Consider the following 140,615-nt stretch of genomic DNA (forward strand, 5'->3'; position numbering starts at 1 on the left):
CAGGTTGATATAACAAAATGCCACAGTTGGAGTAACTTAAACAACAGACAATTATTTCACACAGTTCTAGAGGCTGGAAATGTAATATCAAGATGCTGGTGGATTTGGTTCTTGGTGACATCATCTTTCTGGCTTGTAGACATCTGCCTTCTTGCTGTGTCCTCGCATGATGTGGAGAGAAAGAGAGGGGACTCTGGTTTCTCTTTGTCTTATAAGAGCACTAGTGTTTTAGATTTAAGTCCTTGATCCATCTTGAGTTGATTTTTGTATAAGGTAAGAGATGAGGATCCAGTTTCATTCTCCTACATGTAGCTTGCCAATCATCCCCAGCACTATTTGTTGAATAGGGTGTCCTTTTCCCACTTTATGTTTTTGTTTGCTTTGTCAAAGATCAGTTGGCTGTAAGTATTTGGGTTTCTTTCTGGGTTCTCTATTCTGTTCCATTGGTCTATGTGCCTATTTTTATACCAGTACCATGCTGTTCTGGTGATTATAGCCTTATAGTATAATTTGAAGTCAGGTAATGTGATGCCTCCCGATTTGTTCTTTTTGCTTAGTCTTGCTTGGGCTATGCGGGCTCTTTTTTGGTTCCATATGAATTGTAGGATTGTCTTTTCTAGTTCTGCGAAGAATGATGGAAAAATTCTGGAACATAACATCAGAAAAACCCTTCTAGACATTGGCTTAGGCAAAGACTTCATGACCAAGAATCCAAAAGCAAGTGTAACAAAAACAAAGATAAATGGGTGGGACTTAAACTAAAGAGCTCCTGCACAGCAAAAGGAGCAGTCAGCAGAGTAAACAGACAACCCACACAGTGGGAGAAAATCTTCACAATCTATACATCCAACAAAGGACTAATATTCAGAATCTACAATGAACTCAAACAAATTAGCAAGAAAAAAATACCATCAAAAAGTGAGCTAAGGGCATGCATAGACAATTCTCAAAAGGAGATATACAAATGTCCAAAACACATGTGGAAAAAAAATGCTCAACATCACTAATGATCAGGAAAATGCAAATCAAAACCACGATGTGTTACCACATTACTCCTGCAAGCATGGCCATAATTAAAAAATAATGGATGTCGGCATGGATGCAGTGTAATGGGAACACTTCTACCCTGCTGGTGAGAATGTAAACTAATACAACCACTATGGAAAACAGTGTGGAGATTCCTTAAAGTACGAAAAGTAGAACTACCATTTGATCCAGAAATCCCACTACTTGGTGTCTACCCAGAGGAAAAGAAGTCATTATACGAAAATGATACTTGCACATGCATGTTTATAGCAGCACAATTTGCAACTACAAAAATATGGAATCACCCCAAATGCCCATTAATCAATGAATGGATATAAAAATTGTGAGAGATAAATATATATATAGAATACTACTCAACCATATAAAGGAACAAATTAATGGCATTTGCAGCAACCTGGATGGAACTGGAGACTATTATTCTAAGTGAAATAACTCAGGAATGGAAAACCAAATATCATATGTTCTCACTTATAAGTGGGAGCTCAGCTATGAGGATGCCAAGGCATAAGTATAATACAATGGATATTGGGGACTCAGAGGGAAAGGGTGGGACGGGAGTGAGGGATAAAAGACTACAAATTGGGTTCAGTGTATAATGCTTGGGTATACCAAATCTCAGAAATCACCACTAAATAACTTATTCATGTAACCAAATACCACCTGTTCCCCAAAAACCTATGGAAATAAAAAATTTTAAAAAGCAAAATAAATGTCCGGGTGCGGTGGCTCACCCCTGTAATCCCAGCACTTCGGGAGGCCGAGGTGGGCAGATCACCTGAGGTCAGGAGTTCGAGACCAGCCTGGCCAACATGGAGAAACCCCATCCCTACTAAAAATACAAAATTAGCCGGGCATGGTGGCGCATGCCTATAATCCCAGCTACCCAGGAAGGCTGAGGCAGGAGAATCACCTGAACGTGGGAGGCAGTGGTTGCAGTGAGCCGAGATGGCGCCATTGCACTCCAGCCAGGGCAACAAGAGCAAAACTCCATCTCAAAAAAGAAAAGAAAAGAAAAGAAAAAAACACCAAATAAATAAAACTAACAATAAATAAATAAATAAATAAGGGTGCTAGTGTCATCCTGAGGATCTAAACCTTATGACCTTATCTAAAGCTAGCTGTCTCCCAAAGTCCCCACCTCTAAACATCACCACATTGGGGGTTAGGGCTTCAATATATGAATTTGAAGGGTAGACACAAATCAGACCAAAGCACTGATTAACAGCAAAACAAACAAACAAACAGTTAAAAGATCTAATTCATCTTAGAATGCAGCTTTCTATAGATATTACTTTAACGAGTATTAATAAAACACAGAGATGGTCATTTTAAAACTAAGACCCTGAATGTCCTTCTGTACATACCTTGCATCTTTAGCAAATTATGGCTACACACCAAGAAGCTTACATTATCTTTCTCTTTGAGCAGTTACATTTCCTTTCTACTCACTCCCTGTATCTGTTTGTGTGTGTGTGTGTGTGGGTGGGGCGGTGGAGGGTGGGGGTTGTTAGTTTAACAATTTGGCTCAGTGTGCTAAAAATAGCCTATGTGCACTGTTTTTCCTTTTAGCTTTATTGTTGCACACTAATTTTTAATTGTCTCTGAGACTAGGAAAATCTCCTGTGAATGCAGTAAGCACAATTGATGGAAGCCGATGAGCAGACTGATGCAACCCTAGATATGGGGCCACAGTTCTCATCACTTCAGCACTACCACTTCTTAATCATACACTCCTTTGGAATTTATTTCTGCCCATGCAGAATCTGGATATTAAATGCTCGAGTTGCTATAGTTAGATAGACTCTATTTTTAGTAACAAACTGTTTCCCTGAGATACAGCTGCTCATTAACACTGGAAGCCTTTTTCACAAAGCTCATATTCTCGTCCTTCCTTTTCAATGCCCAATAGGCTTAGGAGAGAAAATACAAACAGGGGTTATATTTAGTTTTCTACTCAGCTATGTCAAGCCCTAAATCTAGAGGAAGTTATAAATACACTACAAGGAAAATGCTCTCATTTCCTTTTAAGAAGCATTTTAATACCACAGCATTGTGGTATAAAAAGTAGAGGGAGCCTGTATTAAAGTAAGAGGGTAAGTAAATTAAAATTTGACTTTCTGAAGGCATTTTCCTGTATGTGGAGCTGACGTTCACACTGGGTAATATTGAGAGCCCAGGATATAGTAGATGCCCATTAAATCTTTTTAGAATGTAGAAGAACTCATGCTGTGTAGCACATACCCCAAAAGGGTGGATTGCTTGAATGAACATATCATTTTGTATTGTTTACTCTTTGAGATCACTCTCTGAAGCAAATTCCCTGAAAAAGGTGAGCATTGCAAAACCACAAACTATTCCACACATCCCCAGCAATGGATCTAGCAGTCAGCGTTTGCAAATTGTCTCAGCTGCTTCCTCTGTGGTAAGGAGCTTTCATTAACACCAACAGAAGAGGCATTCCCTGCATTTGGAACCCTGGCTCCTTAAAACTTCGAAACCTGCTGCCAGCCAATGGTCTTGCAATCAATCCCACCTCACTCCTCACCTGCTTTTAACTCATTTCCTAAGCTGTCTTGGAGACTTGGTGATTGGCACCAGAAATCAATGTAACACTTCCCTTCAGCACCTCTTTTCGTCCTTCTCAAAAGACTCCTACACCCCATGGTCACCCACCTTTCCATCTCTCACCCCACACAGGGTAGCACTAAGTCTATCGTAATGGAAGGGGCAAAGGCTTTGGCAGTCAGGACGCTTGGTGCAAATCCAGGCTGCTTTTACCTGGAGGGGGTGGGATATACATTGAGTGAGCTGTTTAATCTCTAAACTTCGGTTTCTCCATCTGAGGAATAAAGAGAAAACACCTACCTACTTCAGATGGCTGTCATGAGAATTACATGAAATAATTAATGTAAATGATCTAGTCCGGCTCCGGGTGATGGGTAGACGTGCTCTCTCAGTAGGGGATGGTTATTATTATTCACAAGTCTGTGAATTTCACCTCCAGCAGCCATCCTAAATTTTGACATTGTCCTTTTTTCTTTCTTTCAACTTCTGTCCATTATATATCAGTTCCTTTCTTCCTCTCAATTTTTCTTTCTCTCCTTCTCTTTGTTCCACTCACAAATCAAAATAAGGCTACTTAGGGAGTCTAAGAAGAGCATTACTAACATGCCTACGAATACGAAAAGCTAAACCATCAACTGTGAAATGAAATATTTGGAGCAAAATATAGGGTTAAGATAAATAAATGCAAACACCGTTAAAAATGAGCCCAGAATATTCAAAATCTCTTCTTTAGACTGTCTCCAGAAGTTTCCCTCTAATTCTAAGCTTAATCTGCTTTTCACTGAGCAGTCAACACTTAAAAACAAAACAAAACAAAAACTAGTTTCTATGTAATGTTTGTTTCTTTATGGAGAGTAGTATTAGTGAATTAATATTGCTGGGTTTTGATGTGGGCTTCCATTAACTTCTGTTCCACAGAAGCATTTCCTGATATTTGTATTATAAATATACTACTCTTCAGCCCCATCATGGGCAAAATCGACTACCATGGATGAGCCTTGGAAACTAGCAAATTATAAAAGTGCTTCCTTAAGACGGCATGTTCCAAATTCCAAATAAGTGATGTACAGTCACATATGAACTGACCTGGTAGCAAGTTGGGACCTGCCCTGTTCAACGTTTTCTCACACTGAGCACATCTTCCTCTATCTGTTATTGTTTTCCTAATGTGTGGCTTGGAAAGGAGTTAGACAGCTCTCCAACACATATGAAAGTGCAGAAACTCAGCATCCAAAAATGACTGTCAGTGGTAAAATGGTTGAAACCTACCACTTTTCATCACAGCGAATGGTTGGCCGAGAAATAATCATCAGTCTTTCTCCAGGAACACCTGTAACCTCAGGGTTTTTAAATTTTCTTTTCTTTTTTTAACGAGAGTCTTCTATTGCAGAAACATGTCTTATTTTATGATCAGGCTTGCAACTTCACGAGAAAAATTAATGGAAACTCCCAATACGTTAAAAACATAAACTGAACATTGTCTCCTCAATTTTAAATTGTACATGAAGCAGGTGATCACATTCCTGCTGCTGTTTTTCTAGGACTGTGCTGTCCAATATAGACTCCACCAAACGTACGGGGCTATTTAGATTTAAGTGAATTATAAATAAGTAAAACTAAACATTCAGTTCTTTGGGTTCAGTAGTCACATGTGGCTTGTGGCTACCATGCTTGGACAATGCAAATATAGAATATTTCCTTTTTTGAGGAGGGTTTTATGGAGATCTACACTGTCCCTATATGATACACTCTTGCAAGGAAACTTCACTGTTCTTCACCAGTGTTCAAATAAAGCCTTCTTGATTTTAGTACATGACTACTTTGAATGTCCCAGTTTGTCACACAAGAGAGCCATCACTTGCTCTTCTAACTTAGTAGCTTGTTGCTTCGGAAAGATATAAAGCCACAGATTCAGACTTCTCTCTTACACAATGCAGAAGGCAGTGAGCGGGCAGGCAGTCAACCTTGGTTCTAACCCACTTGGTTAGCAGGCAAATTGGGCAAGGACAAAAATCTAGTTATCATGTTCTCCCTAAATGCAACAGGGATTACGTGTATAGCCAAGGTCATAACACAGCTCTGCAAAGAGAGCTTCCCTAGTTTCCTGTATGACATTTATGACACTTATAAAAATGCCTCTTGACGTTGTTGAAAACTTCAGCACATGGACCACCTGCTCAGGAAGGGAAGTCAGATAACAGAAAACTATTCCCACAAAAGGCTGGGCCAGTCTTCTGCTGTAGTCATCTCAGTTCAAGCACAAGAAATACTCTTCTGACCTACTTCCCTTTATGATTTGGATACAAATTTCCACCTTCTGAAAGCCATCTATTAAATTTGGTATCCCAGTAAGTGTTTTTGTTAAATGTGGGTTGAGCTGCCTTTCACTTAACTCTACCGTGAGCTTATTAAATTAAATAGAAATTGTTAAGAAGATCAAAGTTCCTTCTTTTAATTCCTTTAGATCCTTTGGGGAGACCACTGTTTATCTCTGTAAAGTTCAAGTCTGCATAACTCTAAGTCAGCCAAATCTGACATCCAACCATGGAATCTTGCGGAGACCATTTCCTCCTCCTTTCTCAGTCTTCATATTCCCATTCCCTGCCCAGACTACAGTTTGGAAGTTGCTGAATGAATTCACAAGTACTACCATTTGCACTTTCACACACTGTTTAAAGGCAGAAGTATCAGATTTCACAGCACTGTGAAGAAGTTGGCAACTACTTCAAAGCAATTTCGAAGCATCTATTACATTATTAAGCAAAGGCAATAATGATCTACAAAATGCCAACCAGCTCATGTTTTCCTGTCCTGCCTGCATTTCATTGCAAATACCGCGGTCTCTATTTTCCTGTTTAAACACCAGTTATTACATTGCCTTTAAAATTATAGATCTGACAGCAATCACAAATAAGAACTAAAACCACGTAACTAAATGACTTGCACAGCTATGAGAGCTGTGGTGGGGTAGAAAAGTCTGCTGTAAAATAATTTGTCTTTTGTTGTTTTGTGTAGTAGTATGTACTTTGCTCTCCCCCTCCTTCTTTTCTGCCCTCTGTCTATTTCTACAGATACTATGAGACTCAATAATAGCCCATTACAAATGGTCAATCCCTATAGCAACTCGGCAGATCTTTAACTGAGTGTTTCCATTTGGTACAACATTTGCTAAAACCCAAGTAAAGATGATATGAGTACAAATATGCTGTCCTATATTCAAGGAATATACAACCCAATCTTGGAAACAAGTCTAACCCACATTAGGCAGCAATGAAAAATGCTAGAATAATTAAGTGTGAATTTGGGAAAATGAATTATCCTCCTTGGCTCCCTTTCTATTTTAATGCCTTATAAATTCCAGGACTGTGTAACTAGTGGGCTCCTTTATGCCTTACAGGCTGTAAGTTGCAGATGTTAAGAGCCGAAGTGACAATTGAACTGCCATTCCTGAAACTTGACCTTGTCACTTTTCACAAGGCCTGTTCTTACCAAGTGATCCCTTGCACTTAGAACCTATTTGTCAGCAGCTAGTGAAACTCTACCCTAACTGATATCTACACTGACTTCTCCCCTCCCTGATAGTCCACGCTGGGTTAGATACATGGAGATGAATGACTTTCAAAGTCACAGTAACCGAGTCTGCCTTTTCAATGTTATCCATTAGTATTGGTCCTGTCAAAATTTTCTTCAAGTTTCTATAAAGGAAAGAAATTCCATGAATTCTAAATGTTTAATCTATTATTGATCTTTATTTATTTATTTTATTATTATTATTAGTTTTGATACAGAGTTTTGCTCTTGGTGCCCAGGCTGGAGTGCAGTGGCATGATCTCAGCTCACAGCAACCTCTGCCTCCCAAGTTCAAGTGATTTTCCTGCCTCAGCCTCCCAAGGAGCTGGGATTACAGGAGCCTGCCACCACGCCCAGCTAATTTTCGTATTTTTAGTAGAGACAGGGTTTTACCCTTTTGGTCAGGCTGGTCTCAAACTCCTGATCTCAGGCGATCTGTCTACCTTGGCCTCCCAAAGTGCTGGGATTACAGGTGTTAGCCATGATGCCTGGCCCGGTCTTTCCATTTATACGTAAAATAGGCATGGTTTAGCAATTATAATCCCTCTACCACACACACACACACACACACACACACATCAAATGCTGGAGAATTTGGAAATAATATCTTCCCAGGAAAGCAGAGGCAAGCAAACTTTAGGGGTTATCTATCAATATAGACAGTCATATGAGTATTTGAGAACTGAGGCCTGAGGCCAATGTCTATTTGATGAGTATACTTGGGTATAGCAGGGCATAAGGGGATGGGAGAAGTGAAATGGGTCACTGAGTGTCTTCAAATCTCCTGTTCACAAGGTGGAGCCACCTCCCAAATGCTCCCTTTGATTAAGGTCAGAGTCAAAGTTAAATACCTCCTTTGACCAAGCCAGTGAAGCTCATCTAATAATTAAATAATGACCTGCAAAACTCCAATGGCATTTTATGAAAAATTGGAGTTAAAAGATGAATTTGTGTTCTTTGTCCTACATTGTTCTTGAGTCACAGGAATAATTTCTTGCCATCACAAGTAATCTAAATTCAAAGGGGGTAAATCCCAATAGATATGGAAGCAGAGAAAACATTTCCATATGTAAAGGGCTAGCAAAAGTAGTTTGGAGAAATGATAGATAAGAACTGGAGTGTGAGGCCCTGAACAGTATTGCCTGGCTTGATCAGTCACTTTATTTACCCAGCTTGACCCTCAACTACCGTTGGTTTTTCTCAAAATATCATATATGTTCTTAGGCAGCAGGAAAGTTCAGAAGAACAAGTCAGTCTCTGAAGATCATTTTCAGAGAGCCATTTCAAAATGGTTGGGGCAAAGATAATATCGTTGGGATGAGTTTTTAGTTTACAGTTTCCCAAGAAAACATTTCTAAAGAACCCACAGGTAAACACCTAATGACTGTTTCATGCCATGGTGCGCTTCCCAGTGCCACAACTTTGCACAGTCTTCCCCACAACTGATGTGCCCTCAGACACACACTACCCCTCTACCACCATCATCCCTGCCCCATAGGTCTCATCTCTTTCTCCTTAAATCTGGCACCACAGGTTAAGTTTTGCATTTTCCAGGAAACTTTTCCTGATGAAGAATCCTACTCTTTGTCAACTCATAGCCAAAGCTGATTCGATATTTGTTATGGACTGAATGTTTGAGTCCCCCCCAAATTTATATGTTTAAATCCTAACCACCAATGTGATGGTAGTAGCAGGTGGGGCCTGTAGGAGATAATTAAGGTCATAAGAGTAGAGCCCTCAGGAATGGAATTAGTGCCCTCATAAGAGTCCCTAGAGAACTCTGTAACCCTTTTTCCACCACATGAGCATAAAATAAGAAGTAGGAAATCTGCAGCCTAGAAGAGGACCCTCACCAGAACCCAAACTTACTAGCACCGTGGCCTCAAATTTCCAGCCTCCAGATCTATGACAATATACTCCTATTGTTTATAAGCTACCCAGTCCATAACACTTTCATTATAGCAAACCAGACTAAGACAATATTCCTTTAGCTAGTTCTCTTTTTCTACCAGAAATGTCTCATATTCTTTTTCTATATTGGTCCTCAAACCCTGTTATTTATCTTTTCGTACGTTGTTTCATGTCTTCTTCCCCAATTAAATTGTAAAATATTTGAAGGCAAAGATCTCTGTCGGGCTTTATTATAGTCACCATACAATCCAACACTATGCCTCTGATGCAGTGGACACTCAATAAACGTGTATTAATTTATCAGTTGCAAGATGACTCTTTTTCACCTCACTTGTATCTAATATTTTCTTCTTAAAATTTTTTGGATATGTAAAAAATAAAAGAAAAACACATAGGCCATTGGATATATTCTTAACTTTGCACAAATGATACAACTTTCATCCTTGCTTTCAGCCCACAAATATTTATTGGGCACCTCCTCTATGACAGCCATGATTCCAGATGCTGAGAATACCACTGTGAAAGACTAGAGATTACCTTTTTAGTGAGGGGAAGAGGGACATAGTTGATTATTAATAATAATAACAAATAAAAAGTAAAATAGATATGATGTCAGATAGTGATAGGTGCTACGTAGAAAGAAAAAGACATGGAAGAGGATTGGGGAAGATGGAGTGGGGGCCCAGGCAGAGGGTACAATTTTAAATAGGGTGGTCAGGGAAGGCCTCAATAGGAGGGTGACATTTGAGGAAAAACCTGAAGAGAATGGGATATCAACCCGTGTAACATGTAGAGACCATGGAATATGCTCAAAGAAACAAGGATTCATACAAGTGGTTGTAGAAGTCCTTGGCATTTCAGTGGGTTCTCTTCTGAGGCTGATGTTCCCTTTCCAGAGTCCCCAAGGTGACTTCATATGCCCCTGTGCTTACTTACACCCAAATATGAATCACTCTGTCACACTAATGTTTTACAATATGTCTCCCTCAAGAGACTGTGAGTTATTGGAAAGCAAGAGTTATCTCATTTATCAATACAAACCTCATAGGATTTAACACAACTCTAAGCCAGCAGTGAGAAATCAATTAATGTTTGTTGATTATTGAATAAATCTTCATTCAGGTAAACAATTCATCACTAAATTCAAAACATAGCTTGTACTAATTTGGGTAAAATGGCATTTGCTATTTATTTATTTATTTATTTTGAGACGGAATCTCACTCTGTTGGCAGGCTGGAGGGCAGTGGTGTGATCTCGGCTCACTGCAATTTCCACCTCCCAGGTTCAAGTGATTCTCCTGCCTCATCCTCCTGAGTAGTTGGGACTGTAGGTGCGTGCCACCATACCCAGCTAATTTTTGTATTTTTAGTAGAGACAGGTTTTCACCATGTTGGCCAGGATGGTCTCGATCTCTTGACCTCATGATCCACCCTCCTTGGCCTCTCAAAGTGCTGGGATTACAGGGGTGAACCACCACACCAGGCCGATATATTTATTTTTTAATGTAAACATTTGGCAAACTTTTCTTGAAAAAGAATTAAATTTCTTATCAAAAGTCAGATAAAGCTGGCCACATTACCCCTTTTGTCACTTCTGACTGGATCGTAGAGAAGTCACCAAATATGGCTTTGAAACTGGGTAGCATATTTGCTACTATTCACTAAAGGAAGGACAGCTAGTACAAGAAGAGATGGTGCAGGTTCCCACAGGAAAATTTTAAACTAGTACACAGTACTAATTTAGCCCTAGAGTTATTAACATGAAGAAAGAGTAAAAGTTCAAGTCGTCCAAACACACAAGGACAAGTGAGATGACTGTACAGCCTCCCTGGCATGATCACGGTTGTGTAGAGGCATCACTTTCTTGCTGGCTTTTAAGTGGGTGGGGAGGGTGGGCCGGAGGAGGGGAGGGGAATATGAGGAATGCCGGTTTCTTCTAACATCTCATGAAGGAGACGTTTTCTCTCTTTTAACTCAACTTCATTCGTTCTCTTAATGACTGTTAGGACCTCCAAACCAGAGCAGTCTAGCGGTCTGTCATCCTGGTCATCTGTCCAGAATGGTTGGACAAAGGCTATCCATTGAGCAGCCCTGAAGGCTGACATCAACTCCCCGTTAATGAGCTTCCTAGCGACACAGTATCCTAAGGAAGTGTATTACAATCAAGTAAAATCTATTGTAATGATAGTTTATACAGCAGGCCAAACAAAGTCATTTGGTGTCACTCAATACCCAACTGTGAGCATTGCACAGTGTCTCTTGAAGCGCTTCAACAGAACACAGATGACTCAGGGGCTCCCCCGTATGCTCCTTGGCTCTGAGCTGGTGTGACAGTTCCAGGGAAATCTGCTGCTGGCTTCCAGCCAGTCAGGATTCTGCTTGCTAGGACTGTTCTAGTCAGTTAATAGTTGGCCAGGTCCAGTTGTTGCCTTAGTGGTAGCTCTCTGCCATCCCCAGTGGTGATAAGGTGCCTAGAAAAGGCTGCTACAGAGGGCCCCACAGCCACTCTCAACCCTCTTGACTCATCTGGTTTCCCTCCTATTGGCTGGACTATTTTCTGTGCATGCATCCTTCAGATTGACAAATGAAGCTAGATGGTTTTATCTGATTTTATTTCTGTTCTACCCTAGACGCTACTTCCTTCAGTTACTAAGCATTAGCACCAAGGGCATGGGATGGCCATCCCTGACCCTCTCAGTACCATCCAACAAGTGTCCCAGGCTACTGCTCATCTAGGAGGGGACATGCATGAAGCATCCTCTATGACTCCACATCAAAAAAAAAAAGAGAGATACAATGTATCAGCCTGCACAGTGGCTCACACCTGTAATCTTAGCACTTTGGGAGAGGCCGAGGCAGGCGTATCACTTGAGGTCAGGAGTTTGTGACCAGCCTGGCCAACATGGCGAAATCCTGTCTCTACTAAAAATTACAAAAATTATCTGGGCATGGTGACACGCACCTAAAATCCCAACTACTCCAGAGGTGGAGGCTTGAGAATCTCTTGAACCCAGGAGACGGAGGTTGCGGTGAGCCAAGATCACGCCACTGGACTCCAGCCTCAGCAACAGAGTGAGACTCTGTCTCAAAAACAAACAAATAAACAAACAAGTTATGTATCAATATTTATACGACAGTAGAAATCTGTCATTTTTTCATTCTAAGGCACACTCTAAGCTGAGGAATAGTGTACAGAGAATCAGCTATGTGCTCCCGGATGCTCTGGGCTGAGTGTGGCCAACACACCAGAGAGAAATGGATGTGTTGTTCAGATGAGTGTGCACAAGGTAGATGGGGACATGATTTTGCCAATTGATTATAAAGACAAATATTTTGAAGAAGGTAATCATGGGGTAGCTCAGGAAGATTCTTTTTTTTTTTTTTTTTTTGAGATGGAATCTCGCTTGGTCGCCCAGGCTGGAGTGGAGTGGTGCAATCTCGGCTCAGTGCAAGCCCTGCCTCCCAGGTTCACGCCATTCTCCTGCCTCAGCCTCCCGAGTAGCTGGGACCACAAGTGCCCGCCACCACGCCCGGCTAATTTTTTGTATTTTTTAGTAGAGACGGGGTTTCACCGTGTTAGCCAGGACAGTCTCGATCTCCTGACCTCGTGATCCGCCCGTCTCGGCCTCCCAAAGTGCTGGGATTACAGGTGTGAGACACCGCACCCGGCCAGGAAGATTCTTAAGTCTCATTTGTCTATGACCTTGAAGTTCTGCCTTTAGGGAGCAGTGAATACTATGAGGCAGCGTGGAGGTTATCTCTAAACCAGTAGGCAGAGACCCCTGAAGCTTAGATTTCGAGGAGGGTTGGAGCTGGGCTTGAAATTTTAATTCTTTATTTTATAGGTGAAAAACCAAGGCCTTGGGAAGTTAAACGATCACCACCAAGACTTCTGCTGGAGCTTTTCCATCTTTCTTTCTCTCTTTTTTCAGACACAGAGAGTCTCTGTTGCCCAGGCTAGAGCTGCTGGAGTTTTTCTCCTTTTTTTTTTTTGAGATGGAGTCTCGCTCTGTCACCCAGGCTGGAGTGCAGTGGTGCAATCTCAGCTCACTCCAACCTCCACCTCCCCGGTTCAAGTGATTCTCCAGCCTCAGCTTCCAAGTAGCTGGGATTACAGGCGCCTGCCACCATGCCCAGGTGATTTTCATATTTTTAATAGAGAGAGGGTTTAACCATGTTGGTCAGGCTGGTCTTGAACTCCTGACCTCAAGTGATCCACCCTCCCCAGCCTCCCACAGTGCTGGGATCACAGGTGTGAACTACTGCTCCCAGCCAGTTGCTGGAGTTTTCCTACTGAGTCTATTCAGATGTCTGTTTCTAACTATTGATTTGAATTCATATGTGCTTCACACTAACTCTCATTCCTCTCCAAATTCTGATGATGTTGAATATCCCTTCCCTGAGAAGAACCACTAAATGTTATGAAATAGGCAAATTACATGTGGTTTTCCCAAATTACTCAAAGAAATGAACCCTGAGGTCTCCCTCTGACTCAATCCTCCCAGATGGCGCCTACCTCTTCAGAGGCCTCTATCTCCCCAACTCAGCTATAAGCCTCATAAAGCCGGAGACAGTCCTTACTGTGGTTTTTCCCGGGGCTTAGTACATAATTCATTATTAGCACACAATATGTATTTATTGAATAAATGAATAAATCCTCCTAATGTTAAATGTAGGATGAACATGTGGACACATGGACAACTGTTTCTTACTATCTCTGACTAGTAAGCTCTCTTGGTTAAATTATTTCAGCAAAGTCATAGTTTGATTATCTTATTAACTGGTTGCTTGTGTTCTATCCATAGAAATTATTTTCATCCATAATCTACTGGTCTTCTTGAAGCTAGGCACTATAAGTGAAAAACCATTTGCATCAAGGGCCATAACAAAGTTTGTGCTGTATGACTTGGTAGTTATAATTTTAGGAAATCAATTTTCAGGAAAGAACCCCCAAAGCAGGTGATTTATAAATATGTCCAAAAGTATTCATGGCAATATTATTTATTTTAAAACATTGTCCACAACTAAAGAGTAAATAAGCTAATTAAAGCTCATTCATTAATATATACGAACACTTGGTTACTCTCTATTAATTGCCTACCGTGTCCAGGCACTACCATAGTCACCTCATAAACACTGGTTAGCAAAATAAACAGCTCTAACATTTTGGAGTTTGCACAGTTTAAAAAAAAAAAAATGTCCTTGAGAGCATTTAGTTAAATAGAAAAACGCTTGACATTTTATGTTAAGTAAAAAAAAAAAAAAAAAAGCAGGATACAAAATTATATAGCTACAGAAAATTATTAAAAGATAATAAGTCAAAATGTCAACAGAAGTTGTCTCTGAGTGCTGAAATTCAGTTATTTTTCTTTATACTTTCCTATAGTTCACTTTTTAAAATAAATTATTTCTAATGAGCAACTCCCATAATCAGATAAACATTGGAGCAGGCAGGAGAGTAACACACTCACCTGAGTCACAGGAATCTGGAACTCTTGTTCTGAAAACGCCTGCTCTGTGTTCCTCGTAGGCAGCGTCATTTCTTTTAAAGCATAGGTTTCCCAATCTACAAAGGCTCTTTTTAGCATTCCTTCGTCTGGCAGCTGAGAATAGCAAGCAATAGCCTGCCATGGACAATTGCTGCTCAGTGTTAAATGTGTTTGGAGCTGATAAGTTAATGAGTTGATTAGGCAAATGTAAACTGTGGTTTGAGATATTACATATTATAATATCCATGGAATTATTTATGTAATGCTACTTGTATACAAAGTAGATTGAGCATCTCAACATAATACACCGGGACACACACACACACACACACACACACACTCATCAAATGAAGGGTAACAATCCAATAGCCAGGTGCCACGGGTTTGCTAAAACGGTCTAGATGTTATCTCACTTTATTATTATCAACACAAGTAACTTTTAAACTAAATTATTCTTTAATTTGTATCTCTTATTTGTATTTTGAACAAATAGATATTTAAACATTAGGGGAAAAATGCTTTATCAAACCACATGTCCTAATTTTCGTCTCAGAATCCAAGGACACAAAAAGAAGAGCAATATAGAAATGCTCATGAAATAACTTGAACAAGGAGTCTTACCTTTTTAAACCCAAAGAGATTATCAAGTATGCACAAACATATCTAATTGTTCTACTATTTGCCTGTTTGGCTGTGTGTTTTAAAACACATACCTGCACACACACACACACACACACACACACACACAAACTGAGCAAGAAACTAAGTTGAGCAGGAGGAGGGTGCCTTGAAAGCATAATAAGTTAGGTGAAAACAGGAATAGGCACAATGATACAAGTATCAGAAATTATATAGCATCTCAGCTCTGGTTAATAGGATTAGGGGAGATAAGATATGGGATAAAGGGAGAGTTGGGTGGCTGGGTTTTTATTATTATTATTATTATTATTATTGTAGGGAGCCATTCAATCAATACCTTTGAGGGAAAAAAGAAGCCTCAAATACTTGATTAATACCCGAAGCGGAATAAGTTCAAGATTATTTATCTAACCAAAAGATTAGCTTTTGGGACAAGGTTAATGACTGCACATTAAGAAAGAATGTCATGTCACAACCTATGGCAGTAGGTACAACTACTGAAATCGCTGTACAATAAGTGGTCGCAACTTACTGCTGTCCTCTCAACTAGGTGACTTGTAGAAGGAGCTCACTACAGAAGGAAAGAAAGGGAATACAAAAGACTGTTCAAAATTTTTCTCTAAATTAGTAGTGAAAAGAAAAGCAATCTCTTTCAGCCCCAAGGACCAAAGAGTTTACTGACATGTGAACAAGCCAAGCTTAGAGAAACATTCTGGGGTCAGAAAGTCTGCAAAGCAGATGCCTTGATTCAGAGGGGACAGCTGGTAGGAACAGGGCTGTCTTCCCTGGGGAGTACGTATAGATTCCATTCCCTAAATAGCTTAACCTTCTACCGTGCAAAGAACACTGCACAAGGGGAAGGGATAAGAACTCAGATTATTTTTTTCCTGTCACTGTGTTCATTTTTTGTATTGACAAATACAAATTGCCTTGTTGTGTTTGTTTCTTAATATAGCAGCAGTGCACATTAATACATGTTTAGTATGGGAAATATAGAAGCAGAACAACACAAAAATAGCAATTAATACTACTTATAATCTCATCACTCAGAGATGCTAAACTTTAACATTCTGACATATACGCAAGCTGCCTTGCATTTACAATGCATAACATTTTTATTTTTATTTATTTTTATTTATTTATTTTTTTGAAACGGAGTCTCGCTCTGTGGCCCAGGCTGGAGTGCAGTGGTGTGATCTCAGCTCACTGCAAGCTCCGCCCCATGGGTGCGCGCCATTTTCCTGCCTCGGCCTCCCGAGTAGCTGGGACCACAGGTGCCGCCACCACGCCCGGCTAGTTTTTTGTATTTTTAGTAGAGATGGGATTTCACTGTGTTAGCCAGGATGGTCTCGATCTCCTGACCTCGTGATCCACCCGCCTTGGCCTTCCAAAGTACTGGGATTACAGGCGTGAGCCACCGCGCCCGGCCAACAATGCATAACATTTTTAAAAAATTGGGAGTCAATAGGAACACACTCCTTTGTAACCTGCCTTTTAAATTTTAAATAATATCATGGTATCTGGCAATATCATTAAACATTCTTTTAAAACATGATACTTAATGGATGCATGGAATGCTATATCATATGGACACCCTCTAATTTATGTAACTATTCCCATTCTCATATTTGGAATGATTTTGACTTATGCAATTTTTGTGATACATATTCTCATGTATAAGACTTTAGTAAATCTTTTTTTAATTTTTCTTCTAGATAACTTCCTAGAGTTGAAACTGGGTAAATGGCTATGCACATTTTTCAGGTATTTGGAAGCTGATGTCAAATTATTCTTTAGAAAAGTCTGCTGATTAGTATTTCACCAGCAGTGTGTGAGACTTCTTATTCTCCCATATCCTCAATAACATCAAATATCGCTCTAAAAAGAATCTATTGGAGTGATATTTAATTATTGTAGTATATTGTAGTTTTCTTGGAAATTTTGAAACTTATTGCTGAAGTTTCCCTTACATTTATTCGTGTCTTATGTTTTAATATGCAAGATAAAATCAAAATGCAATTTTCTATTGCACACATCTTTCTACATGAAAATAGATGGGGCACACAGACTTATCTCCACTCCTTTCCCACTCCTGAAGTACCATGTTCCTCACTGTCATTTTTCTACTGACATGACAGTAAAATGGTTAATAAAGAGGAAAGAAAGGAGAATAACAGGAAAGGATATCAAAAAAAGTTTAGAAGGCTGGACACGGTGGCTCATGCCTATAATCCCAGCATTTTGGGAGGCCAAGGCAGGCCAATAACTTGAGGTCAGGAGTTTGAGACCAGTTGACCAACATGGTGAAACGAACATCTCTATTAAAAGTACAAAAATTAGCCAGGCATGGTGTTGCCTGCCTGTAATCCCAGCTACTCAGGAGGCTGAAGCAGAATTGTTTGAACCCAAGAGGCCAAGGTTGCAGTGAGCCGAGATCACAAAACTGCACTCCAGCCTGGGCGACAGAGCGAGACGCTGTCTGAAAGAAAATTTTTTTAATTAAAAAAATTACAAGTTTAGAAGAGGGAAAGCAGATGGACAAGTGGAAAGTGACTTGGGTTTCAACTTCTGTGGTCTTGAAAGAGAGGACTCAACAAGAAGCGAGTGAATTTTTGCAAGAGATCATTGGGAAAACTCAAAAATGAGAGACATTAGTGCCTCTGACAGTCTGTATTAAGAATAGTTCAACCTCTACATTCACTTTTTCAACCCACAGGGCCTGCAGCTGTTCCTCATCCCTCCCAGGGGAAAATGCGGGGAGAGTGGTTAGCTGGAGGGCGGCCATACAGCCCACTGTGCCCAGGCAAGGATACTTACTATGTGGCATTCCATCCGGTTTAGTATTTGTAGATTCCAAACATGTCTTAGTTTGAAAGAAAACTACGCGTTTACTGTATTGGGTTGAATTGTGTTCCCTGCAAGCTATCCATCCACCTAGAACCTCAGAATGTGACCTTCCTTAGTATAAGGGTCTTGGTAGGTATTATAAAGGCAAGGATCTCGAGATGCTATCACTCTGAAATAGAATGGGCCCTGAATCGAAAGAGAAGAGCTCTTAGACAGAAAGATGGGCTGAGTGCGGTGACTCACGCCTGTAATCCCAGCTTGGGAGGCCAAGGCGGGTGGATCACTTGAAGTCAGGAATTCAAGACCAGCCTGGCCAACATGGAGAAACTCCGTCTCTACTAAAAATACAAAAATTAGCTGGGTGTGGTAGCATATGCCTGTAATCCCAGCTACTAGGGAGGCTGAGGCAGGATAATTGCTTGAACCCAGAGGCAGAGGTTGCAGTGAGCCAAGATCGCACCACTGCACTCCAGCCTGGGTGACAGAGCAAGACTCTGTCTCAAAAAAAAAAAAAGGAAAAGAAAAAAAAGAAAGATGCAGACAGAGACACAGGGGAGAAGGCCATGCGAAGATGAAGGCAGAGACCGGCGACTGTGCTGCCACCAGCCAAGGAACACCAAGGATGGCCAGCAGCCACTTGAAGCCAGGAGAGAGGCGTGGAACTCTACTTCAGACCTTCCAGCAGGAAACCACCCTGCTGGAATCTTAATTTGGAACTTCTGTTCTCCAGAACTGTGAGAGAATACGTTTATGTTTTAAGCCACCCAGTTTGTGGCATTTTGCCCTGGGAAGCTAATACAGTCACCCTGATTTGAGGAGGCCATCCGAGGAGCTTGAGAGAGGAAGGCAACTTCCTGGACACAGGAAGGTGAAGTGAATGGGCAGACACCTTCATCAGCCTCCTTTTCCTACTTAGCTTCGAAACTCAGTTTCCGGGTTGTTATATCCACCTCTTCCTGGCTCAGGCAGGAGATGGGAAGACATTTCTCTGGAGAAGCCAACTGCTCTGGCTGATGGTCCTACTGAACACTCTCCTGTGAGGCCTGCAAGTCAGCAAGCTCTGTCCTTATGGAATCGGCTCCCAATCATCTTTCCATGTAGCACGCTTCACTATACATGGACATCAACTAATCAGAAAAGGAAACAAATTCAGAGAATCAAAAGAATGGCATGCACAGAGATATACAAGTTGTTGGAGCATTGCATTCTGTAGGAAGCTGTCCCTCCTTCCCACAGCCCCAGATCCCTCTGGTTTCCTCTCGATTCTTACAGTATGACCCAGCTGCCTTAGCCTTGTGACAATTATAAAAACAAACAAACAAACAAAAAAACAAAAAAACTTTTATATTTATTTTATCATCTCTTTCAGATGCTATGTACCAGGAAGTTTGGGTCTAAATTTTATACATTTCTCCCTTCCTCGTAGCATTGCCTCCTGTAAATAGTCTCTGTCCACAAGACTAAAGATGAGACTCAGTACATTTCTCCTCACACACATATTGTCAGCATAACCTTGGTGAATCAACCAGCAAATCCATGTCCTAAGAGTCCCCAAGGGGGGACACATTATCCAGAAGAGCTATCATGAGTTGAGTGCTTCTAGATGCCAGGCACCATGCTGAAAGCTTGACTCAGATTATCTCATTCAATCCTTGCAGCAACCCTAGAACTAGGAACTGCAATTGTCTCCATTTTATAGATAAGGCAACTGAGACATTTCAAGGTTTTCCGACTTGCCCAAGATCATACAGTCCAGATTTAGACCCAGGCAATCTAACTCCAGAGCCTGGGTGCTTAAGCCTTGTATCTGTTTGTTTTCACGTTGCTGATAAAGACATACTAGAGACTGAGCAATTTACAAAAGATAGAGGTTTAATGAACTCGCAGTTCCACATGGCTGGGGAGGCCTCACAATCATGATAGGAGGCAAGGAGGAGCAAGTCATGTCTTACGTGGGAGCAAGTCATGTCTTACATGAATGGCAGCAGGCAAAAAGAAAACCTGTGCAGGGGAACTCTTCTTTGAAAAACCATCAGATCTCATGAGACTTATTCAGTATCATGAGAATAGCACAGGAAAGACTTGCCCCCATGATTCAGTTACCTCCCACTGGGTCCCTCCCACAACACCTAGGAATTCAAGATGAGATTTGGGTGGGGACACAGCCAAACCATGTTAAGCATTAAGCTGGTTCTTTGTCTGACATCATCTGGAATTCACAATATCCAACTATAGGCCTCACTCACCCCTCCTCCATATAGCATCCCTAGCACCGTAGGTCACATGCACTAAGGGCTCATGGCAAGAAGTCTGAGAGGGAATGTACTAGTCAGTGTCATAGATGGGGCTCTATGTTGTGGAGTGGAAAGTAGCCAAGTCCACAGCCTCATACAGGATCCCTGGAGGATCCCAGGCAGCAGGGCTTCTTGTCAGCGCTCCTGCAAGGTGATTAGACTTGCATTTGGAAAAATAAAGGGCACAAGAGAAGAGAAAGGAATCACCAATCATCTTTTTTTCTTTCCCTCCATTTCCACACAAACTCAGGCAAACACTGCTTACTCCGGTTAGTCACGCAGATTGAATATAAAGTAGTGGTAGTAGTTGTTACGGATAAAAATCTAACCTGGTTCCCAAGCCCCTCTGTGGGTATAAATTAGGCCTTCAGAAAAGTAGAGGAACTCCTCCTTGGGGCCTCTAGAATAGCACAGCTTGCTGGCACGGTGATTATACCCATGCCTTAAAAGAAGGGCTCAGATGTACCCATGAAGAAGCTTTTGATCTTGCAAACAGTGGTTGGCTGAATAATGGTCCCCTAAATATGTTGAGGATGTAACCTCCAGAACCTGGCTTATTGTAAATAATACATAAGAGTTTTGTGTGTATGTATGTTTTCAATTCTTAAGTATATACCTAGGATGGAATTGCTGGATGACATGATAACTTTATGTTGAGATTCTGAGAAAATGCCAGGCTGTTTTTTAAATGGCTGCAACCATTTTACAGTCCCAAGGTATGAGGATTCTGACTTCTCTATATCCTTGCTAACACTTCTTGTCTGTCTTTTTTATTTTTATGTATGTATGTATTTATTTATTTATTTTGTGCTTTAAGTTCTAGGGTACATGTGGACAACGTGCAGGTTTGTTACATATGTATACATGTGCCGTGTTGGTGTGCTGCACCCATTAACTCACCATTTACATTAGGTATATCTCCTAATGCTATCCCTCCCCACCCCGCAACAATAGGAACCTGTGTGTGACGATCCCCTTCCTGTGTCCAAGTGATCTCATTGTTCAATTCCCACCTATGAGTGAGAACATGTGGAATTTGGTTTTCTGTTCTTGCGATAGATTGCTGAGAATGATGGTTTCCAGCTGCATCCATGTCCCTACAAAGGACACGAACTCATTCTTTTTTATGGCTGCATAGTATTCCATGGTGTATATGTGCCACATTTTCTTAATCCAGTCTGTCACTGATGGACATTTGGGTTGATTCCAAGTCTTTGCTATTGTGAATAGTGCTGCAATAAACATACGTGTGCATGTGTCTTTATAGCAGCATGACTTATAATCCTTTGGGTATATCTCCAGTAGTGGGATGGCTGGGTCAAATGGTATTTCTAGTTCTAGATCCTTGAGGAATCGCCACACTGTTTTCCACAATGGTTGAACTAGTTTACAGTCCCACCAACAGAGTAAAAGTGTTCCTATTTCTCCACATCCTCTCCAGCACCTGTTGTTTCCTGATTTTTTTAATGATTGCCATACTAACTGGTGTGAGATGGTATCTCATTGTGGTTTTGATTTGCATTTCTCTGATGGCGAGTGATGATGAGCATTTTTTCATGTGTCTGTCGGCTTTATGAATGTCTTCTTTTGAGAAGTGTCTGTTCACATCCTTTGCCCACTTTTTGATGGGGTTTTTTTTTTTTTTTCTTGTAAATTTGATTGAGTTCTTTATAGGTTCTGGATATTAGCCCTTTGTCTGATGAGTAGATTGCAAAAATTTTCTCCCATTCTGTAGGTTACCTGTTCACTCTGATGGCATTTTCTTTTATTGTGCAGAAGCTCTTTAGTTTAATTACATCCCATTTGTCAATTTTGACTTTTGTTGCTGTTGCTTTTGGTATTTTAGACATGAAGTCCTTGCCCATGCCTATGTCTTGAGTGGTATTACCTAGGTTTTCTTCTAGGGTTTTTATGGTTTTAGGTCTAACATTTAAGTCTCTAATCCATCTTGAATTATTTTTCGTATAAGGAGTAAGGAAAGGATCCAGTTTCAGCTTTCTACTTATGACTAGCCAATTTTCCCAGCACCATTTATTAAATAGGGAATCCTTTCCCCATTTCTTGTTTTTGTCAGATTTGTCAAAGATCAGATGGCTGTAGATGTGTGGTATTATTTCTGCGGGCTCTGTTCTGTTCCATTGGTCTATATCTCTGTTTTGGTACCAGTACCATGCTGTTTTGGTTACTGTAGCCTTGTAGTATAGTTTGAAGTCAGGTAGTGTGATGCCTCCAGCTTTGTTCTTTTTGCTTAGAATTGTCTTGGCAATGTGGGGTCTTTTTTGGTTCCATATGAACTTTAAAGCAGTTTTTTTTTACAATTCTGTGAAGAAAGTCATTGGTAGCTTAATGGGCATGGCATTGAATCTATAAATTACCTTGGGCAGTATAGCCATTTTCACAATATTGATTCTTCCTATCCATGAGCATGGTATGTTCTTCTATTTGTTTGTGTCCTCTTTTATTTCACTGAGTAGTGGTTTGTAGTTCTCCTTGAAGAGGTCCTTTACATCCCTTGTAAGTTGGATTCCTAGGTATTTTATTCTCTTTGAAGCTATTGTGAATGGGAGTTCATTCATGATTTGGCTCTCTGTTTGTCTGTTACTGGTGTATAAGAATGCTTGTGATTTTTGCAAATTGATTGATCAAGTGGGCTTCATCCCTGGGATGCAAGGCTGGTTCAGCATATGCAAATCAATAAATGTAATCCAGCATATAAACAGAACCAAAGACAAAAACCACATGATTATCTCAATAGACGCAGAAAAGGCCTTTGACAAAATTCAACAGCCCTTCATGCTAAAAACTGTCAATAAATTTGGTATTGATGGAATGTATCTCAAAATAATAAGAGCTATTTATGACAAACTCACAGCCACCAATATCATTCTGAACGGGCAAAAACTGGAAGCATTCCCTTTGAAAACTGGCACAAGACAGGGATGCCCTCTCTCACCACTCCTATTCAACATAGTGTTGGAAGTTCTGGCTAGGGCAATCAGGCAAGAGAAAGAAATAAAGGGTATTCAGTTAGTAAAAGAAGAAGTCAAATTGTCCCTGTTTGCAGATGACATGATTGTATATTTAGAAAACCCCATTGTCTCAGCCCAAAATCTCCTTAAGCTGGTAAGCAACTTCAGCAAAGTCTCAGGATACAAAATCAATGTCTTTTTTATTATAGGCATTGTCATGGGTGTGACGTGGAATCTTGTGATTTTAATTGGCATTTCTCTGATGACTAATATGTTGAGCATCTTTTCATATCCTTATTGGCCATTCGGATATCTTCTTTGGAGAAATGTTTAATCAAATTCTCGGCTCATTTTTTAATTGGGTAATTTGTCTTTTTATGGTTGACTCGAATGTTCTTTATGCATTCTGAACACTAGATTAATCAAATATATGATTTACAAATATTTTATCTTTTTCTGTAGGTTGTTTTTTCACTTAATTGATAGTATTCTTTGAAGCACAAAGGTGTTAAATTTTGATGTTGTCTAATTTATCTATTTTTTCTTTGTTTGTGCTTTAGGTGTCATATGTAAGAAATCATTGCCTAATATAAGGTCATAAAGATTTATACCTATGTCTTATTTTAAGAGCTTTATCATTCTTGCTGTTAAAATAAGATATTTTGGTCAATTTTGAGTGACATTTGTACACAGTGTGAGCATTTATTGTATCTTAACACTGCATTAAAAATTCCAGGTCAGCATCCTGTTCCATTAGGACATAAATTATATTTTTATAAATAAAAGGTGGCAAAAATATGCCACTAAAGAAAAGTATTTAAACACCTTAAATAGCTATTAGTTACTAAAATTAAAATATTATTTGTATGTATGTTACAAATCATCCTATGTATTGAAAGAGATAACCTAAGGTCCTTATAAGGCAACAAAGTATTGCCTGTATTTGACTTACTATTTTTACTTGAAAGTAACACAAGTGATATTTCTTTTAAAAGTCATAATGTGTGACTTTTAATGCATTTGAGTTTACTCCAATACTTAATAACTAATTTCTCTAAGGAAAAATATCCATACAAATGAACATATTAGTCTTATGACTATAACCTACATTAAGCATGTGTTAACAAAAACATTTTTACACAGAATTGTTTTTGCTAAAATTTGGGTATTTGGCAAAGAGAAATATCCTTGCAGCATTCTGAGTCCTTCTTAAGTGAAGTCTTAGATAAAGTGTCAAGGAAGAGAACTGTTGGTAAGCTGCCAGCAGAGCTCACTGCATTCAGAAATTCATGAAAGCACAAAGAAGAACTTTCTAACTCAGTAGGTGTGAGAGGAGAAGTGGGAAAGGAAAAGCAGTGTTCAGAGATGTAAGAAAAAAATCTTATGATAGAGACAACTGAAAAATAATGAAAAATGTGCTTCTGGGGTCAGGCTTTCTGTGTCTGCAAGTCTGTTCCACCACTGTCCAGTTCTGAACTTGCACAAGTTACCTTCTGTAAGCCTCAGGCTCTTCCTCTGTAGAATAGATTTATGGTAGTCTGTCTTGTAAGACTGCTGTGAAGATTAAATGAGTTAATGCATGTAGAGCACTTAGCTCAATCCCCTGCTTATAGAGAGAGCCCAATAAATGTTAGCTTTATTAATTATTATTATTTTAAACAACAGAATGCTTGCACAGGGCTTCCAAATTGCCAAAAATTCTTGGCTTCAGCAGTTAAATTCCAATTCCTTGGAGTTATTATATGATACATAATTTCAGGATAAGACCCCAAGCAAAACGTTTCTGTATGCAGGTAAATTGGATTGTCATTCCAGCCTTTTGTCATGAAATTTGGAGATCTAATTTTACACACAGGGAAAAAGCTTGGGAGACAGATGGAGTAGTTATTACACCATGAACACTGAGGAAGAACCACCTTAGTAAAAATGAGGGAGCCAAAATGCAGAAAACGAACGCTATAAATTCAGTGAATCAGTAGGAAAAAGCAAGACACCTGAATTCTAGCCCGACTCTGACAATAGGCAAGACAAACCACTTACTTGGGATTTCATCAGATGATCATTAAAATCAACTCCAGACAAAAGGTCCTATGGTTACAATTTCAAAATGATGGTGACCATTCATTTATTTTCAATTGAATGCAACACTGTACCAGAAAAGAACATTTTAAAGATTGTCACTTAAAGAGTGAGAATACATATAATCATATTAGCACAGAATTTTTAACTTCCTTTTTAAGTTATCTATTTGATTTTTTGAACAGTTGATACATCAATGTGACTCAAACAAGAAAGTGTACAAAAGGGTATACCGTAAAAAACCTTCATTCACCCCAGTTCCAAATCTCTCGGTGACTCCTAAAACATGTACGCACCAGTAGCTGTGATTTCACTTTCTTACTATCCTTCTGGACACTGTTTGTAAATTTATATGTGCAAGGCAACACAACGGATCTCTTTTGTCTCCTTTTCTACACACTGATGATATACAACGCACTGTCTTCTGCACCCTGCTTTTTTCAAATGATGCACCTTGGAGATCTTTCCACATCAATAAAGATTTTCCTCATTCTTATCCTTATAGGGATATAACATTTCATTGTGTGTATGTAACATTTCATTGTATGTACGTATCATCATTTATGTAACTAGTCCCACTGATGACTAGACTGGTTTCCAGTCTTTCTTTATTACATGCAATGCTGCAGTGAAGAATCGTGTGTGTACTCCCATTGGCTAATGCATTTACTGCATAAAATTCATGAGACAGGATTGTGGAATCAAAGGTATGTGGGTTTGTAATTTTGATACCTAATGCCAAACTGCTTTTCATACAGTACCAATTTACACTTTCTTCAGCAGGGAAGGGTTGCCAACCCACTGTGTTTTTAACTTTTGAAATTTTTGCTAATCTGATAGGTGAAAAATCATTTATAGAGTAAACCATATATTCCCCATGGATTTGAAATGCCCCTTCATTCGTAAACAAAATTTACATAAGTGTATTTTAGATTTTTATAGTTAGCCCTTCCCCCATTATTCATTCCTGACAGAAATTCTCTGGCTATTTTTACTTGCATAATTTTCCATGTAAATGTTAGAAAAAAAATATTCCTACATAGGAAAACAAAACAATTGGTATTTTCACTGGGACAATGTTAAATGCACAGGTTAATTTAAGGAGGATTGACACGGTTATGAGGTTGTACCTTCCAGACCCAAATTGTGGCATGTCTTTTTATATATTTCAGTCTTATGTTTTCTTCCTCAGAATTTATAAGTTTTTCTCACATTTGGCTTGCATATTACTTGTTAAATTTACACATAGATAGTTTATCTTTTTAGAAGCTATTTTAAATGGTATCTTTTCTATCATTATACTTTCATACTGGTTTCGAATATCTATAAAAAGGCTATTGATTCTTGTAATATAGTTGTTATGTATGTTATAATCTTATACATAATATTTAATGATATCTTTTCATCTTTACTGGAATTCTTCCAGTGTTTTTCCACTAGGCATAATGATGGCATGTGTGGTATGGACGTGTGATTGTGTGTGTGTGTGTGTGTGTGTGTGTGTGTGTGTGGGGTGGGGTGTATGTGGTGTGTGTGTTTATGTGGTGGAGTGTGTGTGTGTGGTGTGTGGTGTGTGTATGTGAGGTGTGTGTGTGTGGTGTGTGGTGGTGTGTGTGGTGTGTGTGGGTATGAGAGGAGTGGGTTATGTGTGTGTATGGCATGTGTGCGGTGGTGTGTGGTGATGTGTGGTGTGTGTATGTGAGCTCTGTGTGTGTGGTGTGTGGTGGTGTGTGTGGTGTGTGTGGGTGTGAGAGGAGTGGGTTATGTGTGTGTATGGCGTGTGTGCAGTGGTGTGTGGTGATGTGTGGTGTGTGTATGTGAGCTGTGTGTGTGGTGGTGTGTGGTGGTGTGTGGTGTGTGTATGTGGAGTGTGTGTGTGTTGTGTGTGGTGGTGTGTCTGGTGTGTGGGTATGGAAGGAGTGGGTTATATGTGTGTATGGCGTGTGTGCGGTGGTGTGTGGTGATGTGTGGTGTGTGTATGTGAGCTGTGTGTGTGTTGTGTGTGGTGGTATGTGTGGTGTGTGTGGGTAGGAAGGAGTGGGTTATGTGTGTGCATGGTGTGTGTGTGGTGGTGTGTGGTACATATATGTGGGGTGTGTGGTACATATATGTGGGATGTGTGGTGTGTGGTGTGTGTATGTGATGTGTGTGTGGTATGTGGTGGTGTGAGTGTGGTGTGTGTGGTTGTAGGGCAAGTGGGTTGTGGGTGTGTGTGGTGGTGTGTGTGTCGTGTGTGTGTGGTGGTATGTGTGGTGTCTGTGTTGGTGCATTGTGTGTATGTGGGATGTGTGTGTGGTGGTGTGTGGGTGTGAGGGGTGGCTTGTGTGTGGTGCTATGTGTGTGTGGGTGTGGTGTGTATGGGTGTGGGAGGGTGGGTTATGGGAGTGTGTATGTGGTGGTGTGTGTGGTATGTGTGTGATGTGTGTATATGGTGTGTGTGCACGTGTGTGGTGTGTGTATGTGGTGTGTGTGTGTGTGTTGTGTGGTGTGTGCATGGTGTGTATGTGGGGGTGTGGGTTTGGTGATGTGTGTATGGGATGTGTATGGTGTGTGTGTGTGTGTGTGTGTGTGTGTGTGTGTTGAGGTAAGCTCCTATTTCTCTTTTACTAAAGGATCTTTTTCATTTAAAAAATGTATGTTGAATATTATCAAAAATATTTTCTGCATATGTTGAGACAAATGACCTTCATGGTTTCAGCCACTGGGTTGCTAAATTATGTTAAACTTCTGGATTTTAAATTATGCTTATGTTTCTAAAATAAACCCCACTTGATCATGGCGAATTATTCTTTTATGTGTTACTGGAGCCTATTTGCCAGTATTTTATATAGGATTTTTGTACTGATAGCCATGTAATATTGTTTATGGCACTCTCTTTCTGCTCTGTCAAGTTTTGAGGCCAGTATCATCCTGGCCTCATAAAAAAGCATTTAGGAGCGTTCCCTTATTCTGCCGTAACACAACCTGAGTGACACTGGAGTTATCTGCTCTGTGAGGGTTTGGGAGAACTTTATGAATCCAGGGCCAGGGGCTTTCCAAGGTTTCATTTTCACAAACTTGTATTTTGTTTATAGAATTGGGCCTGTTTTCATTTTAGTTTAGTTTTGTTTTTTAAGCCTCGGGTACAGAAGGTTGGGTTTGTCATACATGCCCCTTAACTCATGACACAGTATTACTATTCATTTCACAAGGCCCATGTTTTTACTTTTAAAAACACGTATTTTTCTCACCCTCTTTTCCCTTTCATTCTCTTTCTCTCTTATATAGGCAACCATTCTAATATGTGTAATGTATATTTTTTAAAAAATCTCTGTAACCCGCAAAGTGCATGCATTCTTTTATTTACACAAATGACGCTGTTATAAATCTCATTCTATTTGTTACCTTTTCCCTCAAGCACTATGGTTTAAGATGCATCCATGTCACTTTGTGAATATCTAATCCATAGCTTCTGATTGGTGCAGTCAACTCCAAGGAGTGGATCCACTTGATGTGACATCACTATTCTTCCTGTGATGGGTGACCTTCTTGCCACAAGTGGCTATGCAGTTAATACCACTGCGCATGCCTCCTTAGGAACCCATGTGAGGCTTCATCCGGTGGAACTGCTGGATCATAGCCTGTGTGTATTTAATCTGACCCCTGTCCATGGCTCCTAAGGAACATATGTGAGAATTCATTTGGTAGAATTGCTAGATTATAGCCTATGTGTCTATTTAATCTGAACAAGTAGTGCCAACTTGTTCTCCAGAAGATCTGACCGATCTACACTCCCACCAGCAGTACGTAAGGATTTTTATTCCCCCAAGTCCACTGATTATTTAGTTTTCTAATTATTGTCAGTCCAGTAGGGGCACACTGATGTACCACCGTTATTTAATTGTGAATTTTCTTCAGCTACTGGTTAGTTTTGGGGGCATCCTCATAGGTATTATATCTTTTCATATCCTTTGCCCGCTTTTCTAATGAACTTGTTGTATTTTTTTTTATTTTCAAGGGTTTCTTGATTAATCCAGGTATTAATCTTTAGCTGTAGACATTGCAAAGATATTCTCTCATTCTGTCATTATTCTATCCACTTTAGTCATAATGATATTTGCTGAACAGGAATCCTTAATTTTGATTTAATCAAATTTCTCAGGTTTTTTTTTTTTTTTTTTTTAGTTTATGATCTTGTTTTTGAAGTTTTATTTTAAAAATCTTTCCCTGTTCTAGGTAACAAAGGTATTTTTCTGTAATTTTTCTATTAACTTAAGAGTTTTTTCTTAAATTTAATTTTCTAATTAAACCTATTTAGAATCCCCCTTTATTTGAGATATCAGGGAAGGATCCAGTTGTATTTTTCTCCAAGTTTTCTTACTACCACCTTAACTGCATATGTAGTTATAATATTAGGTTAAATTTACATGTCAACTTGGCTGGGCCATTGATTCCAAATATGTGATCAAACATTATTCTGGATACTTCTGTGGCGGTGTTTTGAATTAGATTAACATTTAAATTGGTGGCCTTGATTAAAGCAGGTTGCCCTTCATAATGTAGGTAGGCCTTATCCAATCAGCTGAAGGTCTGCACAGAGCAAAAGGACCACCTCCCATAAGCAAGAGAGAATTCTGCAACAGATGAACTTTGGACGTGAGCTGCAATATTGGTGACTCTTCTGTGAGTCCTCAGCCTGCAGTCCCATCCTGCAGATTTTAGATTTACCAACCTTCATAATCTCATGAGCCAGTTCCTTAAAATAAATCTCTTTCTATATAAACACACATTCTGTCTGTTCTGTTTCTCTAGAGGACTCTGACTAATACAGGAGCTTTAACTTTAAGTATAATTTATTAAGGACCGTACATTCAAGGCTTCAGCCTTGAGTTCTTTATTCGTGTCATTGTTCTATTGGTATAATTGGTATAAATATTTCTTTTTTATTACTGTCTGTGTAGTATGTCATAGTACTTTATAGGACAAGTCTTACTTCTAGTCCCCTTTCTTAAACTGACTTAATAATATATAGACTTTTATTCCTCTTTGTACATTTAAGGATAAGTTTATTAAGCTTCCCTTTAAAACTATAAATGTATGGCGAGGCGTAGTGGTGTATGCCTGTAATCCCAGCACTTTGGGAGGTCAAAGCAGGCAGATTACTTGACATCAGGAGTTCAAGACCAGCCTGGCCAACATGGTGAATCTCCGTCTCTACTAAAAATACAAAACTTAGCTGGGCATGGTTGTGCGTGCTTGTAGTCCCAGCTACTTGGGAGGCTGAGGCAGAAGAATCACTTGAATCCAGGAGGTGGAGAGTGCAGTGAGCCAAGATCACGCCACTACACTCCAGCCTGGGTGACAGAGTGAGACCCTATCTCAAAAAAATAAAATAAAATATAATAGAATAAAATAAAATAAAAATAAAAATGTACTCTTGATTAGGTTTGCCATGAAATTGTAGGGAAATTTGTCACAACCAAGAGCATAGGTATTTCTCCACTTTTCTTAATATTTTCATGTCTTGTATTAATATTTTCTCCATAAAGATCTTGTGAATTCTTGGTTAAGCTAGCTCCTAGAAACTTTATACTTTTGTTCTCATTGTGAATGGGGTGTTTTTTTAATTACATTTTCTAGTTGGATATTGTTGTGAAATGCTATTGATTTTTTAGAGAATGATTTTGCATCCAGCAGTCTTATTTAACTCTCTTATTTGTTCTAAAAATTTTTCCAATTTTTAATTTTTTCAGATTTGTGATCATGCCATCAACAAACAATAACAATTTTATCTCTTTTTTTCCAGTGTATACACCTTGATTTTGTTTTGTGTTTTGGTCCTTAAGGCATTGGTGAGAATTTCAATTTAAAGAAACTCTAAACCTGTAGGACTACTACTCTTTTCAGAGCGTTTCAGTCTATTTTCACACTGCTATAAAGAATACCTGAGACTGGGTAATTTATAAACAAAAGAGGTTTAATTGACTCACAGTTCCACATGGCTAGGAAGACACAAGAAACTTACAATCATGGCAGAAGGTAAAAGGGAAGGAGGCTCCTTCTTCACAAGGCGGCAGGAGACAGAGTGCACGGGGGAATCTGCCACTTTTAAACCACCAAGACTTTGTGAGAGCTTCCTCACTATTATAAGAATAGCATGGAGGAAACTGTCCCCATGATCTAATCCCCTCCCACCAGGTCTCTCCCCCAACATGTGGGGATTACAATTCTCCATGAGATTTTGGTGGGGACACAGAGCCAAACCATATCACATAGTAAATGGGTATTAACACATACGGGAAGTTTCATTTGCATCTCTTGAGACAAACACTTGATTTTTCTTCTTTAGTCTATTAATGTAACAAATTACATTGAAAAAGTTTACAGTGGCAAACCTTCCTTGTTTTCCTAAGATAAAAATCTTAGGAAAGGAGATAATTTCCACGCCCAGTTAATTTTTGTATTATTGGTAGAGACGGGGTTTCACCATGTTGGCCAGGCTGGTCTTGAACACCTGACCTCAAGAAATCTTAGGAGATTGCCCCACTGCACTCCAGCCTGGGTGACAAAGAGAAACTCTGTGTCCAAAAAAAAGGAAAAGAAAAGAAAAGAAAGGGGGGTATAAGTCTGATTGATTTGCGTAGGTAGGGACATTGAATCACTAAAACTTGGATTTAAGTGGTCAATGGGAGCCCCCAGGCTAGACAGGCTTAGGAACATTTAGACTATATCTGAAATTAAAATGTGACTCAATGGGAAAATGCATTTTTGTATATTAATAATAAGGTTGCTTGAACAGAAATGTGAGATTGTAGATGTGTATATGAAGCTCTTACTCTAACAGATACAGATGTGCACTTTTGTCTTTAAATAAGAATCCAAGTTAGGACTGTACACAATAAGAAAATACTTCCTACTACAACTACTACTTCTGAATAGAATTTAAATTCACTTTGTCTTTCTTTCTACTGTACCATCCTCTACTATAATGCACAGACACATACAACATGAGAGCCTTCTGGCCTTTTCTATCAACATGCATTGGGATTTCACATTCTCCCTCCAACAGTCCAGATCCCCTCACCATAGTTCAGAAAAAGAAAATCACCTTGTCATGAACCCTTGTCCAGAGACCATTTCTTCCTCCTTTGAATTCCCATGATATTTTATCTGTACCTCCCATGAGACTTATCTCTTTCTGTCTTATATTATAGTTGTTTACGTGTGGTACGTGTCATGGTCAAGAGGGAAGAAAGTCTGCTGGCGTTAGAGTCAGACCTGTCTGAGGACAGATCCCAACTCCATCCCTCACTAAGTGGGTGGCCTTAGGAAAATACCAACTCTTGGGAGCCTCCATTTTTTGTTTTGGCAAAATGTAAAATTATCCTGTCTCTCATAATTGTTTTGAGGACAGTGCTTGGCAAACCAGAAAAAGAAAAAACTCAATCATTTTTATTTCTATCATTACTAGTGATATTATTCTTGTTATTTCTTATGCCCCCTCCTAATGTATTTGTTTATCCATTCATTCAATAGGTATTTATTGAGGACAAACTATGTGTCAGGCACTGGTTGACTACATGGAAAAAAAAGACAGAGTTTTAGGGGTAAAGGCAGCAAATAGACAGACAAATAAATGCAGAGATAATTTCAGATAAAGATGTCCTGTGAAGAAAAGAAAACACGATATGCAACAGAAAGTGAGAGAGACTGGGGGAGATAAGGGAAGGCCCCTAGGAAGGGAGCATTTGGGCTGAGACAAGGATAAAAGGGAAGCACCTACCTATGAGAAATTCTAAAGCCAGAGCATCCCAGAGGTGGGGGCAGCACAGCAAATGGGAAGCCTCTGAGTGGGTAATGAGCAGACAGCAGAGTAAGCAAAGGAAAACGTGCTGTGTGGGATTCAGAGAGATAGGCAGGGCCAGACCCTGCAGGACCCAGTTGGCCCTGATAAAGAGCATGGATTTTATCCCCAGTGTGACTGGAAATCTCCTTGAAGCATGGTTCACTGGGTCATCCTCAGAATCATACCTACCTCCTGGAGAGATGCTACCCAGCAGCCAGCCTACAGATTTTTGCAAGAGGTAGAGGTGGAGAGAGGGAAGGAAGTCTGAAAAGAAGACAGAGAAGGGAGGAGAGCTGGAGGGAGCAAGGAAGGAGGGAGGTAGGGAATATCACAGCACACAGACATCCACGCAGATGAATCTGATGGTTCTCTCCACTGTCAGGGACTCAAGTCCAGACTGAGGCTGGCCTTGGTGGGTGGGGACATTTTCCATCCTCCCGTGAACATTTGGTGTCACACTGGTCTCGTTCCTCGGGTGGTCCCAGATGGCGGTGGGGGGCTGGGGAACTGGGAGGTCTTGCAGGGAAACAACTCATCACGGCCTCTGGCACTCATCGCTGGCAGTTCTGTCTCTCAGGTCGCAGATAACAACTGTCAGATGGTCTCACTGTGAAGCAATAAGCTTCCACAAAACACGGAGGCAGGCCAAGCCCCAGAAAGCTGCAGTCTGGACAAAACACACAGCCTGGAAAGAATTAAAAGTTCATGTGCAATGAACAAAGCACCTCGGGGAAATGTAAGGGGTTAAATATAAGCACACAATGTTCCCAACGCCCTTGAACACACAAGCAGGAAAATCTCACGCATCCTCGGTAAAGGGAAAAAGCAGCAAGGAGAGAAACAAGTTGATGTTCCCATACGAGAACTAAAAATACTGCTGTGAAAGGTTGGCCCCGCCTAAAAATGGAGGGAGACAGAAATGAAAGACGTTAGGGGAAGGTAAGAAACAAGATAGGAGGAAGAGGCAGAGGGCAAGGCCTGCTCAGTGCAGCCCTGCTCAAGGCTCTCGGCTCCTTTCTCACGCTCAGGGCACTCCCTTCATCTGGGTAACAGAGCCAGGATTGGCAGGGTTTCTCAGGACATCCTCCCCTGCCGATCTCCCTTTTTTAAAGGCACTGTCGTGAGGGGAATCCAACGCACAAATGAAAGAGAAACAACAGGCTCTTCTTAAATATTTTTCTTCTTACATTTTGATCCGAAATATAAAAAGAACTGAACTCAAACCTGGCCAACCCCAGTGGCAAAATGGTGTATGAGGTGTTTTCTAATGGACCAGCATCTCCAAAAGAACGCTTCTGCTTCAGAACAGAACAGTAGCACTGAAATGAGCAAGAAGTGTGAGAGTGAGAGAGTCTGGAACCATACACGAATGCACCTGAAAGGTTAGCGAGCCTGGATTGATGGGAGTTTCCGGTCGCAACTCCTGTCTGGAGGAAGCAGTACAGTAGTTAGAATTAAAGCCAGAACTAGCTGGCTTGCTCCTTATTCCTGACTTCCGTTTCCTCATCAGGGCCAGTCTGGTGCTCAGAAACTGTATGAGTGCAGTTCTGAGAAGTAGTGCCATGATCACAAAAATCCCATCTTGGCTTCATCCTGCACTTTCCCTGAACATTTTTTTTTTTTTTTTAACCACAAAGATAGGATAAGGACTACAAACAAGGAATTTCTCCTCCTGTCTAAGGCCTTTTAAACTTCACAGTTACAAAAAGGCAGAGCAAACTGGAATGAAGGAAGAGATTTTGTCCAATAGTTGTAAAGCTGTTGAGAATTAAAATTATTACGTAATGTCTACAAAGTACTCAGGGCCAGCTATGGATGAAGCATTTTCAAAATGCTTTGCCTACGGCGGGGTGCCTTTAATAACTTCCCAGACCTCTGCAAAGTATCATCACCCCCACGTTGCAGATGGTAAAACTATGGCATGGAGAAGTTAAGCAATTTTCCCATGGCTTCTTCGTGAGTTAGTGGAATTTCCAGGTTGGCCTAGGGCTGCCTCATTTCAATGCCAAAGCCCATTTTGAAAATATAAACTCATCTCTCCATAACTGATAAAAAAAATTAAATGGCAGATTTCAATGGCATGGTCATCACTGGTGAAAATCTTTAATGTTTGATTATGGCTTCATTGGGGGTTCAACGTTTTTATGGAACAAGCACACGGTGCGCAGGCTTCTTACCTGACATGCTATAGTGTGGGTTCCTAGAGAAGATATTTTGAGCTCATAATCTCCGACGAGTAATGTACTTTTTTTTTTTTTCCCAGAGACAGAGTCTCACTCTGTCACCCAGGCTGGAGTGCAATGGCGCGATCTCAGCTCACTGCAACCTCCATCGCCTGGGTTCAAGCGATTCTCCTGCCTCAGCCTCCTAAGTAGCTGGGATTACAGGCAACCCCCACCATGCCTGGCTAATTTTGTATTTTTTTAGTAGAGATGGAGTTTCACCATGTTGATCAGGCTGGTCTCGAAGTCCTGATCTCAAGTGATACACCCACCTCGGCCTCCCAAAGTGCTGGGATTACAGGCATGAGCCACCACACCCAGCCTGTACTTTAAAAATTTTTGGCTGAGGGTTTCTTTGTGTCATGAAGATCAACTCCATCGCTGGGGTACGGAAGAGTAAAAATAGATTTCCCATTAGTAGCAACAAGGAGTTGTTTGTCAGCCAGAAGGAAATTCTTTAGTTCTTTTCCTGTTTCAGTTCTTTTTCTGCCAACATAATTAAGCAAGGTTCATGTTGGGCTAGGTCAGAGCCAGCTTGATATACTGGTGGCATCGGGGGTCGTCTATAGAAGATGACTTCAGAGATGTGAGAAAAAGGGTGTTGAACTCAGACAGGACTTGAGAGCACCAGTCAAGCAGGGACCCCCGGTCTCTAAAAACAAAAGAGAGGAAAAGTATGTCCGTGGTGAATTTATCCGGAATTAAAATTACTCCAAAAATTTAGAAAGGAGGTATTTTCATTTAGCAAACATGCAAGTTCTGTATCATTTGTAAATAAAGTTTATTTATTTATTTATTTATTTATTTATTTATTTATTTATTTAATTTTGAGACAAGGGTCTCACTCTGTCACCCAGGTTGGAGCAATCATAGCTCACTGCAGTTTTGACCTCCCAGGTTCAAGTGATCCTCCCACCTCAGCCTCCCAGGTAGCTGGGACCACAGGCACACACTACCACACATGGCTACCTTTTTTTACTTTTTGTAGAGGTGGAGTCTCACTATGTGACCCAAGCTGGTCTCGAACTCCTGGGCTGAAGCAATCCTCCCACTTTGGCGTCCCAAAATGTTGGGATTACAGATGTGGCCACTGAACTGGGCTCAAAGTACAGTTCTGTTGTTGTCGTTGTTTGTTTGTTTTTAATGACATGGAAGGGAAAAGAACCACTTCCTCGTCATAGTTTGCAAGGCTCACTGTCTATAACATGCTAGATGTGTCTCGACTCTCCCCCTAAAATATGTCCCCACACTGATACCTAAAATGCCACCATTAGCAATCAGTCCCTTTTTGCTAAAGTGTCCTCTTTCTTACCTCAGGGTAGGTTTTCTTTTTGAGGCAAATACCTAGGAGCTAATACATGAATTTCATACACCTCTGGGGAAAATAATAAGCTTATCGGACAAGTATTTTCCATTCCAGAAAGACTCTGGGTCCCATGAAAGCATTTGGTAAGGGGGAGTACCCACTCTCAGCCAAGGTGTAGCAATGAGGGGAGAAAGAACAGGGTGTGCTAGGGCAGTTCCTAATTCTATAAAATTTGCTAGGGAATCACAAAAATCATGATTCTTTTAAACTCAAACACAGAATTTTATTGCAACTACAAAGTACAAAACCCAATCACAGCCTTTTTTCTCTAACATGTCTGAGGAGCTAATATCAACAACCTAAAGAAACGGCTAAACTAACACGTCTCCTGCTTGAGCCTGTGGCCTCTCTCTGCCTGTCCCTGTAAGGTGCTGTTGACTGTGGAGTTGGAAAGGATGCTGGCTCACAGCCTGCTGTCCTAAGGAGGATGACTTCTTTCTTCACTTGCTGTCTCAGCTGACCCCTCAGCGTAGCCGAAAGTTTAAAATCATGAAATGTTATGCTTTTACACACCATTTCTCTGCAATCACGGCATCCTTGGTGAATTTGCTGGAAGTCACAATCCCTTTTCCCCAGGAAGCAAAACTGGACACAGCCACACCCACAAAAAACACTGCATTCGATTTGAGAGCGTTGAGAAAATTCTGAACCCCAGGTTAAGATCAGATATCCCTCCTATTTTATAAACAAAGAGCTGGAGAGCCAGAGAAGTGCTTTGCTTGAAGTCACAGTTAGTTAGTGGCAAGACAAAACTAAGATCTGAAGTTTTCACACGGTCATTAAAAGAAATGCTCCCCGTCCGATGTCCATCTGTCAAACATTTCGGCAAACAGAAATGGGAGGGTTACTCTATTCAGGAAGAAGTTTGTTTAGCTCAGCCAAACTTACTTTATTTTTCAACAGATGAAGTAAACCAGACTCACGACTCTACATCTTTTTTTTTCACATATGGGGGATGGGACTCTCCTAACTGGAATAGTTCGTGTGTGGTAGGGAGGAGAGGAGGATGTATAATTAAATGAAACATTTGAATTTAAACCAGAAACACCCTGCTGATGTAAAAAAAAAAAAAAAAACAAAAAAAAAACCACACACACAAAAGTGCCCCTTTTAGACAAATCATTAACATTTCCTCCTTGAATTGTGCGTGTATATGAATGGGCTGTGTTTGTTGGTGTGTGTGTATGGGTGGAATGTGTTTGTGTGTGTGGCTGGCTGTGTGGGTGGGTGGGGTGAGGGAGTGTGTGTGTGTGTGTGTGTGTGTGTGTGTGTATTTGGCTTCCGTTTTTTGTGAAAAGCAAATGAGAAGCAGCGTGTACCCATTAGGGTAGGAAAAAACTTTTAATTAAGAGGTGTGTGTTAAGAGGTTAATAAGAGACAGCCAAGGAGCGCTTCCATCCTGACTCAACCAGAAGCCTTCAGAAACGCTGGAGAAGGAAGTTGGACTGAAGAGCGGGACCTGGGGAGGGGCACGACTTGTGTCTGGAGCATCAAAACTGAAAATCAAGAGATTCTCCATGGCGTTTTTTGTCAACCAAGTGACGTAAAGGTATGTCAGGATTTTAAAGGACATGGATTTCTTTTTCAGTTTCCATGTGTTCGGATTATTAATGAAACTAAGTTGGAATCCCACTTTCCAACTGGGTGGCCTTGGACAAGTCCCCTTCTAGACCTTAGGGTGTGATGAATGAATATTGGGATTTTATGATCAAAATGCCAAGGAAATGCCTTCCTAGTTTATCTATGACTCAGTTTAGAACAATGGTTCTTTTTTTTTAACCCGGTAATCCCCAAATATTTTATCCTCCTCTGATAGGTTACCGTGCACTGTCTTCCTGGACAGAATTCATGTTCCTAGAACTCATCTCTATTCTCAGCACTGCAGCTGATCCCCTAAGTTAGAAAAAGAGAATGGAAAAGACCTGCCTGTTTATTGTCCCTCCTATGGGATGAGGTCCTGTCACTCTGGGTGCTGCAATTGGCTCTGAACTTCCTGTGGACCGTTGAGGAAACCCAATGTCTATTTGAAAAGGACCACTCTAACTGATTGCTACCTCTTTTGTTTTTTATCTAGAAAAATTGAGGCATCAACAAAAAAGTATCATCCTAGCTCTCCTCTAATTCAGCTCAACTGTATTCACTTGCCCAGCTGTAAATGCTCTGGTGTCTGTAGATAAACACTTTTAAGAAGTCCTTTTAGCACTTCAACAATGAATTGCATAAGGAGTCAGAGGGGATCATGAACTCTGTCCAACAGCACTTGTAATTGCAGCAACAAAGCTCCAGCATCTTCCAGGATCGCTTTTTCAGCAGGTCCAGGAGAATTTCAGAAGCCCAGGGCAAGGGAGTTTGCCTCAGATCCCACTTCTGTCTTGCAAACATCTATGGCAGGGGCCAGCAAACATTTTCTGTGAAGGGCCAAAGAATATTTTACTTTTCAGGCCATTCAGCCTTTATTGCAACCACTCAGTTCTGCTGTCGTAGTGCCACGGGCAATATGTAAATGAATGAGTGCAGTTATGTTTCAATAAAACTTTATTTACAAAAACAGGCAGCAGGCTGGATTTGGCCTCAGGGTCCTAACAGGGAATTGATCTTTGATTTATAGACTATGGAGTAGCAAGATTCAATGTGGGGATTCACTAAGATTCTCTTCCAACCGCCTTTGTATTTTTAAATAATATTTAATTGTTTTCTTTCTCCTGATAAAGAGATATGATTATTATAAACATTTACAGAAAAATAGAAAAGAAAAATTATCCACAATGCCATCAGACATACCACTTCTTAATATTTTGGAACAGAGCCTTCTATTTACATATATATATGCATATATATATGCTTATTTTATAGTATTAGGAAAATTCTGTATGATCCTGTATATATAAAAATTTGCCTAATACCCTTATTTTCATGCTACTTCCTACATAAGTTTAGACAAATTTTGCTAATTTTTTCTTTATGGGTTGTTTGCTTTTCAAGAGCAATGAGGAACTCCAGCTGTATCATTTCTTCTCTCACATTTACAATTATGGGACTTTAGTCCTTGAGATTTGAGGCAACTAACATAGAAATGGAAGCAGATAGGCTATTGCCTAATGAACTCCAATAATGTGTTTCTCCAAGGTCAGGTGTAGAACGACCCCAGAGAGAAGGGAGAAGGGTGTGTGTGTGTGTGTGTGTGTGTGTGTGTGTGTGTGTTTGGGGAACCATTTATTGATATAGTTTCCTGTAGCCCTTGTTAAAGGTATTGTTTTATGCCCTGTTGAAACTCTGATGCAGGTGGTGTGCAGCTGAAGCTCTGAAAAACACTTCGTGTATATCAGAGAAGAGCTTCAATCACTCATTCACTTCAGGTGAGGACTCATTCTCCAATTCACATGATACTCAAGCATCTGCCTCCCATTTTTCCCATTGCCAATCTTGGCCATTTTTCTAATCACTGATATCCCTAACAGATAATAGTAGAAGTTCTCATTTAAAAGGGTTTACGGGAGGTAATACATAAAACCTAATGTCTAAAACCACAGCTGTTAGGATTTCATGTGGCTTTCACATTTAACCTACAGTCCCGTGTGTTCCTAAAATAAAGCCAGATATTTCAATCCTGTTGCTGAAAAGAGGTGCACTTATTGGGAAAATCAATAGGGAACCAGAAAATGACTTTTGACACAAATGATCTAAGCTAGACACCAAGACAAAGAATGGAAATAAATAGAATAAGCCCCTGTTACCTTGTAGGGTGAAAGTTATCAGTTGGACAGAGCTTTACTTTCAGGCTCATGTGAGATGATGTTTGCTCAGCGAATTTGCTACACAGGCAGCTGGAGTAACAATGTTTTTAATTAATGGAAAATTATTTTTTAAGTACTTGGAAACCAGAGATTTGCAGTGAGAATATAAACCATCAAGAAGTCGTCAGGCCAAGCACAGTGGCTCACACCTGTAATCCCAGCACTTTGGGAGGCTGGGGTCCTGTCCTTGAGTGGACTACTTAAGGTCAGGAGTTGAAAACCAGCCTGGCCAACACGGTGAAACCCTGTCTCTATTAAAAATATGAAAATTAGCTGGCATGTTGGCATGCACCTATAATCCCAGCTACTTGGGAGACCGAGGCAGGAGAATCTCTTGAACCCAGGAGGCAGAGGTTGCAGTAAGCTGAGATCCCATCACTGCACTCCAGCCTGGGCGACAGAGTGAGACTACGTCTAGAAAAAAAAACAAAAAAAGAAGTCCTCAGTGTGGAAAGCAGTTCCTCCCCTTAGCATCCTGTGACCACAGACTTACTCCTTATCTACCTCTGGGTTGCTGGGAAAATAAAGTAATTGATATAAATTCTAGTGGCTAGCCTACAATGAATGCAGAATGAATGTTGCCATTGTTTATAATAGAATCAGTGAAGTAATTACAAATTTTCCTTGACCATTAATTCTCGAAGGCCTTTCACTGACGTTTTACTTGCTATTTTGTTTCTGTATGTATATAAAGGTAATAAGACAATTATGCTATAAATTGCACTATTAATTCATTCCAGCTAGACTTCCCTCAAATTAATACTAATTAGTGATGTTTACATATAATTTCAATAGGGATTAGAGTGATGTTTGCTTTGCAATATCACTGGGAGGGAAAAATCAGTGTTTAAGTATAAATAGAGGAAGATAATATAAAGTGAAGATCAAATAATGACTTCTAAGTATTTACTAGATCGTGTTGTGTGCTGCTTCCTCACAATAAAAATATCACTTACACTGGCAGACAGAAGGAAAATCCCTCTAGCCTGGTGCACCAAATAAGGGTGGAAAAGTCAATCTTTATACTCTCAGTGGAGCATCATGCTCATAAAAATTTTTGTAATATTATTACATTTTTTTAATTAAAATTTTTTTGAGATGGGGTCTTGCTCTGTGGCCCAGGTTGGAGTGTGGTGGTGTAATCATAGTTTGCTGCAGCCTCAACCTCAGAGGCTCAAGCAACCTTTCCACCTCAGCCTCCCAAGTATCTGGGACTGCAGGTGCACACCACATCTGGCTAAATTTTTTAATTGTTTTTACTGATAGGGTCTCACATTTTTCTGCAGGCTGGTCCTGAACTCCTAGCCTCAAGTGATCCTCCTGTCTCAGCCTCCCAGATTATAGCTGTGAACCTCCTGAGATTATAGGTGTGAACCACCATGCCCAGCCTTAAATACTAAAGTGTCCATTAATGCGAGTTTGCCCTACAACATAGGACACATCAATCATCTTCTATTTTAAGTTGTTTAAGCAAGATAGCTCAGAGAAGCAGGGGAGGGCTTGACTGCTTCGATATTGGCAACATGATTTATTATTTTCAAAAATTTTAGGTGTTATTATCCTTTCTAGTAGTGAAAGGACCCACAAAGCTCCAGTTGTACAGAAATCAGGATTTCCCAAACTTTCCAAGCGGAAGTCACCTGCTTAAAAGTACACATGCCTAGACCACTCCAGGGAATCAGGATCTCTAATAGCTGCTCTATTGTAATCTGACAAGTTTGGGTAACTCTTTCCAGCACTGGTTCTTAGCACTGACCACTTGCTAGAATCTGCTGGGAAGCATGAAAAACAGCAGCAGCAACAACAGTGATAATGGATGTCCAGGCCCCACCTCCGACCAATTCAGTCAGTATGCATCTCCTGAGTTGGACTGGTCATGGATGTGTTTTCTAAAGCCACTCAGATCATGCTAATATGCAGCCAGGCCTGAGAAACACCAGCTGCTTTGCCTCAGTACTCAGTGTCATCAGAACTAGCAGGACTGGTCTCTTCTGGGAGCTGGGTAGAAGTGCAGGATCTCAGGCCTGGCCCCAGGACCTGAGATGGCGATCTGCATTGGTTATTTTTGTGTTTCTTTTGTTGTTGTTGTTGTTGTTGTTGTTGTTTCCGAGATGGAGTCTCGCTCTTTCACCCAGGCTGGAGTGCAGTGGTGTGATCTCGGCTCACTGTAACCTCTGCCTCCCAGGTTCAAGCAATTCTCTGCCTCACCATCCCAAGTACCTGCGATTATAGGAGCCTGCCACCATGCCCAAGTAATTTTTTTGTATTTTTAGTAGAGACAGGGTTTCACCATCTTGGCTAGGCTGGTCTTGAACTCCTGACCTCATGATCCACCCGCCTTGGTCTCCCAAAGTTCTGGGATTACAGGCGTGAGCCACTGCACCCGGCCGAACAAACTCTTTAAGAGATCTATGTGCACACTAAAGGTTCAAGTATGCGTATCAAGGGAACAGAAACCTTTCCACCGCGAGGATGGATTTTTTACTCCCCTCTCCCCCCTCCCTTTGCCAGCACACGATCAAAAGCAGCTTAAAATCTTGACTGAGGTTTTTTCTTTATACACTTGGCCAATCGAAAGCCAACTGAAGAGTGGTAGGGTGAGGCCCATGTATCTGCTCCAAAATCATTTAGAAAAGTATGTTAAATAGCATACACTGCTCTTACCCAATCAAATGTCCCAGCCCAGCAACATTTAATTGGCAGTTTGTTTCACGTCCAGCAATCAAAGACATTAAGGACCACTAACATTTACATCCATGAATTCATTTAGACAGTTTTCTTTAATTGATGATGAAGACACTACAATTCTAAGTACCAGAAAGAATCAGGAAAAAAAATTGAAAATAAGCATAACACTATAAAGAAAACTTGGAAAAGTGAAACACTTCTAAATAAAAAATATATACCTGGCCTGGTACCCATTACATATATACATAATACATGTTATACACATATATACAGTAAATGTTTTGGTAGCAATACAGACCATGCATTGGTCTTTGTATACACAGATGAAGTAGCACCGGGGACAGCACCACCATCTTAAGATGATAAACCAAACTACACATACATTAAATGAAAATACATATGTGTTTAATTTGGCCCACCCTGTAGCCCAGAGGTGTAAGGAAAGTACTTTGCAAGAAAAAATTGTTTTGGGAACTACATTCTTAAGCCAATGGCGAAGTTCTAAAAAGGAAAAAAAAAACAAACCTACAAATGTCTATGCAAATATGGACAAGTTTTCCTGTTTACTGAATTTGTCCTATCCTATGGCATACTGGTTAACAGCATAAGCAAAGAGAGATTTAAATGCCGGGTGAATGGCAGAAGTCTAAAACACCAGATCTTTTTGGTGTATCCATCACAAATCGCAAGTCATTCACAAACTAGAAAAGAAAGATAACTCTCCACGTAAGTCATGTGTTTTCTAATCATATTAGCTAATTATAAGCTCTTTATTCATAATAAATTTCTCAAGGAGGGTTAAGCACCTCCAATATCATTCCACCTCCTCCCTGCACTTAATGTGATGCTCTGTTTACAAGCAGTGGGAGACACACAACAGGCTACACTTTCTCTACCCGTACTTAGAAGACAGACTTACAGAACTATGAAAGGACTACGAAGATCTTCTGTGGCGCTGCCTCGGAAATGACCCACGGCACCAGTGTTTATCCTCGGTGTTCTACTGACTATGAGGCTGTTTTTGTTCTCCATAACTGAGCTCACATTCTGGAGGTGTTTTAGTCTTGGCAAGGTCATATTTCCTCACATTCCTAGAAGAGCATGCTTCTTCCTCTCAAGTTTCTCACAAGCCTATACATATATATACATATATAGATGTATATATACATATACATCTATATATCTAGTGTGTGTATATATATATCTATATACACACACACCCCACACACACACATCACATACACACACACGTCATATATACACACACACACACACACACACATTACCTCCAACTAACATTCATCATTCATGGTATCCTAGGAACATTAACTCCCATGTCAAGTCATTGCAAAGAAGAAATTTCATATTGGCTTCCACCCATTCTCCTTCCTATTCCTACCAAAAGGGTCCTGTCTCTCGCCAGTCAAGGTCTTGATTCACAGTGTCTGGATTCAGGGCCTCCTTGTGTGATGGACTGACCTACAGAGCGCTCTGCAAAAGCAGCATGAGACCAAATATAGGATCACTGTCACCAGCAGTTGGAAGACTGCCCATGGATACTATTTTTCATGGCTCTCATTGTCAGTGGATGGTGAAACCCTTCCCCCCGCCGCCGCCCTTTTTTTAACCACCTGCAGTAAATAAAATTAAAGTTTCCGACTTTATGGTATATTGCATTCAGGATGCAAGACTGAATAAAACAGGGCTTCAGTATTGTAAAATACTGTTTCTTACCATACAGAAAAATTGTTTCTTAATACTTTCAATGTCTCAAATTTAAATGATCGCTAGAAGACAAAAGCCAGAGAAGGAAAGGTTAAAAATCTCTACTTCTGGCTAGATGATTTTTAGTAGATCCATTTTTGCAGTCACTAGATTAGTCAAGAGAGTCCTTGACCTTTGAAAGTCAGCAAGAAATAGCCACAAATGTAACATCAGTACTGATTTGTCATTATTGACTCAGGTGGTTGATCATTAATGGATTCTCTTCACTTCTAGCTGGTTCTAGGGCCATTCTTTTGCCCAGAATGAAGATATCATCAAAGTCATGAAACATATTTGTTCTTTTCACAAAAGAGGATTTTAAAACTCTGCCTAAGTCTCTAAGGAAGAACGCTGTGAGAGGTTGGTGTCAGGAAGAAAAACCCACTAACTTCTAGGTTAACCAGAGGCCACTAGAAGCCTCAATAATGAAAGCCCTTGGCTGGCCTACAAATCCTTTGAAATGGATAAAAGCCAATTCTCCTCAATGGGAACTGAACACAAGGACTTAGCAGCTGACGTTGCTCAAAGGAAACCCTTCGTGTTGCCAGAGCATGAGTTTTTGGTTTGAGTACCAGCAACTTCCAGTTTTAAATTGGTAGTTTGATGCCACCATCAAAACCAGCTCAGGCACCACTAGAAGCAGCTTAAGTAAGAATTTCTACCTTTATGCTATTTGACTCAAAAAGTCAGAGAAATAGAAACCAAGAGATAGATTTTTCCAGTCTGTTCATTTCTGCTCTCATCCAAAACATGTTGATAATTCCACATGCAGAGGTATCTCGGTAACATATATTCAAAGTGTAGGTTCCTTGAGAAATAATAACCAGCTTTACAGAAAAAATGGTTGGGAGTGACTTTGTTCATTGATTTCTCTTTAACTATTTCAGTCCTCAAAGGAAAAGAGCAGGGCAGCTTGCTCTCTTCTTCCACTAGCAAGAGTATGAATCAGAATGCTTGAAAATATGAAAAGCTAGTTTGACTAAGAAAGTCTTTTTTACAAAAGTGAAAAACAACTTTCATATCAGATTTTCAAAATGGGTAGTCCTCTCTACCAATAGGAAATGATGTAATTCTGCAAGTTCCTTGAAAACAATGGATTCTTATGACTCTAGACCCTATTTATCTTAGAAATTGATGAGCATGCAAATGATTAAAATCTGCAACAATGAACATTGCACAACAGTCTGTGAGGTACATGCCATCTGGTTGAATGAACAGTAACACGGGCCTCAGCAGTGTGAGGGGTTCCATATATCTCTGCTCCCTTTTGAGTAGAGCTGGGGTCCCCAAACAGTTCATCAGGAGGCAGCAGCCACCACAATGCCCTCCAACCCTGGCCCCTACTTTGTAGTCCCCACTCCCACCCAGGGAGCTTAGGCGTTCAGAGAAATAAAATGTTGCTCCTTCCAACAGTAGGGCTGGGAATTCCTGAGAGAGAGATAGAGGCTCCCACAGACTCAGAAGGAGCCTGATATGTGCATTAATTCATTTAACCTTTCGGAAGTTTCCTGGTAAAAAAGATTTAAAAATCTGTCGGCAATATCTTTAAATGCATTCATTGCCATTTCTTTTTCACATGGAAAAAATTCCAAGACGTGCATACTTTCCAAACAAGAAAAGAATTAACATTTTCACTGCTGGCTAGATGTTTCAGTAGCAGATCATTAAGCTTTTACGTGCTCTCTATATACTGTGTTTTATTAACTAATCACTAATAGGCCAGCACCCACCAAGGCAAATGGGCCAATTACATTCAGTTAAATAATGTAACACTGGAAGTTCTCAAAAAATACGAGATAAGGTAAGGGTCTTAGGGAAAGTGACACGTAGCCCTGGTCATAATGCAAAACACTTTCTGGAATTTTAATTTCTGGTTAGCAAGACCTCACTTGTCTTATCATCTTTCTCAAGACAATGCAGGAAATGAAATATATCATGTGTGCACAGAAAAAAAAATGGTGGGAATAGAGCAGAAACTTACAGAAGTGGTGGGGGGAGGGAGAGAAGAAAAGATCAACAGTATCTAGTTTATTATGAATAGAAAGACATTTCCAGAATTTACAAACACCCACATTGTTCATTCCAAAGACAGTTTTTGATTTGAAGGAATCACCCATCTCCTTCTCTTTACAATATATACAATGGAAGACTTTGATTTCCTCTTCTTATAATTTTGCTTCCATTCAATTGCCAATTTTAAGCTGACACTTAAAAACACCCAGTCAAATATATCCTTCTTCAGTTTAATTAACATGGCCTATTGTCTTATAGGAAAAAATACAAAATTAAGAGTACTTCTTATAAGGAACTCAGCTCAACATCAGATTTATATTACAAGAGATAGTATCAGCAAATATAACTATACAATTGAGGACCATCTATGGCACTATGATTCTTATATTATTTTTTCTGAATTACAATCTTAAAAACAAGGATCATACCCTATTCTACTCTTTTAAGCCTTGTTTTAAGCATTTGCTCCACTCTTTACAACGGAACATTGTATATCTCCGTCCCACATCCAAAAAAAAGATGTGCTGTAAGAGAAGTTACATTTTCATTAAAAAAATTACACATATAAATCAAAACCTATGTTAAATATTTAATACTCTCTCCACCCAACGTGAACAGTTTTGTATGAAATAATTTACAATGATGCTTTGTCGTACACAGTTTCAGCAGCAGATGAAATGGATCTTGTAAATGCATTGAGAGTAAACCCATTCTCTCATGACACGGTGGTGGGCACATCAGCTCACTGTAGCCAGCTAAGTCCTTAAGGTTGAAGATGAAGTTTATGCAGACTCCTTGTTCTGGTGTCACAGTGCTTTTTTCTTTTCTTTTCTTTTCTTTTTTCTTTCTTTTTTTTTTTTTTTTTTTTTTTTTTTTGCTTGGCACAATATAGAACGTGCAGTTCAGTCAATAAAATCCTGAGGATTGGATAAAGTAAACAAACTGAAATGGATGCATCGTACCATCTACTGATGAGGAAGATATGAGGTCCTAGTTGTGAATCATGAAATATTTAGAGTCTGGGTACCCATGAGTTAGAGGAGGATTTGCTGAGGTCATTTAGGTCTTCATTCTGAAAAGAAAAATGAAAGAATTCATCACCACAGGCATCTCAAACTGCACAATCACTATTTCAGAACCTTTCTTTTACAAGGAGCAGTGTCATATAAACTGAAATTACAGGAACAAATAGTACTGTCCACCTAAATACAATCAACAAACTGTATTAACTTTTTATTTATTTCAAAATGCAAGAGTCTAAAGAAATCACTAACTAAAAGTCATCAGTGTGGAATCTGTAAACCAATCAACATGAGCTGGATGTTTCAGAGGTTTAACAAAGGAAAAACAGAAAATTCTTTGGTGTTGTGATGGAAGCAAAAACATACATTATAGTTGCTATGTAAAATGACCATCCAGTATGAGCGGGTTGTAGTCAGTCTGTGTTCCATCTCTCTCTGGTTAAAAGTCAGCTGCAGAGTTGCAGAGCTTCACATGACAGAATTGGAAATCAATTTTTAATGTGCACAAACATTGTTTGACATGAGAATTTTAGATGCAAAGGGAGACCTAAGCAAAACAGACCTACTTAATCATTAAATAAGAAAACAAAAGGATTCAGATTTACGTCTAATAGAAATAAGTTATTTAGGCAGAAGCACAGCATTTCTTCTTCGCAAGTCAAGAAGGTAAATTTTAAAGGGGCACTATCCATGATTCCCCTTCAGAGTGAAGACTCTTTTTCAACCTCATAGAGCATCTTTTACTCAAGGATTACATTACATAGTCTTTTAGAGGCCCTTATTTTTCATGCATTCAAAACTTATCTATAATATAAATATCAGTATCTATAGAGTGCACCAAAGGGTATTTAGCAGAGAGTAAATAAGAAATACTTGTTGAATGAGTACATGGTTGCACTAAATACTAGGAATTGTAGAGAGTTGAATTCTGTCAGAAACTCTGCCTTTTAGTAATTCTAGAAAGGAAGGCAAGTTCTGTTCATAAATACATGGCATGTGAAGTAGACATCAGTACATGCTATGATACACGCATGGGGGCAATAGCTCTAGACATGTGGAGGACGGAAAGAATCCTCCCAGCTGGGGGTGTAAGGGAAGCACCTCACTGACACACCTGGCTTGGTTTTGGAAGAAAAAGAATAATTTGGGGAGGTGGAAACAGGGATTGTGTCTATGTTGCTTCAGTGTTGCAGTCCCAGAATGTAACACAAGGCTTGCCACATAGCAGCACTTAATAAATAGGAGTAAAATACATGAAAAGGAAAAGGACACTTCCCATTGAGAACATATGACAAGGTCCTACGGGGTGAGATCGCAGCCGTGAGCAGGCTCAAGTAGAGGAAGTGGCTTCTCTGGACCCCAAGATATCTAAGGAGGGATAGAAGGAATTAAGTCTACGAATGTAGGTTGAGGTAGATGGTGAAGAACCTTGAATGACACGCTAAGAGGTCTTTATCTAATTATAGAGACAACAAGGACATGCTACACTGACATATGGTCAAGATGTAGCAGTAATAATCCACATCACCTACAAGGATAGTGACAACTTCCAAAATACACAAAACATAAGTGTGGACCAATATATTAGGTTGGTGCAAAAGTATTTGTGGTTTTTGCCATAAATGAAATTACAAAACCCACAATTACTTTTGGACCAACCTATTATCTTTTTTCCTCTGTCTCCTCTTGAAGGGAATGATCATGGCTGGGATCAGTCATCATTCATTACACAATGGTTTTCTGATAAGTCAAAGTTTACCAAATGAGGACTCTAGTTTTAGGAGATTTCTGTTTATTTTTAAATATTAACTCTGCCTCTAAAAGACAGGTAAACAAACTATTTTTTTAACTGACTAATGAAGACTTGGCATGAAGATCCCAATGTAAAAACAAACAAAAAATGAAAGCATTCCAAGTTTGCCCCTTTAATTGCCAGAGAAACAGGATTTACTCTGTGTGGTGTCTACAAATGAAAGGAAAGCCCATCCCTTCACAAGCCATTGGTATGCTAGGAAACTCCCCACAACAAGCTCCAGATCTCTTACTTACTGTCAAGCTTCTCCTGAATGCATATAAGAATGTTCCCACTAGAATTTCTAGATTAGCGCTTAACAGAGCTTCACAGCTCTGGGCCTCTAATTAGGCAGGAAGGCCATACTTTATTAAAGGACTTGTGACAAACAATCAAACTGCCAAATATAAAATGGGGGAAAAGCAAAGGGCATATGGTATGTTTTTCATTTCCTATCTGGCTCTTCTCCAGGAGGGGTGGGTGAACAGCTTTGTACAGGAACACACTGTACCCTCTTTTATCATCACACGTACCAACCTGCATGGATGCATAAGGACAGAAACCTGGGGCCCTTTGAGGAGAGGGAAAAAAATGTGGCTTCACTGGGTGCTGAAATCTATTGCTTTGGGCCACTTGGAAATGATCCCTGTCATTATCCACAAGTATGTTCAAAGGGCAGGGAATAAAAGGACATATCAGGTCCACTGATACCTTCCTTCGAAAGTCTTACTTAGCACACTACTTTTCAAAGTCCCTTATCTGAAGTCCTGATCAACACTTGTCTCAGCCACAAGTGCTGCCCGTTGGTGGCATTCAACATCAGAGACTATGAAAAAGTGAAAGTAAGTGGTAAACAGTGTGAGGCAATGCTGACGAGGGGGTGGCAATGGGAACAGGCAGTAGAGACCTGGACAAACATAAAGGGAAAGTCTGAAGTTCACACCTGTTTGTCTTTGTACAGGACGTGTGTATCTGTGTACGCACATAAAGTTTAGCTACATGGACATCCTTCAGTGAGAACTGTCCTCACAACAGCCACCTTGGGGGCTGCGTACTTATTTCAGTCATGCAGCCATTGTTTGCAGCATTTTTGGAATGCCTGCTCAGCCTTGGGCATATTCTTTTGAATAGTCTCTATAGTAGCCAGTCTTAGCCCTCTGAGAACATGTTTGATCTTTGGAGACGGCCAAAAAGCTTCAAGAGCCAAATATGGTGAATAATGGGACTGACTAAGCTGGGCAATAGTTCCCAGTGAGGTATTATCTAAAGCCAAAGAGCTCCGAGACTGAAGTTCCAAAAGCAGAGTTGTATACAACACTTGCTCTGATGAGTTTGTTGGTAAGGAAGTCTCCTCACTTTAGAGACAGACCTCAACACAAGCTTAATGAGACTAAAGTTCATCTGTCTGTATCTCCCTAGCTCCACAGACTCACAATCAAGCAAGGCTGAACTTGAATAAAGCAACTCACTCAAAAAAGGCAAACATTTGTGTAACTTAATATATTTTTAAAAAAGAAAAACAGCAATGCTCATACTAGGGTATTGCAGTCCGTCATTCAATGCGGTAAGCATAAATACAATGATAAAGACTGGAATAAGCAGGGAAAAGGCCTGCATAGCCATACATGTTTAATACACTTTATATATACACCACTTCCATTGACTGAAGGGAGACAATTGACTGACCAGAGGTAGCAAATATTGCTACAAAGTTTTACAAATGCAAAAATTCATTTGTAACACGCAGAAACTGGAAAAAAAAAAAAAAGGCAAAACATTTCCTTAACAGAAGACACTGCAAATATCAAGTGATGATGTTCCTACAATACATTCTCTCTGGTTACATCATTGGGGAATAACTTCTGAAGGCAGAAATACAATGCACCTGTCATGAGATTTAGTAGCAGGAAATTACATTTTGACAAAATTTCATCACCACATCAGTATCTACTATGCCCCTCTGCGTGTATATTCTCGTAAGATAAAACCCACCTAATCCTGTTGCCAGTAATGAAAAATGTAATTTTTAAAGCATTATCAAATAAGTCAACACTTGAGCAATGCTACTTGAGACCTATGGATTATTGCATTATTGCGTCTAGTAGGAATTTCCATCTTCTGGGTTCCACCGACTTAAACTATGCCTACAATAGCTGAAAAACAAATAAAGGCTTTGCTTCCTTTTACATTGTCTCAGCTTACTGATCGTTTTACTGGGAAAGCAGCTGGAAACAGCACGAGGGTATAAGTATGATGAAAAGGTCTGTACACTTTCGGCAATGCATTCTTGGTCAAAACAATTGACAAATGTTTTTATCCTGTATTCATATGTTTTGAAACTTCTTGCCAATATGTTAAATCAAGTGCAATATAGTAATAAAAACCTAGTTGGAGCATTGCTAGTCATTTCTACTTTTACTAGGGAAATAAGAGTAAAATATTTTAAGTTTCTTGGCTACTGTCATATACTAAGTTGTTAGAAAGTAACTCTTCCTTATCCAACTGTGCTTTAAAAAAATGACTGTAGTGATGACTTTTTTTTCAATAGAGGTCATTGTTTGAAATCTTATATTGTAGACGGAAGTAGAAAATTCATATAAATTCCTGCACTTAAAGATAATGAATCAAAACAGTATATTTCGCTTTCAGTTAACACAAACAGCTGTGTTTTTTAAAAAATATATCTTGAATATAATACAGAAAATGTATAAAATACAGGAAGATGTAAAGAAGGAATAAACATGACTTATATTCCCCGCCACCAGGAAAACCACTACTCAGCTGTGGTTGTAATTCCACAATCCACTTAAAGGATTTGAACTTTTAAAATGCTACATTTAATGTCCCCCAAAAAAGTCTAAGTAGGAGAGGAAAATACTGTTTTAATCATACTTCGATCTTTCCCATTCTTAAAAATCCACGATGAGAAATTTTTTTGAAATGTTATCCAACTTTTTAAAGCCTCCTGGTATTCTATCCCTTCCCCATTATCCCAATGCATTGTACAATATGGGGAGAGTAGGAATTTGAAAGCAGGAAAATCTTCTGGCTCCATGGCTTTAGTTTCCAAAAGCCTCAGTATTTAAGGGAATGGCACAGGCAAAATATTTGGAAGAGCCAGGAGAGCAGAAGGATTCCTCTCAGGTTAGAAAAGATTCCCTTCATGAGAGCAGAGAGGTCAGTGGGTAGCTCTGTACCTTGCAAGATTCTGACAGTGATGCCTGTGACCTCTCTCTATTCCGTCTTCCCCCGTCTGTTGATTTCTTATTTCACACAATTACATTAAACTGCATACCCTTCCCTCCTACCACAATTCACTTCTTCAGTTACCTCACTGCTAATACACTTAATTCACAGTATCACTGACAGGAAGCAAATCATGTCTTCTAGAATGCTTATTAATAAAGCACCTTACAACACACACATTCAGCATACCTGAATCTGGCAAATGAGCCCAGTAAACACACACACACACACACACACACACACACACACACACAATCAGCAGTCTCAAATACCTTTATAGTTCTGGTAATAGATGGGTGTTCCTCATTCAAATTCATACCTCGATAAAATCCCACTATAAAATCTCAGATGAATAGAAACGACCACTGACCTATGGACAGACTGTGAAACACTTACTAAAGGAATTTCCCAGCTGAAAGCCTTGGTTCTAGCATTTGAGTTAGTAGCATAGGAGTAAGCTGCATTCTCCTGGTCCAGCGCTATTAGCTATGGTCATATTGCTGACACAAAGAAGAAGAGCTAAATCCAGAGAGCCTCTGAAGTCTGGGACATGGGATAATCTCTCTGTTCTTTACAAGGGACAGCTGGAAGGTATGGGGGCAAGCTGAAGCTTGGAAAAGGAGAAAACTAACCAGTGAATTCTCAATTCTCAACTCTAAAGCCTTCAGATCATACTCACACACATCAAGTGAAGATTGAGCTAAAGTTAGAGGTAAGACCAACATGTTTGCTACTTGGATGTTGAAAGGAGAAAGCCATTTTAGTTAAAGAAAGGAAACGAACTTCTTTTAAAATAGGCCAGGATTGAGCTGGAAAGACTTGGTTTTGTGGTCTTAAATGGCAAAGGCTAAGCCAACCAGCCAAGTCAGTGCTTTAATGGAGCTGCTTAAATAGCACTTTTGCCTGGTGCAAGTCACATGGGAGAGGGCTGGTGAAAATAACAAGGTTGCTGGCCAGACCTTCCAGTGTGCAGGGTTGCCAAGGAAGAAAATTCAGGGAGAGCTGCCAACATGTGAGAGGCCATCTCGCTCCAGTTCCCCTTTTGTCCCAGTGAAAGAGCTTCTGGCAGGGCTGGTGACTTCAGGAGACCACCAATGAAGAAAGGCACACGCATTACAAAAAAAAAAAAAAAAAAGACCAAAAGGCGACCATCAAGTCTGTCAGCTCTGGCTGAGGCTACCGGGCTGAATTCTGTCAGTCCCGTGAATTTCTCCTTCCCCAGCTACCAAAGGCAGAAGGAGATTCTGGAAACTGTTCAGGATGGTTAGGAATTTGTGGAGAAGACAGACTAAAACAACATTTAATTCTCAGTAATTAAAAGTAGTCTGTCAATGATATATTAAGGACATCTGAATAAATACTAATACATCTTTTAAGCCAAAGAATATCCACTTCCGTTATTTCCCATTCTTTTTATTAACAGGAAGCATGCTGATAAAGAAAATGAGGTTAAGACCATAACAGCTCCTCCCCTCAAATGTAAATCAAAATGTTTCCAATCTCCCTTTTACCAATACTATAGTTTTTCCTATGTACATGACAGATTCAAGGTAAAAGGACTCAGGAAAAAAAACAAAAAAACAAAAAAATCCCTCTTCATTTCAAGTCAGACCACATGTACTCTCAGGCAAGAAGATTTAATTTTTTTTTTTTTTTTTTTTTTGAGACAGAGTCTCACTCTGTCACCCAGGCAGGAGTGCAATGGTGCTATCTCGGCTCACTGCAACCTCCCCCTCCTGGGTTCAAGCAATTCTCCTGCCTCAGCCTCCCGAGTAGCTGGGATTACAGGTGCACACCACCACACGTGGCTAATTTTGGTATCTTTAGTAAAGATGGGTTTCACCATGTTGGCCAGGCTGGTCTCGAACTCCCAACCTCAAGTGATCCACCCGCCTCGGCCTCTCAAAGTGCTGGGATTACAGGTGTGGGCCACCGCGCTCAGTCAGTAAGCTTTAATTTTAACAGAGTTCAACCAAAATAAACCTGTTACAAAAAGACATAAAGGTAATATGGCAGAATAGTCCCTACCAAGTAAGAATGTCGTACTAATGTCTTCCTTCTGCTTTCATGAGCATTATTTCTGCAGCGTCTTTTCACTCACCGAAATTGCATTTCAGTTCTGAGGTTTCTATTGTAATTTCACATCACTTTTGGGTTTTGTTTGTAATCGTCAGATTACAGGATACAGGTTTTATAGGTCTGGCTTTGATACAAACCAGTAGACTTACATTACAATCACAACTTCATTTAGTGTATGGATGGTGAAAATTGTGTGCAATACTGTTTCTATAATTAGACAAAAGGGAATCAGGCAGACCCTATTTTCACTGCCTTTACTTTTTGTTAAAAACTAATAGGTATCTCATTCTTTGCCCTCTCCCTGGAGTCCATTTGCTTCAAGAAAGCAAGCGTCTGATTTTACATTTGAGTAACTGTCTGACTACCCAATTGTTTCTCAACCATCATCAGTTTTTCCATAACAGCCCAGGAATCAGGCACTGAACAAGCATTTGCATAGACATCCCTGGTCTGCAGCGAACTGAGGTAAGAATCATTAACACCACTGACATCACTTTTGGCAGCTAGAGAAGTGGGAAAACCTGTGTTTAATCTATTTCCTACTCACCGCAAGTTTTAGCTGGAGTCCCCGATAGTATGGGTTGTGGTTGACTTTATGGAAGAACTTGGTCATGTAAGAAAAATCTACTGAATTGACCAAGCATCTTCCAAAACAAGCATGAGGTACCTCAGCTGTGGCGCCATGATCTTCCCATAGGTTTTTCTGATTCCTAAACAGGCCTAACATAGGACAATGCCACTCCCACTAGTTCCTAATAGGGGCAAGCTCAAGCTCAGTAGGTTTTCCCTACAACATACATCTAAGGCAGGGGTCCTCAGTTCCCAGGCTGTGGACCAGTAGAGATCCATGGCCTGGTAGGAACCAGGCTCCACAGCAAGAGGTGAATGGTGGATGAGCATAACCACCTGAACGCTGCTTCCTGTCAGATCAGCAGCGGCATTAGATTCTCACAGGAGTGTGACCCCTATCATGTACTGTGTATGCAAGGGATCTAGGTTGCATATGCTCCTTATGAGAAAAGAATGCTTGATGAAACCATTCATCCCCCACCCCCAGCCATGGAAAAACTGTCTTCCATGAAACCTGTCCCTGGTGCCAAAAAGGTTGGAGTCCCCTGATCTAAGGAACCTCTGCAGGAAGCCATCATCTTACAGAAGCAAAAAAGGTTTAGCCGTTGTTTTCCTTTTTGCTTTGAGGAAAATATCAGGGGGAAAATGTTGAGAAGAATTTGATCTGGGATTCTTTGAAGTGAACTGTTCTTTAAAAAAAAAGAAACAAAGTGGTCTAACTCTTGAAGAAGCACTCCCTCTCTGAAACCAATTGAAACTGATTATAATACAAGTATATGGCAGCATATTTCAAATGTATTTGACCCACAATTCTCATTTGCTTTACCTGAAGAATATTTGTTATGGAAATGCAAGTCCTAAAGATTTCTGGGCTATGATAGTAATTCTTAAACAAAAGTCAATGTAAAAGGAGCAAGGAAAAGCATACCATTCATCTTAGATTTCAGAAGGCCATACATAGGCAGGAACCATATTAATTAGCCTGATGAATTCAACAGAAAGCTATGAACTGTTGCTTACAGTAAAGCAATAATGCAATAAATGTGTGTTTCCCTGGAGTTGCCTCTTTCTGAGTGACAAGTGAGTAACCTGCATGCGATTTTGAATTAAAAAATGTACTTCAGGGAATTCAACCCCAAAAAAGGTTATTTTCAGAATGAAGACGGAGCTATTACATGGCTGTCATGCTTTTTAAAGACTGATAATTTTGTTTAAGTCAAAACTTATTTCTGAATTAAAATTTGAAAGGAAACTAAGACAAGTTCCATTATCCCATCTCTCATTGTTCTTTTCTCTGTGATTTCAGGCAAGTTGCTCACCCTCCAAAATCCCAGACGTTTTCATCTCTAACACTGGAGAGCATTGCCCATTTCACAGGGTTATCATTGAGATTAAATGAGATAACACATGACATTTTCTTATCATTGTGCCTGACACATAATAAGCCTTCAATCATTAGCTCTTAGTGTAACCACTGTTATGAAGAACTAGAAACCCTTGGATCCCACATCTTTTCCTGATACCTGAAAACACACCAGCCAAAAACACTGTGGTGGAACTAGCAAGCTTGGATGACTCCACCAACCAAATGCTAGGCAAGGACTGAATCTGAAGCCAAAATTAGGATGCAACTTGCGAAGAGAGGACAAAGTTATTTCAGAAAGGAGGAATGGGAAAATGCCAGAACAAAAAGAAAAAGTCAAAGTCACAGTAGTAGTAAGGCTAAAGATATGATTTGTAATACAGTGTTATACAAGGACCTGTCTACCTACACAGGCAAGAGTACAAATTCAGTATCGAGACAATAGCAGTCACCTACAACGGGGAAGATCTCAAATGAATGCTGTCTACAGAAATATCAGAAAGGCCACTTTTATTGCTTGAAAAAAATCAGAAGCTTGAAGACCCCTACTCTTTCTAAGTCTGCTAATGAAAGACTTCTAAAAATTTACAAAGAAATCACATGAATATGCTTAAATCGGTGTTCAGTGAGATTCTTAGGCATTATTTCTAGGTTCTAAAGCATGTTTATAATTGTTGGGGGTGGGGGCAGGGAATTGGGTGGCTTTTGTTTCCGAATTCTTTTCCCCAATCTCTCATCTGAAGGAACTGAACAGGAGTGTGATCTAGCCAGTCATTGCTGCCTGAGTAACTTGACGAAAAACTGAAATTGCTGCCAGATGCACATCTAATCGTTGGCAGCTGGAAGAGGAGGGGGGAAAATCTCAGAAAGATAATCTAAAATAATTGATAATGCATCTGCTGCTTGCAGCTCTAAGGTCACTGAGGCAGACAATGGTGCAAATTTCTAACTGACTGCGAACACTTCTTTACTGCCTTGTGTAAAGAGGCAAAATTTTTCCAGTTGACAAAGAGGGGCCGACCTTTCACCTCCTGACCCCAAAGCTCCTGGGCCTTTGCTTTCATCTTTCAAGTCGTACTTCCACTTCGTTCCTGCCCCTCTCTATTTTCTCCATTATCTGACATCTCAGCCTCTTTCTTTTTAATGTGGAAAAAGCCTCTTGCTTAAAAGTTCCCTAACAGCATTCTTTTTTTTTTTTCTTTTTTGAGAAAGAGTCTTGCTCTGTCACCCAGGCTGGAGTGCAGTGGTGTGATCTCAGCTTACTGCAACCTCTGCCTCCCAGGTTGCAGCGATTCTCCTGCCTCAGCCTCCTGAGTAGCTGGGAGTACAGGTGCACACCCCCATGTCTGGCTAATTTTTGTACTTTTAGTAGAGATGAGGTTTCATCATGTTGGGTAGGTTGGTCTCAAACTCCTGACCTCCGGTGATCCACCTGCCTCCGCCTCCCAAAGTGCTGGGATTGCCGGTGTGAGCTACCGTGCCCAGCCCGTAACAGCATTCTTAAATGAAATTGCATATCACATTATTGCAGTGTTGAGCTGCCTCTCTGGCTGAGCTAAAAGCAGCTCCCCGTGGACTGTTGTGCCCCATTCTTAATAAACAGGTAGTGACAACTTTTAGCTAAGGAACCGTCATTAAGAAATATTTATAGTGACTGTTATGGACTGAAACATGCCTTTCCTTGCAATTTATATGTTGAGATCCTAACCCTCAACATGCTGGTCATAGGAGGTGGGGCCTTTGGCAGGTAATTAAGTCATGAGGATAGAGCCCTCATGGGTGGGATAAGTGCCCTTATGATGATGAAACATGAGAGCTTGCTTTCTGCTCTCCATCACAAGAGGCTACAATGAGGAGACGGCCATCACAAACCAGGAAGAGGGCACACCAAACCAGGGTCTGTGGTGCCTCATTCTTGGACTCCCCCACCTCCAGAACTGTGAGAAATAAATATGTGTTGTTTAAGCCACCATCAACTCAATTTTATAATAACAGCCCAAACTAAGACAGAGACTCTGAGGGGACTGCAGTCCCAAGGGAGATAAGGGTAACCTTCAGGCCCATGGAAGGGCCAGACAGAAGTCATCCATCTGGCCTTTGGCAGAAACACGCTCGTGAGGCTCAACCGACTTCTCTTTACAGACACCCTCTACTCTCCAAGCATTTCATTAAATCTCTAGGGTGGCAGTGGTTCTCAATTTGTGTGGGTGATAACACTTTGCCCCACAGGGAACATGTGGCAATGTCTGCAGCTATTTCTAGTTGTCACAACCAGGATGGGGTGGCAGGGGAGAGATGCTGCTGGCTTCTAATGGGTAAGGGCCTGGAATACTACTAGACACATTACAACACAGTGGACAGCCTACTGCAACAAATTAACAGTTTAACAAAATGGAGACAATACCTGGTTTCACAATCATTTGCAAAGTTCAGGGAGATAATGAGATAAGGCTGCAGTGAACAAGGAGACACATATTACTTACACGACCCATTCATCACGCTCATTGCCCTGAAACCTCTGAGAGTCAAAAAACAAAACAAAACAAAACAAAAAATCCTCAAGGGCCGGGCGTGGTGGCTTACACCTGTAATACCAGCACTTTGAGAGACCAAGGAGGGCAGATCACATGAGGCCTTAGGAGTTCAAGACCAGCTTGGCCAAATGATGAAACCCCATATCTATTAAAAATACAAAACTTTGCCAGGCGTGGTGGTGCACATTTGTAATCCCAGCTACTCAGGAGGCGCAAGAATCACTGGAACCCAGGAGGTGGAGGTTGCAGCAAGCTGAGATCTAGCCACTGAACTCTAGCCTGGGAAACAGAGCAAGACTCTGTCTCAAAAACAACAACAACAACAACAAAAAAAAAACACACACACACACACACACACACAAAACCCAATAGTCAAATGCAAGACTGAGATATAAATTGTAGTTGCTGTTTCTGTGGTTTAAAATGTCTTCTCAGGAAGACGCTTTTAGGTCTGCTTTCCCCAAATTTAATATTGACAAAAAACAGCAAAGGGGGGATACGCAGGGCATATATACCATTATCTGTGAGCACACAGGGTTCCAGATTCTAAAAATTAGACAATGAACAGAACAAGTTGATTTCCAGGTGGTTAAATACCAGGGTTTTCAGATTGAACCCTAAGGCAGTGGTAAGAAGAACAGATCCTCCTTAAATACAGCAACAGGAGATGCTGCAGGTCCCAGAGTACACCAAGAAAACAACAGCTTCTATTCTTTCTAGACCATAGCCTGAGACGCTGACAAAATGCTTTCAAAATAAAAGGGAGCCACACAATTTCACCTTACTATCAAATATCAACAGGCTATAATTATCACTTAATTAACAGCATTATGGTGAAATCTGCTTATTCTCCTCAAAAACTGCCTGAAGCTTTTTTTCCCCATAAAATTATTATATGTCACAAGCCGGCCACGGCCTACCTGTTCATTTGGTTTCTCCACGCTTTCCTTCTGTAACACTATAAGGAAGAGTTGTGGCCAGGCAAATGTCCTTGGAAAGCCTTACCCCTTTAGAGACAGTTTTCTTCCTTCCTGAATTCTCTTCACTCCCAACCATCAGCAATACTCACCAGGGCCCCTAAACACAGCCACTGACTTGCCCCACATCATTTCTTCTGGCATTCTCTTTGTGGGAATTTCTAGTAGAAACAAGGACCTTCCCAGGGACTCTTGAGTAGAGATGGGAGGATTGCTAAGTCCTTGCCAATTTCCCACCTCTCTAATGCATAGTTAGAAAAAGTCAATAGGAAGTTGACTTGAGAACCATTCGCCATAAGTCAATAAGCTGGGAGCCTTCCCCATGGTGGCCTCTTTCCTCTGCCTTCGACAATTTAGTGGTTTACTTGCATTTTTTCCAGAGATAGATCCAAGAAATAAAGTGAAAACTGAACAAAAATTCAACTTAGTCCATTTTTCCCACCTGAGAGTTCTATAAAAGTGGGAAGGAAGATGGACTGATGACTAACCAAAAGATGCACCTGGATGAGTTATTCCAGTGTTTGCTTTAAATGCCCTATTCTCATTTCTACAGGCAGTATCCACCACATAACCAAGTTACCCCATAAAAAGCTCATTAATTAATATGGACAGAGCAATCAAAAAGTCCCAGGCCTGGTATTATGAGGGTTTCCTTGGTTGTATGGTATTGTTGACTTAGAATCATTAAATGAGTGGCCAGGCATCATGGCTCATGCCTGTAATCTCAGAACTTTGGAAGACTGAGGCGGGTGGATCACTTGAGGTCAGGAGTTCAAGACCAGCCTGATCAACATGGTGAAATCCTGTTTCTACGAAAAATACAAAATTAGCCGGGTGTGGTGGTGCAAGCCTATAATCCAAGCTACTTGGAGGCTAAGGCAGGAGAATCACTTGAACCCAGGAGGCGGAGGTTGCAGTGAGCCAAGATTCCGCCATTGCACTCCAGCCTGGGCAACAAGAGTGAAACTCCGTCTCAAAAAAAAAAAAAGAATCATTAAATAAGTTGTCTGAGTTCGTGCAACTTGTTAGTAGTAGCACTGGGGTGAGACTAAGGGGTCTCCTCACTCCCAAATCAGTGAAATCTTAACAGCATAACTATTTAGAGAAACAGAAAGATCCTAACAAAAGACAGAAAACAAGGTGATATTCAATATAAGGGCCAAAGAAGATTCTTAAATGCCAAATCACTAAATTAAAAAATAGGGACTTCCACAGGTGAGGGGGGTAAACTTATAGCAGTAAAAAAGACCCAAAACTGTCGTCAGTGACTACAAATGTATTGTAAAGGAAGAATACACATCAAATTTAGTTCAAAATGTTTTAATATCATGGGTATTAAATTAACAGGAAGTTGAGGCACATAAATACTAGGTAAAACATTTCCACTGTACTTGGTAATGTCCAAGTCATCAATATAGGAGCATGTCTAGCTTCAGTGTCCACTGTTAAGCCATACCAAAGAAAAGCACAGAGAAAATATCCAGATTATAAGGATATGGAATAAAGTAGCACTTCTCTAACTTAAATGTGCGTAGGATCTCCTGGGGGTTTTGTGAAAGTGCAGATTCTGCTTCATTACATTTGGGGTGGGATCTAAGACTCTGCCTTTCTAACCAGCTTACAAGTAACCCCAATGCTGGGGGTCTGAGGACCACACTCTCAGTGGCAAAGGAGTAAAGAACCAAAAAGGAAGCAGGAAACCTACTATTTAATTACTGCAAACGAATACGAAGAAGGCTTAGTTGAGGGCCAATAAGGAGGCTACACTACAAGCCATGTCTATGGGGTGAATGGGCTTCGACTGCAGAAAAAGTTTTGAATTAAAACATGAAGGACATTTTCCAGGTGGATAAGGTTTTGTAAGCGTTAACTAGAGAAGAATGAGAAACTTCTGCCCCCAGGGCTCTTGAACAATACAGATTTGGATGACTGCAAAGAGGACATTGGGGGAAACTACAGTAGTTAGAATCCCTTAAAAGACTCCACACAGGTATTTTGTTTAAAAACCCTTCTTAGTGTTCAGGCTAAGGAGAAAGGAAGGCCGAGTGACAGAGGCAGATGCATGGGGGAAGGAAGAGGGATCGAAACTGTGACCCAATACATTTCTATCTCTTTACAAAATGAATGCGGGTGACTCTGACACCGGAGAGGCTCAGTTAGGAGGAACTGAGGTAGGGCCACGTACGTTAGCTCAAAAGTGACAGAACCAAAAAGAACCAGGCATTCCCCAAACTCAGTGAAATACATCGCCCTGCGCTACAGCCATGTTTTACCAAATAAACCACAAGGCACAAATTGGAGGCTAGTTCCCAACTCCACATCTTTACTACTTGAGAAGGTTGCAGGTATAAAAAGCCACCAACCTGCCAACTCCGATCTCATCCCAAATAAATGAGTAGAACTGACATAACAGGTAAATGACTCTCATGGTCTATGAGACCTTCAACTTTGAAATATCAAAAGTACTGATATTAAGACATGCTAGCTCCCATTTTCTGCTGAGTATTAATTCAGCCTCAGAATCTTTCTTAAGAACAAGGAGGACTCCTTGTGCAGGTAGCTCATTCCCAGAGCTGTAGATGCTTGCAGAGAAAGATCCCGAAGCAGCACATTTTGTATTATCAGGGGGAGCACAGAGGCATAATGACTCAAAGGTACCAAAATTTAGAAAAGACTAAAAAATAAAAAAGAAAGGATGGTTTGTGTGTGCTAATAACTTCCACTGAGGCCAGCAGACAGTAGCAAACTGGTCCCCGATTTCTATAGGAAGGCAAACAGGCCCTGAATCAATAGCACACATGTCAGCCCTACTTATTAGGAAGTCAGCTACAAGATTCTCTTTTCTAGTCAATGAAGTTTTATGGCAGTCAACAGGCCTTAATTATTACATGGCAATTTCATTCACCAGGCCTCACTCTGGTCTCTAACCCCAAGGTGAAGCTTTACCACTGGTCTGCAAGCATAGGCTACCAAAGTCTTTAGGAAATGATGAGGTGACCGGAGATACTTCCCAAGAGCTAATTTCCAAACCACTGCTGGGCAGTGCAATTCACATATCATGTAATTCACACGAGTTGTCTTCCTAACCAGTTGAACAGAGTGAGAATACATTTTACCAAGGGATATGGGATACAATGAGAATGTAATATATAACCTTAAAAACGGTATCCAGTATATAATCCTACCTGTAAGGTACTCACTGCTGGACCCATGTGACCACTGGACAGCAGGAAGACCCCAGCTCCACTTACTGACGTGGGACCTCAGGCACTTGATCAGCCTCACTGAGCTGTGGTTTCATGGTAAAACAGTGATAAAATTACCTAACTCACTGTGTTGTTGTGAGGATTAAATGAGATGGCGAGGGTAAAGCACGTGGCACAGATCCTAGCAACTAAGAAATGACAGGACCATCAATTCATTCTATCTAGTAGCAAGAAGTCAGCAGAAACCAAAATGGCCCCGAGGGGGTGGCAGAAAGAGGAACTGAAAAGGGATCGAAGGGACTTGACACTGAAGCTCTGCTTCTTTGCAGTTCTGTTTGCAGAGAAAAGAACCTCAAAAAATCATGCCATGAAAACCCAGACTATTACATGAATCATGTGATATCACAGGCCTTCAATAAGGAATATTACCAAATTACCACTGTTTATCACTGGGTATAAAGGTACTTCCTATTTTGCTTTAAACTTATAATTTTAATCATTGACTCATTATTTAAAATGGATTGTCCTTAACTAAAAGGGCAATTCAGAAGCACCCTAAACTTTTGTAACCTGCATTATTACACTTCATTAGCTGAAAGGTAAAATTGTGTCTAGGCAGAGTAGAATCATACCATATTCCAAATATGCCATGAAATGTAATTTTCTGAGACTGTGAATACACCTACCTTTGATTACAATCCTTTACTAAACTGTTTAAGAAATTTCTTATCTCTAACTTTCTACCTGATCCATTACAGTGTTTTATATATAACTGGTACTCAATTAATAAATGTGTATACCAAGAAAGGATCTATAAGAAAATCATAGGTACTGATATAATATATAGTCTAAGATTCATATGACTTGATTAAGGATAAGTAATTTCAGCCAAATCAAAAATAATGGACTCCGAAGTCTTTGTGACGAGATCCTCATGGTTGGCAGTGTTTAAAGGGGTTTGTTAACCTTTTGAAAGTGTTATTTTCTTTTGATAATATGTTTTTTAAAACTCAGCACGGATTGATTGATTGACTGATTGATTAAGACAGGGTCTTGCTCTGTCACCCAGGCTGGAATGCAGTGGTGTGATCATGGCTCACTGCAGCCTAAACTTCCTGGGCTCAAGCAGTCCTCCCACCTCAGCCTCCTGAGTAGCTGGGACTACAAGCACATGCCACCATGCCTGCCTATTTATATTTTTTTGTAGAGATGGAGTCTCAGCACGTTGCCTAGGCTGGTCTCAAACTCCTGGGCTCAAGTGATCCTCTTCCCAAAGTGCCAAGATTACAGGCACGAGCCACCATCCTTGGCCCTCAGCCTATCTTTTAATGCTACAAATTAAATCTCTCTACCAAGAAAATAAAGCAATTTTAATATTGATGATAACTGTTCTCAAATTACGCTAGTATCCTCCTCCCTCCCAGCATATTTTAGTAAACCGTTCCTGGAGTGGGGTGGGGTATGTAAACTAACCCAACCCACAAACACATACACAGTAATTTAGAATCGCCAAAAACAATATAGCCATCATTTATTACATGTCAGGCAGTATGTGAACAGTGTTAATATGCATTATTTCATTTCATTCCAGCCATGATCCTGTGACTGCATTATCATTCCTGCTTTAAACACAAGAAAACTGAGGTTTAGAAAAGATGAATAAATAAATTCCTCAAGATCTCAAACTAGTAAAAGGGCAATTAGGATTCAAAATTCATGCTATTAACCAAAAATTTATAGACAATGCTATAAAAAGCATGGGTGGAAGTACTGTCAAACCTTTCATCTAAATAGAGTCCACTGGAATATACAAAGTTATTTTTATAAAAGGAAACAGGGTAAGCTTTGTGTTTACAAAGGTAATGAGAAATTACATACTGAAATGCCATTCTGTTAAATCTAAACTAAATCAGTTAAAACAACATTTCACTTAATAGGTACTTGGATATCAGAAATACCTTCACTTCTAGAAAACAGCTTGCAAAAGAGATTGTCATTATAAAAGCATGTTTTTATCTCTTATTATATGTCCTCCTATAAAAACACTAAATATGAAATCTCATTTCCAGAAGAATCTAGACAGTGGTAGACACAACAAACTGGGTGTGACTAATAGATTTTGACAAACACAAACAGCCAAAAGGTAAAGTGTGAGGCCTGACATTTATTGATCCCATAAAATAGAAACCCTTTTAGCTCTCCTGCCACACTGCATGACCTGGTAGGCATGGGGATATTTTTATTCAACAACTTTCCTTCAGTCCTTCCGTCCTTTTTTAGAAAGCCAAAATAAAAACCAGAAAAGGCATACTTACAAAGTCATAAGCCATATGCTATAATAGGTAAATAAAAGTCCTTTGACATTAGAAGCCACGAAAGAACAGAAGATTAAAAACTAAATCATAAACAGCTGCATCTCGCCTCCCAGTGTTTACATTCTTAGACATCCACTTTTTAAAAATATTCCCTCTGTAGATCAAAACATGCTGTACTTTGAGAAGGGGAAAACAATGACGTTAACGTTAAAATATTGTACAGTTTACATATAAACAGAGCTAAGTTTATGCACATCATTCTAGTTGGCAGCAACTCATCTGAATGGCTCAAACTGAGAGCTATAATTAAGTGTGTTAATTATCTGTCTACACAAAAATCTAAAATATATATGTTCCTTATTATAGAGCATAGAATACAACTGGTTTAACAAATCAAAATAATCCAAAAAGCTTTTTCAAGTTAAACTTGGGTGCTCTGAAGCTGGATGAAACTAGGTTCAATTATTGGGGGACCTCTGTTTCTTCATCCCCTCCTTCCCCTCCCCACAACTTTTTATTCCTTTCCCTCAGTAGCTTTCCCCTTTCAACTAGTGCCACCCACAAATACTGCTCAGCTCATGACTGACACTCAGTCTTCAAAAACTGGGTGGCCCCATACTGATAACCATTTTAAAAATTACTGCCTTCAAGCATTAAAATGCTAACCCAACAGAAAGCTAAGCTTAAGAGCATGGAGCGCCTCCTCCCAAAAACATACATGTATGTGGGAGAGAAGCAAGGATGAGCCACGTCTTTAAAATTCTAGTTTGTAACATATTCAAGAGATAAGCAGTTGGCAGAAAGTTTTCAAAACACAATGCCCATTCACAGACTTTCTGCACTCACTTTCAATCATCCTTATAAAGGGAAATACTTCATCCTGAGAAGGATGTAAGTTTTAACATAATAGAGGCCAACTTCCATCAGAAGCAGCAAATTAGTATCAATGGTAAGAAGGCTAATAAGTTCAGGCAGATACAAGATTTGGGTGCCCTGAATTATCATTAAGAAAACATTTATCTTATACCCACATGTCTAAGGTACAACCCAAGGTGAATCACCAACTCATCTGACTAAGGAAGTTCTGTTGCTAAAATCTGGTATCGCTGACCTCACTGAATCAAAACATATATGCTCCTTTGAAGGTGGTGAAACATCCCGAGCCAGTGAATCACCATCTCTCAAAAATCTCCGAGGATTATAGGTAATCACGAGCCCTGCCACTACAAGTCAAAGTCTTGATACCCAAAGAATTGGCTCTGGTGTTAATACATGCCCAAGGTTTAATGAGAATGAAAAAAAGAAAACAAACAAACATATTTTCCCAATAGAAGACAAGTAGGACACATGGTTTTTTAAATCAGATGACTTATTGATCAACTATAATATGCTTATTGATGCAGAACAATAGCAACATGATCTAAGGCTCAGGGATTCAATCCACAACTGGGAGAGGTTATAAGCAAGAACAGAATTGTCTCCTTTAAAATACAATGGCTCGGGCAGGCAGCGGTGGCTCACGCCTGTAATCCCAGAACTCTGGGAGGACGAGGTGGGTGGATCACGAGGTCAAGATATAGAGTCCATCCTGGCCAACATGATGAAACCCTGTCTCTACTAAAAATACAAAAATTAACTGGGTGTGATGGCGCGCGCCTGTGGTCCCAGCTACTCAGGAGGCTGAGGCAGGAGAATCACGTGAACCTGGGAGGTGAAGGGTGCAGTGAGCCGAGATCACGCCACTGCACTCCAGCCTGGGTGACAGAGTGAGACTCCGTCTCATAAATAAATAAATAAATAAATACAATGGCTGCTTTCCCTAACAGGCCGTATGTAGCCAAAGACAGGCCTAACTGCTTGTGTGCTTGCTTCCAATGACAAAGTGCATGCGTAAGAAGCACAGATATACTTTACTATTTATAAACTACTGCAATTAATAATTTATGACAACGACTGCAAGTCATACAACATCTGAAGGTACCTATAATATACAGAGCAAGAAGCTTTCACTACTAGAGGATGGTATGGTTTGAACGCTCCTGGAGCCCTGGTCCTGAACATTCAGTAGGCCAGCAGCTCCTAAACATGTTCTACAGAACATGAGCTCCATGAGAAACAGTCTTGTGAGGCGGTGGCACAGTGGCTCACGGCTGTGATCCCGGCACTTTGGGAGGCTGAGGTGGGCAGATCACCTGAGGTGAGGAGTTCGAGACCAGCCTGGCCAACATGGCAAAAACCAGTCTCTACTAAAAAATACAAAAATTAGCGAGGAATGGTGGGGTGTGCCTGTAGTCCCAGCTACTCAGGAGGCTGAGGCAGGAGAATCGCTTGAACCCGAAAGGTGGAGGTTGCAGTGAGCCAAGGAAAGAAATAAGTGTCTTGTGTCCAAAGACATTTAGGACATATCTCTGTCCTGACATCTCTCATCTCATATTAGAGCTTTGACATTTTGTTTAACCATGTGTTTCCTACACTTATAATCAGAAAATACGCAGTTTTCATTTGATGTCTGCACTAACTACTCTAACATCTTTAAAATACATTTTGAGAAATATTGCATTAAAATTTTCCCTCAAAAAGCCTTTTCCCTTGAACTTTGCTATTCACAAAGCATTCTGATAAAATATTAGACAAAAGATATATAGGCATAAGCAAAAGAATACGTTTTAGAATAGAAAAGATTTAAAAATTAACAACAAAATGTTTTATTTAAGAATATCATATTTGTGTTTTTAGCCCTAAATTTCTAATATGGTTTGTCGTCAATAAGAAAGATACTAACATATCAATAATTTACAATTTGCCAAAACATTTATATGTCAAAAGAATTCTTTGCTTCTCTGATTTTGAAGGAAAAGAAAATGAGAAAGGCAGAGAGAGAAAAAAATGGATTGAAAAGTGGAGAGAGAACTTCTTCCCCTAATTATTCACAGACTCCATTTGAATTCAGAAAACGATTCTTCACATTTCAGGACTCATGTACGAAGGTCGTTGTATTTTTACTTCATGATGTTGGTAGATTACTGTTATATAAATTATTATCACACAAACAATTTTAAATAATACTTGAAGAATGAGACAAAAATAATATTTCACATTTCTAGAATACCAGCTATATCATTAGTCGACCACCATGATCACCACCATGACCCAACATGTGATGAGTATGTCTAAAATCATAAAAACACCATAAATGAAAACCAAATACCTTTATTTTCTAAAACATTAGGCAGAATGTTATATTACCTTTTAGCCTAAATACTTTCCCAATATACAGTTGAATATCAGGAATATGCAAAATTTGAATGCCTACATATAAATATTTAGACTTGGGTGGAAATTCTCCTCTTATTAGAGGGTTAAACTTCAATATAATACAGAAATAATTATAATGAATCAATGACTTTGATCCCCTTCTTGGTTTCCAAGAGGCTGTGATGACACACAATATTTTCTAAGATATCTCTATGTGCCTAAAGTATATACTGCTAGAAATGTGGAAATGAAACATAAAAGCCATCATGTTTGCAGGGAGTTTTAAAAAAAGGTGTCAGTGAAGGGATGAGGTTAAATGATTGGATGCAAATGGAAATAACCTCCAAATTAGCCAGACAGGACACACACCCCATCTACCCTTCCTAAAATGTCCAAAGAAGTGAAATTTGCGATGATGCTCTACAGACAGATACGGGGATTATCTTTCAAGATCTTCTTGTAAATTCCTTTAGCAAAGATGCTCATTGCACATTACAAATTATTTTGCCCAGTAACTGTGGAATAAGTGGTTGTGTAATCATACATTCACTTCTGTTTGTGTCCAGAGTATGACTCAAAGAGGCCCAATGGGTGATAATGAAAAAGTCAGCTCTAATATCCAAAACTGCCTGTGTCCGGGGCTGGTGCAAGGGATTACACAAGGCTCAAAATACAAATAAAAGTCACAACTAGCAAGTCACATTCACTAGGCACCCATGTGGCTTTGAAAGACAATTTCAAACGCTTACTTATATAAATGTGAGATATGGTTGCTAGATTTTTATAATGCCATGCTAGAAAATTGAAAAATTCTTTCTACAAAGGAAAACATTTAGTCTAGAGAAAACGTTCACAGAGGTCTGCAGCAAATAAACTTCTAAATATAGTACCAGCACTTAATAAAGGGACAAATAAGTTCTGGGTTCTTGAGCCTGAAGTTTTCAAGGATTTTGACACAGCCCCAAAGAACCATGGCAGAACCATGGCAGCTGACAAATGCTCTGAACCATTAGCCACCAAACAGCTGCTGAAGCAAGTCACATTCCACAATTCTGTAGCACTTCCTATCGTATAGTAAAAGTTGGTATGTGCCCAAATTTATTTTCTCACTAAAGCTGAATGAAGATCATGTGAGCAGAGAAAAGCTTTTACGATTAAAGCAGATATACATTTTCAGATGTATTTTTTAAATGAATGGTAAACCACAGAAACTTTTTCAAAATTCATGCAAGGACAAATAAACACCCTTTTCTGATATAATTTAAAACTATGTAGTTTCTTTATAGCCGAGAAAACACAAGAGAATCAGAAGTCACAATAAAATGCAAATATGCCATGAAAAGCAAAGCCATGAAAATGCACTGAAACATTTTGTCTCCTAGCACTCTGTTGGAACTTGTACATAGGCTTAGCTGAGAAAGAAGAGTTATGTGCTGGGTGCTGTGGCTCACACCTGTAATCCCAACATTTTGGGAGTCCGAGGCAGGCAGATCGCTTGAGCTCAGGCGTTTGAGACCAGCCTGGCCAACATGGCGAAACCCCATCTCTATTTTTTAAAGTACAAAACAGCCAGGTGTGGTGGTGCATGCCTGTAGTCCCAGCTACTTGGGGGGCTGGGACTGGAGGATCACTTAAGCCCAGGAGGTTGAGGCTACAGTAAACCATGATTGTGTTACTGCACGCCAGGCTGAGACCCTGTTTCAGAAAAAAAAAAAAAAAAAAAGAATAATGCTTACAGAATAAGTCCACCATCCAAATGAGTCATTTAATTTATGTGCACAAATTAAATTTTTTTCATTATTTTTTTTTTGTCTTATTGCAAGATTAAAACTTAATTTTAAAACTACAATTCAATAAGTGGCTTTACTAAAATGTCCCTTGAAACATTATTTTGACAAAAGCCGGCATTAAGAATCTCCTTCTTACTCCTCAGAGAGAGTTGAAAATACCCAATTACTTTATAAAATGCCAATACAAGAGGATCTCACAGATAGCAAATCCAACAGTGTCCGGTCCACACTTCCCTACAAATACATGCAGTCATACTTTTTTTTTACCCTCTTAATCTGCTGTGGCTCCATTAGTAAGCCCCTAAAAATGCAACCTGGCATTTACACTCTTGTCCATCTGGAATGTCTCTGCATCAGAGGAAAACCCTCAACCCCACCCCCCTCTGCAAAAGATGAACAAGTGCACAGCTGGTAGAAATCTGGGCACATATGAGGGCAACCACTTGCATGCATGCATATGCAAGGCTAAATGTTTAATCCCTCGAGCACCCTCTTCTATCCATTTTCAGATGATGCTAGGAAGGATATGATTTGCTTTTTTAAAAAATTGAATTACGTACTTTTATTAGACCCCAAACAATTCCTTGTAGAAAAGATATTGCAAGAAAAAAGCTTGAAAACGTGCCACCACAAGCTGTCTGAAGTCCAAAGTGCTGTCTTTGCCTGTCACCAGAAGACTTGGAACCAAATAGGCAGAATGCTAAGGTCAATCTTGTGAAAGAATCATTGTGAAACCTAACCCTAGACCTTTGTCCTCCTCAGAGCAGCAGATTCACATATGTGCATTTCAGCAGAGATGCAGGAATTGCTGAGGTTTTCTATGCTGCTTCCATGAAAACCAACACTTGTAGGGTTCACTGCCAGCTCATGATGTGAAGCTAAACTTAGAAATCAAGTTGGGTTCTATATCGAGCTACACCACCTAAATAGCTGTGGGCAGGAATATGACTATATAGACAACTCCAATTCTTAACTCTTGGTTTTTAACGAGCAGAGCAGACCAATAAAATTCAGCTCTCTAAAACAACAACATAATTGCTTTGGAATGCATTTTGGTAATAAATTTGGCTGCTGTAACAGAGATTTTGAGAGGACAACTATGGGGGCACTATTTACACCATTCTGGGTGTGAAAACAGTTCCATGGAATTGTGCCGTACACAGCCCAGGTGACTGCCGGTTTTATTGTCATTCTATACCAACTTCCAAGATCTCTATCCCAGGGGAAAAAAAATAATCCATTGTATCTCTGATACTTTCCTATTTTGCTATATTACTCTATTTCTTTCTGGTCCCCTTCTCCATTCTGGTCAACTGTTACTTATAGTGACAGCTTTGTTTCTTGTCAAACTTTAAATCAAATAAAAGCTAGTTGAGGTTCCAAAGACCTTTTCTCTTCCCACAAAGAATCCTAAGTTGTAGATGATTCAGATACTAAAATTTGAACAGAACTACAATTTTATAGGTACCTCAATAAACCCGAAATTCCCCAAATCCAAAACTTTGGAAGAGTTCCATAACATAATTAAGCTACACATTGTCAATCTTGAAACTTAAATGACTGTTTCATGAATGCAGTTTGGAAATCATGACAGAGCCATAAGTACAGACATGAATAACAAAGGTTGCCAGGTGGCATTACGTTCCATCATAAACTACAGAAAAATTAAAGTATTTCATTACTTTAGCCAAGACCCCTGGTTACTGGATTACACGGGCACTGCATTCTGCTTGTCCAAAAAGCAAGTCAGAGAGAACTAAAACGGCAGCACAGAGGCTGAGCTGTTGTCCTGCAACAACATAGCCCTTGCTCATTTCAGAAGCACTAGGCACCCTAAGGTTCATTTTGTTCCAACAACTGGCAATCATTATTTTCCAGAAAAACGGAGATGTGAGTTTGGTTTATTAATTTAGTTATTCAAAACCTTGCCCTTGGTGACTATAAATATGCTCTATCGCCATTCAAGGGTGGCATCCTCACTTGGAATCTCTGGCCAGAATTCTTTGGGAAGTTATCATTGATATCTTATTGCACTGATAATTAATAGACAGATAGCTCATTCCTCCTGAGATATTACTATCTAAAATGCCATCAGAACATAAAAACGCAAAAAAAAAAAAAAAAAAGAGCAAATTTTTATCTAAACATAAGTTTTACCTACCACAGGTAACACTAGTGAAGCATCTGTATAATTTACTCATTGCACTAAAAGTTTTAACCAGTGAAGCATCGGCAAACTTTCTGATAGGGTCAGATTGCAAATATCTTGGGCTTTGTGGACCATGTATAGTCTCTATGGTAACAACTCAACTCTGCCATTGTAACTCAAAAGCAGCCAGACAATACATAAATGGTTGTTCCAATGAGTTTTACAGAAACAGGTGGCAGCTGGATTTGGCCCTAGTTTGCTGGCTCCTGGTCTACTGTAAAGTCAGTAGAACTATAGGTTGGTGCAAATGTAATTGCAGTTTTTGCCGTTACTTTTAAAATGACAAAACCTGTAATTACTTTTGTACCAGCCGAATACAGATTTCATTGTAAATCAGGAATAAAAATCCAAAAAGGGCTGATCATAAGCACAAAAATCAGCTCAAAGTGACATGCCTACAAATATAAAACACCTTCCAGTGGAAGGAATCAGGTACAAATATTAGCTAACAAGTGGTCTGCCAGAGCGTTAACGGGCGTGTATTTGTTATTCTTACAAAATGGTATCACACTCTTGTGATCATCCAGAAGGGAAAACTCACTTGGGAACATTTATATCATCATCTTCCTTTAAACGCTTTTACAACAAAGAATGTACAGTAACTTTCTGAATAGAAAGACAAAGGGGAAAAAATGATGAGATAGTACCTCCAAAGGCAAGAAAGGGAAGATGGTTGGTTTCAGGAAAAAAGAAACTGAAGAGAATGCATTGCTGAAGGCCTTGTACTGCTGGAGGGTCGTCTTAGTTTTAATTCACCATTCCCTAAACACTTCTCATACCATCCTATTTTAGGTTTCTTTTTATTCAAATTACTACATTTTTGGGGTTTTTCTTTTTATACCATGTTGTGGTTTCTACAGTCTTGAATTACACAAGATTCTCAGAGTCCTGCATTAAGGCTCTCTTGGAAGACTACTGTCCACATTTATGACAAAAATACTACAACAAAATCCACAAAAACTGCCATTCATGCCACATCTCAGATCCTGGTGGTTACCCCCTTTGAATGCCAACATGAAAATGAAACGAGCAATCCAGGGAGCTTGAATTTCAAGGATATTTTTAAAAAGATGCCATCTGCTTTCCAAAAGCAACACAGACACAGAATTAGTTCTCTCCTTGACTAGCACCTACACTCCAAAATATTAGATCATGGTGAGTGCATCCCATCGCCAATGGCCCAGGTATCCACATTTTCTGGCCTTTCTCTCTTGGTTTCTGTGATACTAGTCAAGTTTTATTTCATCTGGAATTATTCACTATCCTCCCAGTAATTCCAAATCAACTTTAATTGCCATTAAAAAAAAGACCCTACATAAGTCTTCCATTCAAACAAACAAAAACTGACTTTTGAATCAAATTTCTCTTTAGCAATACCCAAGCTACTCTTTTCTTCACTGTGGAAAACTACAATGAATCTCAGGGTATTAATCTATCCTATGATAATCTTTGGGCCAATCACTTAGTAATCAGAGCTTCCAAACTCATTTGTATGACTGTTGTACAGTAAATGAACTTCAAATCCAAATAAAATGAAAATCCCTATACACAACTCTGTAGTTCATGCCAAATGATGAAAAATGGAGCACGGATAAACTTCAGTAGAACACACTCCAAGAATCATTTCCATTCAGTCCGAAAGTAAGTTTTGTGATTACTCCCCATACCAGATTTCCTAAGTAATATTTTCCTTTTGCTTTTACTGTACTGCTAAGGGATACGTTGCTTTAGAAACATCGAAGGATCACTGATGGTATGTGGCAAGAATCAGAGCTAAAAATATAGCTTTTTGGCCAGGAACAGTGGCTCATATCTGTAATCCCAGTACTTTGGGAGGCCAAGGTGGGAGAATCACTGGAGGCCAGAAGTTTGAGACCAGCCTGGGCAACATGACAAGACCCCTTCTCCAAAAAAATATAAAAAGTTAGCTGAACATGATGGTGCTCATCGTAGTCCCAGCTACATGGGAGGATGAGGCAGGAGGATCGCTCAAGTCGAGGAGTGCGAGGCTGCAGGGAGCCATGATCACTTTACCACATTCCAGCCTGGGCAATAGAACAAGACCCTGTTTCAAAGAAAGAAAATCTATTTACCTACAGAGAGACTTTTAAAATTATCACAAAAAGTATCTCAAAGCCTGAAACATAACGTCATCAGTCTCAATGAAGACCGGAATAAGGAGAGAGAATTAAAGAGAGTGACATTACCAGTTCTAGAAAAGGGAGTGAAAGCAGAGCACAGTGATGGTGCACCACACCATAACCTCTGTGAATCCTCGTGCAATTCACCTCTTGGGTTGCTGTCATCAAGGTTTAATTGCTCATCTATATGCAAGCAGATCAGAAATGGACCAGCTGCCTAGCTTGTTGTTCTACAAGATGTACCATAAGACACTAATCAACTACTCCTTAAAGACAACAGTGCACATGTACATCTAAGCGGTGGTTACAGAAATGCCGTCAATTATGTACTTAGAAGTCTATCGCACAAACTTTGTTTCTTGTTAATTTTCCTCAAAGTCAAGAAAATCTACTTATACTTCTATGTCACTCCTTTTGAATTATATATTTAGCTTTCCCAAGCTTACCCTATAGCTTCACCAATTCATATTCTTTTTATAAGTAGTACTCATTCATTCATTCATTCATTTGAGATAGGGTCTTGCTATGTTGCCCAGGTTGACTCAAACTCCTGGGCTCAACCAATCCTCTGGTCTTAGCCTTACGAGTAGTTGGGGCTATAGGCATGTGCCACTATGCCCAGCTCACCAATTCATATTCTTTCCTTAGAAAAAAATCTGCTAAGACTTACCTCCCTCGGGAAATACACAGTTGAGCTGAAATGGAAATGAGACAAAAGATAATGCCTTTAAATTTTTATTGACTAAAAGGTAGCAAAAACTCTTACTGAATCACTATTGTTGTCACATAAGCTTCTTTGAAGGGTACTCTGTGCATCCTACCCCAGGACTGGTCCACATAAGGGTCAGGAAGACTTTTCATTGCGCCCTGTGGGCAACTGCCAACTTATTTGGGTTTCCTACAGAGTTGACTAATACTGCCCTCTGAGTTCTCTAAAACAACCCCATGAGCACTAACGGCCTTTCCTAGACTCACAAGAGTAAAGTATCCATGGAGCTCTTCCACCTGCCTACTCAACAGCTGGCCTCACAGCTTTGGAGCAATGAGAAAACTCCAGTTCCTACTTCGCAAAAATTCGGGAGGAACAGCAAAGGCCTTCCCACATTTCTCCTCTGCCACTTCCATAAAAGAACTACGCAGGATGTCTTTATCGGCTGAACATAATCGGAACCAAAGAGAAGCCACTTTAAAAAGTAAATCTGTTGAAAACATGGACCTAATTTTTATTGTAAATGGATTTAACTGAAATTTTACATTAGGGAATAAAACTGAAATATATGAAAAAACTATCTTACCTCATGTTTAACAAAGAATGTTTTAATTGAATCTACTAGAAAATTCTTATAATGAACAAAGTTTGATCAAGTGTTCATGTTTTTGGATTACTTTTCCTTCATGTTTCAACTTGGACTTCTTGCTTGGTCTTCATGGAACAATCATAAAAAGAATCATTTCTGTAGAACTATTCAAAGGTTTTATCAATTTTCCCAAGGCCCTCTCTTAATCTCATAATTTTTTTATTATTATTTCTTTTGAGATAGGGTCTCACTCTGTTGCCCAAGCTGGAGTGTGATGGCACGATCTCGGCTCACTGCAACCTCTGCCTCCAAGGTTCAAGGAATTCTTGTGCCTCAGCCTCCTGAGTAGCTGTGATTATAGGCATGTGCCACCAACCCCAGCTAATTTTTGTATTTTTAGTAGAGATGGGGTTTTGCCATGTTGTTCAGGTGGGTCTTGAACTCCTGGCCTCAAGTGATCCACTTGTCTTGGCCTCCCAAAGTGCTGGGATTACAGGCGTGAGCCACCGCGCCCAGCCAATCCTATACGATTTTTATCATGCATTTTAGAAGTACTAAAGTAGTCATTATCTTTGATTTGTTTCTTCAACAGTTGACACATCTAATTCTGCTAGATCTTTACTGGTCATTGACTACTTGTGAAACCCAGCAATCCTCCAGCATTACTTTCATTGACTTTATGAAATGTTGCATCTTTCACAAACAGTATATTTCCACACTGAATAAAATTGGATGAAGGATCACTGGTATTAAATATAAAGAGATAATAAGCAAGGGGAGAGTTTAGAAGTGCTTAGTTCATTTGTGAATATTTTTATATCTTCTACTTCCCTACTAAACCCTTATAATTGCAGGAACTCAAATAATGAAGATCACTCTCTTGCCACCATCCATATGGTAGGATTTGGTTTCATCAACCCAGTAGCATGCCTTCATGAAACCATAGAGCCAGCTGTCTAGAGCAGCTCAAAACAAGAATGGTCACAGAATTAACACCTAAAAGCAAATGGCATAATAAAAAACATCACTAAAAGTTTACTCAGCCAACATAATTTTCCAGGAAGTCAGTAAAATCAACTTAAAAAAAAAAAAAAAAAAAAAAAAGGCAATGAAGGTCAAAGCTAACTCACATTTACCTGATTAGTGCCAAATGTTTCTACTACAGGTTTTGAATGTCACCAAAAAAAGGCCTGATATGTAAGTGTTAGAGCAGAATAGTATCTAGCCTACAGGAAGATTAAAGGATTAAAATGAACTAATACTCTGCTTCCTAAAACATACAGACTTCTACACAGTGCCAGTCAAATGGCAGCCAAGTGTTATCAGCAAGGCTAAATTTGGATCACATAACCTAAAAACCACTTAAGATAAAAAGAGTGCTGAAATAAACGCAAGTCATAATAAGGGCCAATGAGAGAATGGGTCATGTCAGGTGACATGGTTTCCAAAATAAAAAAAGGCCAACTCAAGATACATAAGAACTGGGATAAATTCTTGATAGCTGGAATGTTTGGTGGAGGCTTAAAATGAGCACCTTACACCCCACCCCCCAAAAAAGGGCCCTTAGCCATTCTTTATAGAATTGAGATCCTGCTTTAAAGAAACCAGAGCACACATGTCTTGCAAGGAATGCATCAATGATCATAACCTGGGTGGCCAAGCATCCAGACAGGCCTGGAACTAGGAATCAACTCTGGTGGCAATATGCAAAGGGCCTGGTTTGACTAAAAGGTATCTCAGAAGCTAGTGCAGCCTGGCGCTGTGGCAAGACTAAAAAGGAAACCCTTTGGAGCCACCCCTAAAATATGTCTGGGAGATGCTGGTAATGAATGTATGAAACTCTAGGGTAGAGGTGGCTTTAGTTCATATCTAAGAGGTCTCAGCTGTTGGCACTATGAAACTCAAAAGCATGAGGAGTAACAGGTCACACAGAAGAAGTCCATGTCCCTCTAGAATAGAACTTAATAGCATGGTGAGTGGTCCAGGCACACACACTGACATTCCTGGGCTTTCATCATATTTTGAATGAAATTCAAGCAACTTCCCATGGCCTATGAAGCCCTGAGAGACCCTAGCCTACTACCCTAATCTCACCTTCTACCCCTTCCCTGCTGCTCCAGATGCACCGGAACATAGGATCGTTCCCAGCATAGGATTCTGCATCTGCTGCTTCTACTGGGACACTCTTCACCAGCACACAGCCTCACCCCATAAGTCTCTCCCTCACCTCACTAAGGTGTTTGCTCAGTCACTGCCTCCTTTCTGGCTACCCCTATCAAAAATGGCCCACCCTACCCATTCTTCTCTATCCCTTTACACTGTTTCATTGGTTATCATTTGTTTCTTCCCTTGGAATAATATAAACTCCACGAACACAGAAACCTACTGTCTGTCTGATTCACCATATAGTCTCTGTTTTCCAAAAATGTGTCTGGGCACACAGCAAATCTCAACAAGGAATGATGTTTGGAATAAATGAATGGACATATACTCATTGCATTGATACACATATATGTTATAAAGTAATGAAATATTAAACAAAAATAATAAGTAAATAATAATCAATAAGACTAAAATAAACCAAACCAAAGCCAAAGGGCTAATCAAAAATTTGAATGTTTGTGAGCTAAATATTGTACCACCAGCGGCTTGGTAAAACCACCCCGAGCTCTCCTCTGTACCTGCTGACCTTAAAATCCATTTGAAACTAGGTTCCGGCTGTTACTAAATCAATCTGAATGCCATCAGAAGTTCTCCAACATCTTCATCTTTTTTTTTCTTTTTTCTTTTTTTTTTTTTGAGATGGAGTCTCTCTCTGTCACCCAAAGCTGGAAAGCAGTGGCACATTCTCAGCTCACTGCAACCTCCACCTCCTGGGCTCAAGCAATTCTCCTGCCTCAGCCTCTGGAGTAGCAGGGACTACGGGCACATGCCACCACGCCTGGCTAATTTTTGTATTTTTAGTAGAAACGGGGTTTCACTATGTTGGTCAGGCTGGTCTCGAACTCCTTGACCTTGTGATCCTCCCACCTCGCCATCCCAAAGTGCTGGGATTACAGGTGTGAGCCACTGTACCCGGTGGATCCTTCTTTAAAGTAACCAGAACTCACTGAGACAAGAGAGATGGTGCCTTCGGTGACCCATTCTCTAACAACAATGTCATAATACTTGCTTGCAAAATAGCAACTCATGTTCAATATGTTTTATTTAACTATATTCAATATATTGCAATATTGTTTGTACAACTGAAGAGACAATCAGAACCTAGAAACTAGTAATAGGATTCTCCTAATTCCATACTCCCACTATAACAAAATCACTCTGTGACCATAAATATATTCTTAAAAGCATGGAATACATGGCAAAGATGAAAATCCGCTAAGCAGAGTCAAAAAAGAGTTAAGAACAGATGATGAAACTGAAGACAACTAAGGCCACCAGCCTTGCCCTGCCAAAGATGGTCACTGGCAGTGCAGCACACATGGACATTGAACTCAGGACAGTCCAGGTTCAAATAACCAGTGACCCACAAGGAAATGGAAGCTGCTGCAAGACTGCCCGGAGTGTCTTCAAGAAGCAATTAGGTCTATAGAAGACTAGACCAAGGCAATGCAGGCCCCTGCAGCACCCCACAGAACCACACAGCCATTTCGAGGCTGTCCTTCCAGCCAACCAGACATGGATGGAAGATGTAGACATGCAGATGTCGTTTTATGCTTCCTACGCATTTCATGGGAGGCTTAGAAACTTAACTTTCACTTGAAAAGCAACAACTTACCAACTCATCATTATACCTCAAAGTTGTTTAACAAAGCTATTGTTTTAGTAGGAATGAGGCAGATAATGGGGAAGGACTACTCTTGTCATTATCTCTAGAAAACTTTCTATTTATGACTCCAGAAAAACAGGTACATATAAAAATTAGTCATAAGCCCATGGAATGGAGTCTTCCAACTTTTCTGAATATATCGGGCCACTCACTGATCACAAATATACATTCGTCTTAGTTGAGACATATCAGCCATTGATCGCCTTACTGCCATATAAGGTATGACCCTTCAAGTCTTATAAAATGTAGCCTCCCAGTTTCACTGCTCTCCTGTCTGCTAAGCAGTGGAGGCACTAGGAAACCTACTCCTCTCCCAGAAAGGAAACAAGAGGTTGAAAAAAAAGAGCACTAATAAAGTCCTAGCAGTCATGAATGCATTTTGAAAACTTTATGACTAGGGTTGACTATGTCATAGATAGAGGCAATTGATTACCAGTGTTCAGAAAGTATTTTCAAGCAGGACTAATAATCAAACACTCTACATATGAAAGAGAAAACTTCATTTAACAAGCTACCTTTTAAAGCCTTTAATTATTCTAATAAATTATAATTTTTCCCCTCAGACATATGTATGAATCTCTGAATGGCATCTTGCCTAGTAGAATTTTTCAAAAGAAACTTCAAAAACAATAAAACTGAATATGGGTGTGGTCCACTTAGCTTCTTTGATAAATTTAGGATGATACATTGTTCATAAACTCCTCTACCCTGCCTGATTTTTCCAAAGAGTACTTACCACTATCTGAATTAACTTGATCTGTGTAGTGCCTATTTCTCCCACTAGAATATAAGCTCTAGAAGCATGGAAACTAAGTCTTATTCCTAGCCCTATTCCCAGCACCCAAAATAGTGAATGGCTTTACAAATATTTGAGGATCAAATGAATGAACAATGACATGTATAACATACAGTCTTTGGACACATATATGTGAATATGCAACATATATGTACAACATGTTGTATATATAGATATAAAACAGACAAAGCATTTTACACATGCACAACCTGATATAGTATAGCATGGGAGAAAACATTAACCTGGAAATAGAATATCAAAATAGAATATCAAAAAAATATTGTTTTTGTTTTTGTTTTTGCTAACTCTACCATGTAACAGCTGTATCATCTTGACCAAGTTACTTACACTCTCTGGTACTGAGTCTATTTGTCTGTAGAAAGAACATTCTGAGCTTTATTATCTTTAGGGATACTTTTAACTTGAATATTTTTCTCAACAAACTCAAGACTCTTTAGAAGTCTGAGGTGGGAGGATCTCTTGAGCAAGAGTTTGGGGTAAGCTATTATCACGCCACAGCACTCCAGCCTGGGCATCAGAGTGAGACCCTCCCTCTTTAAAGTTATATATATATAACTAGAGTGAGAGTGAGAACTAGCTAGATCCTGTCACTGTCAGTGACGGAAGAACGTTGGTAGTGTGGGCTGTGTTGTTTATGATTTTAAAGGTTACCCTATTTTTATGGGAGGGAGTGGTGTATGTAAATATGAGCTCATTCTTGGTCCTGCCTGTGTTTATCAAGGTCGGAAGGTGTTGAGGAAGGATGATGGTGATGGGGCATGGCATGGCTGCTGAGGAGTTTATAGCCGGGGCCCCTTTCCTGTGCCCAAAGCACATGGTATTAGTTGGCCGTCCGGTGGCTCAGTAGGCTCATTTGTGTTCCAAAATTACTTTAGAGCATTCGACCCTACCACTCAAGGAAAAGGTAAATGAAAAATGAGGAGAGGAACAAAGGAGTAGGTTGGAGGAGGGGTGAAATTCATAGGACAGTTTTATAGAGAGCCACAGTTAGTTACTGATTTATAATTACCCAGAGGCCAGGAGTTAGAATTTTAGTAGTTTCGTTATTTTGCTTTCCTTACAGCATGGATTATGTAAATTGTTGTATATATGTCTCTTGAATATATATATTATATATGTATATTTAAACATATATATATATGTTTATATACATATATAAACCCATCTCTTTAAGATACTCATGCCTTCTGCCCAGCACAGCACATAGCACTGGATCTCTCTGTCAAAGAGTCCTGAGACTCAACAGCAGGGACAAGAATTCTACAGAAGAAAGCATTCAGCACTCCCCAGTCATACTTTTATTTTCAATTTTTTATATATAATTAAATCCACAGGAACTATAAAATGCATGTACCTAGCTCCCTTTAAAGTTTAATGAATATATTTCAGCCTTTAATCCCGATTTATACTTACAGCTTATAACAGAATTTAGCCCACGAGTAGAACTTTGCTTTTTCTATGCCAAGCTAATAAATGCAACCCAGTTTCCTAGAATTTAACAGTACACCATACTCATACTTCGTAAAATAAATATCTGAACAAGGGAGTCAACATTGGTGTATCTTTTCAGGCACTCAATCATGATATACTTTTACAGCCAAGAAATCTAAGAAGTTGACTGAGTTCGAAAAATATTTTTAATAAGGAAGGAACCAAAACCAAAATCACCCCTATGTTCTAAGGGTGAAAGGGGCGTTGGTGGGATATAACTCAAACCATGACAAACTCTATGTACGAGAGGAATTCATAGTTTACAAATTTACTTTCATGTATTATTTCATTTGATCCACAAAACAATAGTATAAGACAGACTGGGGCAATATCACTATCTCCAATTCTGTGAACCAGAAAATCAGGTCAAAGAATGACAGTTCCCAGGAGGTGGCAGAATCGGGAATAAAATTCACATCTCTTTTCTTGTCCATGATGGTTCTATACTTTCATTTGATCTTTCACTTACAATAGTCAACCTAGTCTTGCACTAAAACAAATACAAAATCAATACTATCCACACACAATAGATATAGCTAATGAATGAGTGAACAGTAGCGTATAATTTGTCTCTTAGCCAAGCAAATACTATGAGTGGTAGGAAATGAAAGGACCTTATCAAGACAGGAAAAATGATGCTGGTAAATTATTTCTCTTCCCCCTACATGGACATTTTTTTTTTTTTTAATTCTAAGTCCTCTTATAGAGGATGATTACAGGAAAATAAATCTTGGGATCAGGAAAGCAGAACTGAAACCTAAAGCTTATCACGCTGATAAGGATATTTACACAGGAAGCAATAAGTTACCACTGCTTCCTGTTTTAAGTATCTTATCTGTAAGACACTAAATTTTTTTTCACCACAGAACCTCACATTTAGGACACTTCCCAAAATAGCATCTTCTGATCTTCAGCTGTCAGCTGAAGTTGTTTCATAAATAGCCCAGCATATGTACTCCAGAGAACTGGTCACACTCTAAAATGCAAATACAATCCAGTAATACCAATTCCTTTTAGGCTTTGGTGACAACATGAAACATGCAAAATCAAACAGCCACAGAACCTTCTGAGGCGAATACCGTCTGTAGCTAATGACCTATGTAACTCTAGCTGGACTATTTCTGGAAACTTTGAAACAAAGGCCATTAGCAGATATATATTCCTGTTTTTCACTATCAGTTTATAAAGGAACATAAGGTTTGTTTTCGGTTAGTTAATATTTAAACAATTAAAAACCCAACTTTTTTGCAAAGATTCATTTTGGTGACTAGGATGTATATATAGAAACAGCTGGGTTCTCTATTTGAAACAACTTTTCTGGGACCCTTCAAGGTCAAAGAGTACAGAGCAGCAAAACTGATTATAAGGGAATGTGTTTGAAATATTATACATGTAACTCTAAATATATGGAGAAAACACATACATACACACTAGTATAAAAGAAGCCTCGCTGTAATCTGTATGATCTAGCATGTCAGGAATTCTACTGCCAGAATTATACAATAAGCTGAGACAATTTCGGTAAGAGAGAAAGAAAAATCAATGTCTCTGTTTTTACAAGAAATAAAGAAAAGATTGTATAGAACGGGACTGTATAATCTGTTAGCTTGCAAGTTAAAAAAAAAAAAAAAAAAAGAATAGGACTATGGAGCATACCTGGGATTTTATTTTCTTTTGCATCTCGGTCCTTAAACAAAACATGTGTGCTTTTGTGACCTCCTTCCCACACACCCCCTGCCTTTACCCAGCAGCCCCTCCCCAACACATCTATCCCAGGAAGGCAGAGAAGGGGTTTTGCCTTGGTTAACTGTAGCCACTCCAGGAGAGTAGTCTTAAAGTTGATTCCATGCTGTACATAGTAAAGGTTCAAAAATATTTGTTGAGTGTTGAAAGACTGTATAAATATGATCCTCAAGCCCTTTTAGCTAATTGGATAGTAGCTGCCTTTTTTCACATAAAGGTGATAGACAGTGAGGCATGGGAGAGCGGCCCTCCTTATGATCCCAGAGGTAATTCCCTGTGGTCCAACAGAGAAAGCCCTGTTCCTACACTACAAATCCAGACAGGGATGCTCAGACCAGGCAGTCCAGGCAGTTCCAGATTCCCACTGGATGTCCAGAAAGCACAACAGCCAAGCTTCAATGAACTTCATTAACTTGATTTCCTGAGACTTGAGAGTCCATTATAGTAAGAAAGAATAAAAACGTTATAAATGTCTATACTGAATTAAAATCACAAAATATGTTTTAAAAAAGACTACTGGTAGACGGGTTCAAATAAATCTGCTTTTTAAAATGCAAATAACTATCCTTCAAGGAAGAGAGCTTAAAAAGGCTCTGATGATCATAGTGGCTCCAAGGTGGTACATAATCTACAAAGTTCTGTCATTGAAAAAGTAAAACACTAACATGGGGCAAATTAAAATGGAGAGAACATGGGGAAATCAGGAAGCAAATGTCTAACTATGTCCAGTCTGGGGTTGAAACACTGTACTACAGAATGTTGGACAATTTGGGGGAGGAACATGATGTAAAAAAAACCAAGCAAACAAAAAAAAAATTCAAGGTTTGGGAAAGAGCCACAAAATTAATTGAAGATTTGAAAAATAAGAATGATGAGTAAAACCTAAAAATGATTAGCATTAAAGGAAAACTGAGACCTGACTTCACAAATGTCTTCAAACACATGTAGAGAAACATTCCATAAAAGGTCGGTGGTCTAGGTAAATAAACTATGTTTCATCCATACAAGAATATTAACCAGCAATAAAAAGAAATGAGCTATCAAGCCACAAAAGATGTGGATGAATCTTAACTGCATATTGCTAAGTAAATGAAGCCAGCCTGATAAAAATACATACTATAATGATTCCAATTTTATGACATTCTGGAAAAGGCAAAACTATAGAGACAATAAACAGATCAGAGATTGCCAGGGGTTGGGGAGAGAGAGGAAGGGTTGAGTAAGTGAAGTACAGAGCATTTTTAGGGCCTTGATACTATTCTGCATGATCCTGTAATGGTGAATACAAGTAAGCATTTGTCAAAACCCACAGAATTTATAGCACAAACAGTAAACTTTAATGTATGTAAATAAAAAAAATACACCTAGGAAGTCACTGATCACAGGATGGAATGTAGAATGTGACAAAATAATCTAAATGTGTTACAAATTCATGAAAAGACTTCAGTAAAAGTGGTAGAATAAGGTGCTGACCTAAGTAACTCTGGAAATGAGGGGAACCTATAAGACTAAAGGCAAAAGAAACTTGACAGAAGCATTGTACTCTAGTTGATAAAGTTGTTTCCCATGGGGCTAGAGTTAACAATCCTGAACTGCTATGTATACATATGTAGCGAAATTGAACAATTAAATGGATCAAGGAGAGTAGCAGCCAGACTTCACACTGTTGGGATGGGAGGTGACAGATAAGGAGGCGAGAATGGTCCATGTGGAAATGGACTGGAGTTAGAGACAGCAATGTGAACTCATGTTTAGCTTAGTACAGATACAGATGGTTACATATAGAAATATGTATAGATATGTGTATATGTATGGGTTAGTACACACATATATTTCCTTGCTCTGTCAGCTGAGAAGGCAAAAAAGAAATGACATCTCAGTAGTGACAAACACTGCTAGGTCCCAGATCTTAGTTTCCAATATAATTGTCCCTCAATTTTCTGTGGGGGATTGCTTTCAGGATTCCTGTGCCTCCCAAAATCCATGGATGCTAAAGTCCCTTGTATAAAATGGTGTAGTGTTTGCATATAACCTATGCACATCCTCCAGTATACTTTAAATCATCTCTAGATTACCTATGATACATAATACAATGTAGCTGCTACGTATAAGTGTTATGCTGTATTGTTTAGGGAATAATGACAAGGAGAAAGTCTGTATATGTTTAGTCAAGATGCAACTATCCTTTTTTTTTCTTGAATAGTCTTGATTTGTGCTTGAAATCCACGAATGCAGAACCCAAGGTTACAGAGGGCAGACTGTACGTTCTCCAATAAAAGGAAGCAGCTCCTTAGAGAAATGGATGATTTTAGAACTGGGGCAGGAAATAAACAAGGTGATCCTGTAGCATACTGGAGTGTCAAAAAGTAAGGGAATGCTAAAAAATAATACAAGAGCAAGAACCCACAATGATGGGAGTATGTCAAAGGGACACAGGCGCCAACTGAAAGGGCTAAAGCTGGGACAATTTGAGCAACAAAATAAAGTGTTACTGGATTATAACTTGAAGTATAAAATAAACAGCCATGAGTCCATACTAATATAATTGACTAAATAAATAAAAAAATCTCCTGTGCAGAAAAATCGTGTGTGTGTGTGTGTGTGTGGCAGGGGGGGTAGATAACTGCCCTCTCCTTAATTGTGGGTTGTGTATAGTGACTTTCTGCCAAAGAGCACAATATGGACAGGGGGGGAAAGGCTAACTTTATAGTAGAAAAACCTGAAAAACGCTCCTTCAGCCAAGTTATCAAGGTCAACACATTACCCAGTCTAATCATGAGAAAAACGTCAGACAAATCCCAATTGAGGGACATTCTACCCCTCAAAACTGTCAAGGTCATAAAAAACAAGAAAAATCTGGGAAACTGACACAGTCAAGAGGTGCCTAAGGAGACACATAATGTCATGACTAAATGCCATGTGGTATCCTGGATGAGACCACAGAACAGAAAAATAAGGACATTAGGGGAAAACTGAGGAACTCTAAATAAAGTATGGACTTCAGTTAATAATGATGTGTCACATTAGTTCATTGTGACAAATGTATAATACCAATGCAAGATGTTAATAAAGGCAGAAACTAGGTGTGAAGTACGTAGTAAATCTCTGTTCTGCCTTTGCGATCATTCTGTAAATCTATAACTGTCCTGAAATTAAAAAGTGTATTTTAAAAATGTTATTGAGTTAAAAATGAAAACAATATTAGATAAAACAAGCTTAGGTGACTATATAAATATTCAAGTATTTTGTTTTCAAATGTATTTAAAGTTCCTGACCACTTAGAGAACCCCAAATTGTAAACTGTATTTGATGAATTATTGTTCTTCAGAGAATAGTTGGATGACGCAAAATTTCTTTCAGAGGAAACTGGCTGATATGGTTTGGCTCTGTGTCCCCACCCAAATATCATCTTGTAGTTCCCATAATTCCCATGTATTGTGGGAGGGACCTGGTGGGAGATGACTGAATCATTGGGCGGGTCTTTCCTGTGCTGTTCTCATGATAGTGAATGAGTCGCATGAGATCTGATAGTTTTAAAACCAGGGGTTTCTCTGCACAAGCTCTCTTTTTACCTGCTTCCATCCACATAAGATGTGACTTGCTCCTCTCTACCTTCCGCCATGATTGTGAGGTCTTCCCAGCCAGGTGGAACTGTAAGTCCAATTAAACCTCTTTAGTATGTAAATTGCCCAGTCTCGGGTATGTCTTTATCAGCAGCATGAAAATGGACTAATACACTGACCCTATTTCAGCAAATAAATATATGTTATATTTGAAACCCAGAAAAGTCATAGTCAGTTTAATTAGAATTGCCTGATCAATTATAAAATACTTTCTATTTATAAATATTTTCTAAGAATTTCTTAGAAAATTCATTTCCTATCTTATTTCCTCTTTTAGCAAACTGATTATGCAGTACTAAGGTTATGATTTTTCCATTTATTCTTCTGCATATCTACATATGGTCATCGTGTTTTATTTTAAATTTGTTTTTAGAACTTAATAGTACTTTACAGTATATTTCTATAATTTAAATCTTCTGATAAAAATATAATTTATAGCCTCATTTTTTTAAAAAAGGGCCACTTGTCACCACTACTAAAATCAGAATGAGGGAAATTCTCTCACATGTAAATGAAGGATTTAAGTTAGAGATAAAGGAATTTCCTCACCATAAAAGCTGTTATCCACTAGAAAAAGCAACCTCAAAATTGTGGGATTTCTTCTTGTGATGTATGGATTTAACAGGAATATGCCTAAAGATCCTTACTTGTAAAATACACAGCAATACCAAAGTAAACTTTTATATAAAAGTAGTTTCAAGGTAAGTCTTTCCTCCCAAACATTAAATACTTTTCTAACAGAATTTTCAAAAAACACTTTTGGAAAAAGAAAGATTAGAGTATACACATGACCACTTTTGCACACTAGTCTTAAAGACTCTTAATAATACCCAGTGAAAATTACTACCATTCAATGCTGCAACATAAGCTATGATTCATGACACCCCTGCTCCCTCCAACACCCAATGCCTAGTACACATAGGTGGCCACACTAGTGGCCACCTTCAGTCTTCTCTAGGGCTTCCCAGACGTACCACATACTCCTAACATCCTTCTCGCAATATGTCACCTGTTCCGGATCTTGACTTTCATGTAAGACTCTCTCTCTGAAGCACATATACATCAACTTCAATTCTTGCTTCCTTCTCTTTTATAATTTGCCCTATTACGTCACAAAAATGTGCCCTGGGGAAGTTGGTCCTCTACAGCTTTCTCGCTCACATGGCCCTCAAGAAAGGAAGTTCTAAGAAAGCTTGAATTTTTGTCTGTTTTCTTCACAGTTGTAATTCAAGAACTTAGGAGTACGCCTGGAACTCAGTAGAAATTCACTAACTCCTTATTGTACTACTTAACCAGAATGCTCTCTCATGACAGGTCTACAAACATTTGAGTCTTCAGCGACTCCCCACCAAGATCTTCATGACCGGTTATGATTTCTGTTAAATTTCAGGTTCATCAATTACAACAGCTTACTTCTGCAATGAATGGAAAAATCTAAGAAAATATTCAATACCCACCAAGTGTTAGCAGTAGTAATGTAGTTAATAAAAACTCTGTTTTCCTGAATAGAGTATGATTCTGATCTACAGACAAATGAGGTGCTGGTATATTTCCCATATTGTGCTTTAAAACCCTATGGTCCAACATTCATTCATTACTTACATACAACAAACAGTATCTACCAAATGCCAGACTCATTCCACTGAGCATTCAAATCTATTCAGCCACGCTGGTGAAAAGAGAAAGAGCCTAGCTCAATACCAGACACATACCTATAAGAACACACATCTTCAAGTTTTAGAAAGCAGCAAAAATGTTAAATTACTGTGAAGAGCCAATAAAACTGAAGTCTTATTTAAAATAAAATAGAACTAATTTATATTACAGATCTTGTGGAGGTGTGGGTTTCATACCCAAATGTGGCAAATGTTCTGCTATAAGTATTATAAAAGTGCTTGGATCCTAAGTTTTAGCTCAATACTTCAAATGTCCAACAATAGTTAAAAACAATTGCTACAATAGCTGGCACACCAGTTTAGAATACACATTCCATTATTTTGGTCATCACACCAGTTCAGCCTCAATGAAGTATGGAAACAAAAGTCAGGGAATGCAGGGGAAAAGTCTCAAGGCAATTAGGTTCAATTTTCCAGACCAAGGTAACATTTTAGCAGAGGAGCTACCAAGGGCTACACTGGCAAAATGGACTCATTTAAATATAATTCCTTTTCCTAAACCTTATCCATATTTTAGTAGAGGGACTAATTAGCAACAATATTCCCAAGAGGAAGAAAAAGGAGGAGCAATGGGACACACCAAGAGGGAAATCTATGAATCATAAACTTTCTAACTGGCCTCTGTTTAAAAATAGAGGTAGCGACTGGGCGCGGTGGCTCATGCCTGTAATCCCAGCACTTTGCGAGGCTAAGGCAGGTGAATCATGAAGTCAGGAGTTTGAGAACAGCCTGGCCAACATGGTGAAACCCTGTCTCTACTAAAAATACAAAAAATTAGCTGGGCGTGGTGGCAGGCGCCTATAATACCAGCTACTCGGGAGGCTGAGGCAGGAGAATCACTTGAACCCGGGAAGCGGAGGTTGCAGTGAGCTGAGATCGCGCCACTGTACTCTAGCCCAGGCAATAGTGCGAGATTCCATCTCAAATAAATAAATAAAATAAAATAAAATTAGAGGTAGCTGCGATATAATGCTATTTTTCAAATAATTTTCTCATTGCTTTTGATATCTGAAACCTCAGTGAAAATGCTACGCTATGACCTAGATCAGTAAGCTACAATTAACATCAGAAGAACTATATTAGTAGAATAAAAGCTGATGAGCTACTGTTGGAAGCACAAAAATAAATCTTGTCAAAACAAAGCAAAGTTCCTGTCAATCTTCAAAAGAATGGTTTGGGGGAACGAAGGAAGTGTCCAAGACTTAAGATACATAGAAAGTTGCAATTAATTTTATCCAAGTTTTTATATCCAGTCATACCACATTACAAAAACTCTTGTAATTTTGATTGACTGTTTTTAATATATCTGATATTGTTAAATCTGAATTTTTAAAATATTTGACAAATGGAACGGTTTGAGGTACTCAAAAAATATCCACATTATTGTTCTTGTTTGAAACTTTTCTAAAGCCACCCTCTCCCTTGATCCAAGACTCTTCCCTGAACTGTTGATAAATACGTTTCACAAAACACAAAGGTGTTTTGTGAGCACCAACTTGGATAATGGAGTCATGAAATGAAGAGTGAGCCTACTCTCAAATAGCTCACAATTTTTAGTAGGAAGGAGTGCCATAAAACCAGTAACTGGAGCAAAGACAGGTGGTGTTACTGCTTCCATCATCCTTCAGGAAGGGGTCAATTTTCTGAACTAAAAAGAGAGGTAGGGTGGTAGGTACACTTGATCCCAGCTAATAAAAGATTTTGGCATTTTCTTTGGTCAATGCATTTAAACGCACTGATTTTACATTGCAAATGCAATTTTACTCACTTTTGCTGGAAATCCATTCAGAACTCTTCTTAGCTAAGAGAGTTGTTCCTAAATACCTTCCGCCACTATTTTTTAAAATAGTATTTCCCATCCACAAAAAAGGAAAAGAAAAGAAAAATGCTGAAGTTTCCTAAACTGGTGAGTAACAGTAAATCCTACGAGTCAGGCTAGGGAGGGAGCAGTGGAATGAGGCTCTATTCATAGAGAAGAGACACATTAATTAAAAATCCACCTAAAAGGAGCCAGTGAATTAGATCGAATTGGGTGGTATGGGTTTTTGTTGTGTACTTGATAATGCAAAGACGTTTTCCATGAGCCCATCTAACTAATACGGCGTGGTGGGAAGCAGGCTTTGAAGACACAATAACATTCCTCCAGCGAGCTTCAAGCTGGAGGCTAAAGCACCAGCCATTCATTTCCCCATCTTGAGACACATTTTTCACCCAGTTCAAAGGCCCAAGAAAACAACAAGCCTGCACACTTTCTGAAGGTCGGCCTTTGTAGGGACTTGTGGGGGACTAAAGGCTCAGGCTGCAAAATATTTTTAAAGACCAAGTTTTAGGAATGTAACCTTTTTTATTGGACTGCAGTTTCCACTCCCTAGTCCTCCTCCTCACCCCTCAATACACACACACACACACACGCACGCACGCACGCACACACACACACGTTTGGGAAAAAGGGAGTTTTAATTATACTCTTGGTAACTTCCAGGGTACTCTACAAGTGGAAATAAAATATTTTTAGAAATTAATTTATTACTCATTCTTTTAAAAATGTAATATTAATATTCCTTAACCTAACCAGAAGGAATGGGATTCGCTTTGAAAGGAAGTTATTGTTTAGCTGTGGTTCAAAGAGTATGCTGGAATTGGGAAGGGGGGCAGAGGGAGCTAGTAAGGGGTGGGTTAGTGGGGTGGACTGGAGCTGCCAAGATAACAATATAAATACTACCACATTAAACTTTCAGTTTCTCCCTCTTGGCTCCCCTCCATGACATATTTTATACAGTGTCTTGTTTTGTTTTGTTCTGTAACCTCAGGAACATTTAAGGTATTTGAGATTCTGGTAAAAGAGAAATGTAAATAGTAGCTGATGGGAGAGCTGGGTGAAGAGTTAACTAAAGTACTGCCTTTGCTTTGAGTGGGATACGGCAAACCATTTGCATTTGCCTTCCAATAATCAGCAACTCTGTGTTACCCAAATCTAGATTTTTGCTCAGGCAGCAAAAGCCCTTTCAAACCATTTCAAAGTCTCTGACTCCATTTAGGCCCTTGCTATCCACCTCTCCCCACAAAATGTCCAGCGCCCTGCACCAGTTCTCATGTGGCTCAGCTTGTTGTATAAGTGGGAACAAGCAGTCAGCCATTGGTGAAGGGACAGTGGGAAGATATCCCCTGGCTCTGGGTTCCCTTCCAGTACCATATTCGTTTTCAAGTCCTATGTGAGCCACCTGAGGACTGTTACAAAGTGTAATCCTTGGTTGGGTGCTGTGGCTCATGCCTGTAACTCCAGCATTTTGGGAGGCCAAGGTGGGCAGATCACTTGACGTCAGGAGTACATGGCCAGCCTGGCCAACATGGTGAAACCCTGTCTCTACTAAAAATACAAAAATTAGCCTGGTGTGGTGGCGCGCCCCTATAATCCCATCTACTCAGGTGCTGAGGTAGGAGAATCGCTGGAACCCAGGAGGCGGAGGCTACAGCGAGCCAAGATCGCACCACTGCACTCCAGCCTGGGCAACACAGTGAGACTCTGTCCTAAAACAAAACAAAATGAAACAAAAGTATAATCCTCTAACCTAGCTCATGTTAGACATCTGGAACAAATAGTATATTTTCACCAGCCACCAATGGCACTAAAAATAGAGACAACCGCGTCTACTACTAGAAACCTCAATAGTCATTTTTCAATGTTTTACTTAGAGGTGAGCTTTCAGCCTTCACTCATCTAATAAGAGGTATTCTTAAGGAGATCTAACTCTTAAAAAGATGCCATCAAGACCTGAATCTGCACTTGGCCCACAGAGCATGTAATATAAAAATATGTGTTTCTCCTTTACAAACCTGAATAACAGAAGTACATTAAGTATTTTCTGAAATCATTTCCTGCCCCTACATTTACAGTAGTGCCCATTATTCTACTTCATAACACTCTGCCCTTCCTCTTTCTCATGCCACATTTTGCAGTAGCATATTTCTTTATTTACTTGTCTATTCTTTGTCCCCATAAAGTGCCACAAAGGCAGGGGCACATCTATTTCAGTCTCCACTGCCCGGCTCACAGAATAAACTCAATGAATATTTATTTAAGGGAACATAAGTGTTCGTGTTTTCCAAAAAAATTAGTATGAAGGAAATCGCTGATATTTCACCCAAAAGTAGAACTGTTCACTATAAACATCTAAGAATAATTTGATTCTAAATGTTCAAATGCAGTTGATAAACATTTACTAATGACAACAAAATAACTGTATTTAGTATACTATAGTATCATAGTAAGTCAGAAAATACGGATTTTCTAATAGTATCTCTATTTTATCCCCTTGATACTGGATGTGGCTATGTGACTTGCTTTAGGCAATGGGATAGTAGCAAATGTGATGTAAGCAGAAGCTTGAAAAGTACTTATGCATTCATTGCTTCCCTGCTCTTGCTGCTGGGAACCAGTTCAATACCACATGAGGACTGGGTCAGGCTGCTGGGGACATGTGGACCAGTCAATAGCAAGCACCAACTGACAGCCATCATCATCCACTAGATATGTTAGGAAGAGAATCCTAGACAACCAGCCCCCAGTCAGTCCTCCAACTGACTGAACCACATGCGTTTAGCCTGATGAGACAAGCAGAAGAACTGCCCAGCTCAACTCAGCCTAAATTACCAACACACAGAATTGTGACCTAGTGAATGACTAATGTTTTAAAGCACTTTATTTGGTTGTGGTTTGTTACATATTGAAAGCTAAATGATATATACTCCTGAGAAACTAGACACAAAATTCTTTTAACAGCTTTTTAAAACTTTCCTTCATATTGATGAATTTCATTCCTCCTTACTTTAATCTGGAAGAAAACTAATACTACTGCTGTTAGTATACTCTTATTGGTAAGTCACCAAAAACATGATCAAACACTGACGATTCTAATTCAATTTTTTTTTTTTTTTTTAGATGGAGTATCGCTCTTGTCTTTTAGTCTAGAGTGCAGTGGTGTGATCTCGGCTCACTGCAATCTCTGTCTCTCAGGTTCAAGTGATTCTCCTGCCTCAGTCTCCTGAGTAGCTGGGATTACAGGCATCTGCCAGCACGTGCAGCTAATTTTTGTATTTTTGGTAGAGACGGGGTTTCACCATGATGGACAGGCTGGTCTCCAACTCCTAACCTCAGGTGATTCACCCACCTCGGCCTCCCAAAGTGCTGGAATTACAGGCGTGAGCCACCATGCCCAGCCTCTAAATTCAAATGTTATCTGTTACCACATTCTCAAAAGTTTCTATTTTGTAACAAGAGCTACCCCATTCTATTCATTCTCTTCCTGGACCACAATTAGCAAGAATAGCAGGGTATCAGTCATAAATGTTTTTGACCATTAGAGAAGCTCCTCTTTGCTTCAAAATAGAAATTATCTCAGCAATACATACCTTCCTTAGGAGACAGGGTAGATTCTCTAAATTCCATTCCTGTCCAGTATTAATAACTTTGGAGAAAATAAGTGAGAGGACATCGCTAGTATAAATAAATTTCATTAATTAGTTGTATGTAGTCCTATGTATAAAATAAATTGCTCCCAGAATTTGAAATGTTGAAAGATGATTCCAATAAAGTGCATTAATTCTTTTGAGCACTGAAAAATATGAGACATTGGTATCCAGGAAGTCTTCAAAAAAGATCCTTAACCTTAATACTTAATCCCATTACACTATTATTAAGAACTAGTTATTCACTCAGTCTTGGGGGAATGAATGCCTAAGTATCATGAAAGTGAACAGGAAAAGAAAATAAAGTAATAAAGATTTAAATTGGTGGTGTTTAAAAACTTAAAACTTTTCTGGCCAGGTGTGGTGGCCCACACCTATAATCCCGGCACTTTGGGAGGCCGAGGCGGGTAGATCACTTGAGGTGAGGAGTTCAAGACCAGCTTGGCCAACATGGTGAAACCCCGTCTCTACTAAAAATACAAAAATTAGCCAGGTGTGGTGGCACACGCCTGTAATCCCAGCGACTCAGGAGGCTGATGCTAGAGAATGGCTTGAACCTGGGAGGCGAAGGTTACAGTGAGCCAAGATTGTGTCACTGCACTCCAGCCTGAGTGACAGAGTGAGACTCCATCTCAAAAAGCAAACAAAAATAAATAAATAAATAAGACATGTTTCTTAATTTGCACATTTCCAACTTGAAAAACCAGATCTTTTATTCTTTTTCCTTTTTTTTTTTTTTTTTTTGAGACGGAGTCTTGCTCTGTCGCCCAGGCTGGAGTGCAGTGGCCCGATCTCCACTCACTGCAAACTCCACCTCCCGGGTTCACGCCATTCTCCTGCTTCAGCCTCCCGTGTAGCTGGGACTACAGGCGCCCGCTACTGCGCCCGGCTAATTTTTGTATTTTTAGTAGAGACGGGGTTTCACCGTGTTAGTCAGGATGGTCTCGATTTCCTGACCTCGTGATCCGCCCGTCTCGGCCTCCCGAAGTGCTGGGATTACAGGCGTGAGCCACCGCGCCCAGCCACCAGATCATTTTTTAACCTATATTTTCCCCTTTCACTGTTATGCTAGACTGATTAATCTCTAGAAATTTTTGAACCTGAGGATTGAAAAGAGACATGGAAAGTAGTGTGTCCTTTTTTTCCCTTTAAGAATAACAAACAAACAAACAAAAAACAAGTAAGTCTGTTGTACGAGGTGTATGATCTGCTGTGCCCCTTTAAGTGCTGAAATTTGGGATCTGAGCATATTCTTCCATAGAAGACTTGGAGCAGTTGGGCATTTAACCAACTTTCTATTACAAAGCTTCAAAATTTATAAGCAGTCTAACTCTGGAAAGATAAACAAAACCCAGCAGTGATGGTGGCCTATGAGAAACTGGGGACAAAGGTGGGAGGAAGTTCTATGTTTCACTCTCTACGTTAAAAAAGAAAAAAAACCACTTGAAACTTATAGCATGTACATGTATCACCTATACAAAAATATAGAGAAAAAACTAGTGTGAAGAGACCCAGCAAGCTATTATAAAACTTGGTAGTCTTAAAAGAAGCTTTTTAAAAATGTTTCTGTAAGAGACTACCACAAACTTAAAAATAAATATGACTGCATATCATCAAAACAGAGGGAGAGAAATCTCAAAAGTGATTATACTTCCAGCCAGAAGCAAGCAAGGAACCACAGTTAAAAGTGTTGGAGCCTTTCTTTATTAAAAATAAAAACCACCCACCCAAAGGAAAAAAAAGAAAGAAGTCCTGGAATAACAAAGCTAAGATAGCAAGAAAAGACTTTAAAATTTCTTTTGTAGCCCCCACTTTCACCCCACGTTTCCTAACACTGGCCACCCATAACAAGTCCACATTCAACCCCTCTTCATTTAACAGCTGGATGCCTCTTCTTCTGGCTACTTTCACTGGGACTAAAGATCCAAAGCCAAGATATCTTTTTCCTGCTTTTTGTCAATATTACATTTGCAAGCTTAATATCCAAAAACGGGCCATTCTTCCAAATGAGAGTTTCAACAGCCTTCCTGATTATTTAGTATGCTGATGGTATTGTCAGACAGGAAGCCATGGTTAGAAAGATTTAGAAAAACACAAACCTTTAAGGTAGATGGGCACTTTTGCCCATTAGGTTTATGAAAAATGCCAACTTTTGTGAACTACACAATCTGAATCTTGATTTGTTTCTCCCGGATAACTTCTGTCAAAGAAATTTGGTAACTACTTTGGTGATCTCCTCTCAGTACCATTTTTTCCCTCCATTTCCATGAATCTACCTTCATCCCCTTTCACTGAAAGGTGTACTACATGGAACATGATAGGTGCTCAATAGTGCTTACTGAGTAAAAGGCAGGAGAGGGGAAGAACAACAAAAAATGGCTTAGGGCCTATTTGACCAAAAGCAGATAATTTATGTTAGGCTTGAGAAATGGGTGATGGGCTTGAATAGTATTAAAGACAATTAAAGATCTTCCGATCTTCTGATTGTTCCCACAACCCCTAAAACTCAAGGGTAAATATAATTATTTTTCATATCCATAGAGCCCTCCAAATAATTTTGAAGTGAATAGGGACACGACGATTGAAGAAGATTAGATAAATTATAGTTGAGTACAGAGCAATTACTGAATATTCCAGTGGCCTTTAACTAACTGCTAAATGTTTATAAATGGCTTTTAATATTTTGCTAGCTCACTTAGATCATATCCTTCCTAAAAGTAAAAATCATGACTTTCTGTGCAAAACATAATTTGTTTGCCACATTACATATATTTGGAAAAAAAAAAAAAGTCTCTTTGATCATTTCAACAAACGTGAGAAAATTTCTCAAGATTAAGTGATACTGTTCAGCAACATGACCTAAATATGTCAGGGAGGATCAGAGAACACCTATCAAAGTATTCTTTGGTCAACAATAAAAGCGGAGTGCAAGGATACATATGTAATATTCAATATTTTAAAAACTTGGGATGGTAAAAGGAATACAATGAATGCAATCCAACTCAGCTTACTCAATAAAACATTCCTGGTAGAGTAATAAAACCACAAAATCTCCATTCTGCTTTAAGATAACTGCAACTAGAATCACAGTCTGACCTATGTGTTCAACTCTACTGCCATTATCAATGGAAAATACAGAAAAAGGGTCAAAAAGCCTTTTCAACATAAACACATCTTTTTCAAAGCTCTATTATTTGAAAATCACTGACTCACCGAATAAGCACAAATAACATTTATCCAACCAAATTTATTTCAACAAATAGATTATAGCAGAGCCTGCTGCAAGACTACTATTAAAATGAAAAGTGTTCCTTTTATCACACATGACAGTACCTTATACTTATCTAATCCATCTTCTCCCTTTTTCAGTGAATTAAGAATGGGAGAGATACTACCATTTCCAAGGTGTAAGACGAAAATAGAAGCAAATAGATGATACTTACTAATCTATCATCTTAAAAAGCTTTACAATAAATTTTAGTAACTATGTCATACTATGAAATTAGTATACAATTATATCATACTAATATTTAAATGCAATTTTAAGTTAAAATTCAATATGATTATACTTTCTGAACATGTTTCAACAACATTTTAAAAAGAACTTTCAAAGTCTGCTGCATAGTTATGGACTAATAAGGTAACAAAAGAATAAATCAGTTACATAATTATAAATGTGGTAGAGGCAGGATCTATTATTTTACATACAAAAAAATACTAGTATGAAAAAAAGTTACAGGATCTTTAGTGTGAAACTGGCTTCAAGCATGATTCACAAGAAGCTATTTTCCTTGAATACAATTTCCAGTAACTTCGTAACATGAGGAAATAATTGAGGAAATGGCTTTCTTTAAAACAAAACAAAACCTTAAAACCCTGAAATGTTCCAATATACTAAATTAGCAACCCATCAAAATAAAAGGAACGATTTATATACTATTCAACTAAGACATATCTGATTATAGTGAGAGGATTGGAAGAGAATAAGTCCATGGAGTTTCTTAAGAGGCAAGAGACTATTTTAATGACTTGTGAAATCCACATGGAGGGACAAAAAAGGCAGGAGCTTCTGAATATACTGGCAACTCAACAGCCAAGATAACACAGGGTTGGAAGAGCAGTGTTGGCTCAACTAATCAAAAATCCTAAAGCACAAAAAAAACCTGGACAACACTAATTTTGCCAGCAAGAGAAATATTGAGTTGTTTCATACACCTAAGCGAGAAAAATAAAGCTAAACAAAAAATTTTGGAAGACCTCCTATAGTCCCCAATTGGCTTCTCAAATTTCCTTTCCATTCACTTAAATGGCTATCTCACTGAAGAACACTGATGGTACAAATGCGAAACATTATCCACAAACACACCACCCCTGGAAAAGAGGTGGTTTCCAACAGGATGCATGTGTTAATTTCCGCAGTGTGCACTGGTTAAAGCTTAATCTATACTGCGGGGAGGGCTGGGATGTTTCTGAGAGCTGACCTTAGGATGTAGGAACTAGCAGGTGCCTTGCCTTCCCACACACATTTTATTTTTAAAAAGGTGGAAGGAAGAGGAGCATAATCCACTCTAGAGATGGTTCCAAAAACTTAGGCTGGTTAGTCAGGAGGGTTTGTCTTGGGGTCTGTTAAAACTTGAAAACGCCCCTTTGAAGCAAGAAAGGTTAATGTCAGGCCTGAATCAAACGATGTTTTCCTTCCAGGCCCTGGTCTGGCCGTAAAGAATGTCTGATCCAAAGGTTAGAAATGGACAGAACAGGCTATTCTAATGCTTTATGATGACCCTGTCAACAGCTTCTTCTTCAGAATCCTCATTGCAACTGACCCATTAAAGAGTATCAGTCATTTTCTCCACAACATTCCTATGTTTAGAGCTGCAAAGGAGGTTAGAATAATTGAGAACAAAATCCTCAAGTTACTGATGAAGAAATAGGTCCAGAGAAATTAAGTGACTTGCCCAAGGTCACTCAGCTGGTGAAGGGCACAGGCTGTGTTGGAGCCCAAGATCTCTGGCTCCCAAGAACTGCTTTTTCCATTGCATCATTTAAGATAGCACAAAGCTATATTCCTGGAATTCTGATTAAAAAAAAAAAAAAGTGGCATGCCCTTTGGATCCCAAGTCTCTTCTTGTAAGGCAATGCTGGAGATTTTATTGAGGGTAAACTAAGAGAAATGACTACAATATATGCAACATTTTATGGATTTTTTTAAATATAAAAAGCTACCTAAACAATTGCAAAAGTTAAGCAAATTATTAGATGCTCAAACTTTTCTGGAATAACAGAGAAACTCTCTCCCACTGCTCAGTAGCAGTTTTGGGGCATAGCATTTGCACCTGCTTGGTACGTTTCCACCTGTGATGTTTCACTTGGCCCCTCAGAAAAAGCGCTGCCCTGGGATCTTATGATTCAGTGATGCAAGAGGGATGCTGGCTGGTGAGAAATGCTTATTTGAGAGGGAAGGAGGAGAAAATACGCCCATAGCACTTCTCTTTCTTATTTTCCTTATTTTAGAAAGGCCAAATCTCAACACATTTTCCATCCCATGTAGTAATATATCTCACATAATTTTGGTTACTGGAGGGTGCACAACACAAATCTAGCAAGCTTTCAAAATCGATGTGCCTAGCCTAAATTGACGGGCTGTCACTGGGACTGTCAATGATGGAAAAATGAATCTGTGTCTGAGAACGCGATAGCATTTCCTCTAAGCCTTGAAGGAACACACTACCCAAACCCTTGTCACACCGAGTTCTCAGGATCTGCAAGCCGCAGTCCCGTCTTTCATTTCTCTGTGAGCTCCCTCACAGCCCAGGAGGATGCGTTTTCCCAGCTCTTACCTAGCTCAGGTGCTTTGCAGTAAAGCCTATGGAGCCTAGGGCACTTTCAAGCCAAAGGAACTTCCCCTCCCCCAATGACCAAAAACGACCGCAGCCGCAGCACTCGCAGGTCTCTCTCCCTCCCTTGGTGGCGGGGGGCGGGCAGGAATCGCGGACCAACCCCACCCGGCCCGCAGGCCCGCAGCCACGTGCGGGGCTCCCTTCCTGCTCGCGGATCTCGAGACAGGAAGACGAAGGAACCTGGCCTCGTAGTAAACCGTAGTAAAGAGAGGAGGGAAACAAAATGGGGCTCGTCACATGGTTACGACCTGGATTTTTCTCAATTAAAAATAAGAGGAAGTGTGTGTTTCCGGCCCCCGTCCGTGGGCTGGTTGGACTTTTTCGTTCTTAGGATTCTGGTCCAAATGCAAGAATACGGCTGAGGGCACAACGTCCTCAGTCGGCGGGCGCGGTACGGAGGGGGCCTGTGGTTCAGCCTGCGGGCACCAGTGGGAAAGAGGTGTCAGGCGGGGTGGTAGAAAGCAGCCCAGGGCCGCCCGCCCGCTACCACCTCCAGGGGACCTGCGGAAAGCCCCGCCCCGCGCCCGCCGCGGCTCAGCCGTTTCACACACTGATTGGCTGTGGTGGGGGCCAATCAGCGCCCAGCCGCCCCGCCCGGCCGGGACCCGGAGCCGCGCGGCTGTGCCCGAGGGCGGGGCCTCGCCAGCCAGCGCCGACCACGCGGCCCGGGAAGGGGCCCGGCCGCCCGGGATGACCCGAGACGGGCGGGGGCGGGAGACCCGAGGGCGGCCTGGCTGCAGGTTCCCCCACCCCGGGCGAAAGGGGGCTCGGAGGAGGGAGGAGAAGGAATGCAGGAAGCGGAGGTGACCCGGAAAAGGGAAAGTGCCAGGGCTGAGAGGGTTTGCGCCAGCCAAAAAGGCCACACGGCTGGGGAAAAGGGAGGGAGGGGAGGCAACCTTGGAGGTACGGAATCCTTGACATCACATAAAAGGAAACAGAATGAAAAAGAAATGGAAAGAGTCTTTTTCTGTTTTTTTTTTTTTTTTTTTTTTTTTTTGGTCTTTTAAAGGGGGAGGGCATAACAAAGAATGACAAAAACAAAAAACTGAACCCAAAAGGCATGGCTGGGGTCTGTGTCTTTGTCAGCTGCAGTTTCAAAACTAAAAGACAAATTTGATGCCGGGTAAAGGTGGCGGGGCTGCTATGACCGAGTCTGAGAGGCACTTTTTGCCCTGCTTCTTGGGCTCTCAATTTACTCTCTGCAGAGAGGGGGCCACAAGTACTGCGAAATTCTGAAAAGGAGCAAAAGAAAAAAAGGACATTGTCAGGAACATGAAATAAGAGGTGGAAACAAAGGGATGGCAGGGGATAGTACTAGAAAACGAGCAGGCCAGAACTAAGAGGCGATGCAAGAGAAAAGGCAGGCAGAAAAGGTTACTGGACTACAGGTAAAGCAGAAAGGCTTCCAACAAGTCGAACTCCTGAGCTCAGTGCTTCACAAGTGTTGTCCTCTAACACAATGAAAAATTTTAAACAAGCCGAGATGTTTCAACAGCGCACACCCCTCATCACACCTCTATTCCTTTCACCGAGTCTCAGGTTTTACCTGAGAAATGAGGAAAAAGAGCAAAGACAGCAATTGCTGAGGAAGTGAGGAAAATAATGTTTGCACACACATACTCATTCGGAGCAGAAGCTGTTTGCCACTCACAGGTCTGACTTCTGTCTGTTTCAGATAACTATGGAATAACATCTTTGGACTCAACAGGGCACAGGCAAGCAAGCAGAAATCAGGATGTAAATGTGCCAGGTAGCATTTGGTGCCTCACTTTAAACACCAACACAAACATCTCAAATATGCATTGTAGAATTTTCCTGGTACGGTGCAAAGCATGGTCTATTGTTACTCCAGAATTATTAGAAATAGAATTATATGATTATTCCAGAATATTTTATTTTCCCAAAGAAGGTTAAGGATAGAAGGTTGTAGAGTTTTGTTTTTTTTTAAAATGCATCCAACACATAGGAGAATTTTATTTTAAAGCCCTTTTTAAAAATGAAAATTCTAGTTGGACATCAATTTTCTTCAGAGCAAACATTATTTATTCTACTCTATAAAAAGAAACCTAAAAAAATTAAGATGACAAGTAAGAAAAACTTTCTTCATCTCCTTTAAAACCAAAATTTTAGTTCTGCTGGGCTTGTTTCCTTCAAATTCTCATTATTTTACCAATGAGGCACTTTATAATACAAATGCTTAAAGTGTTGAGGGATTCTGACTCCCAAACACATCATTTGATACAACAAGATTTGTACTGTTGACGTTGACATACACAATTAAATCTTCTAGTGAATGATGAAAATAAATGTTGAAATAAATGCTTATCAAACAAATGCTTTTTATAACATATCACCTAAAATCTTCATTTCAGTGTTCATATACCTTTTTCTTCTTCTACAAAATAGAGAATGATATGGATCGAATATTGGAAACAGAATTAAGAAGACTACGAACACATGATAAACAAATACCTATCAATAGGAAACCAGGGCACAGATTAATTTCTTATGAATTGACACAAATTAAGAAAAATCAATGCTTTGAAAAGCTTATTCTGTGGAGCATAGATAAAATTCACAAGATAATCAGTTTGTCAGAGTAAAATGTTTCCAAATGCTGGAAACTTCTGTATTGCCAACTCATCACATTATTTGCAAACTGTACTCCTCTCTTCTACCCACAATCATGACCACCAGAAAACAGGATCAACAGAATGAAGGGCAGGCTAATTTCCTATTACAAATGTTTTTCATTTTCAATACGGCATTAGCCACAGAAGACCTAAAGCCAACTTTCAGCATTTACTGCGGTGTCTACTCTTGAACTTAAAGGCACACAACAAATACCCTAAAAGTGGAGGGTATACAGTTTAGCCCTTCTATTCAATGCAAAACAAAACAAAACATATTAAGGCATGTTCCTTAGTATGCATTCTTCTCAACAAATAAAAGTTATTTTACAGAAGATGTATAGTAGCCCCCAAATGATATCTGTAATGTCTCAGTGCAAGAAGAGGTAACTGTAAGGCAGACATCCTAGGATGAACTCCCATAACTCTTAATCATGGGTCCCAGACACATACAGAGTTTCCTGCATATCCTGTATGAGAGAGGCCAGGCCCGTGGGATGGTGGGTTGGTGTGTGAATAATATTTCACAAATCCTGGTACAGGAACAAAAGGACAATGTAACCCATAATTACTTTGAGAGATCATAAAAATAGATAGGTACTTCTCTCTAAATATGTATTTCTAAAAATCTCTTACTCCTTATCTTTTTAGGGCAGGATGAATAGAAATCAATGTTTCCCGCTACTGTTTATGTTGCCTTGGTATTATGAAATCACAGAACGAAAGGACAGAGAACAACTCGATAAGATCACCCTTAAGGGCTCCCAGAAACTATCTTAAAGGAAGGGTTTAGCCCCTCTGTTAATAAATATTTTCTGTAGAACGGTCCCTGTAGGGGCTGACTTAAATATATAGTGAAAAGAAAACTTCAACAAACCAATCAAGCTTCTTATGTAGGAACTTTACAAACCTCAGAACTGGCATAGGATATACGTTTTAAAAATATGGCAGTAACTCCTTCACTTGGAAATTCTCTAACGAAAAAGCCCTCCTGTGGCTGCTCCTACATGTTTGTTTGACTCTCTGCCAGATGTCAGTGTGGGGTGAGCATCTTGTGTACCCTGAGAATGTAAGCGCGTTCTCCCTGAGGAAGCAGTGGGAAAGAACAGGAAGGGGCAGAGGCGAAGAACAGAATTGAAGCACAAGGTTAAAAACAGTTTTGTCTTCTGACTTTGTCACCATGAAACGCACCTGCTGTGATGTCCAGTTGAGCTACTGAAGGTCCTCTGGCTGCTTCTGGAAACTGATGCTGGCATAGGCGCTTAAATCCTCACTTGAGCGGCGGCGGGTGGAGCTGCTCTCACTGCTACCCAGGGGTTGATGAGGGGGTGGGGGTGGGGGAGGCTGCGGTTGAGGGGTGCACTCCTGAGGGCGCTGTTTGAAGTCTTTGACCAAATCCAGATCTATGTAGTTAAGACCATTCTCCAAACCCCCAGCAGCCCCACACAGTTGGGCTGGCTCCTTGGGGGCTCCCCCAAGTTCCCCAGGCCTCAGCCACACATTCTCAAAGGAAGCAGAGCTGTGACGTTTCACATCCTCACTGCTGCTGCTGCTACCGCCACCACCCCCTATTGCTGCCCCGGCTCCAAAGGGCACTGTGTTGCCCACCCGGGTGGCACTGGGTGTTGAGGAGAAGGTCTCGGAGCTATGCCTCCTCCGGCACCCTTGTGGGTCTGCACGGATCACTTTGGCACTCTGGTTGCGGTTAGGACTGAGGTTCACCCGGGTGAAGGCGCTCATGCCCCCAGGTCCTTGTGGGCCCCCCAGCAGGGATGAGTGGGCAGTCAGCTCTGCTGCCCCTTGAGGCCCAGTGGGGGAAGCAGAGGCTGCTGAGGATGAGGAGGCAGCAGCCATGGTGGCCCTGGGCAGGCTCACCTCCTCTGCAGCAATGCCTGTCCGCATGTCAGCATAGCTTACAGGGGCAATTGGCGAGGTGTCCACATAGCTCTGGCGGGGACAACTCATCTGCATGGTCATATAGTCACCCCGGCTGCTGGGCACTGCCCGGGTAGGCCTGCAAATGCTAGCAGCCCCGGGAGGTGCGGGGCCCAGTCTGCCCATCTCGACCCCAGTGCTCTCCTGCCAGGCTGCCCTCCGGCCTGGCCCCAAGTCCATCTTCATGTACTCCTCAGTGCCAGTCTCTTCCTCTCTGGGAGCTGGCTGGAGCTGGGATGGACACCTGACAGAAGGTGAGCTACGGGAAGCCACCGGGCCAGACAAGTAGCCAGGCTGATCACTCCCAAATTCAATATTCACATATTCCCCTGGGCTCTTGGGCTCCGGAGGGTGCAGCAGGGGCTGCTGTTGCTGCTGTTGCTGCTGCTGCTGCTGCTCTCGGGCCCGAGGTAAGGTGCTGGCCTTGGGATCCCCCAGGGACAGCCTCGTAGGCCGGGCCAGGCGGCTATTGGTCTGAGCAGCTGTGTCCACCTTTCGAGGCAGATGGGGCTGCAGAACCTGATGGTGGGGATGTGGAAGGCTGGGCTCCAGCCTAGCCCCACAGTATCCCCCACCCAGGCTGTCGCTGCTGGTGGAGGAGGAAGAATCATCCGCTGTTGCAGCATAGAGAAGGCGACCAGAGCTAGCGGAAAGGCGGAGGTGCTGATGCCGGGCACCCTCCTCCGGCTCCCCAGGGCGCTGGGTGTGCTTAAAGGATCTTGGCAATGAGTAGTACGAGAGGACTGGCTTGTGCTGCGGGTCCTCAGGGCCATAGTAGCAGTCGGAGGGGCTGCTGGTGTTGGAGTCCCCCACTGGTGACATGTTCATGTAGTCACCTGTGCAAGGTAAGAGCTTGCCACCGCTGCTCTCCACTGGGGGTTTGGGGTGAGGCAAGACATGAGAGTGGTGGCCCCCTACCCCGTTTGTCCACAGCTTTCCATAGCTGCTCCCGGAAGGGACGGCACTGCTGCTGCTGCTGCTGGGGCCACCTCCAATGTCAGGAGAGCAGCCACCGCTGGGGGACATCATCATGTAGCCATTGGGGTCCACTCTCTGGGGATGGCGTCTGCTGGGATTGATGATCTGCTGTGGGGCAGACACGCTCTTGGGGCTCATGGGCATATAGTCTCCACTGCCCTTTCGGGTGCTGGGCACTGGGGCCACCCCTGGGGACATGGGCATGTAGCCATCATCACTGTGGAGGGTAGAGCTGTCTGGGCGGTGGTGGCCCCCCCGACGCTCCAAGGGGTGCATTTCCAGACCCTCCTCTGGGTAGGAGTGGGTGGGCACGAAGGCAGAGTGCCTGTGTCCCGGCAGTCGGCCTCCACTGCCACCTCCTGGTGGGTAGGCAGGCATCATCTCTGTATACTCCTCAATGGAAGCCACTGAGGACTGGGACGGGGTCTTCTGGTGGGTAATGGTAGGGGATGTGCCTGCAGAGTGAGTTCTCTTTCGGAAGCGATTATCCAGATCCCCAGCACTGGATGCTTCATCCCCAGCCAAGGCTGGACTCGTGCCCAAGCCTGTTCCTGGGGTGTAGCGGTGACCATTGCCACCCCGAGACAAAATGTAGTGACCGTTGGGGGCGGTCAGGGTGGAGGGCCCCTTGCCGCCCATGCAGATATAGTTGCTTAGCTCCTCCTCACCGCGGGCTGGTGGGGTGTGGCCCAGGGAATCCGGAGTGACACTGCGGAAGGAACTCCGGAAATCGCAGGGACTGGAGCCATACTCATCTGAGGAGATGAAACCGCCATCGCTGGGAGAACCAGACACCGAAGCACTAGATCGCCGTGGGAAGAGACAATCCGAGGTGGAGCCATGGCCGCTGGTGCTGCTGGACGACAGACTGACGGGGCTGGTGGCCGAAGGCGAGCAGCGGGAAGCTGGCATGGGGATGGAGCGGCTGTGGTTGAGCGGGGGGTGCAGCCGGGCACTGCCCCGATGCCGGTGGGCGTGGGTTCTGTTGGTGCTCGGACTCACAGGGCTGCCATCCACCGAGGCTGGGCGGGACATGGTGCCTTCGCCGTCACTGGAGGCGCGGACGCGGAAGGAGCCTGGTTTCCCGCCCACCATGCTGGCCGGGGAGGTGGCAGTGATGCTCTCAGTGCGAGATCGTCGGGTCAGCCCCACCTGGCTGGGCGGGGGGTTGTTGAGATGGTGCCGGCGCAGGGGGACGCTGATGGGGTTGGAGCAGTTGGACGAGGACTGGCTTTTGCTGCGAGGGCGGAACTCATCGCTCATAGCCCGCATGGCCTCCAGGATGGTCTCGTGCATGTTCTGGGCCACCACGGAGTCATCCACCTGCATCCAGAACTCCCCGGGCCCCGTCACGGCAGAACGGCCCACCTCGATGAAGAAGAAGTTCTCCGAGTGGCCGCAGCGCCTGATGTTCATCAGCTGCAGCACCACGGCGGCTGCCTCCGAGTTCAGCTTCACGAAGCTGATGGTCTTGCTGGTCAGGCAGAGGCGGTAGATACCAATCAGGTTCTTTGTCTGACCCAGGCCCTTGGGCTTCAGGATCACCTGCCAGACCTCTTTGAACGCGGGTCCTGGGGGCACGTCACCGTAGCTCAAGTCCTCCCCAGCCTCACCAAGGCCGGAGCTGCCACTGCAGCTGCCCCCGCCACCTCCAGCCCCGAGGGCCGCAGCTCCGTCGTGGTGGCCCTTGGCACGGTTGTGCAGCTGTAGGAGAGCCTGGTACCAGCTGTCTTGCTCCGCCTCGCTGTCCGCCGCGATGGCAAAGTGCTCGTCCCGGGTGTAGAGAGCCACCAGGTGCTTGTTCTTGGAGTCAGCCCGCTTGTTGATGTTGAAGCAGCTCTCAAGGGGGATCGAGCGTTTGGGGGCGCTCGACTTGTGCCGCCACTTCTTCTCGTTCTCGTAGTACTCGAGGCGCGCCGGGCCCCCAGCCTCGCTGGCCGCGCGCAGTACGAAGAAGCGTTTGTGCATGCTCTTGGGTTTGCGCAGGTAGCCCACCTTGCGCACGTCCGAGAAGCCATCGCTCTCCGGAGGGCTCGCCATGCTGCTGCCGCCGCCACCGCCACTGAGCAGAGGGAGGCGCCGAAAAACAACCGGGTGGGGGGCGGAGGCTCCTCGCTGCGGCCCCGCACATGCAAACAGGGCTGGAGGCAGCAGAAACCCCGACTCCGAAATCCACGCCGCCCCCCGCGCCGGGGAGGGGCTGCTGAAGGAGGACGCAGCTGCTGAGCCAAGGAGAGAGCCCGACCGGAGTTTTCGGGCGCTTCACGCCCGGCGGGGAGGCAGTGCGTCCGGGGTGAGGACAGCCCCGATCCTCCGAGAGCCAAGTCTCCTCTCAGTCGCCGCCGCCACCAGGAAGGAGCGAAGATGCATCTCTCGTCGCCCCAGCTGGAGTCCGGCGCGGGGAGGCGACAGTCGGGGGTCCCTGCGGTGCCCCTTCAGGAGCGCGCGCGCGCGCGCCTTCCCTCCTGAGTTCCCCTCTGGAAGTAGCGATTCCCGAGGCAAATTAAATATCCTTGGGCAGGGGGAGGCGGGTTGCCAAGTCCCAACGTTGCACGGGGTTCTCCCTCCTCCTTCGCCTCCTCCCACCCCCCAACCGTCCCAGCCGCCACCAGCCGCCCAAATACCAGCTCAATCGCAGAGACCGCGGCGCTGCGGCTGTTGCTGCTGCTGCTGCTGCTGCCGCCGCCCGCGGGCGCGTCCTCTGCAGCCCCCATTCGGGCCCATCTCGGCGGGCGGAGAAAGTGGCTTTTCCATGCGAAACGCTACCGGGCAGCCAGTGCAGCTGGGGACCGACCGGAGGGACAGGCTCATCCCTGCCCCTCGCTCCAGTCGGCAGGGGAGGAGGGGAGGGGACAAGGGCAAGAGGCGATGGGGGAGGTTTGTGAAGGGTTCGGGGAAGACGCCTGTTCCTAGGGAGGCGCTGCCGCTGCAGTTACTTCCCCCCTCCTCCCTCCTCCCTCCTCCTCCTCCTCCTCCTCCTCCTCCTCGGAGAGTTGCCGAGAGCCCCAACCAAAACAAGCGGCGGCGTCTGGCTCTGCGCGCCGGCCCCCTCCGACCGCGCCGCCGTCTCACTCGGAGGAGAAAAACACGTGACGGAGCCTCCGCGCTCGGCAGCCGGGCAGCCGCCGCCGCCGGGAGGCTCCCGCCCGGGTCTCTACATTCCGGGCCGAGCCCGCCCCGCGCCCGCCCCTCTCCGCCCCCCGGCCGTACTGCAGCGGCGCCCGCGCCGAGCCCCGGCGCAGCGCTAGGACAGCGCCCCTGCGCGGCCGCCAGCCCAGGCGCAGCGCCTCCCTCACCGCGCGCCACCCAGGGCGCCCCCGGCCCGCAGGAATCCCCGCGGTGGGCGCGGGCGGGGGTGTTTGGGTGGCTACCCGAACGCACGAGGGGAGTCTGGGAAAACGGGAGGGGGCGAGCTCGAGAAGACGCAGGAGTGAGGGTGGGGGGCGACGGGGGGGGGGCACTGCGGCTACAGAGCCCCGAGTGGGAGACCGGGGGAAGGCGGGGGCGCGGGAGCTGGGCTGCCTCTTACCTAGCAGGTAAGACTTACCCACGGGAGGGAGGTTTCTAGTCAAGGCTTTTTCTCCCAGGAAATTTAAAAGCTACATTTCGGCTTCAGGGCGATAGGCCATGGTGAGGGGATCTGTATTTTTGTAAGGTTTTCTAAAGGACTTCTGGGCCAGCCCTCCACCTTGGGATCCCCAGATTTGCTGCCGTGAGGTACCTGGAAGGCACAGAGGGACGCCGAAGGGCAGTGACTCGGAGCAGTTATGGTCACTGCAAAAGGAGAACAGGGATCCCCAGGAAGTGTCTCACATCCGGCGCCGTGGGATTAGCTGCTGATCAATTAGGGAGAAAATGTAAATATCACCGTTTCTCCTGCTCCCCTTGCCCATCCGAGTGAGGGGGGATTCACACATAAGGCTGAGGGCATGGGGGAGGGGAAATGAGAGGTCCCTTATCATATTCCGAAGTCTATCCGTGACTTTAAAAAGCTGTTAGGGACCTTCAGAGGGTTCATAAGGCCAAAACCCTACTGTGCAAATATTGGCTGAAATGTTTTTTTCACACACAGCTCCCACACCCATTGAACCACCCTATAAATTTTTAACCTTGACCACAAGGATAATAGGGAGAAAACAAGGATGGTGCCAGCTCAACTGTACAGGAAAATGGGTACTTCATGAATGGACCAGATCAGCAGCCTGGGTCTCCTTGAAGCGCCCCTTTCAGGGTCACCTTGCGGTATCAGTCTCCCCACAAGCAAATGTTCCCCAAAGTTTTTTTATTTTTTAAGCTGACCCATAAACAAGCAGTTTGTCCCTGCTTGCTCGCCTGGCACTAGGGACCCACACAGATGTCACTCGGTTTAATGCTGTCTCATTTTGATGCCCGGCCCGTTTGGGGTTGCCGCCCATTTACTACTACGAGACCCTCCTCGGCCTGGGGCTGCCAGGCACTGCAGGATGCTGGCGGGGCACTCTGCAGTCCAGGCGCTGGGCATGCTCAGTGGCCTGGACCCTCCGGGCCGCGGGGGAGCGCGCCTCGGCCCAATGCGGGCTGAGGGGCGGGGCGAGTTTCCCTGGGCGGCCTGCTGATTGGTGGGATGGCCTGTTTTTCAAGCCTTGCACTGCAGAGGGAAGGTGGGGGAGAAGGGTTGAGGGTACCAAGGTAGGTTGCAAAGCGTAGTAAAAAAAGAAAAAGAAGAAGATGATGATGATGAAGGAGAAAAAGAACCATAAGCGCCATTCAGAGGCGTGCGATACGTAAATTAGGGGGATTGGGCATCTGCAGAGGGGCTCCTCCCTACCCAAGCCTGGGAGCCTCCCGTTTCTCCTCTCTCCTTCCTGTTCCCGGTCGTTCTGCAGCCTCATCTAAACCTGGTTAATCTATAATTTGAGTACACATGTTGAATTGAAAGCCCTCCCTCCTTTTCCTCTGACAACTTGGTGATGTGGGCACACGTGCCCACTATAGCAAGGCTATTAATAGCAGATATTTGGAAATGGAAGCGAGGCGGCACTCACAGGGACCGAAATTCTGGGGGTATAGAGTGCCTTATGGAGGGTGGGGCAGGGAGGTGAAGAATAGAGACGCCTGAAGTTGGTGGAAAAGTGTAACTGTGTGCCTGGTTTTACCCTAGACAAGAAAAAAGAGAGATGATAAAAGGGTTGTTTACTAGTAAAAATGTAATCCAGATAAGGCCAAAGGGCTTTTTACAGGTTTGATGTTTAGCGCTGCGATGGGGGTAGTGGAGTATTTAACGTTTTGTAAGACAACAAATCAAATCCATACACATTTACTTTTCAAATGGCCCGGTCCCTACCTTCATCCCTCCAACCTCCCCCCTTCCCCACCAAAAAAAAGCTAAATAAAGGTACTGTACCTCTACGGGGGAAAAATACTCTTTTCTAGAAGGAGGGGAGGGTTGGAAAATTTATTTGCATGTATTTTACAATTATCTTCTTAGGAAGGATTTTGATCATAAAAAGCTAATTATGATAATAAACCGTTTTAAAAATATATCTCTCAGTGTTAAAGCATTTCTGCTTTAAAAAACACAATTTCAGTTGCTAAATATTCGATAAAATTATGAAATAAACCGCACTGCTGTGACAAATTATGTTCAGACCCATGGGTTTCCTATGGAAGATAGTCACTGATCATAGGATATTAGTGCCATTTTTCTACTTGCTGATGTTTTACTACCAATTTAAAGGTGGTTAACATTTGTTATAATTATACTACAGTAAATTCAATTGTTCTCTACTTTTTTTAAATTAATGGGCTAACTGGAAATGCATTTACATTTGGTTCATGTAATATATAGAATAGAAAAAGACGCGTTTATGGGAACTCACTGAAGTACTGCTGAGCAGGTATGAATATTATTCTGTCACCTAAGCTAAATTAGTCTTTTGGTGTATTGTAATGAAATACACTGTATGGAAAATTTACTCCTCACTGAAAATTCACGGAACGGAAGAACAAGCTGTTACCAAAATCTGTTGCTCGATGCTGCCATCTATAGGAGAGTTAGAGCCGATTTGCGTAATACGCTAAGGTGCATTTTAAAAGAGGGCTAAAATAGTGATTCATCACAACATTGCAACAGCTATGTTGATGTCACTAATACAATACTAATTAAAGGAGTTAAGAGTTTACATGCTATGGATGCACTTTGGGGCAATACCTCTACAACTAGCTTTAAAATTGAATTATTGGTTTATGTATGATACTACCAGGAAAATAATGCAAAATTTATAGATTATTACATATATCTGTAAAGGGCTTGAGTTGGGTAGATGTAAAACTAAACATTTCAAAATTATAAAACACTGCTTGTATCAAAACATATGCTTTCCTTAAGATGTATGGGTCATAACTGGAGGAGCTGTTTAAATACCGGCATCTCTTAGAATTAATTTTGGCAATTTAGAACAGGGCTTGAAGGACAACTGAATGTGGATTTTCTCACTTTAAGATGTATTTTTATTTTAAGATGGCTCAATAGTAACAAGCATTTGAATGCCTACTCTGCAAGGCAATATGAAATACATAAAAAGACAGCTTCTTACAGCTTTGATGGAGTAATAAAAGAGTACAATAATAATTGATGACTAAAATGTGTGTGTGTGAGAGAGAGAGACAGAGAGAGAGATGTCGAATAACAAACAATTGGTATTTACTTTCATGATGGAAGAAATAACTAAATTTTTACAGAAGAGAGGAGCCTTAAGCTTGAACTTGAAATGGGCTATAACTCAGATACTTGGCACTTTTTATCCCACTCAAGTATTTTGGAACACCTACTTGCGTTAGGCACTAGGCTGGACACTGAGGATTTAGATATCAAAGACATGCTGCCCACAGGAAACTTACATTGAAAATGGCAGATGAACACAAGCACAGAGCACTATGCTGTCTTTTGTAGAAAAAATAGGCACAGGGCAAATGAGATCACATAACAACCAATTGCCTTCTGACATAAACATTATTAGTCACAGACAGTACAATTTGGGAGTCTGAAAGGTGCCTCTTCCCTTAAAAACTTTGTTTTCTCATGTAATTAAAATCTTTCATCTGTTTTATTTAAAAAATATAAAATAGGCCAATTAAAAGTGAGCTGAAAAGTCACACTTGGCTTGTAAATTGGCTAGATCAGGGTTTCTCAAACCCTAGGATCTTGTTAAAATGCAGGGTCTGGTTAAATGCAGAAGGTCAAGGGCAGGCTGAAGCATTGCATTTTTAACATACTCTAGGTGGTGCTGATTCTGCTGGGTAAGTAGCATAGTTCTAACGACTGATGCTTAATTGAAAGACACAATAATTTGGTGCTGTGATATGCAAGCAAGGCACTCATACTTTAGTATTATATACATGTATAAAGAGAACAATAGCAAGAAAAATTCTACTTAACTGAGGCATCATTGTGTTTGGGCTTCTCTCTTTTCAGTAACAGGCATCAAATCTTTCTGGTAAGCATGAAGAGTTATTATCAAACAGTTGTGTTAGTGTTTTCCAAGGTGTAATTAAAAATGGAGATTTCTTACCTCATCCCAGTCCTACTGAACCAAAATCTCTTAGCGATATATGGGCCCCCCTGCATTCACAGTTTAAGCAGCATTACAAGAGATTATTATTTACATTAAAATTTAAGAATCATTGGCTTAAATACAAAAAAAAATTGTAATTATATACTTCCAGAATTGGCAAATGCACAGCCTTAACCAGTCAACAAAGATCTTCACCTGTGAACTGTTTACTACAACTGGGTAGAGCAGGCAATGACCCAAACCTGCATGAATCTCCCAATATGAATTGATTTTCCTTTGAAGAAAATCAGTTACTGGCAATCAGCTAGTGAGAATCCAGTTCTGCTCTCATCTTGATTTCATCCCTCATCTATTCTAGAGAACTGAGGGAAAATAAATGCACCAAGAACTAACATGGGATTTCAGAAAGACAGTAATGCCCTCAACAGATGATTTCAAAACATTTGCTGTTTGGGGAGCAAATAAAGCATGAAATAAACAGATGGATGGGGTTGGAGGAAAGGAGGGAGGTGAAAACTCCATGCCACTGTTTAATTCTTTCACTTCAGAAATTCTAGTGATTAATTGGTGATTTTGGGGGCGGTGGGGAGAATCCATAAGTGATATTTGTCTAAAAAACTTGGTCCTGGTCCAGGCATAGTAGCTCATGCTTGTCATCCCAGCAATTTGGGAGGCAGAGGCAAAAAGAACCTTGAGTCCAGGAGTTCAAGGTTGCTGTGAGCTATGATCATGCCACTGCACTCTAGCCTGGTTGGCAGAGTGAGACTTTGTCTCTAAATATGAATAAAAAGACGACTAGCTTTTCCTTTTTTAATTTTCTTGATTTCCTTAACTATTATATTCTCATTTTCTTTTACAGTCTTGTTTGCTAAGAATCAGGGGGTCTGCCAGTCAATTTGTTATCTTAGACAATGCCAGTAGTGTTTTTGGTCATTTAATCCAGAGAAAGAACCTCCAGCTCGCTTGCTTGCTTTCTCTCTCTCTCTCTCTCTCTCTCTCTTTCTTTCGGCAGAGTCTCACGTCTCACTCTGTTACCCAGGCTGGGGTTCAGTGGCGCGATCTCAGCTCACTGCAACCTCCGCCTCCCAGGTTGAGGTAATTCTCCTGCCTCAGTCTCCTGAGTAGCTGGGATTACAGGCATGCGCCACCACACCCAGCTAAATTTTGTATGTTTAGTAGATACGCGGTTTCACCATGTTGGCCTGGCTAGTCTTGAACTCCTGACCTCAGGTAACCCACCCGTCTCGGCCTCCCAAAGTGCTGGGATTACAGGTGCGAGCCACGATGCCCAGCCACTGTTTCTTATATTTGAAGAGCCAAGTGTTATATCTAGAGAAGCACATACTTAGAAAGATTTGCAGACTTTACAACACCTTTTGCTGGTTTTGCCCCCTTCTTTATCTTAAATTTGTCTTTTTGGTGCAGTGCCCTCTAAACTTTCTAAATTTAAATTTATATTTAAAGTCTAAAATTTGATAGCCCAAAAATGTCTTCACAGTAATCCCTCAACTTCATTTGTTTATTTTTTAATGTGAATTTCAGTAATGAAGAATGTCTCATGCCCTCTATTCAGTGGGCAGGATCTAGAGGTAGAGCTAGTTGGTTTTACTGTGGTCGTACTAACAAAGAATTGCTGGGTCACCATGGCCCCCTCATTCTTCTCACATCCCCTCCTCAATTGCAAGGCGAATAATCATCTCTTTTTCTCAGTAATGATGGATGTCCCATGCTCTCTATTCACTTGGCAGGGTCTGGTGGTAGAACTAGTTGGTTTCACTAACAAAGAATTGCTGGGTCACCATGTTCCCCTCATTCTTCCCACATCCTCTCCTTAACTGCAAGGTTAAGGACCATCTCTCTCTTTCTCCCCTACCCCCTCCTCCTCCTCCTCCTCCTTCCCCTCCTCCTCCTCCTTATTCTTTTTACTGGGTCTCATCAGTCCAAGGTTCTTCATTTTAAGAAAGGAAAAAAAAAAAAAAAACTAACTAGAAGCTTAAGGACATTAGCTTTGTGTGGATTGGGAAGATACAAGTTAATTTGAACTTAAGAGATTTGTAATTACATCACTACCTGTGGTGTTGTCTGGTCTGACTCTACAAGTGGGCAGAGGGTTACCTATATCAGAATCGCCTGTGGAATTGTTCAGATCAAAGCTTCCTGCATCCCACCTCTGACGCTTCTAAATCAGATCCTCTGTAGGTCAATGTGTGACCTACATGTGTGTGACCATTTCCCATTCCCACCTCCGTGAGTTTTATGTATGCTAAGATTTGAAACCCACTGATTGGCCTATCTCTAAAATCCTAGATTACAAATGAAGATATTAGGAAATGTATGCAATATTGACCTCCAGCAACTGTCACAACTTTGGTCAATAGTTTTTCTGAAATATTTTACTGCAGTGACTTTAAAACTTTTGACCATGACCTGCAGTAAAGATACATTTAGAAACACATTGTACATCAGTGCATACACACACAGTCAGACTCACTCATGACTAAATACAACTTAGCCTTACTACCTGCAATGCACTCAGATCTTTTTACCCTTTCTTTTTCTCTCTCTTTCAATCTCACACTTTCTCTTTTTCTTTTAATGCTTTCTAAGACCCACTAAATTCATTTCCCAGCACACTAAGGTGTCATGACCTACAGTTTGAAAACACCAACTTTCTATCTGAATATTTCTGAATTCAAAAACAACAGAACAATGATCATCTCTAGATCCTTGGCTGCACCACCCATAGAACACCTAAGGAGGAAATTCACAATGCTTCCAATGGATTCAAGTTTACTTAACATTATTTTTGGTAGTAACCAAGAATGGTTTTTTACTGCTTTTTTTCTTAAGTGGTTGGGCACCAGTCTGTTCCTTCTAAGCAATAAGATCTGATGCACTTACAGTTTTCATACAGCGGAAATCTAAAGACAGGCAAAAGGCAAATTAAGAACATTGAATGTGATTGAGTTACTGTTTTTAAAAATAGACATGTATCCTCACTTCCCAATATTATTTCATTGTAATAATTGAGCTAATGTTGTTTGCTATATAAAGTATTGGAGGAAAAGAAGTTAGAGATTATAAATATATTTAAAATATATTCTTGTAAATTTGTATTTTATATTTGCATCAGTTTTGGATTGGGGTTAAAGGAGAAAATAGCTGTTTTCTTTTATAAAGAAGACAAATTTTCAAAAACTGCTTACTAGGAATTTAAATTATTAGTTTTATTAATAACATTAGTTTCATAAAAACTGGATAAAATGTTCCTATTTTGTATTTCTTAATTTACCAAACAAATATCTTTGATTCCTAGGAAATTAAAATTTTAAGGGCTAATTCCCCTTAATTCATTCAACAAATATTTACTATGATGAAGAAATGTTCCATGCAGAGGAAATGGCCAATGCAAAGAGCTCCTGACTGGAGGGCTTGTGGCACATTCTAGGAGAGTGAGGAGGTAAGTGCAGTGGGAGCAGAGTGAGGAAGGGGAGAATAGGAGGAAGCACGCTTAGTGAGATAACAGTGGACACAATCATAAGGGATCGTGTAGGCCTTTGTAAGGACTTTGGTTTTTACTCTGTGAGTGGAAACCACCGGAGGGTGTATAATAGAGCAGTGATGTAATTTGACATATTTTAAAGACACTCTGGGCCCGGCTCCATGGCACAGGCCTGTAATCCCAGCACTTTGGGAAGCCGAGGCAGGCATGGTGGCAGGCACCTGTAGTCCCAGCTACTCCGGGGGTCTGAGTCAGTAGAATCGCATGAACCACACAGGCAGAAATTGCAGTGAGCTGAGATCGCGCCACTGCACTCTAGCCTGGGTAACAGCGAGACTCCGTCAAAAAAAAAAAAAAAAAAAAAGACACTCTGGAAGCTCTGTTGGAATAGACTGTTGGGAGGAGGACAGGGATAATGGCAGAAGCAGACCTCATAAAAGGCTACTGCAGAAATATGGTCAAGAGATTATGGTCATTAGTAAAGATGGTGAGAAGTAATAAAGTTCTGAATATATTTTGAGGGCAGCATCAGCAGGATTTGCAGGTGGTTTGGATGTGACATGGAAGAAAAAGAATGTAGGATGACTCCAAGATGTTTTTTACTTGTACAACTGAAAAGATAAAATCCCCATCAACTGAGACAGTGTATCAGTTTTCTATGGGTGGGTTAAGAAACTGCTCTAAAGAAATAATTATGAGGTCGGGCGTGGTGGCTCATGCCTGTAATCCCAACACTTTGGGAGGCCGAGGCGGGCGGGTCACAAGGTCAGGAGATCGAGACCATCCCAGCTAACACGGTGAAACCCTGTCTCTACTAAAAATACCAAAAAAATTAGCCGGGTGTGGCGGCGGGCGCCTGTAGTCCCAGCTACTCGGGAGGCTGAGGCAGGAGAATGGCGTGAACCCGGGAGGCGGAGCTTGCAGTGAGGCGAGACTGCGCCACTGCACTCCAGCCTGGGTGACGGAGTGAGACTCCGTCTCAAAAAAAAAAGAAATAATTATGAAACATCAACTCTTTTATTATACTCTAGGATTCTATGGGCCAGGAATTCAGACAGGGCACTGTGTGGATGGCTTGTCTGTGTCCCGGTTGGGATGGCTCAGATGGTTGTGGAACTATTTGACCTGAAAGGCAGGAGCCTGGAATCATTTGAAACATTGTTCACTAATGTATTTGGCACCTGGGTTAGAATGACTGAAGGCTACATCAACTAGAGTACTTACATCTGGTCTCTCCATGTGACTTGGACTTTTCACAGCTTGGAGGCTGGATTTCAAAGGTGAGCGTCTGAAGAGAGACCATCTCAAGAGTTAACATGCCAAGAGGGAGCTTCTAGAGAGGAGGTGTTCCAAGAGAATCAGAGAGAAGTTGTGTAGCCTTTTGTGATCTTATCTCAGAAGTCAGAGCTTCATTTCTACTGTATGTATCCTATTGATCAAAGTAGACATGAGCCCACCCAGATAAAAGGGCAAGAAACTTGGACCACAGTTCTTGATGGAAGTAGAGTCAAACAAACAAACAAACAACAACAACAAAGAAAACACTTGTAGTCATTGTTTTAAACTACCACAGATTGAAAGACTGTGACTGAACAGGAATGGGGAAGATGGGGGAAGATCAGGAGTTTGGTTCTAGACATGTTGAGTTTCAGGTGCTTATTGATCCTCCAAGTGGAGATATCAAGTAGGCATTTGTATACATGAGACTAGAGTTGAAAAGATGAGTCTGGGCTCAAAGTATAAATGTAAAGGTTGTCAGCCTATGAGTGGGATTTAAAGCCCATAATACTGGATAAAATCATCAAGAGAGAAAGTAGATAGAGAAAAGAATAGGACAAAGATGCCAGCAAGGGAGACAGAAGAACAACCGTAAAGTTGCTCTCTTTTAGGCAAAAGGAAGACACTGTATCAGGAAAAAGAGAGTGAACAACTGAGTCAATTGCTGCTGATGATCAAGTCAGAAGAAGACTTGGAATTGACATAAGATCTAGCATTATGTTTGTGTTATGTGTAAGATATTAACATTGATCGCAGATGCACACAATGTTTATGATCTGACTGAATTCTTTAGTAGAATCACAAAAGTTCAACATACTCAGATGTGTACAGTAGGTTAGTAGAGTTTGCAGGAATAATTATGGCAACGTACTTCATATTTCCTAAATAACTTTAACTTGAAAAATTCCTGTGAGGATAGAGATACTAAAGTACAGTGGATGCTATATTTAGTCTCACTATGCAATTTAGTCTTCTTGTCTCTAAGATTGGACTTCTAAACATTCTTAAGATTTTGAGAGAGGGAGAGAGAGATATTCATATTAATAGGAAAAATTACCAAGATATGTCCTAATTTTTAAACCAAATATTTTAAAATCTTTTAGACTAAAGTTTATATCTAGGAATATACTTCTGGATTTATTAGTCTTTACTGATTTAAAACTTACAAAATAACAAATAATAGCTTTCATCTTTTTAAAAATTATTTTAAAAGATTAATGTAAGGTAATTTAGTGCAAAAGACAAATACCAATACCAACACCTAGTTTTAAGTTGGAAAATGTGAAATAAAATCTTATGTAAAATACATAAATACCCACCAATATAATAATAATGTAACATAAAATCACCATGTCATTGGCAGGACACACAATTTACCAAGGTGTAAAAACCATAACATAACTCTTGGAATCTCTATAGAACTACAAAATATAGTTGATTCTTGAACAATGCAGGCATTAGGAGTGGCGACTCCACAAAGTTGAAAATCTGCATATAACTTTAGACTCTCCAAAAACTTAACTTCTAATAGCCTACCATTGACCAGAAACTTTACTGATAATGCAGTTGATTAGCACATATTTTGTATCTGCATTTTATACTGTATTTTTAAAATAAAATAAACTAGAGAAAAGTGAATGTTGACTGGGCACGGTGGCTCATGCCTGTAATCCTAGCACTTTGGAAGGCCAAGGTGAATGGATCACCTGAGGTCAGGAGTTCGAGATCAGCCTGGCCAACATGACGAAACCCCGTCTCTACTAAAAATACAAAAATTAGCTGGGTGTGGTGGCGGGCGCCTATAATCTCAGGTACTTGTGAGGCTGAGGCAGGAGAATCGCTTGAACCCGGGGGGACGGAAGTTGCAGTGAGCCGAGATCACACCACTTCACTCCAGCCTGGGCAAAAGAGCAAGACTCCGTCTCACACACACACACAAAAAGTGAATGTTAAGAGAATCATAAGGAAAAAAATATATTTACTACTCCTTAAGTGAAAGTGGAGCGTCCTAAAGATCTTCATCCTCATCATCCTCAGATTGAGTAGGCTGAGGAGGGGGAAGAAGAAGAGGGTTTGGTCTTGCTGTCTCAGTGGTGGCAGAGGCAGAAGAAAATCGTGGATAAATGGACCCATGCCATTCAAACCCCTGCTGTTCAAGGGCCAGCTGTATACTTAAACACATTCCTGGGAGTTGTAAAACTAATGTTACTGTTGTTTTCATTTTGCAGTTTTTCCATCATGATATAAAAGCAAAAGTAAAACTAATCTGTGTACAATTTATTATAGGTCAACTGAGAATGGCAGAGGACTCATCTCACCTTTGCCACATGGTGACTCGCCCCACTCCCCCAGGTGACCTTGCTTGTGCATGTGGATATTTGCTCAGATTAACGTTTCCCACAAAATTGCTTGCTCTCTTTCATTCTGTCCGTGGTTGGTTGTGGTTTATTTGTTGATAACTGAGAGTATTTAAAAATTGCCAAAATAAAAGCCATTTCTTTTTTTTTTTTTTTTTTTTTTTGAGACGGAGTCTCGCTCTGCCGCCCAGGCTGGAGTGCAGTGGCCAGATCTCAGCTCACTGCAAGCTCCGCCTCCCGGGTTCACGCCATTCTCCTGCCTCAGCCTCCCGAGTAGCTGGGACTACAGGCGCCCGCCATCTCGCCCGGCTAGTTTTTTGTATTTTTTAGTAGAGACGGGGTTTCACCGTGTTCGCCAGGATGGTCTTGATCTCCTGACCTCGTGATCCACCCGTCTCGGCCTCCCAAAGTGCTGGGATTACAGGCTTGAGCCACCGCGCCCGGCAAGCCATTTCTTTTCTCCCCGAATAGCCTCATTTTTTCTATTCCCTGTTTCCCCTCCTATTACATTTCGAGGGACTCTCAAACAGAGCTCAAGATGGTTCAGGACCACGGAGAGCGCAAGGAAGGGGAACTACCAAAGCGTTTTAGTCATGCAGGTGGGGAAAGAGATGATCCTGAAATTGTTTTTATTTTTTTGAGAGGGTGTCTCGTTCTGTCACCCAGGCTGGAGTGCAGTAGCACCATCTCGGCTCACTGCAACCTCCGCCTCCCGGGTCCAAGCGATTCTCACGCCTCAGCCTCCTGAGTAGCTGCGATTATAGGTGTGCACCACCATGCCCAGCTAATTTTTTGTATTTTTAGTAGAGACAGGGTTTTGCCATGTTGGCCAGGCTGGTCTCGAATCCCTGACCTCCAGTGATCCACCCGCCTCAGTCTCCCAATGTGCTGGGATTACAGGCGTGAGCCACCACGCCCGGCCGATCCTGGAATTGTTGCTGGACAATTTTTATTTAAAAGACATTATTGTAAGGAGTAACAGTGAATTCTGGCTCCTTGAAATTTGAGGAGAATGACTTTTCTGGACATTTGGCCAGTGCTTTCTAAACTTCTCCACTGAATTCTATCTAATGAAAGATAAGAGGACCCTGAAAGTGGGAGTAGCCATAAGTCACCAGTGCCAAATGTCTTTTGAAGTTTGCATTTATTGATTGCTACCATTTATGTAAAGTTTTACAGTTTTGACAGTTATGGGGTGCACTAGTTCACCACAGAAGAGAATTAAGTCATACAGAGACAGCAGGGTTTAGAATGGATGAGAAGAGGAGTGTGCAGGCTCCAGTCCCCAAAGTCTCCAGGACTGTCCCAGAACCTGCAGCTCATCTGTCAATTCTGTCAACTACCCAGGATCGTCTCAAGAATTATCCCCCAACATCCACCTTTTAAATTTCCTCGAGCTAGTTTCATTTGAGTTTTGTCACTTGCAACTGAATGAGTCCTACTAATGCAGGTAGATTCCACTGAGAAGGGGAATTCTAGGCTAGGAGTACAAGATTACAGGCAAGGAGACGGGAACATAGCTTGGGATTTCCTGGGGCAGTGAGAAAACTGACTTTGAAAAATGAAATGGTTTCTAAAAAGTTTATACAGCTTCTCTATATGGCAATGGGGTAGGAGTATAAATTATTTCAGCTTCTTCTGAGGGCAGTTGAACAAGAACTATAAAAATTTTGAATGCTGATAGCATTTGACCTAACAATTCCACCTCTAGAAGTAAATTCTACAGTAGTAATCATAAAAACATATTCATTGAAATGTTATTTTCTCATAGAATATGTCAAAACAACATGTGTCCATCAATAGAGAACTTGCTAAATGATTAATGCTACCTTTACATATTGAAATACTGCATAGCCGGCCAGGCACGGTGGCTCAAGCCTATAATCCCAGCACTTTGGGAGGCCGAGACGGGCGGATCACGAGGTCAGGAGATCGAGACCATCCTGGCTAACACGGTGAAACCCCGTCTCTACTAAAAAATACAAAAAACTAGCCGGGCGAGGTGGCGGGCGCCTGTAGTCCCAGCTACTCGGGAGGCTGAGGCAGGAGAATGGTGTGAACCCGGGAGGCAGAGCTTGCAGTGAGCCGAGATTGCGCCACTGCACTCCAGCCTGGGTGACAGAGCAAGACTCCGTCTCAAAAAAAAAAAAAAAAAGAAATACTGCATAGCTGTGGAAGAGAATTTAGTAGATCTATATGTCCCATTATGGAACAATCCCCATGGAGGGAAAAAAGAATAAGGTACAGAATTGTATCATAGATGTTCTCTTTTTTCTTTTTTGGAAAGCACACGTATGCTTTTATATACACAGAAAAATTCTAGAATGGCAAACAAGATATCTTTGCAATAGCTTTTTTCTGGGAGGGGACTCATTTAAAAAATTCTCCCATATTGCTTGTATTGTTTTGTTAAACGCATCCGTGTATTCTACTTGGGTTAAGCTGTAACTAAATATGATTAAAATATAGAACAATAAAAACCTCAGAGATGTATGCATAAATATCACTTGCTTAGGAATTTCTAGGTAGGGACTATTTTAAGCCCTCTACCTATATTATCTCATTCAATCCTTGGAGCAACTCTAGGAGGGAGGAGTTCTCCTCAAATTGCAGATGAGGTTGATGAAGCTTAAAGGGTAATGATGCCATGAGTCCATCCTCTGGCTCCAAAGCCCTTGTGTTTAACTGTTCTCCCTTTTGTATGTCTGTGCTAAAGTGAGTTTGCTATAATATCCATAAGGAAGAATTTCCATGTAAAAACTAGATTTCCTTGCAGGCAGTCTATTGGTGATATCCAATAAAGACTGAATAGTGGCTAGCAATACGAACCACACACACAAGAAAAACTTTTCCTTTTGTACCAGGTACTTAGATTAGGTGTAGTGATTTTCTTAAATTGACTGTCAAGGTAAACACCACCTCATATATTTCATCAGAGAGCAAGTATATAACAGTGGTTTCTCTCTCCAGCAGTGGGAGCCACGGAATCAGGACAATGCCACACAGTTAGGCTTTCATGTTAGATCATTCTTATAGTTTTGAGGGATTGAATTACAAGAAAGGAGATTGGAGGCAGATAGGCTATTGTCATGCAGATTTGTAGGGTGTCCATCCAGCATTCACTTTTTCCATCTTTTGCCAGGGGTACTCTACACAATATCACCAGTCATTTAATAGAATGCCACTTAGATTAGGCTTAAGTCTGGACTGCCTTCCTTCACTCAGCTCTGCCACTTGCCATCATTGTAAAAGCAGACGACTTAGTGCCTTTCATGCTTCAAGTATCAATACTATAGGAATAGTAATAGTTTCACATTGAATTATTGTGGAGTTGTAAACAGATGATACTTGTGTTATCAGTGCTCAATAAATATCAGCTGTCCTCCTCCTTGTTGTTGTTGTTCTCAACCATGTATTTTAAATGGGATTAGTCACACCACTCCTCATGTCCCCCAGACATTAATACCTGACTCCTTTGCACAACAAGGCTTAGCATATGGTGGTGGGGATTACAAAATCGTTACAGAAATTTCATGTGTAAAGAAGGGGCGAGAGTTGGCCAGTTTGACTCTTCCTTAACCTATTTTACTTTTCTTAAATATTACAATATCACCAGATATACTTTCTGTTTATTTGTTCTCTGAGAGTATGTAATGTGTCTGATTTGTTGCCTGCTGTCTTCGGGACAGTGATAAATATGAGTTCAATAAAGCGGATGAAGAAAGCAGTCCATGAGTGGGACTGTATGAACAGTGGAGAAAAGTCATGAAGGAAAGATGGCGTTCCATGCGAACTGGAGTAAAGTGAACATGTCTTGTCTATAAGAGGGCTCACGCCTTTAAAGCATTCAGCATCCTGTAACCGTCACAAAAGTCATTCCAAGAAGAGAGTTTGAGCTTTTAGAGGGAAAGGAAAGTGTCCTCTTCCCTTGAGAAGCATTCAGAGCATCTACTACCACACTTGGGATATAGCAGGCACTTGGTATTCAATTAAAGAATAGAATGGGATTAAATAACTATGAGGGCCCACATGGATGACTTTGAATACAGATCAAAAGTTTGGACTTATCTTGTCAGTAATGAGGAGCCTTTGGTATGATCAACAGAAGTAACATAAGCAGAACTGACGTATAGAGTAAAATGGAAATCTTGAGCAAAGGTAGGTTAGTTAGGAGTCTGTTTCAATAGACCAAAGGAGATGGAGAGCATGAGGGGCTCAGTTAGTCTTGTGGTGGTGGAAATAAAGAGGACAAAGCAGGTGCAGAAAAAAATCAGAGGAGGAAACAATGGGCTGTTGAAACAAATTGGATATTTGGGACAATGGCAAGAGAAAAGTCAAAGATGACTGGGATTTTAATCCTGAGCAACTGGTAGGCTAGTGAGACATCTAACCACTCTCCCCATCTCCTTCCCCAATAAGTTAATTACTCACAGAAAAATCGTTAGCCAGAAGTCAGCATGTTTACGTCAGTTCCTTAACCCTGCAAGTCGACATTGGTGATGCAGGTGGCCAAGACAGGTGCTGCACACACTAGATTACAGCACGGAAGAGGAGCCCAGGGCCATGGAGGCGCCCAGCAAGTGGCGAAATATAGGCACCTTGACCTACTGGGTTGCCTGTATGACCAGCTACAGAAGCTGCTCAGTGTTTGGAGATGGAGCTGCCTGCAATCTGGCCACTCAGCAAGAATTTTCAGACTGTTTCTATCCCATGGTGGATGCTCCTTCCAACACCATTCTTTTAAAGTGCACACTTCTGATCACTTTCCAACTATAAATGGCCTGAATTTATTTTCCTTTCTTTACCAAAAGCTAATCTAAGTAATTTTTTTCTTTCCATGCTCCTTATTCATGAACTCTAATTGTTGGTAACTTTGAGAGCATTGGTCATCTTAATTTCTTACCACTAATGACATGACAAGTTAATTTCTGTAATAAGTACAGCTGAAATTATTTTTCTATCTTATAATATTTTGTCATGAACACTTTCCTAGAATCTTCCTTCTGGAATCCCACTTTTTATGTAGTTTGCAGATTCTCTTTTCTAAAATAAAGATTAGCATGTAAGATAATAAAGTTATTATATATTTCATCCAAACTGTAAAAATACATTGAATATTTTACTTCTTAATTCCTCTAGGTAATATAAAAGTATTTTAGACAGTTTTATATTGTATTAATTGAAGCATATCAAAGTTGATTGATTTCTAAAGACTGTGAACTTAACCCACATAAGAGGAGGCAAAAGTAAAGATTAGAACTTGCCATCTCTATTCCAGTCCATTAATTCTATCTTAAGCTATTTCTGGTAAGTGTGTACTTTGGAGAAAAAAAAAAATGTTATTTGAAGAGTGGCCACTATATTTGTTTCTAGCTAAACTAAAGTTTTAAAATTCCAGTTCCTCAACAAATGGAAGATGAAATTTTCCAATTCTTCAAAGTACGATTTTTAGGACTTGCTACTAAAGGTTAAATTTTCTCTCTCTGTTACAACATATTCATGGATTCTTTAGACATTAAAGTAAAGGTGGGGTGGAAGAGTAGAAAATAACAGAATCTATTTATAACTTTAGGTTTTCTTATGAATTGCCCCCTGCTCTGTCTCTAGTTTGTGACATGATGCTGATAGCATGTCTATTAGTGTGTAGGTGACGCTGCCTTCAGCTAGAAGCTGGGTTCAACAACATTAGGTTGACTTGCAGGCTACAAAGCCTGTGACTAAGGTCATCACATGTAGCACCAGATTTGATGTCAGGAGCTGATGTTCTTTTCACCTTCTTTCCCCATGAACTTCTTAACTTAGTATTTCTAAGGATATTATACAGTGGCATCGTGCTGACTTAGGCTAGGCAGTGACAAATTTAATGTTACTTCACCTCTGCTAGGGGGAATTCAAGACTCATCACCGTGTCCAGAAACCCAATAGCATATTTGAATATTCTGAACTGCAAACCTGGTTGCATTAACAAGAATGGTATGGGAATGGTGAAAAAAACAATAAGCTATGCAATAAATTATCAGTTTATTTTCTGGAGAAGGTTACTTTGAAGGTCATAAATTTCTTCTGTATAAGGATCCCTGGAATGGTTTAAGAAACAGCCTACTTATGGTCAAAGTTAAGAAATGAATAATCTCTTAAACTGCCCCATATCCAAGACTCTGTTGTTTACAGGTTATACAAAGAAAATATAAAACACAGGTCTAGGCCAGGCACAGTGGCTCACGCCTATTATCCCAGCACTTTGGAAGGCTGAGGTGGGTGGATCATCTGAGGTTAGGTGTTTGAGACCAGTCTGACCAACATGGTAAAACCCTATCTCTACTAAAAATACAAAAATTAGCTGGGCGTGGTGGCAGGCACCTGTAATTCCAGCTACTCGGGAGGCTGAGGCAGGAGAATCGTTTGAGTCCAGGAGGCGAAGGTTGCAGTGGGCCAAAATCGCACCACTGCACCAGCCTGGGTGACAACACAAGACTCCATCTCAAAAAAACCACACACACACACACACACACACACACACACACACACACGTCTAATACCTTTTTCTGAGGGACAACTTGCAGTTTAGTTCATTTCTCACTGAAGCAAAATAACAATTTACATTTAAATGGTGGTTTTCCTTAAACATACGAAAATGTATAGTTCTTGAACACACCAGTCTATTGGCATTTTCTACAGCTAATGCTTCCAGTGTCTGAAGTGGTGTGACATCATCTATACCACCTTCATTATACTATTTTTGTCCCATGTAGGAGTGCATAATGAGCTATATACTACTAGTAATATGTTTATTCCTTGTGTTTAAGAGCAGGCAAGGTCAGAAGTTATACTAATTCTTTGGGGATGAGTTCATTGGTCAATGTCAGCAAATAACTTTTCTGAGAGTTAAAAATTGGTCCAGTTATTGGCTTAACTAAAATGCCTAGAGTGTTACAGTAAATGATTGTTCAGCTCAGTCACAGACAGTTGATCTGGTAGGCCTAGTTGATGGTGTTCTAATTAATGCCTTATAGTAGTCAATCAAAAATTACTGGGCACCGATCAGGTACATTACACTGATACTCAGCAGGGAACCAAGAGGAAATAACCCACTAAGGCATTAGCTAAATGAAGAGCAACCATAAACTGGTAGCTAATGAGGTAGACATTTGTCATTATGAAGTATCAACCTGAAACTATGTAATTGAACAACCCAAATGCACAGATGAGTTCCGAATCACCCAACCAAGCAGGGATCCAAAGGATCCCAAATTCGCCCTGTTTAAATGGAGCTGTCTCTGCATGGAAGAATAGGGAAGACAACAGCAGTTAAGGCTGGCAGTTAAATGACATTGTAACCAGTATATTCTCAAAGGGAGAAACTCCACTCATGTTTATATGTGAATCATTTGGGGACTGGGGTGCTCACACAAAGTTAAATTCCTAGGATCCACATGAGACCAAATAAATAAAAAATCCAGCATGCACCATTTTAACAAGCTCTTCAGTGAATTCCGCAGTCGGTGGTTTACAGTTCACATGTTGAGAGATACCCTTTATGGTTTCACATAGATCCCTAGGTCTTTCCTGTTTGTATTGGTAAAGTCTAACTTAACTGCATTGTTAAGGTTATACAGAAGCTAGTTTAGAGGTATAAGAATTCAGAATGATATGATAATTTGGAGGGCATTCTTTCTCCTATTACTTGTTTGAATCAGGAGTTGCAAACTTCTGGCCAGATGTGGTTGGCCCATGAATAGTCTTTTAAGTGGTCCAAACAGTATTTATTTATTTATTTATTTTTTGAGATGGAGTCTTGCTTTGTTGCCCAGCCTGGAGTGCAGTAGCACAGTCTCTGCTCACTGCAAGCTCCGCCTCCCGGGTTCACACCATTCTCCTGCCTCAGCCTCCTGAGCAACTGGGACTACAGGCGCCCGCCACCAGGCCCTGCTAATTTTTTGTATTTTTAGTAGAGACGGGGTTTCACCGTGTTAGCCAGGGTGGTCTCTACCTCCTGACCTCATGATCCTCCCACCTTGGCCTCCCAAAGTGCTGGGATTACAGGCATGAGCCACCACGCCCGGTCCAGTATTTTTTAAATTATTTGCCAACATTAAACATTAGAAGATGATACACCAAAATCTGAAATTCTAGTTTCTCTTTAGAAATCAGATGACCTGGCCAGGTGCAATGGCTCACGCCTATAATCCCAGCACTTTGGGAGGCTGAGGCAGGCAGATCAGAAGGTCAGGAGTTTGAAACCAGCCTGGCCAACATGATGAAACCCCATCTCTACTGAAAATACAAAAGTTAGCCAGGCGTGGTGGTGGGCACCTGTAATCCCAGCTACTCAGGAGGCTGAGGCAGGAGAATTGCTTGAGCCCGGGAGGTGGAGCTTGCAGTGAGACCAGATCGCACCATCGCACTCCAGCCTGGGCAACAAGAGTGAGAATCCATCTCAAAAAACAAACAAACAAACAAACAAACAAATAAAAACAGACAACCTGAGAGTACTGAGCCCTGATTTCTACAAGACCTCAGTCAGCTAGAATTGAAAAACAGCTGCCCCTTTCAATGGGTAGTTTTCCATAGTCCCATGACTCCAGATCATTTCCCTGACACCATGGCCAAATGTCAGGCGCCATTTGTCACCACGGTGCTTCAGATGCTCTCTTCCATCTGGCCCACTTGACTCATTTATATCACCTGCCTATATTCTCTAGGCACTTGAGTTTATGACCCCTGTCTTAAGGGTACTTCAAAACCAATTGCTTTTGAACAGTATTTGATGATGAAGACAGATATTCCACATTCAGACTTATTCTGGTGCATTCCCCTGGGATCCACATACTATGCTCCTGGGCAGAATCTGGGCTAATTCATTTAAAGAATGCTCATTAATCAAAAGAAAGTCCAATCTAACTCAAGTCTTTCTAGGAGACTACACAATTTGCCATGTCTAATTGATGTACGTATTTTATTTTCTATTTTCTACAGCAAAAGGAAAGATACTGCTTAAGAGGCTGTTGTTTTATAGAAAACATAGCTGTTTACAGTCGTTTACAAAAATTTAACCACTTTAAAAACCACTCTAAAATACTCATCCTTGTGTAATTCTGATGTGTCAATGTAGGTTCATCAATGGTAACAAATATACCCTCTGATGGGAAAGCTCATAATGTAGGAGGCTATGCAGGGGGTGTATGGGAAATCTCTGTACTTTGTTTAATTTTGCTGTGAACCTAAAACTGCTCTTTTAAAAAAAGTCTCAAAAAAATTTCATCTGAAATCAATCCCAGGTGCTTAACAGCCCAAGAATATTCAATGGTCAACATTCTCTATGTTTTTTCTACTTCATAAAAAATATACTTTAAAATATTTCACATTATTTCTCAGTAGAACCTTGAAAAGTGAACATGCTATCTTTTTTCCTAGATCAAATATGACATGGCATTGCAAAATAAGCCTTTCCCCTCATTACTTTCATTCCCTTGATTATGTGCACTAAAAACACGTCTCAAGATAATCCAAGATAAAAACCTGTTGGTAAAATATTAAGTTCAGGTTTAAATGTGAAAACTACATATTGTTTTTGTTTGTTTGTTTGCTTTTTTTTTTTTTTTTTTTTTTTTTTTTGCTGAAATTCAAGTCTCTCCTTTAGCTAGGGCAGCTAAAAATCTGTGGGTGAATTCATGGTAATTTAAGTTTGGGTTTCAAGTCTCTCCCGTTTTGGCACTGTGAATTTGAACTAGTTACTTTGTTTCTGTAAAATGAGATAATAATCCTACCTCATACACTCATTAAAAGGACACAAGTAGTTTGATGAATAAAGTACATGGCACACACTCAATAAATGATAGCCCTTATTTTGATTAGTGACAATGACTTTCTTTCTGTACTGACCAAACAGTATTTCCACAGGACCTAAGAAAAGTGCTTTAAAAAGGAAGTCATAAACCCTTTTTTTGACTTTTCTTTTAAGCCGCTTTATTCACCCACAAAAGGAAAGGTAAGTGAGTTTATTTTCCATGACAACATTGTTTAGGCTAATAGCCAGTTATAACTCCTACCTAAGACTCCATCTTGCTCAGTCTTATATTTCTCAGGTAAAAACTCCAAAGAATTCCACAGAGAAGTAACTTTCTTTTAAAAATTAACTTTTACTGGCCAGGTGCAGTGGCTCATGCCTGTAATCCCAACATTTTGGGAGGCCAAGGCGGGAGGATCTCTTGAGGCCAGGAGTTCAAGACCAGCTTGGGCAACACAGCGAGACTCCATCTCCACACAAAAAAAAAAAAGACAAAAAAAAGAAAAAATAATTAGGCGGCCATGGTGGCATGCACCTGTAGTCCCAGCTACTCAGGGGGTAGGATTACTTGAGCCCAGGAGTTGGCATCACTGCACTCCAACCTGAGAGACAGAACAAGACCCTGTCACTAAAAAAATTTAAAAATTGATTTTTATTTTTGAAAGTAGTATCAGAAAAGCCATTAACACCGATCAAAAAGGGGTTGCCAGAAAGTTAGCTGGTGTGTCAAAGAATAATGATGAAGAAAAGGGGCCTGTAACTGGACCAGGAAGGTGAGCAAACAGCATCCCTGGCATCAGTCAGACCTTCCCTCTGTTCCTCCAGGCTTCTGGTACCCCCATCCTCTCCTATGTCTGCCACTCAGGCTCTTCCTTTTTTCCACCCAAAGCAGAAAATTGAGTGTGAATGATAGCAAGGTTGATATTATAGTTAACATTTTTTGAGCCCCCTACTGTGTTCCAGTCACTGAGCTATATGCTTTATTCACCTTAATTAATCCTAACAAAAAGCCACAAAGAGAAGAGCTATTGCCCCATTTCAGAAGTTGGTCATACCATCCAGTCCTTAGGCTAGAGCTGGGACTGAAGCTTGGGTTTATCTGATTTCAAGCTACTTCTAAATGCAATAGTGACGGGTACTGTGTGTGTGTGTGTGTGTGTGTGTGTTTAGCAGTGGATGAACTTTTAATATTTGTCATATTAAGTTAAAAATAACTAATTTGTATTTTGCTTGAGTTAGTGTCCACAGTCATTGACTTTGTTGTATTTTTTTCTCCCCTGCCCCGACGCCCCATGACTTACTGGCTCTCAACAGCTGGAAATGTGTTTAAGTTTTGCTCTAGTTTTTTTATTTTAATAATTATTTATTATTCTTTAATTTAGGAGTTTTATTTGTTCAGAGCTGTCATTACCTCTTATAAACATCATAACATGAGATATATTTATTAAGTAATTGTGAGTTGTATTTAGCTACTGACTATTTCTTGGTTCTGTTTCTTCATTCCAAAATATAGCAAAGGCCTATATTTCATTCCTCTCATTTTCTATACTATAAAACTTTTAACAAAATGTATATGAATGTTTTAAATATGAAAAATTATGGTGATTCTTATTGTATCTCAAAATTTTACCTTTTCTTTGGCTCAGCAACTCTTACTTCTAGTAATATTTTAATATTTTTGTCATCTTTGATTTTTTTCTAATATGCCATTTACTTTTTACTCTAGATCTTAGAATCTTAAAATAATCTGGAAGAGATCCTTCTTTGAAAAAATTTCATGTTATTATGTCATCTTCTAGTTGAGAAAACTAAGTTTCAGGGGGTTTGAATGACCTACTCAAGGCCACATAGCTAGTGGTAGAGCTGAAAATCATATTCTGTGAACTTTCCAATTTTCTATGCTTACTTTCTCATTGTAAGTCAAAGGCATTAGGAAAAAAAAGAAAAAAAAAAAAAAAACTTCTGTTAGGCCCGCAAATAGCTTTATAGCTTTATGTAACAATTTTTACCATAGCCTGTTAGACATATACCTCCCCTGACTCTTCTGGTCCCACTCTGTAATAGCTTGTTTCTTTTGGATGAATATTATATTCATTCAAGCAATTAATTTTAAAGCTCTGGGCTATTATTTAGTCAAATGAATTTAATTTTGTTGGGATGCTTGCTCTTTTGCATACATTAAGAAAGAAATATGGCTGGGCACAGTGGGTTACGCCTGTAATCCCAGCACTTTGGGAGGCCAAGGCGGGTGGATCACCTAAGGTCAGGAGTTTGAGACCAGCCTGGCCAACATGGTAAAACCCTGTCTCTACTAAAAATACAAAAATTAGCCGGGTGTGGTGTTGGGCGCCTATAATCCTAGCTAATCAGGAGGCTGAGGCACAAGAATCGCTTGAACCTGGGGGACTGAGGTTGCAGTGAGCTGAGATCGTGCCACTGCACTCCAACTTGGGTGGCAGAGTAAGACTTTGTCTCAAAAAAAAAAAAAAAAGAAAGAAAGAAATGTTTGAGTCATGTTGGCAGTTCAATTCAAAGAGTGACAATGTTTGTGGTGTCCCTCCAAAATTCATATGTTGAAATTTAATCCCCAGTGTGTTGTTTTTAAGAGATGAGACCTTAGGGAGGTTACTAAGACATGAGGATGGAGACTTGTGAATGAGTTTAGTGCCCTTTTAAAGAGGCCTAAGGGGCCAGGCGCGGTGGCTCACATCTATAATTCCAGCATTTTGGGAGGTTGGGGCGGGTAGATCACTTGAGGTCAAGAGTTGGAGATCAGCCTGGTCAACATAGCAAAATGCCGTATCTACTAAAAATACAAAAATTAGCTGGGTGTGGTGGTGTGCGCCTGTCGTCCCAGCTACTCAGAAGGCTGAGGCAGGAGAATCGCTAGAACCTAGGAGGCAGAGGTTGCAGTGAGCCAAGAAGACTGCACCACTGCACTCCAGCCTGGGTGACAGCGAGATTCCGTCTCAAAATAAAAGAGCCCTGAAGGAGCATGTTTGCCCCTTTTTGCCCTTCTGCTACATGAGGATGCAGGAAGAAGTCACCATCTATACTGCAGAGAGCCCTCGCCAGGTACCAAATCTGTCAGTACCATGAGCAATCAATTTCTGTTGTTTATAAACCACCTAGTCTAATGCATTTTGTTATAGAAGTCCAAATGGATTAAGACACAGTCAATCTGCATTCTGTTTCTTAAAAATCTAGTTTGTATTCTGCTTTATATTTGGATGTATAGTCGAGTAGCTGTCAGCATTTCCTCATAACTGAGTCCCATGGCACTTGAATACTGCCAACTTAAAATGGGTAAAATGGTGCATTAGACTTACCCTGGAAATTTATGAATAATATATGTTTCTTAAAAGAAGTCCTTGTTTTCATAACGAAATGCCTACTGCAGCAAAGGGGCATCTTATCTGCAATGTGCATGAAAATGATTCAGAAAAAAAATGTGGATAGATATATCTATCTGAGTCCAATTTATGCTGCTATAACAGAATACCACATACTAGGTAATTTATGATCAACAGATATTTGGGTAATTTATAATGAACTGACATTTATTTGACTCAAGGTTCTGGAGGCTGGGAAGTCCAAGATCAAGGGGCTAAATCTTCTGATAGCCTTCGTGCTGGATCATAAATCGTGGAAGGCATCACATGGGCAAGAGACGGCAAGATGGGGCTGAGCTTGATTCTATAACAAACCCATTCCCACAATAACAACATTAATCTATTCATGAAAGCAGACAGCCCCTCATGATTAAATCACAGCCCAGTAGGCCCCACCTCCCAACACTGTTGCACTGGGGATTAAGGCTCCAACACATGACCTTTGGGGAACACATACAAACCACAGTAATACTTAACAGAATTATAATTGATATACCTACACACACACTTTTTCCTCTCTCTCTCTCTCTATATATATATATATACACACACACACACACACACTATATACATATAAACTACGTAAACATTTTATATACACTATATATACATGTATATGAGAGAGAATATGATATAGCAAATGTTAACATTTAGGACATTTGAAGAATACACAGGAATTCTCTGTACGATTTTTGCAACTTTTCTATACATCTGCATTTATTTCTAAGTAAATCTGAAGAAACAATCGGCAGCATTAAAACTCATATGATTGGACATCCACTTAAAGATTCGCATCCTCAAAACTTAAGAAAAATAAATGAAATTGTAAAAAATCTTTTCCACTTATATATATTTAACATTCTCAGATAAGAGACAGCCTTTACTTAATTAGCTCTCAAAGAACAAATTCCCTGGAAAAGAAAGGATTGAGTTAAGTCAGGCATGTTAAATTAAAACAGAAAAGGAAGCAATCTAAATTCTGTAAAGTGGAGCTTTCTGTGATTGTACGGGATGTCAAAAATTGCCCCCACTTCTTGCTTCACTCCATGGCTTCTATTTTCTAAGCCCTATGGTAGTAATTTGGCTAGAATCTTAGCAATACTTCTGCAAATTTTTCAACTGTGTCTTTTGTCCCAGGCTCCCTTCACTCAAGATCTTCTGCCTCCCGCTCCCTCCGGTCACCATCCAGGGCTGAACAGATTGACCTTTAACTGAAATTCATCCTTCCTTGTATACATGATATGTCTAATTGTGGATGTAAAGGCCTTTTTGAAGGGATTTTTTAATCATTAGTAAGCAGTGGCAGAGATACAGCTGTGTTTATGAGGTTATGGATGTGCAAACATATGCACAAAGGAGGTCCTAAAATCACTTTCAGACTACAAGCACACTGGAAAGCTAAGCCAAAATGCCTAAGAGTCATCTGCTACTGTTATTATCACAGACTGATTTCCCACGTTTTGATGCAAGTTCCTTTTTGGACATTTATTTCCTAGCAGAACATTCATAGCTTCTCCTTTTCTAAAAGTTCATTATCTACATTAGTTTTTCATCAAGCACATATACACAGTATTCATGAAATATTTTGCCAGAATTTAGGAGGGGTGGTTTAGAAAGTCTCCTATGAGGTCTCCAATGGCACACAGAGAATGTGATTTGAAAGCTGTGGTGAAAGTTTTCATTATAATCGTGGAAGCATCAGAATTTTAGTTGATTAAAAAAACAGAAGTGGCAGTTGCCGATGTAAAAAAATTTAAAGGAATGTTTATTAAAATAAACTGCTTATTTAAGATTTATTATTTGAAGGAAACAAGAACTCTCAAACAATATTCTACTATTATCCTGTGACCACAGGACCATATCCTGTGACAATTGGACAGCTGTAACCAAATTTAATTTTTAGAAAATACTCATAATGAGTCAAAATAAGATTAAGATTTATCTAAAACACTCAATAGATAAATACTCCTTAAAATAGAAAAATGTAGAAAATTGGAAAGAAATACATCATTCAAAATAATTCTGAAACAGACAGTAAATGGTTATTTTCATTTTGATAGTTTAGATAATTAATAAAACAATGGAAACTTAATGCAAACATGCATGAGTAAAAACAAAATTGGCTTTTATATGGACCAATGATGTATTCAATGACACCAGTACTAGACATTTAATATTCAGAAGTAGAAATGATGTATTTGAAAGAAAGATGGAATCATTAATCCGTTTGCCCACTAGCTACATGAGCTTTGGCAAATTACTTAGACTTTCTGATGCTCTGTCTCCTCATTTGTAAAATGGAGACGAAGCGCCTCACATGCAGCAGACACTCAAAAAATGGCAACTAACATTATTAGCTAAAATAACAGTTATCGGGCATGGAGAGTTTATTGTGTGCCAGGCACTTTGATAAAAGCTCTAAATGGATTATCTTTTTTAGCTAGTAGGGGTCACACTGCTGGTTAACAGTGAACTCTTATAGGATGTTAGACAGAGGAGTGATAAAATTTTAAAATCTAAAATAATAATGAGTTGTAACAAAATCAAGGAGATCTGGCTTATTTATCTATTTCTTAGGAAAACATGTAGATGATGCATGAGTAGAGAATGAGGTTTTATTGGTTTAACACCCCAAAATAGGAAATAAAATGATCTATTTATGGTGAGATTGGAAATCAGGGAATGGCTGATCTAGAGGCAGGAGTTTAAGCATTAACATTGTAAGTATTAAAACACTTGCAGTGTAACACAAATTATTTTACTGTTATCTCGGCTCTTCTCAGTTCCATTAGATTAACTGAGAGTTGATTAGTGAAAATTGATATGCAATTATAATAATGGCCATAAATACGTCAGGATAATTAACCTTGGCATGTCTACTTGCAAATGCATTGTTTCTATTTGTAGTTTTGGTAACAACTTATTGCTGACAGGATTCTCCTGGCTATAGAACAATTATGATAGTTTTGTTGTTGTTGTTGTTGTTGTTGTTGTTGTTTTTTTAGACAGAGTCTCCCTCTGTTGCCCAGACTGGGGTGCACTGGCACAATCTCGGCTCACTGCAACCTCCACCTCCTGGGTTCAAGCAATTCTCCTGCCTCAGCCTCCCAAGTAGTTGGGACTACAGGCGGGTGCCACCACACCCAGCTAATTTTTTGCACTTTTAGTAGAGATGGGGGTTTCACTGTGTTAGCCAGGATGATCTCAGTCTCCTGACCTCATGATCTGCCTGCCTCAGCCTCCCAAAGTGCTGGGATTACAGGTGTGAGCCACTGCGCCTGGCCTGATAGATTCTTAATTGTACATTCTTCTTTTACACCAATGAAAAACCATTTGAGTTCTAAAGCATGAATTTCTGTATAAAGATTTAAATAAAAGATCATTGTAAATTTCTAAGACACGTTAATAGATTGCATTTTTAATTTTTTTTATTATTATTTCTTAAGAAAATGCCACTATTACCCAGGATGGAGTGCAGTGGAGTGATCATGGCTCACTGTGACCTCAACCTCCTGGGCTCAAGAAATTCTCTCACCTCAGCCTCTAGAGTAGCTGAGACCACAGGTGCATACTACCATGCCAGGTTAATTTTTGTATTTTTTTTTTTTTTGTAGAGACCGGGTTTTGCCATATTTTCCAGGCTGGTCTCAAACTCCTGAGCTCAAAATGATCCACCTGCCTTGGCCTCCCAAAGTGCTGAGATGACAGGCATGAGCCACTGCGCTCAGCCTAATGGTGTTTTTAAAAGTAAGATTTAATATTCTCCATATTTTATATCCATAATCTACAGATAACCTTTCCATTATGCCAAATAAATTTTCTACTCCATGTAGTCCAATGTCCACATAGGAATGCTCACGGACCAAGAATATTGCACATGATGGCATGCTTATCCCTTTTATTCCTTACTGTTGATCAAAATGATACCCTGCTAAAATACTACATAAAACATGCATTACCATAATGATTCCTCAAAATATTGTTTGCCCGTCACCTTTTTATTTTGTTTTGATTGGGCCTGGAATGCTCTTCCATTTAACTCAGTAAGTCCAATCCCACCCATTTAAACATTAAGTATTGAAATGCCAGTTCTACAAAGTATTCTGCCATCTCTCCAGCTCTAGTCAATGTCTTCATCCCATAAACTCCCAAGTTAATTTCAACTTCACTTAAAGCAGATAGCTCTTTCTATCTGGTTTCATTGATAGTAATGTAGATCCCTTGGTTTCTTTACAAGGCTAGAAGCTCTGAGAGTATGAGATCCACTTGTGATGGTTATCCTTCATCACAAGAATAATTTCTTGAGCATAGCATGTGGATGGATAGGGCCTGGGTAGAACTTCCATGGTCAGTCTTTACCAGGCCTTGGACATAAGTGACCACACGTGTACAGACTGGTTATCTTCTTTAAATAGCTTTGTTAAGGTGGAATTTACGTAGCAAAAAATTCATGCATTATTTGTGTATAGTTTGTGATTTTTAATAAATTTATAGTGTTAATACATTTATAGGCAACCATCATCACCATCCAGTTTTAGAACACTTCCATCATTCCAGAAAGTTTTCTCATGCTCATTTACAGCTAACCTGCTCCCACTCCTGGGAGCAAAGATCTGTTTTCTGTTTCTGTAGATTTGTCTTTTCCTAACATTTCATATAAATGGAATCACACTATATGTAGACTTTGGGTTTGATTTCTCTCAACTAACATAATGTTTTTGAGGCTCATTCGTGTTATAGGATGAATCAGTAGTTTGTTTTTCATTGCTTAATCATTAACAGTTGTTGAGCATTTGGATTGTTTATAGTTTTGTCTATTATGAATAATGCTGTCATAAAATTAGCATGCAAGTCTTTTGTGGACATATGTTTCATTTCTCTTGGGAAGATTTCTAAGAGTGAAATTGTTGTGTTGTATAGTAAATGTATGTTTAACCTTCCAAAAAACTGCATAACTATTTTTCAAAGTGGCCACACCACTTTATAATCCCATCAGCAGTGTATGAGTATCACAGTTTCTCCACATTCTTGCCATAATTCCATCTTTTTTATTACAGTAACTTAAGGGAATGTGGTTTCTCATTGTGGCTTTAATTTGCATTTTCCTAATGACTAATGATGTTGAGAATATTTTCACATGTTTGTAACTCATATATCTTCTTTGGTGAAGAATATATTCAAATCTTTTGCCCACTTTTTAACTGAATGGTTTTCTACTTGATTGATAAGAGTACTTTAAATATTCCAGAGGAAAATCCTCTATTAGATATTTGCAAATATTTTCTTCCAATCTCTAATGTGATTTTCATTTTCTAAATAATGTCTTTTAAATACTTCTTAATTTTGAGAAGGTCCAATTTATCATTTTTTTTTCTTTTGTGGATTGTACTTTTCCTATCATATGTAGAAGTATTTGCCTAACCTAAGATGACACAGATTTTCTTTTGTGATTTCTTCTAGAAATTTTAGAGTTTTAGCTGTTACATTTAGGCCTATGATCCATTTGGAGTTAATTTTTGGGTATTGTGTGGGCCCAAGTTCATAGGTTTTTTTCAAAAAGACATCCAACACTGCCAGCATTCTTTGTTGAAAACACTATCCTTTCCCCATTAAATTGCCTTAGCAATTTTGTTGAAAATCAACTGACCAGGCCGGGCGCGGTGGCTCAAGCCTGTAATCCCAGCACTTTGGGAGGCCGAGACGGGCGGATCACGAGGTCAGGAGATCGAGACCATCCTGGCTAACACGGTGAAACCCCGTCTCTACTAAAAAATACAAAAAA

The 140,615-nt window shown here is 40.6% G+C and overlaps 1 protein-coding gene across 2 annotated transcripts; it reads right to left on the reverse strand.

Moving 5' to 3' along the window:
- Positions 1 to 47,920: 47,920 nt before the first annotated feature.
- Positions 47,921 to 110,102, reverse strand: IRS1 (insulin receptor substrate 1). 2 transcript variants are annotated; one of them, XM_025405295.1, is made up of 2 exons: positions 105,243 to 110,102; positions 47,921 to 48,154 (listed from the first exon to the last, which is right to left on the reverse strand). In XM_025405295.1, the coding sequence occupies exon 1, from the start codon at positions 109,002 to 109,004 to the stop codon at positions 105,264 to 105,266; it is 3,741 nt and encodes a 1,246-aa protein (XP_025261080.1). In that variant the 5' UTR covers positions 109,005 to 110,102; the 3' UTR covers positions 47,921 to 48,154; positions 105,243 to 105,263. The 2 variants fall into 2 exon arrangements, with proteins under 2 accessions (XP_025261080.1, XP_025261081.1); XM_025405296.1 differs by lacking the exon at positions 47,921 to 48,154 and adding an exon at positions 102,421 to 102,653.
- Positions 110,103 to 140,615: the final 30,513 nt, after the last annotated feature.

Source organism: Theropithecus gelada, chromosome 12 (genome assembly GCF_003255815.1).
Source record: "Theropithecus gelada isolate Dixy chromosome 12, Tgel_1.0, whole genome shotgun sequence".
In the NCBI taxonomy this organism is placed as follows: Eukaryota; Metazoa; Chordata; class Mammalia; order Primates; family Cercopithecidae; genus Theropithecus; species Theropithecus gelada.

Bases quoted from the DNA above. Each gene is read 5' to 3' on its own strand.
- IRS1 (XM_025405295.1), bottom strand. From the start codon at position 109,004: ATGGCGAGCCCTCCGGAGAGCGATGGCTTCTCGGACGTGCGCAAGGTG.